Source organism: Mustela nigripes, chromosome 11 (genome assembly GCF_022355385.1).
Source record: "Mustela nigripes isolate SB6536 chromosome 11, MUSNIG.SB6536, whole genome shotgun sequence".
Taxonomy (NCBI): domain Eukaryota; kingdom Metazoa; phylum Chordata; class Mammalia; order Carnivora; family Mustelidae; genus Mustela; species Mustela nigripes.
The window spans coordinates 20,840,520-20,984,698 of NC_081567.1; the positions used below are offsets into that span (position 1 = coordinate 20,840,520).

At 45.4% G+C, this 144,179-nt stretch overlaps 2 protein-coding genes and 1 long non-coding RNA gene across 3 annotated transcripts; 2 read left to right on the forward strand and 1 right to left on the reverse strand.

Moving 5' to 3' along the window:
* Positions 1–19,370: 19,370 nt before the first annotated feature.
* USP31 (ubiquitin specific peptidase 31) lies at positions 19,371–86,358 on the reverse strand. The gene is made up of 16 exons (XM_059415116.1): positions 85,654–86,358; positions 58,459–58,596; positions 57,119–57,207; positions 56,935–57,027; positions 55,967–56,102; positions 53,602–53,746; positions 47,522–47,699; positions 45,156–45,267; positions 44,470–44,564; positions 43,221–43,298; positions 42,340–42,469; positions 37,773–37,892; positions 35,266–35,491; positions 31,312–31,470; positions 29,745–29,897; positions 19,371–27,657 (listed from the first exon to the last, which is right to left on the reverse strand). Exons 1-16 carry the CDS (start codon positions 86,293–86,295, stop codon positions 26,087–26,089), a joined length of 4,065 nt encoding a protein of 1,354 aa, XP_059271099.1. The 5' UTR covers positions 86,296–86,358; the 3' UTR covers positions 19,371–26,086.
* A 206-nt stretch (positions 86,359–86,564) lies between these two features.
* LOC132026816 (uncharacterized) lies at positions 86,565–97,267 on the forward strand. The gene is made up of 2 exons (XR_009407004.1): positions 86,565–86,970; positions 97,001–97,267. It is a non-coding gene; the product is annotated as an uncharacterized LOC132026816 (long non-coding RNA).
* Positions 97,268–112,763: 15,496 nt separating this feature from the next.
* On the forward strand, positions 112,764–138,996 carry SCNN1G (sodium channel epithelial 1 subunit gamma). The gene is made up of 13 exons (XM_059415117.1): positions 112,764–112,880; positions 116,480–116,827; positions 118,569–118,866; positions 120,512–120,702; positions 121,883–121,986; positions 124,870–125,033; positions 132,321–132,419; positions 133,988–134,105; positions 134,644–134,722; positions 134,805–134,862; positions 135,045–135,106; positions 137,069–137,144; positions 137,419–138,996. The coding sequence occupies exons 2-13, from the start codon at positions 116,511–116,513 to the stop codon at positions 137,809–137,811; spliced, it is 1,959 nt and encodes a 652-aa protein (XP_059271100.1). The 5' UTR covers positions 112,764–112,880; positions 116,480–116,510; the 3' UTR covers positions 137,812–138,996.
* The last annotated feature ends 5,183 nt before the right edge of the window (positions 138,997–144,179 follow it).

Sequence of the window (144,179 nt, forward strand, 5' to 3'; positions counted from 1 at the left end):
ATCCCAATGGCCAGGGACTATTCTAGGCCAGATGCATGGAGGTATCTGCACTTTGCCTTCTAGGATTCTGGGCATTAAAGAAATCTTCCCATGGGTGATGGAGATGCTAAGGACAGAGTGAGGTCCAGAGCTCAGAATGAGCTCCAGTCCTCCACCCATAAGTGCCGATTAAAGCCTAAGCCAACATGGTGAAAGAGGAGGCGATGTGAACCTGAGTTCCAAAAGGCCTTGGTTCATAGCATGAGAAGAGGTAAGACGACTTAAGGATATTCCCTGGAGGCATCAGACAAGGACAGTTCGGTGAGTGAAGAAGGCATTACAGTGAACACCCATCAAGTCTGGGGAATTCTGGGAGACTGGGGATGATTTTATCTGTCAATCTGGGAAAAATTTCCAAAAGGGAAGCAGGAAGGTAAGTAAGATAGCTGGGATCACCCCCTTTGTATAGGACTGAATCACAGAATCATGAAGCCACGGTCATATGGCCCATCTCCAGGACCAAAATGATGGAGACACATAGATCTCCAAAAGCTGATGGAGAAGATGGTTCCACTTTATCCACTCTTCACCAAGTCTGGGTTCTAAACTTCTTATAGAAGGGTAGTATTTTTCCATGAGACTTCAACATTTCAGATCCTCATTCAATTCAACCTAACATGTATTTATTCATCAAGTTTTCAAGGTACGCACATTTTACATTTTGACAGTTGTGTCAATCTGCCCACCAGAAATCTTGTAGCAATTTATACTGTCCTTTGCTCATGTCTTACATTGAATATCTGTTTATGTTTCTACCTTCTTTGAGGGAAATCACACTTCTCAGAGATTTGTCTATTTGATTTATCCTTTCAAAGTTCTGGTCCTTGATTTGATTAATCAATTCCACTGACTTTTTGCTTTGTGATTAATGTAGGCTCTTACCTTTATTAATTTCTTCCTCTTGCTTTTATTTTGCTGTTCATTTTCTAGCTTTTTATTTTGAATTCTTAATCCAATTATTCTCAATCTTCAATGTTTAAGCATATTTATTTTAGTAATCACAGCTTTGGATTATGGATTTTACTAAGAATAACTTTAGTCACACCCCCATATGTATTTTTATACAGTGTTCTCATCATCTTAAATGTGTAGCCTGTTTTTTCAGTATCAATTTCCACTTTGACAGAAGGGCTATTTTTTATTTTGTTTAATTTCCAGATGGGTACCATTTATCTTAATTTAGGCATAGTCTTTCTATTAATGTGATCAGGAAATACAGTTTGTAAAATTTTAATTTAGGGATTTGTTGTGGATTTCTTTGCCTGGGTATATACGTTGTATCAGTCAGGATGGGTTAGGTTAAGCCGTAGTAACAACTAAAAATTCCCAGTGGCTCAAATAACATGGGCAAGCTGGGTGTTCTTCTCGTCATGCTCTTTCAAGGACCTGAGCTGATAGAAGCTCCATTTTGACACATGCTTCCATGATCACAGGGGCAGAGAAAAGAGGGCCTGGCTCTTAAAGCCACTTCTGTGTCCATTTCATTGGCTGAAGAATGTTCAGATACCCGAATTCAACAGAGCATGGACATCTTATCCTCTCAACGGAAGAGGGCTGAATATTTGTGAATAAATATTCTACTATATGCATTTGACAGATATTTATCTATGGAGATAATGCCTACTATATACCAAAAATTGTTAAAGACATTGGGATCCCAGCAGATATTGTTGGTTGGTGTCCTGCTTCTTATTGTCATCCCTGACCCTCCTTTTCCCATCTACTTGACAACCAGAGGTGGCCATGTGACCTAGAGTTAAGTGGAAGTTGGCGGTGTTCCCAGGAAAGATTTTTTTTTTAATTTTTTTCAGATTTTACTTTTCTGATGTTGGTGTTGTCCTGTCTTCCTCCTTCTTCCTGTCTTGACTGCTAATGTTGAGATATACCAAGAGAACCCCAGAAATATTTGCTTTGACATTGTTGAGCATCTGAACCAATATAAGCAGCTGCCTTCTTTCAGATTTCTCATATGAAGAAAAAGGGAGCTTTGCGTTTGTATAAGCCACTGTGGTTGGGTTTCTTGTTACTTGCATCTGAAAGCATTTCTGAGTCATAAAGTATTCAGTATGTAAACAAAATAGACGATTCTCATCCTCAGTTCTGGTGTTTTTTTCTGTTCTAATAGAAAAGAAATACGTTGGTCTCTGCCCCCAGTTCCTGCACAGAACTCCCCAAACCCTTATAATTTCCTAAGTGATCAGAGCACTAAGAAATTCTTTTGTTCTAATATTTGATATTTGATTCCAGTTCTTGGCAGAGTTCCTAAATGCCTCCGAATTTCCTAGGAGATAGTAGTGTCTTTCATTCTGAGAAAACACTGGGTGAGCTCCTGGGTGGCCTCTTGGCAGGAGCTGGTCACCAAAAAAACCAAGCTATGATTAGATGATTAGAAGCTTGTAATTTCAGCCCCACCACTCCTCCCCTCCTCATTCTCCACAGAGGGGAGTCGAGTGGAAATGGAGTCAGTAACTTATCCTGCTGACATGATGAAGCCTCCATAAAAATCCAGTGGTATGGGATCTGCAGAACCTCCATGTTGGTGGTGAACACAACCACATGCCAGGAGGGTACAGTACCCCAATTCCACAGGGACAGAGCTCCTGTGCTCCGGACCCACCTAGACCTTACTCTATGTACGTCTTCATCTCTTAACATGTTATCCTGGTAAATGTAAATAAGTATTTCTCTTAGTTCTATGAGCTGTTCTAGCAAATACTTGAATTCAAAGTGGGGGCTAAGGGTGGTTATGGGAACCTCTGATTTGTAGCCAGCAGAAGTTGTGGGTAACCTGAGACCTACCACTTGTGAATGGCATCCATAATGGGGTGGGCAGTCTTGTGGGACTGGACCCTTAATATATGGGTTCTGAGCTACTCCAGTTAGTGTCAAAATTGAGTTGAATTGAATTGTAGGATACCCAGCTGGTATCATAGAGATTGCCCTGCATGGGAAAAAAAACCCACAATGGCATCAGAAGTGTTGTGAGTATGGTAGTTGTATGAGAGTAAAGGAGAAAGACAAAAGAGGAGTGAGTTTTTCTAGTCATTCTGTGGACATCTGAAAAAAATGTTAAATTTGTATTCTAAATATGTAAAAGAGTTTATATGGTCCCAGATAATCATTGATCTTTAAAAATATATTATGAGATGAAATAAGACTGTCAAAATGTTGATAACTATTCCACAAAGAATGTTTTCCCAATAAAATATTTTTCTCAATTATAATAGCCTTAGCAAGCACACAATTGCTTAGCCAACTCTAATCTTTACTGATATGAGTAATTCACCACTATTTTTGTAAAAAATATTAATTGAAACTATAATCACACACCATAGAATTCGCCAATTTTAAATGGGCGTGGTTTTTAGTATATTCAAAGCTGTGCAACCATCACCACAACAAGACACTCTCGACCCCTTAGAAGTACCCCCTATTTCATCCAAACTCCCCCCACCCCTCTTACCCCTCCTCCATCTCACTTCTGCCCACAGCCTTAGGCAGCTACTAATCTGTTTTCTACTTCTGTGAATTTGCCTATTTTGGACGTGTCATAGAAATGGGACGATACATACATTAAGTGGTTTTTTAAGTTCAGCTTCTTCCACTTAGCATGTTTTCACAGCTCATCCATGTTGTAGCACATATCAGTACTTCACTTCTTTTTGTTCCTGATTATTCCACTGTATGACTATACTACATTTTTTCATCCATGCATTGGAAGATGGACATTTCACTTATTTCCTTTTTTTAATATTATGAATAATGCTGTTACGAATATTCATGTGCAAGTTTTTGTTTGAACACTTGTTGTTCTTGTTTTTTAATTTTTTTGTGAGTGGAATTACTGGATTAACTTTTTGAGGGACTACCAAGCTGTTTTCCAAAGTGGTTGCACCAAATTAACTTTGATTCTTTGTGAGTCGAATTACTGGATTAATTTTTTGAGGAACATCCAAGCTGTTTTCCAAAGTGGTTGCACTATTTTACATTCCTGCCAACAGTGTATGAGGGTTCAACTCTCCTATAATCTCCAACCCTTGTTTCATCCCTCCTTTTTATTTTAGCCATTCTTGTGTGTGGGAAGTGGCATCTCATTGTGGGTTTGATTTGCATTTCCCTGAAAACTAATGATGTTGACATCTTTTCACATGTTTATTGGACACGTGTATATCTTCTAGGGGAAATATTAAGATTTTTTGGCCCATTCTTTGAGTTATTTTCTTTGTATCTTAGGATTGTAAGACTTCTTTATCTATATTAGTACAATCTCCTTATCAGAAATATGATTTGCAAAATTTTTATCTCCCATTCTATGGTTGTCTTTTCACTTTTCAATGATGTCCTTTAAACCATAAGAATTTTTAATTTTGATGTCAATTACCTATTGTTTTTTCCCTTCTGTTTGTGTCTTTAGTGCCAAAGCCACAAAGATTTAGATCTAAGTTTTCTTCTAAGAGTCTAATGGTTTTGGTACTTAACATTTAGGGCTCTGATCCATTGTGAGTTAATTTTTGTGCATGGTGTGAGGCAGAAATTCAACTTCATTCTTTTGCATGCGAGATCCAGTTATCCCTGCATTTGTTGAAAAGGCTGTACTTTCTCCCACTAGGTTGTCTTGATGCCTTTGTTGAAAATTAATTGACTGCAAATATGAGGGTCTATTTCTACATTCTCAATTCTATTCCATTGAACCCTATGTCTGTCCTTATGCCAATACCACACTCTCTTGATTATTGTAGCTTTTCTAAAAGATTTTGTTTATTTGACAGAGATTACAAGTAGGCAGGGAGGCAGGTCGGGGGGTGGGGAGCAGACTCCCAACTGAGCAGAGAGCCTGATGTGGGGCTCAATCCCAGGGCCCTGGGTTCATGACCTGAGCTGAAGGCAGAGGCTTTAACCCTCTGAGCCACTCAGGCACCTCTTATTGTAGCTTTCTAATAAGGTTTGAAATCAGGAAGTGTGAGTCCTCCAACTTTGTCCTTCTCTTTCAAAATTTTTTTGGTTATTCTGGGTTCCATAAATTTCCATATGATTTTGAACATCAATCTGTCAATTTCTGCAAAGAAGCCAGCTGAGGTTTGGATAAAGATTTCATTGAATCTGTAGGTCAATTTTGGGAGTACTGCCAATCTTAACAACACTGTCTTCCAATGTATGAACCTGTTTACTTAAATCTTGTTTAATTTCTTTCAATAATGTTTTGTAGTTGTAGTGTACAAGTTCTGAATCTCTCTTGTTAAGTATATCACTGAGTATTTTATTTTTTTGATGCACTTGGAAATACAATTGTTTTAATTTAACTTTCAGTTTGTTCATTACTAGTGTATAGAAATACAATTGATATTTGTATATTGAGCTTGTATGCTGCAACCTCACTGAACTCATTTATTAGTCCTAATCATTTTTAGTGGCTTTTTATGATTTCTACATACAAGACCGTGTCATCTGCACTTAGAGGTAATTTGACTTCTTCCTTCTGATTTGGATGCCTTTTATTCCATTTTCTAGCTAACTGCCCTGGCTACAACCTCCAGTACAGTGTTGAATAGGAGTGGTGAGAGCAGACATCCTTCTTGTTCCTGAACTTAGGGAGAAAACATTGAGGCTTTCACCACTAAATATGAGGACAGCTGTGGAATTTTCATAAAAGTCCTTTATCAGGGAGGAAGTTCCCTACTATTTCTAGATTGTTGAGTATTTTTATAATGCAGGGATATTGGTGTCAAATACCTTTCTGCATCTATTGAAACGATCATGTGCTTTTGCCTTTATTCTATTCACATGGGACAATAAATTAATTGACTTTGAAATATGAAACCAACCTTGCATTGCTGGGATAAATCCTGCTTGGTCCTGGTGTGTAATCCTTTTATATATTGTTGGATTTGGTTCAGTAGTTTTTGTTGAGGATTTTTGTATCCATAGTTATGAGCTACTAGACTCTGGTTTTCTTCACTTGTGATGTCTTTAACTTGATTGACTATCAGGGTAACACTAGACTCATAGAATGAATTGCAAAGTGTTCCCTCCTCTTATGTTTTTGGAAGGGTCTGGTATTAGTTCTTCTTTAAATGTTTGGTAGAAGAAAAAAACATAACTGTTTGGTAGAATTCACCAATGACATCTTGGCCTGGGCTTTTCTTCATGGTTAGTTTTTGGGTTTCATTTTACTAACTCAATCTCTACTTGTTCAGTGTCAATTCAAACGTTTTACTGCTTCTTGGTTACTTTCTGTCTTTTTAAGAACTTGTCCGTTTTGTTTAAGCTAATTCCTGGGCCACGGTGTTCACAATATCACTCCCTTATAATCCTTTTTATTTCTATAAGGTCAGTAGTAATATTGTCAGAAGGAAAAAGTCACTGCTTCTCTTCTCAAATCTCTACTACTAGTCTCAATACTTCACCTCTAACACCCGAGTGTGGAAGGGCTTTTCCCACAATTTCTCCAAGCAATTCTCCAGTTCTTTGCAGATGCCAACCGAATGCCCTGTGACTTCACAGCTCTGACATGGTCTGCCTGGGGTTAGTGTAGATCGCAGAGTTAAGGCTGCCCCTCCCCCTCCACTCCAGACAGCAGCTGCAAGTCCATGTTGTTACCTGTTCTTCTGGCCAACTGGCTATAAACCAGAGGTTCCCAGAACCTCTTCCTAAGGTCTGACAGTTTGCTGGAATGGTTCACAGAACTCTGTCAACAGTTTACTTGCTAGATTACCAATCTATTACAAAAGGATACAATTCAGCAACAGCCAATGGTAGAGATGGATAGGGCAAGTTGTGTGGGAAAGGGTGAGCAGCCTCCCTCGCCTCCTAGCACCTCTGTCTTCACCAACCTACAAGCTCTCCAAACCCTGGATTTTTATGGAGGCTCTTCGTGAAGGCAGGAGTGATTAAATCACTGACAATTGGTGATTCACTCAACCTCTAGCCCCTCTCACCTCTCTGAAAGTTGGGAGGTGAGGCTGAAATTTCCAACCCTCTAAGCACAGAGGCGGTTCCCCTGGCAACCAGCACCCACTCCCTCTTTAGGGGCTTTCCCAAAGTGACCTCAATACACATCAATAACAAACTCAGGTCGGGTGGAAGGGGCTTCTTATGAATAACAGAAGACACTCCGTTCACATTTATGGTTCCTCTCAGGAAGTTGCAAAGGTTTTTGGAGGTCTGTGATAAGAACCAGGATGAAGACCTAATATGTGTTTCTTACCAATCACAATATTACAAATGTTCTTTTCATTCTTGATTTTAGTAAGTTGAGCCTTTTTTTTTTTTTTTTTTTTGATCAGTCTGGCTAAAGATTTGCCAGTTGTTTTTTTTTAAAGATTATTTATTTATTTGACAGACATAGATCACAAGGAGGCAACGAGACAGGCAGAGAGAGGAGGAAGCAGGCTCCCTGCTGAGCAGAGAGCCCGATGCGGGGCTTGATCCCAGGACCCTGGGATCATGTCCCAAGCCGAAGGCAGAGGCTTTAACCCACTGAGCCACCCAGGCACCCCAAGATTTGCCAATTTTGATGACTCATTCAAAATACCAACTTTTGGTTTTGTTGACTTTATGATTTTTCTAGTCTCTATTTTACTAATTTCTGCTGTAATCTTTATTATTTCCTTCAGCATGCCTTAGGTTTAAATTGTTCTTGTCTTCCCCTAGCTAATTTTTGTATCTTCTTTTTATACTTAGAATTTATAAAAACCCACAAAACATCTCCGAGTGCAGAACTTTTTTTTTTTTTCAATTAATCCTAAAAGCATAAATCAGGAGGCCCCTTTGACATAAAAATTTAAGTATTCAGGTCAAATTTTCTTTTCTTTGATTATTTCTTCCCCTCGGTCTACTTCATTATGTATTTTTGGAACTCCTTTTACATAAGTGTTGAATAATTTGATCTAGTTTCATATCTTGTCTTTTATGATTTTTGTCTTTTTTAAATAAATTTTAAAGGCGTTTCTTGATAAAGGCTTTTAATTTATCCATTTGATTATGCTATCCCATTTTTGAAACCATTCTTTGTATCTCCAAAATTCCTTTTGCTTCTCTAAGGATACCTTTTCATTGGACCCTGTGTGTGCTTCTGTCATTGCCTTGTCCCTCTAAATCTCGTGGCAGCAGCGGGGCTTCATGGTGTGCCCCTTGTTCTGAGTCTTTAGGGTGCTTCTTCTCTTTCACGTTGATGAAGTCCTTCCCGTGTCCAGAGAATTCCCTCAGAAATAGGTGAAGATAGTTCAATGCCAGTAGCTGAGAGTGAGCTTCATTAACGACTCCTCGTGTTGATGGGTTGTGAGAACAAAAGGAGAAGGAAATTCTACTTTGATCATTAGATTGTTTGTCTAACTGACCACAGTTGCAGAAAGTTGAGGTAAACATACCCCCTTGGTTTATGGTGTATTATTATATTCAGTCTGTGAAAAGCCTGCTTTCATAAAATAATTGAAAGTTCTTTCTCTTATTCATGCATGTATTGAGTTATTCTCCATGCCCCCTCGATAACTGCCCCCTGCAAGGGGCTACCTGGCAGGTACTGATCATACACAATAGTGTCCCCCCTCTCCCCTTACAGGCCGTGAATGAAGACTCCAAGGCATCGCTGTAGAACCCCCGGCTCCTTAGAGAGCAGGACTTGTCCCTTGCATTGTTTTGTACTCACTGGTTCTCTCTCCTACCCTTTCACTATAGCATCTGTACATTCCACAGATGCTGTAGGGTTTAGGGAGGTTCGGGGTGAGAATCCTTCCATCACTTTTTTTGGCAAGACCTTCTCAAGGTCACAGGTTTTAGGAGGCCCTCCTTCTCCCACACTGAGCTCTCCACACAAGCCTTCTGAGGGATGCTACTTTTGTTTGTAGGCATGGCCTTGGAGCTTTCTCTTTGGTTTAAGCAAGGACACTTCGGTAAGATACTGGAAGAGAGAGAGAGTCAGATGCATAGCTTTGAATTGTTATCTGGTCTGAAAAAATCCTTTTCTTCAGCGTGTTTCTTTGCTATCTCATCAGAGGGAAAAATCTAAAATCGTAAAAACCAAAATCACACTACAATTGTCCTCTTTTCCTGGGGAATAAACCATTGATGGCTAATATTGCTCTTATTTTTCTGATAGGCATGAGCAACGTAGAAAACCGCAAACGTTTCTCTGTGAATAATGTGGGCCATGTGGTTATTCTGTTCATATTTTCTTTCGACTCTAAGCCACATGAAGGCAAAGAGCATGTTGGTTTTGCTCAACACTCTTCCCCCAGCATCTGGCATACTGTGGCTGACACACAGGAGGCATTCCATAAGTAGCTGTTGAGTGAATGAGCCAAACTTCAACAAAATGCTGAATCGCCAAATGGGATCTACAAAAAAAAATGAAGGGCTCCATCTGGACCATGTTTTGATCTGAGAAAGAAGCACTCAGTCTGACTCCCGATCATTGCTTCCTAATGGCAGGGGGACAAAGGGGTCAAGGAATAACATCTCCCTGCTCTGGCAGGGTGTGAACAACAAACCAAGAACCTGAGCCAGCTGAGAGCAAACCTGAAGGTGAAACAGGAGCCAAAGGGGGTATAAAAATCACCGCTGGGATAAATGCTGTAAACTCGGGAGGCTTTTGGTGGTGGTGTGGGAAGAGACGGACCTGATCAGGAAGACTTCTCTGGTACCTGAGAAAAGAGTAATACCCATCACCCGATCACCGAGGTGGCGAAGGGAGGGGGAAATCCTCCTTCTCCCCCTCCTCTTCCGACTCTTCCCTGTCCTCTTCCTAGAATTCTCGAGCATGCCAACGTTGGTGCCAAAGGAATCACGTATTAGTTAGAGTGCAGGCTGTCCCGTTGAAACAAAGACTTAACAACCTGGTGACTTCGGTAAAATAACAGGCTCTTCTTTTTTCTCTCACCACAGTCCAGAGCTGCGGGGCTGCCCTGCCCTCGCTGGCAGGTGGCTTCGCTTCTGCTTGCAGGGGCCACCACAGCCCAGCCAGCAGGAAGAGGAACGAGAGAAAGTGGAGGTCAACCTGCTTCCTTTCCAAAGATGTGACCCATCAGTGGCATGCACCCATTCCCCTTACACCCTCCTGGCCAAAGGACCACCCACCCGCAGGGGGGAGGGAAATGCAGCTGCCGGCAGGGGTGCGATGAACGGAAAACGAAGGACAATTGTCACTTTGTACTGCAGAGGACGAAATCACTGACCCCCAGACACAAACTCACTTCTCAACACCTCTAAATACTTGCCTAAGTGTTGGCCAAAGTTCCTGTTTCGAGGGCTAGAGCAGGAAACCCTGCCAGCCCCAAACCATAGTGGATAATCTACCCCAGAGTTTTTCCAAACTCCAGACATTTTAGACCCACCCTTGCAATTTTTGGCATCATCTATCACCCAGGTCCTATATGAAACCATGCCACAGCCCTTCTACCAGAGGCACACATGCCTCCTGACCTTGTTATGGTCCGTCCTGCATCCGTCCTGCAGGTTCTCTGGACTCACTCTTCACCACCTGTAGAATTAACATGGAGGGAGCCATAAAAACACACTGCTACCTGGGCTTCACCTTAGGCCAATTAGAATCTCTAGGTGAGGGTTCCAGACGTCAGGAATTTTTTTTTTTTTTTAAACTCCCAGGGGAATTCTAATGTGCAATGAGGGAAGTGATCCAGTGCCTGAAGATTACTACTAAATTCCCACAGAGGGCAGGAAAACTGCGTTCCTTTCTCCTTCTTAAAAGGAGAGTGCCTTGCTCAGCCCTGGCTTGGGTCAGAGTGGTTCATCTCAGAAAGCTAACAAAGCTAACATCACATTTATACTCAGGCTTGGTGGGGAACAGAGGCAAGAGGGACTTCTTTTTTTTAGTGGGTCAACCAGACAGAAGAGGATGTCTACTTTCCCAAGGCCGTTCAGCAAGTCAACAAGCTCCTAACTCTTGCGACACAGCTCCGGCCACACTGCCTTTTTGATGTGGCTCAAGGCTCGCTCACTGAGTTCCATGGCCTTCCTCATCCACTCACCTTGGATGAAGGTCAAGGAAATAATAATCACTCACCCAGTTAACACCAAGCACCAGACATTTGTCTGAATACATCTGTGACACTGAGGCACAAAAACATTTTCAAAAGTTTACCCAAAGTCACAAAGCTGGGAAGCGGTCAAGCTGGGAGTTGAACCTAGACAGTCATGACTCCAGGATCCATGATTTCAGAACTGCTCCCTTAGACCATCCCTGCTGCTGGAAGGAGGTGGCTCTTCCTCCCGATAGGACCACAGGTCAGAAAGAAGCCAGTACAAGGTTCTGATTGAGCAAACATTTGTGGAGCATCGAAGTGTGCAGGAAAAAGCACTAGTCTCATAGAGGTTCCAAGGTGCCGGACCCTCTGCCCTGGCCTGCTCTCTGAGAACCCTCTGGAGGGACTGCCTTCCTTCTGCTCCTCTGAGCCTGGGATGGCTCCGCAAAGACGGGGACAAGGGTCACCCAGCTCTAACTGCGGCCACTTCTGTTCTGGACAGCACACACCACACACAGGGCCCAAGCTACTACACAGAGACAGGCTTTCTGTGCTGAGCTCCTAGGCAGGCTATGGCTGCCAAAGCCCCATTCAGTCAACACACAGGCTGGGGAAAAGGCATTCAGGGAACAGGAGAGTGGTTGTTAAGTAGAAAGTGCCACGCATGTCGCCCCTTTGTCATCCCCTTTCGGCACTGTCACTCTGACAAGCTCTGCCTGACACAGGGGCATTAATTTTTCATGCCACCCTGCCGTAGACAAACAGATTTGTTTGGAGCGATGATAAATGAAATGCAAATGTGCCTGGGAGCCCGGTGCGGAGAGGCTGAGACCACAGGTCACATCGTGCTCCCGCCTCATCCTCCCGTCCCCACGACACCTCCAGCCGCTGCTTTACATCTGCCACATCCCGTGGCTCCGCGGAGCAAAAGGTGACTGCTGTGCAGAGGGAATACGATATTCTCGGCGGGGAGCAGCCAAGTTGATTAAGAAAAATTCACTCCCTCAGTACCGTTTCTGATCTCGTGTTTATCTTCATTTAAACCATCCTGGGTAGATGTGTTTTAATTGCAAGCCACATCCATTCCTTTTTCCGGAAGCAGGCAGGGGCATAAATTATAAAATAAATAAATGATTAAGAAACATCTAATTATTGTTATTAGTTTTTTTACTTGAAGGTACTTCCAAGCTGCTTCTTATTAAAGTCATTCATCAAGGAGCCACCGTGCCCTTTCTGGAGGCGCTGCTCCCAGGACCGGTGCAGGACTCACTGTCTCTTGCAGCACGAGGTGCTTAATAAACACGGAGAATATTGATGGCCGTGAATTCCTCCCTCAGCCTAAACTCCGGCATGATGGATTGATGCTTCCTAAATATGGCGGAGAGTCCTCCGGCCATTCATCAGCCCTACCACATATACAGGTGTCAGCCCTAGCAGACGTCAGCCTCTAACTGCCTCCTTCAGAGCACACATACAGAGAAAAGCCTGCGTTTCCCACACAGGGACCTCATCAATTTTGCATGTGCTGCAGTCCCTTGACTTATTAAATATTTATAACAATGTCATTATTTACCAAACAAGCTACCAGGCTGTGCCCAAGGCCCCCAGAGCCAGAAGCCTGAGTGTATGGAGCAGGGACCACCTCTCAGCGCCCCTTTGCCACTAGAGAGCCTTTGAAGGAGAGGCAATTGAGTCTAACAGACAGGTTTCTCTGCCTTCCTTCAAAAATGAACCTGTAAGGTCTCTCCAGGTTTTGGAGATGGAACAACCGGGCCAGAGGTGCATCATCCTTGACCAAAGTACAATGAAGCTTAAGGGTGTCACAGAGCTGGGAGGTCTCCCACCAGGGACCCGTGTTTGCCATTCTTCCATCCTTGCCAAGATGTCCTCACTGTTCCCCAATCCACTAAGTCACTCTCTTCTGATTCCACAAGCAAGAGCTCTAACGTTTCCACATTAATGGCCAATTATGTCTCTAGGCAAGAGACAAAGAACCTCATTCGCTCTGCAAAGATTTATTGAGATTTATAAAGATTTCATAGTAAGGCACTGCCTCAGGTGTTGGGCTGTCTCCCCAAACTCACTCCCCCAGTCCTCTTCTCTGACAGAGCCAACCACCCTTCTACCATCCAAAACACCATTGGGAAATGTCATACTTCCTTCGATTTTCTTGCAACTTGGTGATAAGCAGGTAACCAAAACCCTGGTCAACAAGAGGGAAGGATTTATTAGAGGAGGCTGGGGATGGTCTCTGGGAAATATTCTCTTACTGCTCGAGAGAACTTAGGCAGAGATAGATCCCACATCCTTCAACTGGACATTGTCAAGTTTATGCAACTGTGGCAGTTGCTACTGAAGGCTGACTCTAAGGACAAAGGCTACCATGCTGAGAATGGCAGAGAGAACCATGGTCCTCGTGACCCTGATGAGGCGCTCATCCAACCCCTGCATCTGCTCTGCTTCTGGGCTCCTTATGAAATCAGCTTATTAAAATGTCTTTCTCTTTTTGCAGTTAGACCACAGTAATAAAAATCGTCACAGATCCTAAAACTTGAGGAGCTGGCCAAAGTCTGAGGAGACATTTGCATGGTCTAATAGTACCTCTCCCAAGACATCTATTAAGTACAAAGTGAAAAATAGTAATTTTACAATGCACAAACTGAAAAACATCACCTTAACCAAGTGACCAAGATTCTGATGTCACCAGGAATAGGACATATTAATATCATGTACTCCCTATGCACCGAGAAGGGCATATTGCTTTTGTGATATTCTTGCCAAAAAATGCCAAAAAACCTCCATCTAATTGGGACAGTGCATAAGACAAACCCAAACAAGGGACATTCTACACAACTGGCCAGTACTCTTCAAAAACTGTCAAGATCAAAAAAGACTAAGTGCTGTCACTGCTTAGAGGAACTAAGGAGAAATGACAATTAAATGCAATGTGGGACCTGAGCCTGGACAGATACGGAAAAACTTGTGCAACCTGGATAAAAGCCTGTAGTTTAGTTAATGGTATTGTACTAATGTTAGTTTCTGGTTTTGAACATTGTACTACGGTTACACAATATGCTGACATTGGGGGAAGCTGGGTGAAGAGTATATGGGAATTCTCTGAACTATTCTTGTAACTTCTCTGAGTCTAAAATTACTTTTTAGTTTCAAAAAAAAAAAATTGAGCAAAGGAGGTTCTAAATTCTGTAACCAAAAAGCAGAAATTTCCTCACTTCCTGAATTTGCTGTAACAAAAATTACTCAGAGATTACAAAGAAAAGGGCTTTATATAATCTAGATTCTCCTTCTAGTAACTGCATGGCTGAATACAGTTCTATATGTTGATGATTTAATTCCCTTATTTACTATCACATAGGGAACTGGGAGTAATAATGTGAAAAAACACAAGACTTGTGGGGCGCCTGGGTGGCTCAGTGGGTTAAGCCTCGGCCTTCGGCTTAGGTCATGATCCCAGGGTCCTGGGATCGAGGCCCGCATCGGGCTCTCTGCTCAGCAGGGAGCCTGCTTCCTCTTCTCTCTGCCTGCCTCTCTGCCTACTTGTGATCTCTGCCTGTCAAATAAATAAATAAAATCTTAAAAAAAAAAAAAAAAAACACAAGACTTGTAGTATTAGGCCTAATCCACATCCAAGATCTATCACTCATTACCTGTGTGATCTTGGGTAAGGTTTTTACTCTCTCTGAGTCTCCGTCTATACATGCATAAAATGGAAATAGGATCCTCTGGTCAAGGCACTAAGAGGCAGCTTCTGGGCCTGAAAGTTGAAGGAGGGTGATATAAAATAGGGCTGGAGGAGAGGGCAGATTTAGGACCTGGTTGTGGAAGTGGATCTAGACAGGGCTTGTGAATGGATCTGATGTGAGGACGGGGGCGGAGGGAAAGGCCAGAGTCAAGGATGGACCCCTGGTCTGCACGGAGCAGCTGGGCTGGACAGTGAAGCCGTTTACTGAGTCCTGGAATGGTCTGGGAGGATGGGGCGGAAGCAACATTTAAAGAGATAATGGCTAAAAACATTTCCAGGTCTGATTCATGAAGTACAGGATAAAAACACATTTAAAAGTGAAACTAATGAAAAACAAAGAAAAGCATCTTCAAAGCATTTAGGAAAAAAAAAAAGAAAGAAAGAAAGAAACCCAGCAGCACACCTTCAAAGGAACAACCATGAGATTAATAACTGACTTAGCAACAGAAATAATAATGGCAGAAGACCACAGAATGAAAAGGAAAGAAAATAACTTGCAACCTAGAATTCTATTCCCAGTGAAAATAACCTCCAAAATTAAAGGCAAAATAAAGACCTTTCCCATCAAACAGAAGCTAAGAGAGTGCATCAATAGCAAGGGCAGAAAAAAAAAAGATTAAAAGGAATTCTTCAGGCAGAAGGAAAAGGACTGTAGGCGACACACTGGAATGCGGGAGGGGAGAACAAGCGACAGAGGGTGAGCGTACGGGTCCATCTAAGTGAACACTGGCTTTCGACACCCGTAGTCATGTTAGTTATGTGTGTTCTGTGTCTACACAAGTTAAATACACATGGAATTGGAATGCATAGCGACCAGTAACAAATGGTGGAAAGGGTAAAATGGACTCAAAGTGTTCTAAGACCCTGAAAGGGCAAAAATTACTAAGTTTTCTTAGACTCTTCTAAATCAGGAATGCATGCTGATATCATAAGGACAGCCACTAAAAAAAGAGTAAGAGGATGAAAATAAACGAGTAAGAGGATGAATAATAAACTGACAGAAGTGAAAAACTGGAATTTTTTAAATGTTGGACTGATCTAAACAAAAGGCAAGAAGGAAGAGAAAAAGAAACAGAAAACAGGTGGGACAAATTGAAAAGAATACTAAGATAGGAGAGAAAATCAAAGACACTTGCAGTCAATGTAATATATTAAATGTAGACAAACCAACCCCCCAATTAAGCCTCCCTATGATCCTGTAGACACACTTTCAGCCACATTTTACAGGTGAAGAATTTGAGGTACAGAGAAGTGAAGTAATCTGCCAAAGGCTGTCCCGCTAAGAAGTCACCATATCCGAATTTGAACCAGCAGCCCGCCTCCGGGACCAGAGCATGTCACCCCTCCAGGAGCTCCCCTTGTCTCTGTCCACCCAACACTACTTTAGGCCAGCATTCCAGACTGCTCGCAGACTCCTGCAACAAGCTCCTTAACCCAGGCTCGCTGGTGCCACATTGTTGCCATGGTGACCATGCTAAGGCACAAAGTAGATCTCCTCTCCCCCCTAAATTAAAATGTCTTCCTGGATTCTCATTTACTTCAGGACAGACCTAAGTCGGGGGGGCCCTTCTAGATGAGGCCTCTGCGGCCTTCCTTGCCCCTCCAGCTACTGCTTCCTGCCCCACATTCCAGGAAAGCTGGATTCCTGGGGTTTCCAGAAAGTGCAAGCAGCACTTTCAGCCAGAAAGGTGCAAGCTCTGCTCCAATGGCCCCTCCTCTGTAAAGCTCCCATGAGGGTCAGCCCCAGCTCCATTGCTACCGTTAGGATTAGGAATGGCACCATTCCCCAAGCACTTTTTCTGTGCCAGAGACTGCGCTGCGTGCTTTACGGGCATCCTTCGTATTTAACCTCCACAACTCCACGATGCAAGTCCTGCTCGTCTTCCTCTTCTAGACAGGAAGGGGACTCAGAATGGTTAAGTGGATTACTCAAGCAAATCCACTAATTCTGGTAGTCGATTTTTTACTAGGTACTGGGAGGCCTGGCACTCTCTGAGGCACTGGATTAAAAGCAGTGAACAGAACAGGGAGGCAAGCTACAGAAGTAAGCGTATGTGCTACACGTACATACAGACGCCCTGTTGCATCTGTATCGCATACAGGCTCCATGCTGCGTATGTATCGCTTATGGATGACTGTAACATATAGATTACTGCATATAGACCAAAGGTTGCAAATGTATTGCATACATGCTATGTTGTATATAGACTGTGGTAGTTGACAAGTTACATAAAGAACTATAATAAAGTAGGGAGTGGGGGGTGGGCCATGAAACAGGTTGCAGTGTTTTAAAAGGGTGATCAGGGAGGGCCTTGCTGAGAAGGCAACATCTTAGGAAAGACATGAAGGCTGGGATGGCCATGTGGGTACCCCAGAGACAGGCCTCCTGAGCAAAATTCCAGGAAGTTGGCTGGAAGAGGGATGAGAACGCGGCGATGCCTTGAGGGAAGAGCAATGAGTAAATAGCATGGCGGGAAGCACTGAAACGTTAATTACCTATGAACCAACCTGACCCTGGCCAGATCATGAGCTCCTCAGGACGTGGTCATATCCCCAGCATTCAGGCATACAGGAAGCACTGTAAAACAAAGGAATCTGGACTTCGATCTTGAGTGCAACAGTAAAGGGGCTTTCTCCACTGCCACATTTCGTGGATTGGGAACCCTGAAGCCAGTGCCACCCGTGCTCAGCCACACTGCACCATACCCACACGTGCCTTCCGATGAGTCTGACACCGTCCGAGTCGCAGGAACTGGATCGCTATATGGTGAGCCTCTGTGAATTCTTCTGAAGCAAAGGAAGAGCGCAGGAGAGACTGCCAGTGGCGGGGCGGCCTGATTCTGACTATAACCCTGGTTTCATTCACATCCCCTTCCCACTTGAAGAAAAACCGAGCTATTATAAATACAAAGTACAACCAGATTAATGTCACAGCCCTGAATTCTTAAAGAAACGAGGTGCAAGGCCAGCAGGCTATATGGCGTGATGCAAAAACCTATCACTCGAGGAGAGAGCCCTTGTCGTTTCTCTGTAGCCAATGTTGACAGGGGGTGAGAAACTTGGCTAAGACCAGACCAAATCAAGACTGAATTCCAGAGGGTTCTACATGAGGTAGACCCAACCCACCCAGAGAGGTGAAACCTACCAGATGACCTGCGTGGAAATGTCTGAGACTCAGGCCCGCAAAAAGGAAAACCAAAACCACCACCTGCAAAAACTTAGGAGCAGGCTTCAGAAAGGGAAAGGGGACCCTGAGGGTGGGGAACAGGCTGAAGTCCCATCCGATGGAGTCACAGTGGTCTAGAATCACTCCCTGGGCCCAGAGGAACATGTGTCCTGGACCAGGGGCTTTATCAAGCCTTTGCTTTCTCTAGGAAGACTGACGGAGGACAGAAAGGCGTACAGGGAGATACTGATCATTCAGGTATTTTTAAAAATAATCTTCCAAATTCTACAGAGACAGACAAAATGATCTGTAAACATCTGCATAACTATTAAGTCTATGTACTTTATGACACGCAAATACTTTCAGGCATTATGAAGCCTCTTGAATGATCAGTGTACTACATGGTTAGTCTTTATGGAACCTAAAATAAAACTTCACTATTTAAAATTAGAGAGGTTTGGGGCGCCTGGGTGGCTCAGTGGGTAGGCCGCTGCCTTCAGCTCAGGTCATGATCTCAGGGTCCTGGGATCGAGTCCCGCATCGGGCTCTCTGCTCAGCAGGAGCCTGCTTCCTCCTCTCTCTCTCTGCCTGCCTCTCTGCCTACTTGTGATCTCTCTCTGTCAAATAAATAAATAAAATAAAAATAAATAAATAAATAAAATAAAATTAGAGAGGTTTGTTAAGTGCCATACCTTGGTTTCAAGGCATGTGGCTCATACCTGTCCTTGGTTAGGAGCCGTTTCCCTGTCCCAACCCTATAAACCACCAGGCAGTGCTTTAGAAAAAACAAGATCTGCTCTGCGGCCTGCAGCTAATAGTTTTCAAGTACAACGATGGCTGGTGGCACTCGTCTAAACTGAAACCCCTGCTTCGTTGCAAGTGCACTCCTCTCATAATGTTAAGCATGTCAGCAGAGACCAGCACACTAGACTTTGAAATTACGTTTGCTGATGGCGATCTTTGGTGCCCCCAAGTGGTCATAAGTAATGTGCCATCTCAACAGGGAGACCGGTCCTGAGGGAAGGTGAAGACTGGGAAAAAATTTTTTTCAGAACATATGGTTAAAAATAGGGTATCTGGGCAAGAGAGGGTCCAGAAAAGAATGGCTCCTTTGCTGGACCTGAGCCAGACTGTGAGTTATTTCCAAGCCCCAAGGCCCAGGACACAATACCTCTTAGAGAAAGTGGGAATTATAATCCCTGATCATGAAAAGTAAAATAAGCATAGATGTGATTTTTTGTTGTTTTAAAATTCCCCAGATAGAGCACCTGTCCGTATTCTTCTGTGATTTGCTCTTCCTCACTTCATACTATGGTGCTAAAGTGTTTTGTAGAGATCGGTGTGGTACAAAGATCATTACTGCTTCATTTCCAAGGCTAGTCAACAGCAAAAAGATATAGGTTGGCAAAGGGAGAAAGAGGAATATGGCTTAAGGAGGGCATCATGTAATAAATTTATTATATTTTGTTACATTTTCCACTTTTCTCTTAATTCCAACTGTATACTATATAATCAACTGCTGTTCCAGAAATAAAACGTTTTTAAACATAAAAATATAAATTTTGCTTCTTAAAAGTGCATACACCTTGAATAATAAAACATACAAATAAATAACAGAAGTCAGTGACACATCTCATGCAGTTTGTTTTTAAAATAATTTAAAAATGTATGGTACACTTTTCTTCCAGCCTCAAGAAAAGCCATCCTGCCTGCCATATTACTGTACAACTAAAGAAGAAAATGATACAGAAATCACTATGAACGGAGCACGAACAGTATCAAGGCATTCTGAGTACAGTGACAGGGACATGCAGCTTGTAAGACAACTACAGAAAATTCCAGTGTAGCACTGAAGCGTTCAGGGAAGAAACTGTTTTTGTAATGGGGCTTGAATTCGATTTTAACCAGTGGTGAGAGGCACAGTTGGTGAGCAAACCGAGAGGGAACACAGACGCGTTTTTGGAAAGGCCGGCATTGGACGGGAGCTTCAGAAAACCCTGGGACTGTCTTCCCATCTGGTACGCAGACACTGGGTCACTGAGAATAGCACCTACAGGCAATTTCCCACTGCCGATTCACCCCTCCGAGGCCCCTCTTCTTCGAGGGGCTTTTCTACAGGGGGATTTCCAACTTGGATTTTCACTTAGATCTTCATTCCCTCAAAATGGTGGAAATACCAGGTAAGTTGTGTTTCTTTTCTTTTCTTTTTTTTTGTAGGCAGCATCCTGCTGGACAGGGTAAAACCACTTGAGCAGCACAGCAGACTACTCTAAAGATGTTGTACGTGCCGTTAGCTCACCACAGATTAAAACTCGATTTCATTCGCCTCTCTAGGTAACATACTAGCAAATTTTTGGATGACTATTATTTGACTTTTTGTAATTACATGGAAAAACACAGAGGGTTACCAAAAAAAGGACTCCAAATAAAATGCTTCACAATCATTTTTAAACGGAAAATCACTCCTGAAATGACACCGCGGAGAAGCAGAGAATGAGCCGACTAGGACATCAGGTGACGGCGTGGAGTTTGCTACTGAAATTACTACAGAGACAGTCATTCTGCCAAAATCAGGAACAGGCTTTCCAAGGCCACGAGCGCTTTACTTCAGCATTTTCTAACTCAGAGTGCCTTCCCAGCTCCCCTGTGGGTCTGGCCCTCTGGTGGCATCCAGAGAAAAGGCTCTGGGAAGGATGCACACCCCCCAGGGGACTGTCTGCTCTGGCAAACTGAAGACCACTGAATCCCACTAGACTCAAGTGTTGGGCCACCCACCAAATGCTCCAAGCACCCAAATGGAGTCTCAGATCAGAGAGGCTCCCCTATTTCAAACTGGATGTTAAATCAGTGGTTCTCTTTTTTTCCCTTTCCTCTCCGATGAAACAAGAGTCTCAGTCAGTCACTCCTGAGTGCTTCACATGGCAGTGATTCTCACCACAGGGATGGTGTTTAGCACAGTGGCTCTCAATTCTGACTGCAAATTAGAAACCCCCAGCAGCTTTAAAATGTATGGCAATTCCTGGGACCTTGCCCCTTCACTAGTTAGATCAAAGTCTTAGGAGTAGAACCCAGGCATCTTTAAAAGTTCTCTAGATGATTCTAGTGAGTGCTGAGCATTAGAAGTCATTCAGAAGAGGCTTAACGGAATCTTCAGGAGAGTACTCGTATGAGATTTGAAAAAGCCTCCCAAGCCTGCAGTGGACCTCCCTTCCCTCCAAAATTGGGAAACACTTGTTTTGAATGCTTGTGAGATGGATCTAGAAACTAATCCACTGTAGTATGCTACCATAAATTCCATGAGCTTAGTCTTATTGTGACTAATGGCTGGGAATCTCCGAAGCTTTCCAAAACAGCTCTAGGTCTCTACAAAAGCCTTTTAAAATTGTTAGCACTATTAGAAGCCACATTTTCTCCTTGTGACCACAATAGAACCTTAGAAGATATAAAAAATTAAAATCTATAGAAAATGGCAGGTTATTTTTTTTTAGAACAAAATACTTTAGGAAAGTGTTCATGCTAAATACAGTATATAAACCCGTGGGTGTTCAACATATCCAATTCCACTCCTGCTTGCAAAATACCATTTTACATACAATCTTGCTGATTAAAAAAAAAAAAAGCAAGCAGCAAAGAGAAACATTTGCAAGCAAAACAAGAAAACACATTCATGCTCTTCTGTATTGATGATTAAGCCACATGTAAAAAATTACAAATTCAAAAATAGAGCTCCATAATCCAAGAATTAGCTTTTTAAAAAAATTTACATTTAGGGTAATCTACATTTTATTAGTTATTTGCATAGGTGGTAAGAACATGCTTTCTGGGTTAGATGGAGGCCATGCAAAATCGTTTTCATTACTTGGGGGGGAAAAGATGACTTGTCATGCTCAAACGGCAGCTGCAAAACAAACACTTTGAGAGTTGATCAAAAGGCAGTGCGAAACACTAAGTGTTCATTTGAAGAAAGCATAGGATTCCACCCCCCAAAATGTAGTCAGGTTTAACAGTAACGTTTCCTTTATGAAAGTAAAGACCGACAGTCTGCACAGTAGCAGCTACTCTGTTTATGATATAGGCACTGGTTTGTCAGGGAAGTCTGCTCTTCTCAATTCCAAATAATACAAGTTCAACACGCCTCACAGAATATGTGTTTTATTGAAACTGTGCTTATGATTTGCATACTATCTCAAAAATCCAACCCAGAAACACTAAGTATCTTGCCATCCAATAATTCCGATAACCTACATAGGAAACAACAACTTCGGCTGTTCGGTTATTTGTCAGAATGAAATGTAACGTCAGATGTCAAGCTATTTTTTAGAAACATGTTTATTTGAAGTAAGTAAGCTCTGTTCCACAGCTCTTCTTTGCTTCATTCTTCCTAAAGGCTGACACTACTGCCTCCTTGACATAACTAGTTTTTTCCGCGACAGTTACTTTAGAGCGATGGCAATTTGTCCCCGACCCCCAAACCCCACATCTACTTTCATACACACGTGGATGACCAAATTCTAATGGAAAGTGACTTTGTAATAGATTTTCAAACCCTAAGTAGTAGAGACAGCTCAGTCTGAAAAAGTGGATGTTAAGAGTATAATGTCTCTGAAGATGAAGAAGGGCACTTTTGGTTTCTGGAACAGGAGAGACTTGCTCAAGAGGACCACAGGCCTTGGCCAGTTCACCAGAATCCACTTGCTCTCTTTGTTCGGGGGGGACTGTCACTCCATTTAAGGTATCACTGGCATCCCCTGGCTCATCGGCTGGGCTCCTAGGGCTCCTCGGCTACAGCGAACTCACGATGCTTTCCTCTTGCTTTTAGGAGCAAAGCAGGCCCTCAACAAATGCTTGCAGAATGAATGAATGAATGAATGAATGGGGAAAGAATGATTACAAGGGTTTAGGGCAGCTTCACAGAGAACTACAATATTTTACCAGACCACAAATACTCCCACATCCATTGCTATTGGTCCAGCGAGGTATTACTTCCTTTCAGTTAGGTTGCTTTTAGGATGGGAAAGCACCAGGGCTGGGAGGTCATCTTGAAATGATGTGAGCTCAAACATTTCGTTGTGCTTCCACATTATACAAGGGAGTGCAAAGGAATGATACAGCCTCAGTGCACTGAATATTCACAGGAAAAGAAATAAAAAATAGAAAGTTTTTTGAAAAGCAAAAAACATTAAAAAGCCACACTCCTGTCAGGGATTACTCTGTGCCAACCAGGAAATGACTGCTCTGGCCCACCTGGTTATCAACCAGAAACTCTGGCCCACCATCCTTGACGGATCATTTCTAACCCCAAAGCACAGATATGCTCAATGCGCCAAACATCACCAGGAAAATAAAAAACAAAGCAAATGCCATGTCCCTAAGCTACTGAACAACTGAACTGAACCAAGTAATAATTTTCCCTTAAGATCTTTCACACCTCAAAGACCACGTCCAAACTTTTGGGCAAATATCTTCTTCTGTGGCTTAAAGATGGTTCCTAGTCATTATGGATGAGATTTCCATTGTTTATCAAGCACAAAAACAGAACAGCTTAAAGACGCCCAGACAATGCCACAAGGCTTCCTGACTTTTTTTTTTCATTTAAATATGAAAAAATGAAGACTAAACCCCATAGACTTATAGTTTACAGATACTGAATTTTTTTTCTAGTTCCCATGGAAAATTAAAAATAAATCTGCAGAGTTGTTCTTCAGTTTGGTGTTTTTGGTTATTTTTTTTGGAAAACAGTGGATGTAATGGAAAATCCATTCCTGAAGATCTCGAGAATAAAAATATTTGCCACCGTGAAAATTAAACTAGATTCTACTAATGCTTAACTGATAATAGCCACAGAAAAAGGTTTTATTAAAAACCCTTTGGGCAGACAGACTATAATTCTAAGGCTGTTTCAGAGCTTCGGATAGGAGATTTCAAATGACATCTACCTTTTTGAAACAAAGACGAGAGGCTCAAATCAGACAAACATTCAACCCCTGATTGATGATCCCATACTTGGTGCATCCTTTCCAGGAAATAAAAGTGACACAGAAAAACCAGCAGTGGCTAAACACTGAGAGGGCTGTCAGTGTGCCCGAGGAAGCAGTGACAACACTGAGGGCAGCCAGTCGTCGACGGTCACACTACAACAGAGAGGTGAGGAGCGCTGCTTTGGGAGACCAGAAGCTGGTGCAGTGCAACGGGGACACCTAGCGAAGGGGCGCGGACAGGACTGAGTGCACTGGGCAACAGGCTCATGTTCAATGAACTTCACGGAGCACTATGGTAACTTCCACAAGGCGGAGTAGCTAAGTCTTAAAAACTGCAAGGGTCTAAAATTCCAGCTACCCTCAACAACAATGGCCTCCAGACTTGCAAGTTACCTGCTAATGCTCAAAGTAGCAGCAAAATAAAGTTAGAAACCTAATGGAAATATTTCCCAAGAGGTATTCATGGGAGAGGGCGGGATGGGGAGGGAAAAAAAAAAAAAAAAAGGCAGCGCAGAATTCATAGCTATGCATGTGCATGTATTCTAATCACTTCACACACAGCAATACTGGAAAGGGAGGTTATAAATGGATTTGTGCACCAAGAGTTCAGGAAGAGCTGGGAGGGTTTACAATTTTTTTTTTTTTACAAATTAGTATTTTAAACCATAAAAACTTAGTATGCTAAACTTCGTAGCAAAGCGACAAATGCTACGCAAAGAGAATCAGGGTCATGACTCTCTTGACACTTAAAAAAAGAAATAGAAAAATGGAAAAAAAAAACAAAAAGAAAAAGAAAAAGCTAAAAATTGCTAGGATACCTCCAGAAATCTTGAAGAACTATGTATCTTGCTTATCAGTGAGATTTTGGTGAGGTTCCCTTGTTTTCTGAACAAGAAATGCAATTCACACTGACAACACCAGATGGAACGCGCTCCAATTCTGCTTCTGAGTTCTGAGTAAGAGACGAAGTCTTAAGCACAGAGAAGAAATAAACGACTTACTGAAAAGCAGTCTACAACGGACACTGACAGGCAGCATCAGAAGCGCACACGTAATACTTTGTCACACACTGCTTCGACACACCATCGACTGACTTTTGGCATTAGGCATCTTCTTTCCTCTCCAAGTTACAAGAAACACCGGGCACGCGCACAGAGGGTAGCATCGAGCTTTCAGCTTCCAACACAGAAAAAAGCAACAGCAGAGAAGGAAAATGGTACAGATTCATGCATCCAGGTCAGAATCCACTTTTTTCCAGAACTCTTTCAAAGGTGTTAACTGCTCTACTACATTTCAAAATGCCAATGGCCATAGCTAGCAAATTCAGAAGGAAAACAAAATTAATTAGTGACCGGCTCTGACTATCCTATGTGCCGCCTCTTAAGACAGATCTTAAGAATCAAGACAGCTTATAGTACACACATCTTTGCAGACATGAAGGTCTGAAAGACTTCAGTTCTGCCTCTAGAAATTTCTATCTGCAGCAGCTGGAGAAGCGACAGTCACTCACAGGCCACCTTCGTCGTCAACCCTTTTACTGATGTGCATCCACCCTAAACTGGCTGAGTATATACCTGAGAAACATTAGTGTGAAAATATTGCCCTTTACAGAGACTGGTAGATGGGGCCAAAGTGCAAAAAGCAAGTCTTCTCTCGGTTTGTTCATTGTTAGCGTCACAGTTTTTAGAGCTCCTGGTGCCCTACAACAATCAGCTGTGAGGACAAATCCCGCTCAGATGAAACCCAAGTCAAACAACCGATCCTTCTACAGCACACGCTAATGACAGCTTAACTGGTTCAGAGGTTTCCAAACCCTAATGTCCAACGGAAGTCATGAGAGTTCTCTAGAAAGAAATATGTACAATTGCTAAAGGGACCGCCCAGGGTCTCGTCTACGATTCTTCCAGTTAGCTTGATATCAATGCTTTGCCTACGGCTGTTATTTGGTTCAATGGCAGAATAAGGCGACGCTTTTAACAATTTGCAGTTGAATTCTACACACACATATACACACACTCATACGCACGCGCACGCACACACACACACACACGCACGCACACCAGGCACGTGACCCAAAACATACAAAAGCATAAAGGGCTTTGGTGGGAGGGAAGGGTTCTAAATAAATAAACATCTTTACAGATAAAACACTTAGATTGCAGAAATATCACTGAGGTTTTGGAGAAGGCCGTGCAGAGGTTTGCATGCTAGAAGATAACTTTTTTGAGGATTTCTCAGCAGACTGCCTGCCACCAGGAGATGCCGGCACTCCAGAATCTAGCTGGGAAGACTTGGATTTGCGAGCAGACAGCAGGGAATGTTTAGCAGAAGCAGGGTCCTTGGAGACAAGCTGCTCTTTTCCAGCTGCACTTGCATTTGGCTGCTGGGAACCTGGAGGCTGGTAGCCTTTCTCTGCCTTGTCATCCACGGCATTCTTACCAGCCGACTTGACAGAGCTCCCACCTGCCTTCTTGGAGAGCAAGGTTGTTTTGCCAAGGTCAGTCGACCGCCGGGTTTCCTTCTGTCTCAAGGCTGACTTGAAGAAGGACAGCCCCTTGTCCTCTGACTTGCTGTCCCTCTTCAGACCAGACTTCATGTTTGCATTGGGGGAACGCAGACTGGCCATGGAGGAGCTCCTGACATGCTTTCCATCCCCTCGGCCCTCCCCCGCCCTGGCCTGGCTCACCCGAGGGGAGTTGGGTTTAGAGCTGGAGGTGACGCTGGCTCTGTCCGAAGCCAGGCTTTGCCTGGAGCCCTCTCTACTCAAGCTCCGGTCTGAAGTCCTGCTCTTCCCAGGAGGGAAGGGGCCCCTTGCAGCAGGGCCCGAAGGTTTTTTGGCAGATGTGGAGGGAGCAGTGTAAGTGAGGGAGGAAGATGATTTCTGCCTCTGGGGTGAAGGAGATGATGTGGAGTCCTGGGGTTTGGAGGAGGACTCCTTTCTGGACTGGGCAGGGGCAGGGAAGGAATGCCGTCCACTGGCCCTGGAAGAAGAATCTGCTTTGCTTCGGGAGCGGGAGGGCTTTATAGAAACTTTTACAGGAACAGGAGAAGAAGGGGATGTACTTGAAAGAGAGGACTCCTGGCTTGCCAAGACTGGCCTCCCCTTCCGCAAGCTTCTGTCTGGCTCAGAAGTGCCTTTGGAGCTGGGGGATCTCTTGGCTGTGCTGTCTGGTTTCTTTGTGAGGGAGCCCGGGTGGCTTGTGGGTTTCACTTCTTTGACTGGAGAGCTGTCTACAGAATCGCTCTGATCCACATAAGCGATCTGGTTATTGTTATCAAATGGATCAGAGATGGGGGGCACATGATCCCCTTGTGCTGAGTTTTTCCTCTGTGTGTCTACAACACTGGAGTTCAATTTGCGGGTGTCTGATTCGTCTCTGAACACACCTTCCATGACAGCCAGAGGGGCCCGGCCCACAGCCTTGTGCTCACGTCGGCTGTGAGTATCATTTGATTCCTGGTAACTGCTGGCAAGGTTCCTCAAGCTGCCAAAGCAAGAGATAGAGACCTTGTCATCTGCTGCCTCCCCGATCTTCTCCAAGGTGGAGGCAGAGGTGTGGATCGGAGAGTCCCCTGAGAACCGAGAGGGAGAACTGGAGCGCATCTGCAGCTTGGCGGACAGGGACCAAGAAGGTCTAATGCAATTGTCGTTAACGGCCAAGGGGCTGGTGACAGAAGATCTGGATGACAAGCTCTGACGCTGGACGCTTCTCACGAATGGTCGAGTTGAGAAACCTCCTGAATGCAGCAGAGAGAACAGCATTAACCTAAACCGAAAACACGTCCCAGCAACACTTTAAGATACTGAAGATGGAAGGCAGGCAAGCCTGGTGGAATGACAGGAGTGTGACCGTCACAGCCAGCATATCTGGGGTCACAAAGGCAGCCACGTGACTTCCAACTTTTGTAAGCTCAATTCCCCTATGTACAAAATAGGGACATTCTAACTCAAAAATCAGCGAAGGGTCTCTTTACTTCTTGCTGTACGTCGGGGGTCAAGAGACTTAAAGGCTCAGACAGTTCATGCTCTAGAGTTTGTGGGCCAACCACTCAGCTCTGTCACTGTAGGATGAAAGCCACCAGAGAAGACACATAAACCAATGGGTGTGGCTTTATTTACAAATAAAGACGGGGCCATATTTTGCCCATAGGCAGACTGCTCTAACTCACAGGATTACTATAAGAACTAAATAAAATCCTGAAAGTCTTATGCCCACCTGGCACTTCGCAGGCGCTCAGTAAATGTGAGCTACTGAAGATTCTTCATCTAAGGATAACCAGGACCCACAGAAGTCAAGTCGCTGCTCAAGATTACGGAGTCAGAGGCAGAGCAAACACCAGAACCACAAACCCTTGCCCCTGACTCAACGCCATATGCAGTCTGACTTGTGATTACTGACTATAACAGCAGATCCGTGGAAAAAAACAGAGACAATACACTCCCAGCCTGAGTGACTTCAAACTTCTGAAGGCAAATATCCATAATCGAACAATATACTCCTGAGTGATTTCAAACTTCCGAAGAAAAAGTTCATAATTAGAACTACACACTTCTATTTTGAGTGCCTTAAAACTTCCTTCCAAAGAAAATATTCTAAATCAGACTCCGTGCATATTGGGTGCTGTAGCTGTGGTGTTTATAATCTTCCAGATAAGATCCCCAGAGACAGGCTCTGCTCTGTGGGCACCACCTGGCCCCCCGGTGATGACGATGCTTAAGAGGATACTGATTTCACCAACTATACTGTTTAAAAACTGACGGAGGGCATACCAGCTTACTGTTAAAACAGTGAATTCTAAATTTAAAGGCTGCATTGAGAAAAACCTACCTAAACAAGCAAAGGTCCACTGGCTGGTTTTCCATAAAATGTCAGGAGCTTAGCGATTCCAGCTAAGTACTGTTACTTTACAAATAAAGAGGTAACAAGCCAGAAGAGGGAGCGGGGCTGGAGTCGCAATGACGCAGACCTCCCCTGCCAGCCTCCTGCCGCTTCCCTCCACTTCACGTTCTCATTTCTCACAATTACCCATCGCAAGACGCAGATTACAGCCACCAGCTGGCCGCCACCGGCTGGCCGCAGAAGGAGACTTGCTGGGAGATGAGTCACCCTCCTCATTAGAGAAGCTGAGCTCACTCTCACCTCCTCCCAGCCTCAGTGCCTGGGCTGCCTGACACCTTCCCGTACCACCTGGGGTTCCTGTCAGAACTGAGGGTTCTGCTGCCATTACTCAAGCAGTCAGTGAAGGTTTAAAAAAAGGGGGGAGGTCCATTTGTATTGTATTTCCCAAGTTTTTGTATTGTGACCATCTTCAGAATTCTTGAAAACTACCTTTAAACAAAGGCAAGAGTTTTTGCTCTAGATGCTTCTATACTTAAAAGAACATGCCACCAATTCCTCTAAAGGAAACGGAGGAAGAAAGGGGAGAAGTCAAGGGTCGGGTAGCCCTCACGGGAGCCAGCACTGTGACTCCTCCTTGCCAGGAGGCCCGGGGCAAATCACCACTTTGGAGAATCCCCTTACAGCTTATTTTAAGGACTCTGAAAAGCACTTTGAAACAAATGTATATATTATTGTACAGAGTTAAAGCTCCAGCCTCCACGCTGGACCTTAGAAGTGGAAAATAATGAAGTGGGAGAAGAAAGCCATCCTAAAGGTTAGAGGAAAAGCGAATGACCAGGTTTACAGAAAACGGCACTTAGGACTGTAACCTACAGCTACACAGCCCTTTTACCTTCTCCCAGTCTTCTTGGGCCTTGGTTCCTAAGCATGAGGTACCCTGTGCGTGTCTGTGTGTCAGAGAAGTGTCACAGAACCCATACCCACCATCATCTTCACTCCTCTCCCCAGCCATCTCCACCGACTCGGACAACGAGGCCAGGGAGGTACGTCTGGAGGAAGCTGCAGAGGTCACGCTGGCTTGCTTGCTCCCCGGGAGTCGGCTCACCCAGTGTTCGCACAAGGAAGAACTTGTGGAGCCTGCAGTAAAGGAAGCGGGCACTGAGGTCAGGTCAGAATCCTGGGCTGGCAGCTCGGGGCACACCTGCACAGAAGTGCGGCTCCGGAGCTGGAAGGTGGCCGCGCCCAGGCTGCTTGCCTATTCCATTAAGATGAGAAGGAGGGCAGACTCGCACATGTTCATAGTGGTGAAATGCAAGTGGAGGCATGGACACCTCATAATGCAAAGTGCAGGCCTTAAGTGCTGGCAATGGAATCATTCATACTCACTCTACAAATATTTATTAAGCTCCTACTGCCGGGCACTGTTCTAAGCACAGGGAAAAAATTCCCACACAGAGCAAATAAAAGTGGCATGCTCCGTTACCTACTTAGCCTCACTGCTTTGTGGAATAGTTAAGTCATTTTCACGATGTTAATACACAAACACACACTCATACGCACATACCCAGGCTGTGTGTCAGTCTCTTACTGTCCATTCCAGGGATGCCCTAAAATATACTCCAGAGCACCAGATACTGCTCTTGAAATTGAGAACATGTCTTTGATAGACTTCAAGAGGATGTAATTTCCAAGCATATCTCGGGCTGTGGAAAGCGCTGGGGGAAAGCACTAGAGCACTGGAGTTCCCACTCTCTTCATGGAGTGAGTGCTACAGAGAGGCGGGTGTACCGAGTGAGGCTTGACTCCAGCAGGGGCTCACACTGCTTCAGCTGCGCCCCCTTCCAGAGGCTTCGAACTGACCTCTCGCAAGCTTCAGTCCGGGGCTAATACTCCCTAACGTGATCCCAGGTTACCATGTCCCCATCCTCAGCCACAGTCTCTTAAACTCTGCCTTAAGAAGCATGCATCATCTTGTTTGGACGGTGTGGCTGTATCCAGACCAGATCCCATCCAGCTAAACTCAGAATAGGACTATAGCCTTCAACCCTTCTAACAGAACAGGCCAACCTCACAGGGAAAAATAACTATTTTGAATGGCACTTTACCTTTTCTACACAATGACCCCGTAAGGCAGGTATTATTAGTATTCCCAGATTACAGGTGATTAAATATGTGGCTTAAATGGGATGTGCTCCAAGATGATGATTCAACCGAAACATGGCAGAGCCAAGACTCATTCTCTCTTTTAGAATAGCAGGCCATACTGCTTTTCCATTCATCCATCCATTCATTTATTCATTCGCTCATACCACAAGCAAACATGGTGAGCTCACTTTGAGACACGTTCTACCTGCTTCCATGTGAACTCTGCTGGTTCACACGTTGCATCCCTGTTTTCTTGACCACAATCATTTTGGTTTCTGGATTAAGTGTAAACGTGACGATTTCTCTGACCAGCCCCACGGAGTCCTGAGACCCTGTGGAGTTCTCTGGACCATTCATGACCATCTTCTGTTCTAGAAAAACCTGCCGAAGAAAAAGTCGGCCTTACCTGCCACTGAGCTGTTGGCCGACCATGACGGAATAGCCGTCCGCCTCTGGTAGAAAAGGATGTATGCAGTCTGTGTGCAGACCTCATCTTCCGACAGCTGCTGCACATCGCTGTCATCAAAGCAGTACCACAGGCCGTCCACAGAGTTCTTACAGTACGCTGCCAAAAAAGAGCCTGTCATCAGTACCCGGGGAGGAGGGCGCTAGCCACTCCACTCTGCCCAAGGACACTTGTGTTTTGGCTCGCATCATTAATTCAAGAGCTTTTTAAGGCTGCATGTAATATGGTTAAAAAAAAAAAAAAATTCAAATGGTCTATCACACTCAGGCAGAATGTTTCAGGGAATTCTAAACTATTCCAGATGGACAAAACTCTCTTTAATCTTAGAAAACACAATATACTCATTTATTTAAACCAGTGGGTCTCAACCTGGGACAATTCTGCTCCCCTAGGGACATCTGGCAATGAATGGAGACATTTTTGACTGTCACACTAGAGGCCAGGGTGCTACCGGCATTGAGTGGGTGACCGGTTATCCAGCTCAACATTCTACAATGCCCAGGACAGTCATCCGCCACAAGAATTATCCAGCCAAACTATCAAGAGTGCTAAGGCTGGGAAACCCTGATATAAGCATGTTATCACATTTTCATGTTTATTAGAGATAGAAAACAGAACTAGAAATAAGGATACTAATAACTACCAGCAGCTAATATTTGTTTAGCACTTATTATGTGCCAAACTTCTCAGCTAATCCTATGAGATTTGTTCTATTATTATTCCCATTTTACAGAAGCTCAAAAAGATTAACCGGTCTGCCCAAGGTCAAGCAGCTGGTGAAGGGCAGGGCCCAGCTCACAACAGATGAATCTAGTCCCTGAGCTTACACTTAAAGCACCCTCCCTCTCTCCCTCAGGGGTAGCACAAACAAAGACCCAGAAATCCCCTGGCAAACTAAGAACATTTGAGCTCATAAATGCATGAACGTTTCTCTCCAGTTCAAATTCTAAGCCTGAGATAGAAATAATGACCATTCAAGTACCAACAAAAGCAGACAAGAACTTAGTGCTCATGAAGCTATGTGATCTTAAAAGGATATATCAAGGGGTGTGGTAAGCTTGATCCAGAGGGATACATTCTTATCACTCTTTCTACAAATACCCATTTATTGGAGTGAGAATGAATGAGTGCTAGAATATTTCACTGAACACTCCAGGAGCAGGACATGTGGTGTCCTAGAGCCCTGGAGTTCCCGCTCCAGTGGGCCAGAGTGACTCCCTTGTAGGCAAAAGCCACGTTTGTCAGTATGGGACCTTAAGAAATGAAAGGGACCCAGGTGAGGAGGGGCTACACTGGACAGATCCCCGAAAAGAAGAGCCGAATAAGAATCTTTGATTGTGGGGAGGGAAGTCATGGATAGCTATGAACTCCTAGAACGAGAAGTGGAGAGAGAGGCAGCACAGGAGCTGATAAAACAGCAACTGGCCAGTGGTGTCAGGTCAGACTTGATATAGAAATGACCCAGCTGGCGAGGCAGCTGCTCATCTAGAGTGGGACACACACCCAAGACATGGTTACAGAGCAGCCCAGCACTTAGGCCACAGTGTTTCTCTTCAGGGTGGTCTGTTCTCAGTCACAGCAAGGCAACTAAGGCAGCAAGGCAAATCACTAATGGTTTCAGTGTATTTACAAAATCATTCTGCTTGCTTTTCTTCCTGGCACTAGCTTCTCAATTGTTCTCTAGACAAGTGCTACTCAAATTGTGGTTCATAGATTGGTCTCCGTCCACAACAAGGTAAGCACGCAAACTGAGATTAGCATTAAATAACAATCTGACACCGTTGTGATATTCTTACTGTATTTTACAAAGGCTGTTTCATGAAAAATTGGAAATTTTAAAAAAGAAAAAAGGCAGGTTCTTCATCAAGTCTGATCTAGAATTCATACATGAGTTGGCCATACATATACTATGTGATTATAACTAGAACTAGTGCAAAATAAAATTCCAATTAAAAACATGTTATTTTGAATTCAACAACACTAAGGCACTTAAAATGTAAACCGTAAACTTTTATATATCAATCAGAAAAGCAGTGGTATGACCTAGGCATCACAAAGGGGAAATAATGCAGAAAGTGCCTAAGCTCTTCCTAGGTAACAACAGGTCCCGAGAAGCAGGCCTGCACCCTTCTAGCTCACTGGCATAGGCACCAAGTTCATGTGAGGTCACCTGCCATAAGTCACAGAACGTGGAAGAGGTGTCTAGCTTCTAGCCCTTGTTCCTGTCTCTAAACTATAGGACCTCCAAAGTACCTGCGGGTTTTCAGGTATTTTCCAAAGCCCACTCTATATACGGAACAAAACAGGATAAAATCCAGGTCTGTCTTACTTGTTCTCAACAATTTCTTGCTAGAAAGTGCATTTTCGGGGCGCCTGGGTGGCTCAGTGGTTTAAGCCTCTGCCTTCAGCTCGGGTGGTGATCTCAGGGTCCTGGGATCGAGCCCCACATCGGGCTCTCTGCTCGGCGGGGAGCCTGCTTCCCCCTCTCTCTCTCTCTGCCTGCCTCTCTGCCTACTTGTGATCTCTCTCTGTCTATCAAATAAATAAATAAAAATCTTAAAAAAAAAAAAGTGCATTTTCTTGAGAAACAACATTATCAATGGAACACACATTCTCTACCGACAGCAGGTTACTATCCCCACAGCTTCTCCTGTGCCTCCAGCACTCTGACCACATTCTCCTGGCCCGCTGCTGCGCCTGCTATGCACATTTCCACCACAGAATCTACGACACGTTACTGATCTTACATATCATCCGGCCCTATATCCCTCTATCCGATTATCCGATTATGCTCCTGGAAGACAGAATTAAGGCCTGCTCGTTTCTGATGCGTCTCTGCTGTGAGCCCATGGCAAGCTATGTAGGATGTGGTCCATGAATGTTTACCTAAATAGAACCTACCAGTACAATCATGACAGTGTAAAATAATGGCCAAAACTTACAGAAAAATACTGCAAGAAATATTACCTACATACAATGGGCACTATCATTCAGCCTTCGAAGGAAGGAGATTCCGACACATTTAGGACACAGGTGAATCTTACAGACATTATGCGGCATGAACTAAGCTGGACACAAAAGGACAACTACTGTATGGTTCCACTTAGAGAAGGTTCCAGGAGTAATCAGATTCAGAGAGACCGGAAGACTGGTGGTAGCCAGGAGATGGGGGGAAGAAGGCAGAGGAGAGGTGCTGTTTAATGTTTCCGTTTGGAAAGAAGAAAATGTCTGGAGACGGGTGGTGGTGAGGGCCACACAACAACGTAAACGTACTTAATGCCAATGAGCTGCACACTTCAAACACGGCTCAAATGGTCAATTTTGATAGGTACATTCATCACTATTTTTAAAAATGTTACCAACGGTTATTTTTGAGTGATGAGCCCATGGATGATGATAATGTTCTTTCTCTCCCTCTCTCTAGTCTATAAATTTCAGATAATAAACAAAGTCACTTTTAAAAAATGAAGAATAAATTTAGCCTTGAAACAAAAAAAAACTCTTCCACATCACTTTAAAGACTCTATGAAGCTGGTTCATATAATCACTCCAAATAAGCAAGAAGCTAGAATTTCAAGGAGACGGAGTGAAACCTTAAATGTGGAGTGCAGGGGAGGTAACCACAGTGAGCCCTTGGTGGCCCAGACAGTGCTGTCTGCACGCACCGCTCCCCAGTCAGGTCAGACAATTACTGGAGGATCCAACTCAGGAAAAAGGAAGAATTTTCATTTATTTGCTCTTGGATAGAGATCCAGAGGATGAAAATGCCCTCAAAGTTGGCACACTGTCTACTGGAAGAGAAAGGGAGGTCCTAAAGCAAAAGTAACCCTGTCAAAAGCAAAAGCTGTCTAAAGGAAGGGTCAGCATAGACACCCGGCCTCTCGCACTGCAGACCTGTGTAGTGCCCCCCTTGCATGGTGCCATGATGATTGCACACAGCATACAGGTCATAGACGTAGTCCTCAGGGTCCCTCCCGAGTCCATAGGGCCGTCTCCATGGAGACCAATGGGATGGCAAACTCCAGCTGCTCTGACTTCTCTTAACCACATGAGGTGTCATATCCAGGCCAGTCAAGGGGAACTTGACCATGTTCTGAAGTTTCACACGCCTGTCTCCTTCCTGTTGCAAGAAGAAAAACAAGTTCTGATGATATTTTCATGCAAGTAGATGGGAGACCAGTTTTGTGTGGAACGTGGACCCTATCAGCTAGAGTGGTTTGAGTTACCTATCTGATGTTTCCCAAGGTACATACAAAATAGGGAAACTCATTAACAGTGTGAACTACCTGGAGAAACAGGTTGTAATACCACTAAAAGTAGAATAAGCCATGACCTACGTATAAGGGGTCATGAACCCGAGTCTCCATTTCCTTATCTGATACAGGGTTTTTAGGTTTTTGATTCACAGAATGACATTATCAGGCAGTTCATCCTGCTACCTCTGTCACAGAGGCATGAACAAGGGACGGAGGGATCATGTACATGAGAGAGGATGCACAATGCCGGCACCGAAGAGCGCTGGATAAGCAGTATGCCCTTTTCCTCCCCACCTCCCCCAACAAGCACGTTACTGCCTAACAGGGACTTCATATATTCATGTAGGTGATAATCCTGGGTAATCTGTACTTTCTATTGAGGCCACTGGGAAATCCTCTGAAATCCAACCATTAGCTCAATGACTGTTTTCTGAATGTTTCCCATCTATGGGAGCTTTAAGAAATTAATCAGCCACGGCTAACGCCCACCCCAAGGAACCAAGGATCTATTAAGAGAAGGAAAATGTTCATAAGAGAAAGGCAGGATGCGCCCTAGATGGTCAGGAAGGTCAGACTAAAGAATGTGGACCTTGTTCTGCAGTCAAGCACTGAGGCTTGAGGGAGGAGGGTCATCATCAGAGCTGTGTGAGCAGTGCACAGGATGTGACATGAAGGAGCAGCTTAGGTTAGGAAATCAAGTAGAAGACAATGTGACTGCAACCAGCTGGGCAGTCTCACAGGTCTGCAGGACAGGCTGACAGCACGAATGGGGAGAAGAGGACACACTCAGGAGACCATGCGGAGGCTCAGCCAAGCTCAAGAGGTGACTTCTATAGGGGAGGGCCAAGAAAGAAGTCAAAAGCAACACTGCAGTTTTGAGTCTGAGGTGTGGGTAGTGTGAGGACAGGTCTTCTAAAGAAAAAGCGAAGGAAGTGTGTGTGTGTGTGTGTGTGTGTGTGTGTAAGGGGCCAGAGAAGTCTGGGCTCTGAACATCACCAGCTTTCTACCTGTGGATCCCAAAGGAAGCATGCAGTTGGGACATTCCTTACTATGATAGGAACCAAACCCCAAATCTCTGAGTGAAAGCCCAGCCCTAGGGATACTGTGCATGTCACCCCAGACACCTCCACTTCATCAGCAAGTCCTCAACATCTGATTCTATTCCGCTCTTATCTCCATTGCCACTGCTCCATAGCAGCATCCCTCCACTGGGCAGTTGCCACAGCTCCTTTCAGATTTCCCTAGCTTCTCGGGTACAGCCTCACATTCTCCTCATGGCAGCCAGAATGGTCTCTTCAAATCACCAGTTTGGTCATATTGCTTCTCTGGTTATAACCCTTTATCAGAATCCCACTCTGTCTGCCAAGGGTCTGCTTGGCCAGTTCCTACACACCCCTTTGACCTCAACTCACAGCTTCCCCCGCCCTCTGGAGCTCCAGCCAAACTGGCCTGCTTTCAGTCTCTGGCACGTGCTATCCGTGCCTAGGGCTCAGTGCACACTGCTCCCTCTGCCCCAGTGCGCCCACAGCCCTGTTGCCACCTCACCTGGGAGATGCCTCCTCCTAATCTTTAAGATACAAACCTTAAAGCTAGGCCTCAGGCACTTCGTAAACTTCCTCTTTACCTCTCCTACAAAGGGGCCTCGGGAAATAGCCTTTTTTTTTTTTTTTTTTTTTTTTTTTGAAAAACTGACTCAGAGTAATTCAGCTCAAAGCAGCTTTTCTTTATACATATTTATGACTCATCTTCCCCACTATATAACAGCTCCCGGGGAGCAGGATGACACCCATTATTGGTGCAAAGAGAATTCTACCCACCCCAGAAAGGAGCTCTACTTTTTTTTTTCCAATCCCAAAGTACACTTACCAAATTTAAAATACAACATTCACAAATCAAAAGCAAGTCCTCAAAAACAAAGTAAAATATCTGCAGTATGAACTAAAATGTTTAGAAATTAAAGGGTTACAGGATGCTCCAATTTTGTTTTGGGTAAGGAGCAACTCTGGTAAAAAGAAACAGGGGGCAGATGTGTAACACCACGGACAGACACACTACATCAAAAAGGGACACCTGAAGAATCCCCCTGCAGCCCACCGTAAGAAACGCCATCACAGCTTTTCTCACTAGGACAGAGGATTTACCTACCTGTCGAAATCTCTTGAGATGTATAATAAGCACATCGGGCAGAGTCCAGAGGCTTAACGTAATGCTCCCCTGCTGCAGCTGCTTACAGTGCGGGCAACGCCAGGCGTCATCTGGGGCGAGCTGAAAACAAGCAACACAAAACGACTTCCGTTAAGCACCACTTAACGCGAGACTTTCTAGAGGAGACCGCGGCACTCCCTTCCTGGTCAGGGCATGGCGTGATTCAGAATCTCACTGGAAACCACTTATGATGGGGAGTCAATGGAAAAGCACAATCCCAAGAGGCACCTGGCCAGAGCTGGCCCCCAAAGATTTGCTGAATACGTGATCTCTCCAAAAGGGATGACCGAACAGGTAAATATTCCACCGAGGACGTTCAATGTCACAGAAGAACCTCAAATTCCACAAACTCCCAAACTCAACCTGTTGCCTTTCCACCAACACACTTCCTCCCCCTCCATGTCCTACCTCAGCAACCACCACTACCACCCACCAAAGTCAGCACCCGCGGCAGGGGTGGGGGTGGGTATCGCAAGCCTTCAAGCCCTTTGCTCTTCCTCTGGTTCCACATCTATCTGAAGTAATCGTCCCCGCCACAGCTCACACCTGCCTCCTCTAGTCCATTCCCACGGAGATGGCCTTAATTCCAGATCCTCACCCCTGCTCTTACCTGGACCTCTGCAAGTCTCCTAACCGCTCTCTCCCCCCAAACACTGAAATGCTCTGAAGAACGCCCCCACCTCCTGATAGCAACAAGGTCTTTCTGGGGCGTCAAGTGCACGTGTGTCATCTCTCCAGGTGAGGCTTGCGGGATGCGGACACATTCAGTTAGAGGGGCCCATGGCGCACGTCTGGTGAGTGACTTCAATCCCCTCCCGAGTTCAGAAGGTGCATGAGATTGAGGGCCACGAGGGTGATGAGGCAAGGACACCACGGTATGGATGAGAGAGCCCGCCGAGATGGAACAGACAGAAGTCAAGAACAGAATCTTGGGGAAATGCCTCTTTTTAAACGAAGTACTAAAGCTGAGAAGCCACCAGAGCCTGAGGATGTGTGGTCAGAAAAATAAGCAAACCGGAAGCGTTTTTGTTTATGCGCGCCAAGGAGAGACAATGGCAAGATCCTGGAGAGATCGGATGGGGACGGGGCAGAGGCCGCAGAACTGGGCGAACCAGGGGCCACCGAGAGTTTGAGAGGACAGTGTCAGCAGCGCAGTCAGATGCAGGAAGGAAAGAGCTGAAACCACCAAAGGGTAACGAAGCAGAAAGGAGGAGCAGAAAAGCAGGCCCGGGCACTGGAAAGGGAAACAGAATTGAGGGGACGTTTTTTTTTTTCCTCATGATAGGGAGACCCAATCATGTTTGTAGGAGACAGGGGGAGAAACAGAAATCTGGGTGGATGGAAGTGGCTCAGACACTTAGACTTGCAAGGACCTACACTGTCATCCTGTAAGTCTGCACCTCTCTGTGACAGTCTCCAAATGTGGGCATCCAGCCCAGGCCTTGTGGAAAAGGGACAAGCTGTTGTTTATTTGTTTTGTTAACTTCTAATATAGATAGTTACATAAGATACAGTAAGAATGTCCTGACAATGTCTAACAGCTATGACATTTTCTAAAATGTCTCTGATTTCTGCACTTTTCTTCTTGCAAACTGCTACAAAGAGCTCCTGGCCCTGCAGATCATATTCGGAGCACCGCTGGTCCAGCTAACTCTGCTCAGCAAACGAAGGCCAGCCATCTCAGCGGGCAGCTGTTTCGTTTTCAGATGGTCAGAGAGTTCTTTCTCATATTAAGACAAATACATTCTCCCTTGTGCTTCCAATCTGTAAGTTCTGCTTTTTAGATAGAATTCAGTCCAATCCCTCATCCACAGACAGTCCTTGAAGTGCCTAAAAATAACTATCAGGTCCCCACTTAAGTCTGCCTCTGTCAAAAGATATTCAGCGCATCATAGTTTCCAGATGGACCATCTCCTAGCTGCTCGCTCATGCCCCGGTTCATCACTCTTTTAACCATGAACATTTAAGGTAATGAAAAGAGCAGCGCTATCACCATCTGAGTTCTGAGCACTGGTTTAAAAGTATCCGTGAGGTGCCTGGGTGGCTCAGTCGTTAGGCATCTGCCTTTGGCTCAGGTCATGATCCCAGGATCCTGGAACTGGGCCCCACATCCGGCTCCCTGCTCGGCAGGAAGCCTGCTTCTCCCACTCCCACTCTCCTTGCTTGTGTTCCCTCTCTCACTGTGTCTCTATCTGTCAAATAAATAAATAAAATCTTTTAAAAAATTAAAAAATAAAGTATCCTTAAGGCAGCTGACTGCGGCTGACATGTGACACTGAGAATCAATACTGAGCTTCTAGACAACTACACCCAAAGTTACCACCTCATGGCCTGCTGCTAAGTCTCCTTGTCTCCTGCTCTGTACCTGTACTGTTATTTTTGGACCCGATAGCTGAACTGTCCCAGTTATACTCATTTATTCATTCATTCTTATGTACTTACCAAATGCTTTCTCTGTGCCAGGCACTGCTTATAGATGCTACGGATATACAGATGCTAGCTAGGTTATGCTAGGACAGATTCCCACAACTCTCTTCCTCAGGCCTGTGTTCCAGCCACACTGGCCTCATTCCTGTTTCTCAACCACATCCAGTTGCTTCCTTGATTTACTTATTTATCCCCACTAGACTATCAGCAGCCCAAAGTCAGAAACACCACCTGGCCTGGTCCCTATTATATCCCCAGTACCATGTGTAGCACCCTAACACACAGTATGTACTCAGTAAACATTTATTGAATGAATGAATCTCTACTCAAATGTATCTTGCCAGCTTGAACTCATCCTTCTAGATCAGTAAGATGTTCTGTGGAATACCAATGTTGTCATCTAGAAGATCTGATCAGTTTTAAGCTCTGTGCCATTCTCAAACATCTCCAAAATTAAAAAGAGGGGAAAAAAAAAAACCCAAATAGGACAAAGTTCCAAACAAGAGTCTACTATCAACCCACTTTAAAGCCAACTAACTGGAGCGACTGGGTGGCTCAGCTTAGCATCTGCCTTCAACTCAGGTCATGATCCCCAGGTGCTGGGATCAAACCCCACACCAGGCTCCCTGCACAGCAGGGGGTCTGCTTCTCCCTCTCTTCTCCTTCCTGCTGGGTTCTCTCTCTCAAATAAATATGTAAAATCTGAACAATTTTTTTTTTAATTAAGAAAGCCAACTAACTATTTTATAATTAGGCCCTACACTGAAAAAGAAAAAAATAGGTCTTATAAACAAAGCTATTATTAAAGGAACTAACTATGAACAGCTGGGGGGAAAAAGACTCTGCGAGAATATTAGAAGTATTCTCAAATATTTAAAGGATAGACCAGTGGAAGAATAGTCAGACGTGTCCTCAAATATCCTTAACAAACTCAGGAGAGAGAACGCCTGTTGGCTGCAGTAACCTGGGGCCCATTTCAGGGCAGCCTCCATGACCACCAGCGACGTCTAGAGAGGAAATGGTATGTCTCTTGAGCGGAGACTAATGCCTCATAACTAAGGTACTGAAACAGTGGCTGGACAATCACCTATTTGCGATTAGGCAGAAGAACAACCTTTAGAATAAAGGAGTTTTAGTCCCCTCTGACCCTGAAATGTCAGGGTTCACGACATACAAGAGTGAGCAGTAACAATTAGTCAAGATTATGATCCTAAACATCAATTCAAGATTAGATGAACGCCAAGTACTCCAGTCAAGGTGCATAAACGTAAAGAGTTTTAAACCACACAGGCGTTGGCCCCATCCACAGAGACTTATTAATCCATGTATCTGTCCACTCTTCCAATCAAATATTTACTGAGTCCCCTCTATCTGCCCAGCACTATGTTGAGCGGTCCAAAGCATGCTGTTTGATAGAACTTTCCGTGTATACCCACTGCAGCTAAGGAACTGAATTTTTAATTTTACTTCATTTTCATTAATTTAGTTTAAATTTAAATAGGTTCTAGCACCTATGTTCTTAGCACCAGAAGATTAAGAATCACTATTCTGGTTACTAGGGCAAATGATTTAAAATCTCTAAATCGAGGGGCACCTGGGTGGCTCAGTTGGTTAAATGTCTGCCTTCGCCTCAGGTCATGATCCCATGGTCCTGGGATTGAGCCCTGCATTGGGCTCCCTGCTCAGTGGCGAGTCTGCTTCTCCCTCTGCCTCTGCCCCCCACCCACTTGTGCTTGCTCTCTCTCGTGCATACTCTCTCTCGCTCTCAATAAAGTCTTAAGAATAAATAGACAAAATCTCTAAATTGAAACAAAAAAATGCATTATTGTTAAAAGGGGAAAATATTAACTATGCAGGTTCACTTTTAGAGCATTTCAATCAGTCAAAAATTTCTAGTAATCTAAACTACTTTTTGTTGAAGTCCTAAAAGAGACAACACTTAGATGCCCATCAAGTGTGCAAAACTTACATGAGTGCAGAATGCCGGGGACTCTTCTGGGGCATCATCTGCTTCTCTCGTGTCATCCTGCCCTATCACCCCCGCCCCCTCCCCACCCAAGAAGAACTGCCAGGTGCTTACCCGCTCCTCTTTGGTGTAGAGCTGGAAACACTGGGATAAAGTGCAAGTCTGAGGCTGATGATGACGCTCCCTCTGCAGACGGACGCTTTCTGCATCAGGAATATATTCATCTTCAGTATTTACAAACAGGCTGCAATGAGGGAGGGGGTGGGTAATTATTAGAGAATGTACTGCAAAAGTGACCTCAAAACTGCAGCTTCACAATGTGACTATAGATTTATAACCAAAAAGAACCAATGGGTAATGAAAGCAAACAGGTTACCCAACTGGTCATTCAACTTCTCTATGTTTCAAAATATGCTTGAAAAGTTCTGTATCTATAAAGATATTTTCAAGAAATAATTTGGGAGTTGGTTTTCATGGGAGTGGCCATGAACTATTCATATTTTCTTATCCTGTGTATCTAAGGGCATTTGGTATAATTTACAAGAGTTAATGGGCCTACAGTAAAAATTAAAGGGGCAACTGGGTGGCGCAGTCAGTTAAGCATACCACTCTTGATTTCAGCTCAGGTCATGATCTCTGGGTTGTGGGATTAAGCCCCAAGTTGGGCTCCTTGCCCAGTGTGGATTAAGATTCTCTCTTTCTCTCTCCCTCTCCTCCCCTCCCCTCCCCCCCTCCTGGAGCGTGAGCTCTTTAAAAGTTTTTTTAAAAGTAATTGGCCCTATAGAGTAATGAATAACTAGTTCTGTCTGATCAGCATCCAACAAATACTCTAAGGTTTTTGAGATCCAGACAACTGGTTAAATAAAGGATTAGCAGTCCACTTGGATACTTAAAGAGAGATTTGTTTTAGCTAATCTGAAAGACCAAAGGGATGCTATTAAAATGATCATTCAAACAATGATTCTATAAGCACTAGGTAAAAAAAAAATACTCACAAATCTTTTGTTTCCTTGTCCCATTCTACCACTAACTTCACATGAGCGGTGCCACCTGGTCCACAAGATTTTAATGCCCTAGAGCGCGGAGATGGAAGTCACATATTGTGTTCTAAAGAAATGATTTTACTTATGTGATTATGTCCTATTTGAAATTTGATATCATAAATTGCGATTACTGAAATTCTTCATCATCGTTCCTTATCAGAAAAAGTTTCTAGTGAGACCATTATGACCTCGTATATATAAATAACTAGGTTACAATTGGACTGAAAAAATCCTTAAATTAAACTGTCCAGTATAGGGGCGCCTGGGTGGCTCCGTGGGTTAAGCCTCTGCCTTCGGCTTAGGTCATGATCTCAGGATCGTGGGATCAAGCCCCACATCGGACTCTCTGCTCAGCGGGGAGCCTGCTTACCCCCTCTCTGTCTGCCTGCTCTCTTCCTACTTGTGATCTCTCTGTCAAATAAATAAATTTTTAAAAATCTTTAAAAAAAATGTCCAGTATAGAAATAAAGAGATCGGAAGAAATTAATCTCATGTTATAAGGCTGTCCGCAATCACTTTTAGATATTCTTTATAACCTTTCTAATTTTTTGTCTCGTTTCTCACCAACCCAGATAGATACCAGATAATAGTTCCTCTGGAAACAAAGTCTGCTCCTGCATCTCTCCTTCTCCCCCATAAACCAAGCACAGAGGTAGCAGAAAGAAGGCTCATAGGAATGGAACGATCAACAGAGGGCACCACACATGCAAAGGCACACACGAAGCTGTGCCACACGTTCCAGCAATCCTCGTGTTCTGATACTGCTGAAAGTCTAAGACGGGAGGAGGGCGGGGCCTGACAAGTGGGAAGTAGCAGGGTTCAAACTGTGTAGACCTTCATACACCGTGGAAGTCGGACTTTATCTTTTAGGCTATAGGATTCCAATTAAGATTTCCAGGAGAGTGGCATGATGAGAATTCTAGTTTGGATAAATTCCATCCTGACTGAATATTAAAGTGTAATTTAGCTGTATTCCTGGGACATACAATAATTTGATTTCCTGACAGGACTACTCCAGGCTTCTCTGATCTCAAAAAAGATCATATATATTATACTCAAGTATGAATGAAAAGTAAAAGAAGTAGACTTAATTTCTAAACAAGCCTAAAGAGCCTACCACACTGATATAGAAATTATACCAGACATCACTAGAAATTACATCGGAGCATTAACAAAATTCTACACGGTGACTGATTTTTACCTTTCTACTGTTGGGTGGCACAGCGGCTGCTCCTCCTGGGGCAACAAGTATGTTATCCCCACAACACTGACAACACGCAAACTGAATGGACACACCTGCATCAAACAATAAAGGAAAATGGGGCTGAACTGCTCTTCAAGGGCATGTGCGTCACAGTGGCATTTCCAAAACAGATTAGATGGACAACAAACGGTTTTGCAAAATGCTTCTCTCTGCTATTGTTAAGCTCTTGAGCCACTCTTACACACTTTAAAGATGATGTACCTAAATGCAATTTACACAGCAAGTATGTTATGCAAGACAAGTAATATGTTGCTTTAGGCTGAACCTTAATTGAATGTAAGTCCTCCAGGGATACCTTCATATAGTAATCCTAATTTTGAAAATATATAGATAGCTGTTCTACAAAATCTCTCAAAGCTGGCCATGTACTTTATTAGATACATATATATTATAAAGAAATACCTAGCAATTCAAAGAAATTCTTGCAGTGGCCAGGAACTGAGGGGTAAATTCTTAGTCTTGAAAATGTGAACACAGCTTTCCACCAAGGCTCCTCAACATCCCAGCTCAGCACCTGGTCTTCCCTAAGTGCAGAGGTCCAAAATTCAAATTTCACTCTAGTGACTGTTTCTTCACTTGGGTACACACGCATGCTATGCTGGAGTGTCAAAATGCTTACTCACCTGGACACAAACCGTGGGCCTCAGGAAATACTTCATCTTCTCCAAGATTTCCTTCTGCAAAAGGTCCCAAGCTATTGTCTTCTCTAAGTGCAGCACAAAAGGCAGTCCAAATCTAACACATATAAATACTGCAATCACCTTAAAAGTATGGCATCCCTTTAATGCGTAATTCTTCATTCATGGTCTCTTAAAATGGAATGACTATATTATTGGGTTTAGGACAGTTCTCAAAATAAAACAGGAAATTTAACAGTTACTCCCATAAGTGGATAAAAAAGTCAGCCGAGAAGCTTAGGTTTCTAAATGAAATTTAACAGTTCATGTGCCAAAATGGCTTCTCAGGGGTACTAGATAGCCAGAGGACAGGATCAACGGATATGGTGAGGAAAGGGGACGGTTGAGGACATGGTCAGTCTAGCACGCACGTGGCTGCAGCCTGGTTGTCTGACAAGGAAGTTGCTGGCAAGCAAGCGACCCTGAAAGTCAGATTCCAGCCTATGGTAGAAGCCATGTGCCCCTGCCCATGCTGCAGCCCCCAGGGATTTTTTTTTTTTTTAATTAAGCCCCCAAGATTCTGTTGTAATCACTCTGGTACAGGGGCCGAGCACAGAGATTTACTGAGGAACCCCCAGGTGGTTCTGATATGCAGCCGGGGCCGAGGACCCCTGGCCCAGGGGCTCTCTCACCCAAGCCTAGCCACTAGACCTATTCGTGCCCTATGCGTGTCTTACTCATTCTCTGTGCAGTCAATTCCCTCCCCGGAACACCCCTCCACCCTTCCTCTAGGCCACCTCCTTAGGCCTAGTAATGGTATTCTTCTCTAGAAAGCACACTGTTGATTTGTTCCCTGTGCTGTCTGGGCCACAGCACTAACTCCACCATGCTACAAATACTGTCTCTCTTCCTGCCTCCACCAGTAGACAGTTAATCTGACAGCAGGGACTGTGATTTATTTATCACAGTGACCCAAAGAGCCAACGCCCAGAAATCCATAGTGCTTAATGAATGAATGAAGGAGCCAAGAGATAAACCCTGACTCGGGCTGAAAGAGATGCACTCATATCAAAAAAACCATTTCTAACGGCCTTGGTGTACGCAGAGCAGTACTCCACAAACAGCACTGCGATGTGAAAGAAATCACAGGCGCATGTAAATTGGACATTCCTGTTTTTCACACGGTCGTGTCTTCACTTGCAAGAGAAGAGCATCACAAAAGGGACTCCACAGATTCTTTATTTTATATCAACACACTGAGCTGCCTCTCTTTCTGCCCCTTAAACATGCCACGTTCCCCTTAGTCTCGGGGTTTCTGTACTCATGTCTTCTCCCCACAGAGCCTTCTCTCTGGAGGCTCACGTCCCTTACACTGTCTCCTCCGCTCCATCCCGGTCCCCCTCTCTAGAGGGGTCTGGCTGCCCCCCGACCAGCACACTCTACCACCCCAGCCCACTTTAATATCTTCTAAGTGGTGAAGACTGTCTGAAGTGACCTATGTTTACTTGTTTACAGCGTGTCTGTCCTCACTGGGATGTAAGCTCCACAAGAACAGTCTGTCTCGTTCACTGCCCCATCCCCAGTGCTGGAACAGTGCCCAACACGCTGTGAACACTGAAGTATTTGTTAACGAATATCACAAATACACAAATCAACACGTTTCGTACTTACAATAACCATGATTAAATAAGGAAGTTATTTCAAAGCAACATTTTAAAAGACTAATAAAATGCTATTCTGACAAACAGCAGAAAGAGAGCCCTTTGTCCATGAAACATATCCATATTTTGTTATTACTCAGGTTACAGTACTACTGTGGTAGAGTTGCCTTAAAGGATAGTCTAAAACTCCTATAAATTCTTAGCAGGAAAAAAATTTGAGAGAGATTTGCAACTCCCGATTTTCTGACTTAAGCAGCTAAATGAATAGTGCTGCCATTTGCTGAGACAGGAAATACTGGAGGGCCAGATTTATAGAGAGAATCAGTTCAGTTTGGAACATAAGACTGAGATGCATGTACCATTCAAGTAGATATGTTAAAATTTTTTTAAAAGAGAAAAAAAAGCTGTTAAGAAAGTAGCTGGATTTAGGCCTACAGGCCCCTTGAGGAACCTGAACTAAAAATAAACACACGAACCAAGGCTTTAACAACTAGATGAGCTTGCAAAGCCTTTCTAATTCTGATTCTATCATCCTAATTTTATATTCTCCCCCTCCCAAGCCCTCAAATCAGGTCAACTAATACATATATTCTTTCTAAATATCCGAATCAAAAATTAATAAAAGTAAGGGGTTTTCATCCTTACTTCTTAAAATGTTTGAAAATACTGAACGTTTAAAGTTTCAGCACTTATTAGTCAATCAGTTTTTACCTTTTCCCTTGCTGCCCAGTGCACGCTCGGTTACACACTAATAGAACAATCTTGTCGTTTCCTGCTCTTGTTGGGGGTAAGTCTGTTTTCCCCTGCTTTGCTGCTGCCTGTGTAGGAGAAGATAGTCGATGATCCAAGCCAAATTTCAAGTGGTTTAGATTGTTGTTTAAGTGGATTCCTGGAAAAAAAAATTAAAAAGAACCTTATCAATTCAAAATTCCTTTTATTCATTACAAAGAAGTTCATGCAAAAGAGAAATTAAGAAATTATAAATTATAAATTTTATAAATTAAATTATGTAATTTAATCTATAATAAAAAAACAAAGATCTACTTTGAGATAACTTCTCTAGCCATTAAAATAATTTTTTCTTTTTCTCTTTCTTTTTTTTTAAGTAGGCTCTATATCCAGCGTGGATCCCAAGTGGGGCTTGAACTCACAACCCTGAGATCAAGAATCTGAGCTGAAGTCAAGAGTCAGAGGCTTAACTGACTGAGCCACCAAGGTCCCATCATTAAAATAATGTAAGTATCCACATTTCCTTTAAACTAGCTTTATGTATCTTGAAAACTGAAATTTAAAACTCTTCACTTGAGGCCACCTGGGTGGTTCAGTCAGCTGAGCATCTGACTCTTGACTTCTTGGGGTCCTCGGATCGAGCCCCATACCAGGCTCCATAGTTGGTGGAAAATCTGCTTGAGGAGTCTCTCTCTCTTCCTCTGCTCCTTCCCCGGCTCATGCATTCTCTCTCTCTCTAATAAATGAATCTTAAACAACAACAACAACAAAAAGCCCTCTTCACTTGAGCAAATACTGGATACAGTTTTAGAAGAGCAAGTTTGCAGAGATGATCCGCCAAGACAAATTTAAGGTAAGACTACGCAACCAGCAACCAAATAAACTGGGGAAAAAAAAATTAGAACTAGTAAATGTGGAATGAACTTCAATATTCTAACTGCAGTATCTTCTCCCTAATTAAAGAGCCAGAGTTATGAGAAACAGAAGATAAACCACGCTTACCAGATCCACAGCCATTATAAGACATGGCAACCTTAATACAATCAACCACACTAGATGGACCTACATTTAAGTGAACAAAAATATATGATTGATGGGCATGATACAGGTTGCTGAAAATCAGGTGAAAACAGAGCTATCAGAGCCACTCAGCAACTCAGCACCTAGTACAATGCCCTGTACTTAGCAGAAACTCAAGTGCTTGATTAAATAATGGTGCATGTCCATGGAATACTACTCAGCCATAAAAAAGAAGGAACTCTTGCCATTTGCATCAACATGGATGGACGTTAAGGGCATTACGCTAAATGAAAGAAGTCAGAGAAAGAGAAATACCATATGATATCATTATATGTGGAATATAAGAGAGTATCAACAAAACCAAGCTCACATATACAGAGAACGGATTAGTGGTTGCAGAAGGTGAGGTGATGTCAGGCAAATTCAGTGAAAGGCGATCAAAAGGTACAAACTTCCAGCTATAAAATAAGTAAGTAATGGGATGTAATGTACAGCATGGTGACTACAGTTAATACTGCACGGTATATTTGAAAGTTGCTAAGAGAGTAGATCTTAAAAGTTCTCATCATAATAAAAAATTATTGTTAACTATATGGAGATGGATGTTAACTAGACTTCCTGTAATGACCATTTTGCAGTATATACAAACACTGAATCATTGTATCCTCTGAAACTAACACGTTATATGTCAATTATACCTCAATAAAAAAATAAAATTAGTTGTTCCTTTCTTTAATCCTCTGGAAGTACAGCATAAGGAAATCTGCAAAGAAAAGAAAGCCCTCCGGGTTGCCTCGGTGGCTCAGTCGGTTAAATATCTGCCTTAAGCCCCGGTCATGATCTCAGAGTCCTGGGATCAAGCCCCACGTCAGGCTCCCTGATCAGGAAAGAGTCCGCTTCTCCCACTCCCTCTGCCTCTCCCCACTCCCCCGTGGTCTCTCTCACTCTCTCTTAAACAAAAATCTTTTTTTAAAAAGGGAAGGAGAAGGAAAGCCCTCTACCACCACCACCACATGCACAAACACACAAACAGGCCCGCCACCAAAAGGAGACTAAAACAAAAAGTGGCTATACAAAAGTATTCATGGCAGCATTTTAGTAACAACCTAAATATCCAGCAATATGAGACTTGCCAAACCTATTAAGGGACATTAGTATTACAGTATTTTAAAAGGACCAGTGTGTGGTTAATCGAAATAAATTCCAGGTGAATGAGAGTTAAAAAAAAAGAGTATATAGAAATTAGAAGTAAGAAAAAATAGAATCTTCATCAAGCTATTAGAGAGAAGAAGACTTTTTAAGCTTAAACACCAAAACGAAATCACAAAAGGAAGAACAGATTTCACTTCATAGTTATTTTAAACTTTGGTATGAGAAAATAAAAATAAGTCTGAATTTGAGACAATGAATGATCTCATTTCCCAGCTCTTTGCAGAAGGCTGGGAAGACCTGTGCTAAAGTGATGAGGGTCCCTAATGAGATGAGGGGGCACCACTCAACTGCACAGCTCTGTGCTCAAGAAGCACCCCCACTTGCTAGCAGATGCATGACTGGGATGGTTACTCAACCTCCCCAAGACTTCGCTCTCTTATTTGCAAAGCAGGAAGGTAGCAGATTCATCCGTCTCAAATAAGTTATTTACAAGGCTTTAACAGAGGCTAACACATACTCAATAAGTGGTCTGGTCTTCCAACAGAGGAACTCTCTGGTTAGTAGATGATAACCTTGGAACCAAATTCACTTAAAAACAGAAACTCAGTGTTAACCCTTAGCAATGAGGGTGTGAAAGGGGATTTTAGCAAATTTTCAGTTAACAAACCTTAACTGGGCTCGTGTTATGCATGAGGAACTATACAGAACTGCTGGGTACAGAAAGAGAAAACAAAACACAGCCCCAACTGCACAGAATCTCATAGTGCAGTGGAAGGACAGAGGAGAAAAAAGACCATCTGCATACAACGTGCTGGTGTCCGAGATGTCTAGAAGATGTGGCTGGAGCAAGGAGGAAGCCGGCCAGCTTGCGAGTAGGGGCTCGGGCGGGGGGCGGGGGGGCGGTGAGTGGTGAGGAAAAGCTTTCTGGAAAAGGTGATAACTGAGTATTCTTTTACTGTAATGTAATTAAAAGTAGAAAACAACTTGAGCAAAAGCACACACATGAAAATGACACTTGAAAACAAAAAAGCTGTCGGGTCAAAGAAAAATTAAAACTGAAACAAAAGACTACCTAGAAAATAATAATGTAAATATGGGTATACCGGAGATAATGGAATCCTAGACTGGCAGCAGAGAAAGCTGACCAACCCAATGTACAGAATTACCAAAAGGTTCAGAAACTTGAGGCACCTCTGGAAATAGGTGATGAAGGAAAGGAGGAACTAAAATAAGGACATTCAACAAGGGCACCAAGATCATTCAACGTAGAAAGAATAGTATCTCTGACAAATGGTGCTAGGATTACTGTTTACATACAACGGAAGAATGCAGCTGAATACCCATCACAAACCACATACAAAAAATAACTCAAAAGGGTTCAAAGATCTAAATGTAAGAGCTAAAATGTAAGAGCTAAAACTCGAAAGGGTGCAAAGATCTAAGTGTAAGAGCTAAAACTCCTAAAAGTAAACACATGGGTAAACTTCATGGTCCTGGATTTAAGAACGGAATCTTAGATAAGCAACAAAAAGCATAAGCCACAAAAAAAGAAAACATTAGACTTCACCAAAACTAAGAACTTTTGTGCATCAAAAGACACTATCAGGAAAGTGAAAAGGCAATCTATAGAATGGGAGAAAATATTTGGAAGTCATGTATCTGATAAGGGTCTAGCATCCAGCATATATAAAGAACTCCTACAACTCAATAACAAAAATAAACAACCCCATTTAAAAATCTGAATAGACATTTTTCTAAAGAAGGTAAACCAATGTCCAAAGCACATGATAACATGATCAAAATCATTTATCATGCAAATACAAACACATTAACACACCACTTCACACCCACTAGAATGGCTATAATCAAAAAGATGGAAAATAATAAATGTTGGCAAGAATGTGGATAAATTATGACCCTCATATACTGGTGGGATGAAAAATGATTCACCTGTTGAAAAAAAGTCTGACAATTCCTCAGAAGGTTAAACACAGAATTACCATGACCCAGTGTTTCCACTCCTAGGGGTGTGTGTAACCCCCCCAAAAATGAAAACAGGTATTCAAACAAAGACTTGTACATGAATGGTCATAACAGCACTATTTCATAATGTGGAAACAACCCAAATGTCCATCAACAGATAAATGGATAAACAAAATGTGGCATATACATAAAATGGAATACTCCTCAGCGATAAAAAGGACTGAAGGACTGATACAAGCTACAACATGGATGAACCCTGAAACACTATGCTACATGGAAGAAGCAAGTCACAAAAGGCCACATGTTAAATGTTTCTGTTCACATGAACCTCTAAACTAGGGAAATCTACAGAGATGAGAGTAGAACAGTGTGGTTGCTTAGGACTGGGTGAGATGAGTGGATTGCAGGGAGGCACGTGTAGGGAGATAGAGTAGGAGCTGATAAAGGAGCTAGAGAAATGAATTCTCAACAGACAGAAAGTATAAAAGTACATGACATATTCCAGAAATACAGAGTAACCTGGATAAGGAACATGAAGGAGATGGAATATAGTAAAGAGGCTAGAAAGAAAGGCAAGGACCAACCATGAATTCTCCCAAGGTGCTCAGATTGAATCTCAAAGGGGAAACACCGGCAAGTCAATAAGCATATAATATGATCAGAAATGTATATCCAAAAAAGTCTGGTAGCACCATGAAAAAATAATTAACAGAAGAAAGTCAAGGGGTAAAGACAGTTAGTAGAGAAGTTACTAGAAAAGCCCAGCTGAGATTGGTCTGAGCCATACCAGTGGCAAGAGGATGAGGAAGAAAATGGCATAGTGTTTAATCATTTCTATGTGAATTTTGAGGGAGAAGCGCTTGGATCCACCTTGGGTGAAAAGAAGGATGGTGATACCATGATTCCAGAGAAGAAATGCAGGAGGATCCAGTCTAAGAAATGCTGAGTGTTAAGACGATGCAGGACTTCTAAGCAGAGATTCCGAGGGAGAGTTAGAAGTCAGGGTATGGAAGCAGAGGAAAAGAAGATGAGCAGGGAGGTTCAGTTCTAAAAAACATGGCAGGAGAAAGACACTGCTCAGACTAGGTTCTCAGTTCAGCCCTTCTCCCACTTTGGTGTGCACTGGAATCACCTGTGAAAAACCGCAGGCTGGCCCCAGCCCCAGAGCCTCTCCTTCAGTAGGTCTGCAGTAGGTTCCGGGAATCTGCATTTCTAACCAGTTCCCAGGTGCCATTCATGCTTTAATAATCATTGGAGTAAAGTAAAGAAAAAGAACAGAAGCCCCAGAACCATGAAGAACACTAAGGCCAGGAACAAAGTTCGAGTTGCCTAGCAAATTTCAAAATCAGAAATAGACCCCAAATCCTCCAACTACAGTAGAGAGACAGGCTAAGTTCCAAACCACAGGCAAAGGAACAGCACTGTCCAGAGCTAGACTTTCTTTTGCTGCTTATGGATGCAAATTTCTTAAAAGCAAGGTATTAAGCAAACATCTTATAACTGAGTTAGAATTTAGAAATTAAGCATCAGAGCAGGTAACAAAAAGCAAAAAAAAAAAAAAAAAAAAAAAAGCAGCTATGGCATCACACATCTTCCCAAATGCTGTCACAAGATGCTTAAGAAGCCACTTAACCAAAAAGGAAGGAGGATTCAGTCAGTTCGAGCCTCAGATAGGGGCTGCTCCAACTGCAGGCAGAAAAGATTAGAGACTAAGGAAATATCGTTGCCTAAAACAGTGAGAACTGCCTTGTTCCAGAGAAATGTTACCATAAAATTTATACCATCATAAAAATAAGTTATGGGTATTTTACCATAGTTTAAAAAAGTATGCCATTACAGAATAGACATCTCAAAGGGTAGACAGTTGTGAAACCTGAAAACCCTTATGGAAACAGATGCTCATTTACCTCTTTGACTGAGAATTCCTTCAGGCCTAAATATTTCTGGAGTCTCAAAGGCAAAAATGCAGTCGCTTTCATGGACTGTTTCCAGGTCGTCTGTGTCACAAAAGGAACGATGGAACCCATCATAGTACATTTCCGTTAACACAATCTAAAAATGGGAAAAATGTAAACAGTTGGGTAACTGGAAAGTCAATACGAACTGATCTCCCAATTCCACCATGAGCTTCTCCAGTCTGTCAGGGCTTGTGGGGACGTGAGAGGGACTGAAACATGTCCCAGGGCCCACACTGTTTGCCTTCAGTGAGAGAATCATCGAAGCACGATATCCTCTGTAAACGTGTAACATGCCCTCATTTCAGAATGCTACGTCACTGAATCCAGAGTTCCTCTAAGTTTTTGTGAAGAAGAGTCCCCAGGAAATGATAAAGTAAAAGCCCCTTGTCTCACAAAGGGGAGAAACTGAAGAGGTGGGAGACTTGTCAACAAGACAAGCAGAGACCACATCTAATTCCGAGACTTGGTCCTACCTCAGTAACTTTTCTTTGTTTCAGGTTAAAAATGTCATACAACCCAGATTTTGTAAAAGGAAAAAAAAATGAAATCAACCCAAACTAGGAACTGGTTAAGTATATTACATAGTCCTACTGTAATTACAAAGAATGAGCTGCACATACGTGCACTAACATGGGAAGATCTCCTAGTTAAATAAGAAGTGACATAAAGAAAAATTTGTGGAAATGATTCCATTCTTTATAAAATGACAAATGTAGTATATGCACAGGAAAAAATAGGGGTGAATATACAACACAGTATTAGAGTCAGTAACTCTGAGTTCTAAGATACTTAGGACAAGATACTTCCACTTTCTAAGTCCTGTTTCTGAAATGGTTGAATATTTCACAATAAAAAAAGGGGGGGAGGGGGGAACACAACGGAAACATTTAGGTGCTCACTACACGCTCAGCAGCACTGTCTGGAGAAAAAGCACTGGACTGGGCACGAAGAGGCTCCAGTCCCAGCCTGCCACCAACCAGCCCTACGCTCTTGAACAAGTCACATGGTTTCTCTGGGCCTCCTTCAAATGAGGGGCTTGGAAGGGAGCCCTAAAATCCCCTCGGCTAACGCAAACATACTACGAATCTGTGAGGCTAAAGAGGCTGGTGGCACATTCCACAAATCGTCCAAGAAAAATATCCCTAGCATATTTTTCTTCTGATGAGTTTAATAACCACATTGTTTTTCTGCAGGTGAACGTGCAAGATAATTTACTTTCTCCAGCAAGCTAACGTCAAAAACAAACCTGTAATTCTATCAGCCATTTAAACCACATGCAAAAAGAGCCAGAGAGCACTGAAGCTTTAAAGATACAACTGGACCCGCCCAGAATCACACACCTCAGCCTGCCTCCTTCTTTCAGTCTTTCCCCTCATCCTGAAGGGAAAAAAGAATCAAAGAGCATTTGAAAGTAAGGAAGAATATGAACATTTTATCAACACGCCAGTCCTTGGCCTATGAAAATATGAGATATTTGCTGTATTATTGGTTGTATTTGTTTTACTGGAACTTCCCAAATGAAGCCACATGAGGCCAAAGTACAAAACACCTTTATTAATCACATGACTACACAGCAGCTTCCAGAAGCTATCTAGGGAAAAGTTATTCTACCACAGGATCATCTTTCTTTAGTAAATCTAAAATCAGAAATGTTTTTCTAAATAAAATTGTAATAATGAATTGAATAAAAACTGTATGCTAAAATGTCAAGTCACAAGCCAAAAGTATTTTGGGTCAATTTAAATATAACTACTTATCAAAAATTTACACACACACCCCCCCAAAAAAAAAGGCAGAAGGGGCACAATGTTCCTTTCTCACATCTAAATGAAGTGAGTCTCTGACCCAGCTTTAAGCAGGAAGCGAACCATATGGAGCATGTGTATGTACTACACCAGCAAGCAGATACCCACCCTTCTCACCATAATGGAAAGGGATTTTCAAGAGTCACTAGTGGGGTTTTCCAAGCCTCTGTGACCTTCAAATAGCATAGGGATGCTCTTTCAATTGCCCACATAAGCATTCATAAGGATAGTTTAAGAAAGACTGAGTAATTATGCTTTATAAATAAAGTGAAAAGAAGGTCTTGGTGTCAAGTCACAGCTTTCCTTTTAAAAATATATGTATAATTAAATGAAGCATGAAAAGTTATCATATATATTTTCCTTCTTTGGGCCTTTTCTTTCCTTAACACAGACACAACTGGTTTTGCATTTCTATCTAACCATACTTGGCAGAAGACTATTAGAAAATTCCAGAACAGAAAGCAACACCTTTATGGCTCATGTGTAATCGGCCTGAGCAGGCTTATTACCTGATCAGTGGGGATCTTTGTTTCCATAGACACTGCTTCCCGAAGCCTGGCGACAGTCCCAGACAGAGGCACGGCCACACCAATCCTCATGCAGTGAGAACATTTCCCCTGATACACTACGGTAACATAGAGAGGCCTGTGCAGATCAAAGTCAGATCTTCTCATTAGGCATTTATTTCAACTAAAATACAGAAGCAAAACAAACCTGATCTGAAATTAACACAAAACTGAAGCTAACCCACACCTTTATTTGGAAGCCAAAGGGGGGGAAGGGGTCTCATCTGGACCTAAGTGGAACCAGAAAACAATAATCAAGACACCTTTGGAAAAGGCAGTCAAACAAAATATAACATATCAACACTTGATTCTGTGCTTTGTATGTTCTTGACAACAGCCTAACTCTCAGAAATTTTGAATAAACAGTTCAAATAAAGTAACTAATTTAAAGTGCAACAAAGGGGCGCCTGGGTGGCTCAGTGGGTTGAGCCGCTGCCTTCGGCTCAGGTCATGATCTCAGGGTCCTGGGATCGAGTCCCGCGTTGGGCTCTCTGCTCAGCAGGAAGCCTGCTTCCCTTCCTCTCTCTCTGCCTGCCTCTCCGTCTACTTGTGATTTCTCTCTGTCAAATAAATAAATAAAATCTTAAAAAAATAAATAAAGTGCAGCATATAGTCTCTAGAAGATCTAGAAGACACTCCACAACCTCCCCCTGCCCCACACTATCAGTGGATGCGACTAAACAGACGACAGCCATGGGAACTGCAAAAAGACATGCTTGCCCCATGTGCCTGCTCACTTCACAAATTCAGAGTAGGATTTACAGACGTCTGTGAGGTTTTTATGCCTGTATTCAATGTATCACTAATCTCGTTACCTGTCTAAGTAAGTAAGGAGACCCAACAGGAGCCTACAGTGGAAAGGAATACACAGGAATGTACAGTCTTAATTTTATTAAACCTGCTCTTCTTACCTTGTGTGGGGTAGAGGAATTGGCAAAGAAATGCAGAGGAAAGGGTCAAAGGTGTTGCTCTGCTTCTGACAGTGAGGACATGTCAAAGAAGATCTTCAGAGACAAAAATGAGAGACACACACAGTAAGATCATCTAGAGCTATGTCAAGCAGACCACATAAGAGACAATTTGATATCCTCATACCTGTACTGGGCTTGAAAAAGTTCTTGTACAAAAGTGCTACAGACAGGAAAAGATGGCCCCTCAGGCATCATATCAGTCTCTGATGGTGGCTAAAAAAGGGCAAGTACAATTTCACACATTAGAAGTACCAATTTTTGATGGGAAATAAACCTTAAACAGTCACAAATGTCCTGACTTCCTCTCCAAGCTGTGCATCAGGTCCAGATGTTCCAGTGAAAAAAACGTGCTGAAGGCATCAGAATGCAGTGGCCCGGATGGGGGTCACGAGGATGCATGTCACAGGCTCTGCCTCCACCCCACCCGGGCAGCCTGGCAGTCCTTCCATAGGGTGCTGCCATCTCCCTCCAGCTCTGAAGGTCTCCCTCTGGGCTCTTCCAGGAAATAACCCCCACCATGGTGCCCACCCGCTCGAGCCCCTGCCAGCTGTGCTGCTTGGTTTGGTGCCCAGCCACTCTACTGCATATTTAATTGGCCTTTTCATGTCCATCCACCTGACAGTTGGTCACTGAACCCCTGCTAGCATGTACAGAGAGCCCCGCAAAGGGCACAAGGACACAAAGATAAGTAAGACACAGTGCCTGACCTTGAGTACATCTCAGTCTGGTGGGACACCTAGCCACAATCACGTGGTCCTATGACAGTACAGAGTGTGTGGGCACAGAGGGATCTTGAATCAGAATTACTTAACACCTTACCAAAATCACAGACTGAAATTTTGAGATACAGTGCACAATTATCAAAACCTTTAAAAATGACAAGCGAATAGCAACTCTTTGGTCTTAATTATTTCCATTATATAAATCATTTCACCAATCATATTAAGGCTGCATGCATAAAAACTGAGGAAGAATCACTATTTCTTAGTAGAATATTCTAGGGGTTCAGTTCCTACACTCAAATCCAATTGTAATAGCAAAGACATCCATTCATTTCCTTTTTGAGTGTGTATTCATTTCAGTAATCTGTAAGTCTATGTGTCTCACTGGAAAAGAAAGCAATTTCTGCTTTAAATACAGCTTAGTGACGTGGAATCACTTGACTGTAGTCTAAAGCTAGTCACACATGCAATGTCCTCCCTCCCTAGACTCTAAGTTCCTTAGACACAGCATCTCTCTTATGCTGCCAGCAAGTAGTAAACATGAGGAAAATCCTCTAAGTACCCCTGAGTTTTATACTTACCCAGGGCTTAGTTGATTTCACTATTATTAACTAAATGCAAACAGCAACAACTCCTCAGTGGAGGTCCGAGAGAAGAATCTACATTCAGTCCATTCACTAAACCATCCCGGAGCCCCCTGCTTCCAGCTCCCTGGCTGCCCCAGCAGGGCGCGCACCCTCACCTTCAGAGGAGGCTGGCCGCTCTGCTTCACAGCATGATTGAGGTCTTCATGAACTCGGTCCAGAAGCCACAGCAGAAACTCCTGGGCGTCATGCTGGGAATTTCCCCGATATTGCAGTGCGTTCTTTGACACAATACTCTACACAGGTAAATAAATCAGCATGAAAAGTTGAGTTCCTGGTTTTAAAGATGAACTATTCATAATCCCAAAGAGGGATGCAAAAATCTCAAGGGTGTTAAGAGCACTTCCTAGAAAGATAGCAACATAAAAACAGATGCTTAAGGTAAAAACCCACCCCGAGAAACATATACAGAAGACTTAAATGTACCTATCGAACAATCCTACTTTGGGGAATATCTCTAAAGAAACCAACAAAACAGCAAGTCAAGACTTCTAAGAAAATATTCGTTCGTCAGGCTTTATAATAGCAAAAAGTTGGTAATAACTTGATCATCTTAAAAATGAGAGCTGGTTAAATAAGTAACATAGTATTGAATTATAAACCCAAGTATAAAATAAATACATCTACAACACATAAATGATTAAGTAAATGAATAAGGGGAAGAAATAAATCTTCCTCATAGAATTCCAAATAATTAATGTCAATAGTTTCCTCTCGGGAGTTGGACCTTAACTACCTTGACCAATGACATGCTTCCAAAGATTACAATATGGAAAGAGGGGAGGCCAGTGAAAGGTGTTCAGTGAACTGGTTAATTAAATTCATGGCTCTGGAGCATACAGCCTGGGTTCAAATTTCTCTCCTACCACTTGTTATTTGTGAGACCTGGGCCTACTCTCTTCCAAAGTAAAAGAATGGTGATTTAATGTGGTGGTTAAGTAAGAATGCATGTACAACATTTCACATGTAAGTAAGATATAATAAGAACTCAAATTTCAGCTGAGTATGGGATTTGGAAGTAGGAGAGAGAAGGAGACACAACTGCAGTTGTGGGCAGTGAGGAGACAAAGGCACTGATGAGGCAAGAAAATACTGAGGATCCCAGCTAAGGCAGTGAGGACAGAAACATGAAGGCAGACCTGAGAGATTTAGAAATTTAGGCAGCAGACTCAATAGGATTTGTGACCAAAAGAAGGGAGGCATTAATGTCCCCAAGGTGTCATATCTGGGTGATGGGCAACTGATGGTATCCTTCATCAAGGCAAAATGAAAAAGGAAGAAGTCTGGGGAAGATGACAATGAGTTCCCTTTTCAGATCCACTGCATTTAAAGTTCTGTGAAACCTCCAAGTGGAAGTATCTGGTAAACAAATGAGGAATACAGATCTGAGGTTCAGTGGAAGAGCGTGTCCTGAGGAAAAAGATTTGGGAGTCAACAGATGAGTGGCAGCCGAAATCATGAGTATAGATGAGATTGCCCAGACATGGTCAGGAGAGATAAAGCCAGAGGACAAATATATTTGGGGGCCCTCAAAGGAGACCAAGAAAAGACCACCAAAGACATGGTAAGAAAACCAGGAGAACGGGGTGCCTGGTGGCTTAGTGGGTTAAAGCCTCTGCCTTCGGCTCAGGTCATGATCCCAGGGTCCCAAGATCAAGCCCCGCATCGGGCTCTCTGCTCGGCAGGAGGCTGCTTCCCCCCTCTCTCTCTGCCTGCCTCTCTGCCTGCTTATGAATCCTGTCTGTCAAATAAATGAATAAAATCTTAAAAAAAAAAAAAGTCTGCCTTCGGCTCAGGTCATGATCTCACAGTCCTGGGATCGAGTCCCACATGGGGCTCTCTGCTCGGAAGGGAGCCTGCTTCCCACCGGCCCACCTGCCTCTCTGCCTATTTGTGATCTCTGTCAAATGAATAAACAAAATTTAAAAAAAAGAAAGAAAGAAAAGCAGGAAAACAGAGTCTCAAGAATCAAGAGAAGAAGGTTATGAAGGAGACAGTGATCAACGGTGTTAAGAATGATCATATAGGACAAAGAACTAAAAATTGTCCACTGAATTTTCCATTTAAGATGATAATAAGGGAGTGCCTGGCTGGCTCAGTCGGTGAAGTGTATAACTCTTGATCTCAGGGTTGTGGGTCTGAGTCTCACATTAGATCTAAAGATCACATAAAAATAAAATATTAAGGGGCACCTGGGTGGCTTAGTTGGTTAAGTTCCAAGTCTTGGTTTTTGCCTCAGCCCGTAACCTCACACGTAGTGGGATCGAGCCCCACATCAGACTCCACGCTCAGCAGAGAGTCTGCTTGAAGATTTTCTTCCTCTGCTCCTTTACCCACTCACTCCCTTATGCTCTCTAAAATAAATAAATAGATCTTTAAAAAAAGAAAAGGGACATATTTACAACTTGATTATGAACCATCATAACCTGATGATCAATTAAATGTGAATGATAACAAAAAGATGATTGACGAAGATTCAAATTCAAAGAGGAAAAAAATCAAAGGGACACAAATAAGAGAACACTGAGGTCTCAACTGGCAAAACATACTAACTGGATAAAGTGAGCAGAGGAGCAGAAGGACCCTGACAACAAAGTTTTAGTGACTAGAAGGATGCCATTTGCATGCTATCTCAGACAAAGGTACACCAAAGGAGAAATGGTGTGGGGAGTGTTCACTATGCTACAAAACTTCCTCCAGGGCCAGACACCACCCGAACCATCAAATCCAGGATTTTCTTCCTTGGGTTTCACCTTCCTTAATCTCCCTATAGCAGTTTATACCTGACACCGTACTCCATCTAGAAATAGTCTGGCTTGTGGCCTTATGTACTCATTTAGGAGAATCAAAGCCAGAGACATTTGGTGTAGACAGTGGGAAAATGTGAGCTACAGAAGAAAGAGAAGTTTTCCCCATAAAGAAGAAAAGACCAATAAAAGCCATCAGCACTAGCAGCACCACTGACAGTGTGGCCGACTCAGGATGGAAAAGAAACAAGTAACAAGTGATTGTGATACTATATTAAGGGATACAAAGAAGAAATGAGGGATGACACCAAGGTTTTAGTATCTGATTTAGATGGATAATGAAATCGGGAACAGAGGAAGTGACTAAGGGACCGTGGAGATTTCAACATGCTGACTCTGAGGGACGTGTAGAATCCCCAGTGAGGTGAAGTCTGGGGTTCAGGAACGAAATCTGAGCTGGAAAGTTCAATCAGAGCAGCACTCTCTTACCGTATGAACAGAGGAAAAAACCCTGGAAACAAATAATGAGAAAAGGAGGCAGCTAGATTCTTGAGTAAGGATGGCACAGAAGGGGTAAGTCCCCATGAAGAAGCCAAAGAAGAGAAGAGAAGCCCGAAGAGCCAGAGAGTTCAGGAAGCAGAGAGGTCAACGGCCGAGGTCAGGTAAGACGGGCGCGCAGGCGGTCCTCTGGAACAGCAAGTTAAGAACGGACAGCGCCGTCCCAGTGAAGCCGATACTGACCGGAGAGGGTGAGAGCGAGGAAAAGCGAGGAAACGGAATGACTGCACGCACACCACCTTCCTCCGCAAGAGGCTCAGTCACAGAAGGAAGGAGGAGAGATGCTCCCCCTGCTGGGGGCCTCCGGTGAAGAGCGACTTGCGCGCTGAGTGGAAGGAGCTCACAGAAGGGAGACGCCTGCAGAAGGAGCATTCTTCAGTGAGAGGCAAGGGCGGGGATCCAGAAAAGAGGCAGAGAAGTGCCGTAAACAGGAGGAGGAGAGACAGGAGAGAAGCACGTAAAGATAGTTACGGATTCAGAAGTTATAGACAGGAAGGCAGGGAACCTTCATTTTTGTTTGTTTTGGGTTGTTCCTTTTGGGGAAGAACCACATGACAGAGGCCAAGAGGCAGTCTCAGGGGTGGCCAGGCTAATGACAAATCTCCTGGCCTCCAGACAGGGCACACCAACTGCCTGAAGCTCGCCAAGTGTCTAGTCTAGGAACGCTCTCCTGTACTTACTCCCAGCGGGGGTGGGGAGCCCTCCACACACACGTTCCTGAGAAACGAGTTAGCTGAAATCAAGCTCCTCGTTACGTGTCACAGCAGACAGTTCAGCACAGTATCCATCAAACATCACAGTGGAGACAATACACAATTCTTTATCAGGACTGCATCAAATCTGATTTATGATTCCTGCCACTATCGCTTCAACTCAGCTAAGCACTCATCCCCCAGTCCCTGTGTACAAAGTGCTGTGCAGAGGCTGCTCGACCAGATTTTTGTTGGGCACGACTCAACAGGCAAGAGGACTTCCACAACCCCCGTAACTAGGGCAGAAACTGCTCCAGGTCAACCCCACCCTAAATCACTGCATCACAAATTGGAGGACGTTTTTTACAGGAAACCTCCCGGAACACACACAAACACAGAGGCTCCTTTTTCTGACCCTTTTTCCTCCTTCACAATGGGGACTTTTTCCCACTGCAGAGACCCAAGGGACTATCTGTTTTACTTCTTACCAAAACAAGAGAAAACATAGAATAATCTAGTAATTACCTTGTAGCACATGTTACAGAAGAAAGAAGAATAGTGGGAGTCAAGAAGGAAAAAACAGTGGGAATCAAGAAACCGGGGCCCAATCTCTGGCTCTGCCACAAACCATAAACTGGTTATCTCAGGTAACTCACGGAACCTGTGCTTTCTGGTTTATAAAGCAAAGCAGTTGAGTTGGCCATCGATGACACTCCTAGCATCCCAAATCTTCCCCTAACCTCTTCCCCTAGAGTCCCAACAAGTGATTTGACTTTTGCTTTGGGCCTCATTTTTTTTTTTAAGATTTTATTTATTTACTTGATAGACAGAGATCACAAGTAAGCAGAGAGGCAGGCAGAGAAGGGGCGGGGGGGAAGGAGGCTCCCTGATAAGCAGAGAGCCCTATGCTGGGCTTGATCCCAGGACCCTGAGATCGCGACCTGAGCCGAAGGCAGAGGCTTAACCCACTGAGCCACCCAGGTGCCCCGCTTTGGGCCTCATCTGACATTGCTTTGGTATGCCTTTTATAACTTTTTGCATAATTAAACCTTAGTTTATTTTTATTTATGTCCTAAAATCAATCCCTCTGTATTTTTGGAGTTTTTAAAAAAGTTAATTATCACTGGAATATGTCATCTATAAATAGAAGCATTGCTACAATCTGAGAAATTATTTACATCTGTCACTTCTGGGCACCTGGGTGGCTCAGTTGGTTAAGCAACTGCTTTCAGCCCAGGTCATGATCCTGGCATCCCGGGATCGAATCCTACATCAAGCTCCCTGCTCTGCAGGGAGTCTGCTTCTCCCGCTGACCTCTCTCCTCTCATGCTCTCTTTCTCTCTCTCTCTCAAATAAATAAAATCTTTAAAAAAAGATATTATAAAAAAAATGTCACTTCTATGAAAAATAGAATATGAGCCTTCTTAAAATACCCATTCTAGAATGCGGGTGTGGTATTTGTTTGGATGATTAACTGACCTATTGATTCAAATCCTACACATCCTATTATAAATGAATTTGACTATCACTCCAATTTTCCAATGATCCTTAACATCCAGTTACTTAACAATAAAGTGAAAGTCAAACAAATCTATACAGCTTTTGAATTTTATATTAAAACTTCTCTTTACCCTTCAAATAAAATCTTAAGGCCTAGCTCTACAGAGAACTTTTTTCCCCTTGTGAAGAAAAAAGAAAAAAAGGGGGGGGGGGTGGATGTTGGAAGCATGGCCCTGAAAAGAAAAATAATAAAGTCTATCCAACTAGCATGGTAATATTAGACATGAGGTTTTCTTACCATAATGCCCTAGTACAGCAGCAGCAGAATCCTGGGCTCCAGGGAAAAGACAGAAACTGACTCTAGACACTCTTGACCCAATCCCAGGAAGAAGACGACAAAGCAATGGCTATTGATGATCTCCTCCTACAGGGAATGGACACGGTGGTACTGATTTGATCAGGAGCTGGGTTATTCTACTCTTTCAGGGAAAAGGTAGCTTGCCAAAACTCACCAAATTATTACCCACTTTCCTTGATTCTATGCCAGAAGAAATGCAGAATTTATTTCCAGTGATTCTGGGTAAGAAGGAGAACTTGGGAGGACAAGAGCACTTAAATTTTCAGAGAAAGATGCACTGTGAACAGCTGAGTTCACAGATGGCATCTAAAAGTGAAATTTGGTTTCTGGACTGCATTGGAAAGAACAGAATAGTAACACTTGTCTTGAGAAAAGTTTCATCTTTTGAATCTGACTTTATGGACAAGTACTAAGTTGATGAAGAATACTTAACTAAAACATGAGGGATAAAACAGTGATAGACCCAAAGAGCGCGTTCAACAGTGTCCCATACCCGGGCACAGAGCGCAGCCGTGCTCCAACAGGGCTCTCCGAGTCCTTGACCCACTGCCGCCTCCTCACCTTCACGTCCGGTGAGGAGGTCTTCACATAACACAAGCTAGGCTGAGGCACCCTTGTCATTTGCCAGCCGTGGCAACAACGGGCCCTTGAAAGAGACTGTGACGCTTCCAGACTTTCACATATACTTGCCCCAGGACCGGAATGCCCTCCATTCCCATCCGTCAAATGCACTCCCTTACTCTCCTTCCTTGGTAGAACGGAGCTGGGAGCTGGGTGGGAGAGGAGAGAGAAAAGAAAGGCGACAACAGGAAAGGAGCTTCCATCCAAGCTGGAAAGACAACTCAATGAGAGTAAATAGAGACTGCCAAACAGAGCCTGTTCGTGTGTTCCCAGGTGGCCACAGGGGAAAGGGATTTATAACAGAAGGACCTAACATGAGTAACTTAAGTAGAGGTGTCCCTTGAATCCAAGTTCTCATGATCCAAACTCAGGAACTAAGCAGATTTGGATAGCAAGGGATATTTGCATTCAAAGAGTAGATTTGGATATTAAACAAACTTGCAAATACCGGAAAGACTTGGTGGCAGGGACTCATTGCTGAAAGAGAGACTAGGAAAGGGTATATATCTTATCTGAAAGAGAAAGCTCTAGTAAGAGTGTTGAGAAATAGTGACTGCATTCCAAAAAATTACAACTAAGGTGGAAGTAGGACCAAGAGCATTAGAGCCAGGATGAAAGAGAGAAATATAAAAAGTAACATACCCCAAGTGATTGAGCCAGATGAATAATGAGCAACGAGTTTACCACAGATCATAAAGCTATATAGGTAGAAAATACAGCAGCAAGAGAAGACCACCAAGTACATAAACAGTGATTGGAAGCTTCTACTAGAAAGGCAACAGAAAGACTGGATTTGGAATACGGATTCAAATCCTCTTTCTCCATGTGTTTGCTCTGAGCATCAGCTATCTTTTCTATAAAATGGGGATGAGAATACTTTTCTAAAAGAAATACTGTGAAGCTTTAATGAGTTTCGTTTACAAACTCTATAAAAGCACTTTCATAAAAAAAAAATTTTTTTTTAAAGATTTTATTTATTTATTTGACAGAGAGAAATTACAAGTACACTGAGAGGCAGGCAGAGAGAGAGAGAGAGAGAAGGAAGCAGGCTCCCCGCTGAGCAGAGAGCCTGATGCGGGACTCGATCCCAGGACCCTGAGATCATGACCTGAGCCGAAGGCAGCGGCTAAACCCACTGAGCCACCCAGGCGCCCCCATAAAAAAAATTTTTATAAAAGCATTTTAAAAATTCTAAAATATCTACAGAGCTTGTATTATTTAAGTTTCAAAAGTCAAGAAAAAAGAAAGGAATTATCCTATATAATTCTGGAAAATGTCACAGAGAAAGCAAAAATATCTAAAGCATTGTCTCTTGATTGCACATTAGAATCATCTAGGGAAATTAAAAAAACAGAAACAAAAACCACAAACTGGGAACAGCCCAGAGATGCTGATTTAATTATCTATAGTGGGACCTGATCATTTTAACCTTTCTCAAGTGTAATTAAAAAGAAAAATTCTCAGGGCGCCTGGGTGGCTCAGTGGGTTAAAGCTCAGGACATGATCCCAGGGTCCTGGGATCGAGCCCCACATCTGGCTCTCTGCTCTGCAGGGAGCCTGCTTCCTCCCCTCTCTCTCTCTCTGCCTGCCTATCTGCCTACTTGTGATTTCTTCCTCTCTGTCAAATAAATAAAACCTTTAAAAAAAAAAAAAAAAGAAAGAAAGAAAGAAAGAAAAATTTTCTTTCTAATGTGAAGCCAAGACAGAAAGAAAATGGCCACACTGGAAAAGCTCTGAGGTTTCACTTACAAAAGCACTAAAACTCAAGGGTGGGTCTTATCATAACTGTACTATATTGTTTATTACACTCTATCTTATTCATATCACCAGAACTCATAACCTCATTATCTGCGTCCGCCATTACACAGTGATTTGGAATGTCTCATTCAATATTATTTCCCCAACACTTAGCAAAAACAATACTTGAGACAAACAGTAACAATAATGACAGCTAATAATTGAATGTTCATAATATACCAGGTATTATACTAATTGTTTATAGGTGTTATTTCCTATAAAATTAACCCTCAGAAGTTCCCTATGTTGTTAAGTATTATCATTATTATTTACAGACAAAAAAACTTGGGCTCAGAAAAGTCAAATAACTTGTCCAAAGTTACCACTATTCTTCAACCTCGTCTGACTAAAACAGCCTTAAAAACTTTTTGTCCAAAATCTTTCAATAAATGATTTTTTTTTTTTTTTTTGCCTTACATGACTCAGGATCATATAGAGTTTGATCATTTGGAATGTCACTTCTCGAGTGGACGCAGAACATGTGTTGGAGACGCCAGGCTTCTGGGAGCTTACTTCCTTTTAAAGAAATCCTTGTTAATGAGTGCTTTGTTGTAATTTGCATTTTTTCCTACGACTGAAATATGGCCCAGAAACAAACAAACAAAAAAAAGGAGTCTATTTGCGATGTTATTATTTGAGGAGTAAGGAGGAATTTGGACAATATCAGAAGATCAAGTTGCAGTATTGAAGGAGAGCTATGGCCGGCCTGACAGTCCCAGGATGCTGCAGAAGCAAACAAGAGAGACAGATCTGGCTCTGGAGAACTCCATCTGTCCCTCATCAGCAAATGTAAAGGGGGTGCTCTTCACCTTACAGTGCTCAGGCTGCTCCACTGTTGCCACTGAATTCCCAGCCTGTCCATCCCTCCCAGCACGCCCTACGTGCGGACTCCGAGGTTAGAGTCAGCTCAGAGCACCAAAATGTGTTTATGTATCTAATCAAGTGACTTAAGTAACTCAAGAATATCTTCTTTTTTCAGTCTGTCATTATCCAACACGGTCTAAGATTCTTCCCAACTATAACAAAATTGGGTTTTTTAAAAAAAAATTTTTTTTTAAAGATTTTATTTATTTGACAGAGAGAGAGATCACAAGTAGGCAGAGAGGCAGGCAGAGTGAGAGGAAGGGAAGCAGGCTCCCTGCTGAGCAGAGAGCCCAATATGGGACTCGATCCCAGGACTCTGAGATCATGACCTGAGCCGAAGGCAGTGGCTTAACCCACTGAGCCACCCAGGTGCCCCCAAAAAAACTTTTTTGAAGGAGGAAAATCTGACCAACACGGTCCAAAAAAGCCAACGTCCGGTTCTGATTTAGCTGAAAAGCCTCATTGGGAATTTAATAATGTTCAACAGTCAAAAGCCAAAACAGAGATCTTGGACTCTGGATTCATGAATTATTATTTAATAAAGAGCTTTCTTTTTTTTTTTTTTTTAAGTCAAAACAGAAAAACCAGAAAAACCATCTAAATATCTATAAAATTAGGGATGTCTGGGTGGCTCAGCTGGTTAAGTGTCTGCCTTTGGCTCAGGTCATGATCCTGGGGTCCCGGGATCGAGATCCACGTCAGGCTCCTTGCTCAGCAGGGAGCCTGCTTCTCCCTCTGCCTGCCTCTCCTCCTGCTTGTGCTCACCCTCTCTCTCTTTGACAAATAAATAAAATCTTTAAAAAATAAATAAACTGATTGATATAGATATATCTACAAAATTATTATATATTCTTACCATGGAACAAATATTTAAGTCTTAGAAAACATGGAGAAATTAATACACAATACAATTAAGTGAAAAGAAGATGCAAAACTACCTATGGACATAATTTCATACTTTTTTTAAGGGACTTTTTTGTCTTTTATCCTTCTAAATATACACTGAAACACTAACAGGCACTGCCTCAGAGTGGCAAGTTTTAGGTGAGTTATCCCTTTCTTCTTTATACGTTTCCGTATTTCCCACATTTTCTAAAATGAATTTGTTGTAACAATGACCAGGTGGTACATAAGGAGATCTCACGAGATCATACCGCCTACTATCCTGGCCAGGGAACCCAAACCTTCTGCACAGAGGATGGGGCTCGCAAAACAAAGAAATGTACCTTATTTCTGGCCCCAAATCCTAGAGAGTCAGATGGCACAATGCCAAGAATTTCTTTTTCCTCTGCTAGACAGACCTAAGGAACTCAGATCAAAGCTTTCTGCCTATAGTAATCCTAAACCCAAACTTACACCAATCTTTGAATCTTATCACTGGAGGAAAAAAGGGACTGCAGCTAGCATCAAAGAAAAATGGGGGAAAGAGAGACAGAAAAAAAAGAATTTATGTTTACAGACACCTACCAGGGGCCATTTTAAGCCACCCTGTCTTGCCACGTAGGAGGTAAAAGCTTAGGTCTAGGAAGAGGAAAAAACCCAGGGTCAGCTTCCTGACCAAGGGAACCATACCCTTGGAAGAAACACACCCTTGGAAGTCAGCAAATGGCATTACTCACTGGCACAGCAGCCCGAGTACTTGGTTGAGTGGTACTGCTCTTTGAGGTGGAAGTGAAGTGACCTATACACCCTTGGAGGTAGAACAGGTTGAGAAAGACAAGCAGTGGGGGATGCATAAGGTCAAACCTTGAATTATCCCAAAGCCAAACATGCATATATTTCTTCTATAATCTGTGTGTGTGTGTGTGTGAGAGAGAGAGAGAGAGATTATACACAAAGAGACAAAGTACGCATCCTCCTGATTCTGAATATGTTGGTATTTGACGATAAACAGATCTAAAATGTTTTTGACCAAACAGACAATTTCATAAAGGGATCCAAAATATTCTGGAAACAATCCTGCTTTGAAGCATTACTGCTACTGCATTTTGATAACTGAAACATCAACTAGTAGTAACCAAGAGGTAGCATTCATAAGCAGATCCAGCAAGTTTCACTACAAATGATGTGTTCATATTGCCAAAAACCTGGAGTGCGATAAACCCAATGAATCTTACCTGGCTGAAGATGCTTTCAAGTCATGGGCCTGCCATATCGCTTCTCCATACCCAACACCGTGTACCCCACAGTCAAGACCGCTGACTCCTGAGCTGCACACAGGTAGGGCCTCAACCAGATCTTTCAGCCCTCACCTTGAAAATCAGATCAGATAAAAACCAGCACAAGGCCCTAGTCCTGGCTCCAGGCTTTTCCTAGCAAACTACAATTTAAAACCTTCCCAGCCTCAGCCTGGTCTGACCCGACCAATTCTAGCTGGTTCAGGCCTTGCTCATCTGCCTGTAGAAGGTGAAAGCTAAACGAAGAGTGTGTGCATACACAGAAAACAAAGGCAAGTCTGTGAAATCAAAACAGGGTAATTCCCTCAACTATCAAAATGTTACCATCATATGGGTATATTTCCACTGTAAAGAACAGATGAAGCTGTCCTATCTCACTAGTTAGTAAAGACATGCAAATTAGAACAGTAAAATGCTACTTCCCACTTAGGGGAGTAAAGATTTCTGTAGGGTACAAGAAACATTCTTGCACATTGCTAATGGTACAGTCCTGTAAAATAAGGATAACAAGGTGACTTAAGGATCTTCAAAAAAGAGAGCCACTGAACCAGGAATTTCACTTCTACGTATCCTAAAGAAATAATCAAAAGTAACTAGTTTTCTTACAAATTTTAAGAATTCATATATGTAATGAATAACCATTTTCTGCTCCTAAAAAAAGGTGAAAGATATATATAAAAAATATTCATCACAACCAGAAACCACCCCAAACAGATTATATACCTGGATTCAGGTATATAATATACTTATTATATACCTTCATACAATGATCAGAAGAGTTTTTGTGGCAAAAATTTGTCATAATACAATACCAGGAAAGTAATATACCAAACAACTTCTACATTTTCGATTTTCCTCTTTCAACTTTTACATACTTCCTAAGTTTCCCACAATAACTTAGATAACATTCTTATCAAAATAGATTTTACCTCATAATGAGCTTTAGCAAAAGAATCCAGACACAAAAGAATATATACTTAATGCAAATCCAAACCACAATGAGGGGTGCCTGGCTGGCTCCGTAAGCGGAGCATATGGCTCATCTCAGGGGCTGTCATTTCAAGCCCCACATCAGGGGTAGAGTTTACTTAAAAGATGCCACTTAGGGGCACCTGGGTGGCTCAGTGGGTTAAGCAGCTGCCTTCGGCTCAAGTCGTGATCTCAGGGTCCTGGGATCGAGTCCCCCATCGGCCTCTCTGCTCAGCAAGGAGCCTGCTTCTCTCTCTCTCTCTCTGCCTGCCTCTCCGTCTACTTGTGATCTCTGTCTGTCAAATAAATAAAATCTTTAAAAAAAAAAAAAAAGAAAAAGAAAAGAAAAAAGATGCCACTTAAAAAAAACAAACCACAATGAGTTACCACTTCACACCCGCTAGAATGGCTTTAACAAAAGAGACAATAACAAGTGTTGGCAAGAATGCAGAGAAACTGGAAACTTCATGCATTGCTGATGGGAATACATAATGGTGCAGCCACTGGGCAAAACAGCTGGGCAACTGCTTAAAAGCTAAACATGGAGTCACAATGTGACCCAGCAATTCCACTCCTAGGCATGTACCCAAAAGAAATGAAAACATAAGTCCACACTAAAATGTGTTCATGAAAGTTCACAGAAGCATTATTTGTAACAGTCAAAAAGTAGAAACAACCCAAATATTCATTAATGGGTGAATGGATAAACAAAACACGGTATATCCATGCAATGGAGTACTTTTCAACCATAAAAAGGAATGAAGTATAATGATTAACCCTGAAAACACATGCTAAGTGAAAGAAGACAGATGCAAAAAACCATGTGTTGCAGGATTCCATTTATACAAAAGGCAAATCTAGAAAAACAGAAAGACACCCACTGCTGGGAGGCTGGGGGGAAATGAGGAGTGACTGCCATTAGGGAATGGGGTTTCTTTGGGAGGATAATAAAAATGTTCTAAAATTGACTGTGGCTATAGTTGCACAATTCTGTGACTATATTAAAAACCACTGAATGGTACACTTTGGGTGAATTATATGATATGGAAGTTATATCTCAGTGAAGCTTTTTTTTTTTTTTTTTAAAGTAGGCTCCATGCTTAACATGGGGTTTGAACTCATGATGCTGAGATCAAGAGTTAAGTGTTCTATTGACTGAGCCAGTCAGGCACCCCAATAAAGGTGTTTTTACTATTCTACCCACAATAAAACTCATGAACAGGCAAAGTCTGTTAGAGGTGTCAGAAGTCAAAAGAATGGTTCCCTTGGGGACGAGGGGGAGGGTAGAACTCGGGAGAGGGCGGCCATCAAAGGAGCTTCTGGAGTGCCAGTGACGTTCTACTTTGTGATCTGGTTGACACATTATCACTTTAGGATAATTTGCCAAGCTATACACTAACGATGTATGCATTTTCTGTATGTATGCTGTATTTCACTAAAAAGTTAAAAAACATTAGTGGGGGGCGCCTGGGTGGCTCAGTGGGTTAGGCCGCTGCCTTCGGCTCAGGTCATGATCTCAGGGTCCTGGGATCGAGTCCCGCATCGGGCTCTCTGCTCAGCAGGGAGCCTGCTTCCTTCTCTCTCTCTCTCTGCCTGCCTCTCAGTGTACTTGTAATTTCTCTCTGTCAAATAAATAAATAAAATCTTTAAAAAAAAAAAAAAAAAACATTAGTGGGGCCTGGGTAGCATCTGACTTCAGCTCAGATCACAATCTCAGGGTCCTGGGATCAAGTCCCACATTGGGCTCCCTGCTTAGAGGAGAGTCTGCTTGTCCCTCTGCCCCCACTCATTCTCTCTCCGTCTCTTAAATTAATGAAAATATTTTATTTATTTTTAAAAAGATGTTATCTATTTGAGAGAGAGAGAGAAGCATGAGCAGGGGGTAGGGGCACAAAGGGAGAAGCAGGCTCCCCACTGAGCAGGGAGCCCAATACAGGACTCGATTCCAGGACCCTGAGAACATGACGAGCCAAAGGCAGATGCTTAACAGACTGAGCCACCCAACAGACCCATAAATAAAGTAATTTTTATAGTTGACTTCAAAAAGGAAGAACACTGATGTTTCTTAATTTAGCCAGACTCTGAGGCCATAACTCCGTTTATTTAGTCTTATTTAGAGCTGACTGTATTTATCTGGTTATTTAACTAGAAGCAGATTGAAAATGGCAAAAGACAGGAATGAAGAATCAGGAGATAGAGGCTCTCCGGAAAAAAAGCAAAACTGGATAAAGCAAGAGAAAAATAAGGAAGGACCGTGAAGAACAAATAATTATCTAGGAAATAACTTACATGAAAGACTTATTCCCTCAAAAGGGCAGATGAATGGTTAATATCGTGTTACTCAAAAATATAAACTGACAACACAAGAGCACAGAATGAATCATCCTGAAAAGTACTCTCCAGGGGACAGAGGCCTCAGCTGAGCCACCTAGCTCTGTAACACTGGAAATTTAAATACCACCCCTTCAAAAAGAGTCTACAATTCAAGGGGTCAAAACCTGGAGCACACATGCATCAAAGGTGAGCTACAGAACAATTAGAGCTGCAAGGCCAGATCCGGAGAAAATTCTGCAGCAGAACACATTTCTCTTCAGCACTTGACTACCGTGGCCTTCTGTAGGACCCTCCATGTCTTCTTCCTACCAAGGTCCCTTTCCTGTGTCCCAGGCTTACTCTTACAGGCTGGGCTGGTGGATGTGTGAGACAGCTGGTTGGTTTTCCAGCTAAAATGCCCCATCACTAAGGGAACCAACGGCTGTCCGACACTGATCTGTGAAGCTGGTCTCAAGTGGCAATGAAAAGGAAAACAAAGAAACTGAGGCTCAGCGACCAGCTCACTAAATTCAAAACTCATGGGTTCAGATTTTCAAAGGGAAGAAGCAGACCTGCACCCCAGGTAACCTCCGCTTCCCCCTGGCATGATCCTCTGATGCTGACAGCCTGAGACAGAAGTGGGTATCACCAGGAAGCGAGTATGGGCAGTTACAACAGCCTACTCAGCTGCCTGGCATCACCACAGAGCATCGAAGGGTAATGACCAACAGGTCTCCAACCTAACCTACCCTTCCTCCTGCTGGACAGTTGATAACAAACTACCAGTGCTCCTCTCTCCATCTACCTGCAGGGAAATGAGGCTACTTTCCTTCCTTCCTGTCACTAGTACCTATTTCCCATGAGCTACTGCTTTTAAAGGTGTTGACTTCTCTTTAGCATTTCTAGTTTATTCTAACTCTCATGGAATAAAGCTCTAAAATGAGGGAGATTTACCAAGTTGTCACTAACCTATTAAAAAGGAACTCTTATTTTAGGGTAAGATTAAAGAATGTTCTAAGTTAATGTATCTTTATAATTACTGGGAGCACCTCTGGTCAGGAAAAGTTCTTTATTCTTCTCCAGCTATAGAGAGCTCTGGACCTCAAATAAAAGGTTGAATCTCCTTCCTTAGAGTTTAAATACAAGCCTTGCTCTGCCTCCCTTATTGCTCAAAGTAAAGCAGATAGAGAAGTTGGGTCCCTGCCCATTCATTCACTCATCAACATGCATACAAAGAACAAGACCAGTTATTATGGGAAATTTAGAGATTCACAGAATTAAAAGTCTGTAGAAATGTCTTGGTTTCTTCATCTGTAAGACAGAAATAATAATTCATGTATTTACTTTACACCGTTATAAGAAATAAATAAAATAATCCACTATGTAGGGCATGTGGCAAGCACTCATATGTCAGCTATAGGGAAAAGCAAAATGGAGAAAATCCCATACAATGCACTACCATTTATCTAAATAAGAGAAACTATGAATGAATACATACACAATACACACACACAGATATACACACACACATAAAGCAAGAGAAAACTAATTTGCTTGTATTAAAACAATGAAAGAATAAATCATACAATCTAGGGAGAAAGTGGGTGTCAGGGTCAAAGACAAACTAGACTTCCTTCAATAGATCTTACCTTGTACATTTGACTTCAACCATGTATTTTATTTTTTACATAATTATGAAACAAAATTAAGTTTTGAAAAGTAATCGCTCCGGGCACCTCAAAGGCTCAGACATTCAGCTCAGGTCATGATCTCAGGGTCCTGGGATCAAGCCCCACATCGGGCTCCCTGCTCAAAGGGAAGCCTGCTTCCTCCTCTCCCACTCCCCCTGCTTGTGTTCCCTCTCTTGCTGTCTCTCTGTCAAATAAATAAAATCCTTTTGAAAAATTATTCTGGAAACCAAAAATTAAGGGGAAAAAACCCTCAAGCATTTATGTTACCTTTCTTCTCCAAATTTACTTTAGGGTAACCAAATAACTCATGAGGGCAACAGCCTCTACAGAAGTGCTCTAACTAGTAAGATGTTAAAGTTATAACACCATTTTCGATCCTTAATGAACTAATGGATCATGGAATAATCAGCAGTGTCTCCTAACATAGTAAGACACACAACCAGACATTAATAGGCTTCCTGATTAAAGTTTACAACACTACCAAAACCAGAATGGGGAATAAAAAACAAAAACAAAAACACCTCAACCCTGAATCTCATTAAGCCTCCAAATCTATCATTTTACAGAAAATATTGGAACAGAACATTTTTTTTAAACTTTATGTATTTATTTGACAGGGATCAAGAGAGAGCCCAAGTAGGCAGCAGAGAGGCAGGCAGAGGGAGAGGGAGAAACCGGCTTCCTGCTGAGATCATGACCTGAGCCAAAGGCAGCACCTTAACGGACTGAGCCACCCAGGCACCCTGGGAACATAACATTTAATTGAAACTACAGGAATACAACAGGCAAAATCAGACTCTGGAAAGCACTATAGCAATGCTCTTCAAAATGTGATCCACGGACCGGTGCCCGTCTGTAAAGTTTTTGTCTCCAGTCCATGACCAGGTAAATACAGAAATTGAGAACAGGCATTTAGAAACATTTAGAGCAAATTAACAGTAGTTTTATGTCTACTGAGTCTAAATTTTAACGGGGCTGGTTTTATGTATGCCTTTTACTTCATTTTTCTGGAAAAGCTTATTAAATGCCAAACTAAGAAATTTACACTGTGTATTGTATATAAAAGAAAAAGTAGAAGCAATTTTTAAGAAGAGAAATAATGTAATCACTGGTAAACTTTAAGATTAACATGGCAGCAATAAAAACTGCTCATTGGAAGAGACAGAGTTTAGAAATGGGGAAGGGTACTTGAAGGCCACAGACTTAAAATGACTGCCTTCATTTTCACCACCTGCTATTTACTGAATAGTTACTAAGTATAAGTTTCTATATTAAACTTTTATTTATATCTTTTTACTTAATCCTCCTAAAAATCATGTAAGGCTCTCCTACTTACTTACACTGAACTCAATATCCTAATTTCAAAAATGGAATAATAATGCCTCTTTCAGGGGCACTGTAGTGAAAATTTAATGACAAAAATTAAATGAATGTACAGTTGACCCTTGAACAATGTGGAAGTTAGGGGCACTGACCTCCATGCAGTCAAAAATCTGTGTGTAACTTTGGACTCCCCAAAAACTGAACAACTAATAGTGACAGCCACAAGTGATCACTTATTGCAAAATACAATTTATTGGACAGACGAACTGCTCACCCAGACATGATTTACGTCACTTGGCATTGTAAGTGGACGTTGACATACTCAAGCTTGCCGCACGAGCAACAGAAGGTGGCCGTGAAAATCCCACAGTAGTAGCACAGTATGAACTACGGTGAATTTTATACAGTTATGATTTAATACTGCATCTCCATACTTGTTTACATTTGACTATAAATCATGCCATGTACAGTCTGTGTGAGCTTACGTTTTGATAAATTTTAATTTTTTATAATAGGTTGTACATATTTTATGGTAGTAAATATCTACACAGACTAGTATCTACATATATTTCATGCATTCATGACATACCTAACTTCCACTTAAGTTTTTTTATATTTCTAGGTACACAGTTCATTTGCAAGTCTCTCTTAACTGCCACAAACCTCCAAAAAAATTTCATAGATATATTTTTAAATTTCACATATAAGTGGACATGCACAGTTCAAACCAGTGTGGTTCAAGAATCAAAGGTACAAAAAAAAAAAAAGAATCAAAGGGACTTTGTAAATGAACTGGTTCCGCACAAATAAATGGTATTTTATTATGATTATTGTTTCTTAAATCTCCTGAGAATCAGGCAGCTCTGCCTTGCTTTTAAAGATCAGAATACCGGGATGCCTGAGTGGCTCAGCTGGTTAAGCATCTACCTCTGATTCAGGTCACAATCCCAGAGTCCTGGGATCACGCCCCGCATCAGGGTCCTTGCTCAGCGAGAACTTGCTTCTCCCTCTGCCTGCCACTCCTCCTGCTTGTGCTCTCTGACAAATAAAATCTTTTTCAAAAAATAAGTAAATATGACAAACTTTAAGTGACTCTTAATCTCACAAAACAAACTGAGGGTTGCTGGGGGGAGGGGGTTTGGGAGAAGGGAGTGGGATTATGGACATTGGGGAGGGTATGTGCTTTGGTGAGTGCTGTGAAGTGTGTAAACCTGGTGATTCACAGACCTGTACCCCTGGGGATAAAAATATATGCTTATAAAAAATAAAAAATTAAAAAAAAAAAGTAAATAAAGATTAGAATACCAAGGGCACCTGGCTGGCTCAGTTAGAAAAGCATGTGACTCTTGATCTCACGGTTGTTGAGTTTGAGCCCCATGTTGGGTATAAAGTTACTAACAAACAAAGAGACTTAGGAAGGAAGGAAAGAAGGAAGAAAGAGAGGAAAGAAGGAGGGAAGGAAGGTAAGAATACAAAGAATTAAAAGAATTTACTGAGCTGGTGATGCGATTACAAAAGTTCCTTACAGTAGAAGCAACAAAGGCATTTCCTGACCAGTCCCATGAAATCTCCTAACGCGTGAACTGTTTGTTTGTGGACACACTGTTTGCTACCATCCAAGCTCAACAACCGGAGGGAAGAAGCAACAGATGTTCAGTGACTGGCCAATTCCTCTAGGAACTGCCGCAGTCCATGGCATCAAACAATGATTTCCAAATGGAGAAAGATCACAGTCAGATGAAAGACAAGATATCTCGATGTGCTCAACTGCAAAAATGTTGTTTGTTAAACATAAAAGGTCATTTGAGGAACAGCCAACAAACGATTAATTAGCAGAGCAAACAAGAATATTTTTGAGGGAAAAAGCTGCAGAGGACAGAACTTTAAATCACTCAGCTTTCAATGATTTCTTTTCCACTATTATATATAAAAGGCTTTTTTTGTGGAAACCATGAGGTCATTGTTTTGCAGAGTCTTTACTATAGGAAACAGCTGTGGAGAACTACACAAACAGTGAACACTGCCCTATTTAGTAGCCCCTCACTGTGACAAGTGTATAGAAGGGGAGAGGAAAAATCCATCAAACCACACTCTAATAACAAAACAAAAGAGGGAGAGTCAAACTAAAAACTTTAGGCCACACAAAGGGAGACAAAAAAAGAACTAATTCAGGATAAGCATCTGTAAGTCAGGCCAAGCACCTGTATTATTACATTTGTATCTGGACTTAAGAGAGAATTATGAGAGCAGCTGCTTTCTACCTGGGTCACCAAAAATCCAAATGATTCAATGATTCACTTTGCACAGTACCTGATATATGACAACATTCAACAAATACAACTTAAAAAAAAAGGGGGTAGGGAGAGGGGTACTATCAACATCTAGTGCGTAGAGGGCAAGGGCGACCTTAAACGCGCTGGTATGTCAGGACAATCCCCAACAAAACAAACAAAACTGACCCTATGAAAGGAAACAATTTTAAGTTTAAAAAATGATGAACAGGGCGCCTGGGTGGCTCAGTTGGTTGAGTGACTGCTTTCGGCTCAGGTCATGATCCCAGATTTCCAGGATCGAGTCCCGCATCGGGCTCCCAGCTCCTTGGGGAGTCTGCTTCTCCCTCTGACCTTCTCCCCTCTCATGCTCTCTCTCACTCATTCTCTCTCAAATAAATAAATAAAATCTTAAAAAAAAAAAAAAATGATGAACAAAGGCAGTCTTGTAGGGGGAAGCACATGTCCGGGGCAGGCACTAGCATGCACCACGGATGGGCCGGAGAATCTTGTCCGCTACAGCTCTTGGCTGGGCACTCCGGCAACGTGTAGCCACATTTTAAACGCACCTTCCCTTTGACTCAGAAGTGCCACTTCTAAGACTCAGTCTTTAGAAAAGGAGACGTGATACATGTTGAAGGATTGGCTATCATCATTAAAAACTTTATACAACCTAAGCACCCTTCGTTGGACTTCTATACAACTGTTAAAAAGAATGAGATGCGCTTAGACGTACAAACAAAAAACCAAAGCAAGTCATGCTACCCATGGAGAATGGGGATGGGGGAAAACGAGTTACAGACCTACAGGCGGAGCATGTGCCCTTTGATGTAAAAGCTGTATACACATATTTCTGTGTGCATTTAAGTGGTCTGAAAGGATTATTTTTAAGACAGACTTCCAAAAGTACCGAAGTCTGAGAAGCAATGGCATATACATAAAGCTAGCTAGAGCCAACCTTCTTTTCAGAGATTCAGTACCACAATCTTAGAGGGAAAAAAACACGACACATTTCAACACATCCCCCACTTCCTTATGTTTTATGTTGAGAATTATCATTTCAGAGGTTGCAAAGATAAGACAACCATGCCTCAGCAATGTGGGGGTGACAAAGAGTGAAGTCAGAACTCAGGTTCTGGGCGCCTGGGTGGCTCAGTCGGTTAGGTATATGCCTTCGACTGGGGTCATGGTCCCAGGGCCCCGGGATCGATCACATACCGCATCCGGCTCCCTGCCTCTCCCTCTGCTCCCACCCTCCTCGTGCTCATGCGTGCTCGCTCGCTCTCAAAAATAAGAAATACCAGTAATTAAAAAAAGAACTTGGTCCTGCTCCCTCAGTCTCTAGCCAGCAGGTGAACCTTAGTTTCTTCATCCACATAAAGGTGAGGCCACTCACATCTCCCCCACATCTCCTTCTAAGTCAAAAATTTGGTGACTCTGTTGCCTCCTTTCTCTTTCAAAGAGGTAGAGCTTCACTGAAACAAAAGTAACACCATTTGATGGACAAGGGAACTGACCAACCAGGAAGAGACCTAATTTCTATTCTATACCTGGGCACAAAGCTAAATGTGACCTACACAATTTTTTTTTCTACTTTTCAAATGAATTCAGGGGGTCCCCTGAAGTCTGAGTACTCCCTGGGAACCACTGGGACATACCAATATCCTAAACATCTCACCAACCAAGAAAACCTAGACCACAGGTCTGCAGCACAAAATCAGAGCCCTCAACATGAGTTTATGAAAAATTTAGGCGTGAAAACAGAGCCAGTATTACCCTGTTAGCTTGTCTGCCACTACTCTCATTTATACCTTCCTTCCCCTGGGAACCTGAGAACTCTCACTAATAAAGCAGCACCTCTGAGCACCACAGTTCAAGGGGGAAAATATGGAAGAGAAATTTCTATTCATCAATTATTTTTTGTTTTGCTGCAAATTTGGAAGGACTCCCCACAGTTCTTTTATCTGTAGATCACTATGTTCTAGTTGTTCTTTGGGAGCACAGTTTGAAAACGGCTGCTCTAAAACATATCTTTGTTACTTGAGATGACGATTCATCTTTTTACCGACTGCAAAAGGCACTGAGCACTAGAAATCAGCATCTACACGAACCTGGAACCTGGAAGCACGCATGACAGTATCCTACTAGTGAAGACAGTAAGCTCATTTCCTCTAAAAAATGGCATATTGCGTATTTGGATTTCAGAATCATTTGTTTTCTCTCATTGTTTTTACTAAGACAATGATCCAAGGACCTGCCAGTGAAGTCCAAATTTTATCTTAGTGCTGCTACAAACACGAAACACAAAGAGGAGAAAAAGTAACAAGGTAACCTTCTAAAGTCTGGGTTAGTAAGAAAAACACCCTAAGGAAGCTCAAAACATTCCTCCAACAAAGTGTTTCTCAATCTTAGCCTTACTGACATTTTGGGCTAGATAACTCCCCACTGAGGTGAGCAGAGCCCATAGCACCCCCAACCCAGTTGTGTCAACCAAGTATGTCTCCAGACAGGCCAAATATACCCAGGAATAAAGGGGTTGGGGAACCAGGCAAAACAGCCCTGGTTGAAAACCTTGCTCAAAGAGGAGAAAAATACCTGCTTAAAAAGAGAAGTGACAGCTAGAGAAATTTCTTAAAGAAATTTCTTAAAGCAAAGTTAGGCCAGTCAATCCATTTCATTCTGGGAAATTAAAGTCCTACCTTAACAACCATCTTGCTCATCCAAAACCAAAAATCCATTTACCTGGCAAGCTCCTAAATCCACAAAAATCAATGTGGTTAGAAATCAAGGAAGAATTCCAATAGAAAAACTTACAAAGAAAATCATTAGTAACTTTAAGACAGTAAAAGCACACTCAAAGACATACTAAGTGCTTTTCGAAACCTCAAGGCAAACTTTCAAGAGAGCAAATTGGTTTTATCTTCTCTGCCAACTCCAATGAACTGGTAGTGCTCACTGAAGCCCAGAACTAAGCAGGATTCTAAGGCTGAACGTGAGCTTAGGAAGAGTATCCGCATCAAACACCAACATCTGCCACAAACAGGCAAGGAAGGGGCTGGGGTAACAGGTATGCCTCGCATCCACCTTACAGGTGTTGAACTCAGCTTACCTTATGCTCAAAATAACGCCCATCAAATTTGGCTGTAATAAAATATTTTGGGGAGAAAAAAGTAAACCTCCACAGTGTCACCAGACTTAACTAATTCAGGGGCAAAAAGGATAAAAAGGAAGAAGTCTGATGTGTCACTCTCCTACTTAAGAATCAGCCCTGGAGGGCGCCTGGGGGGCTCAGTGGGTTGAGCAGATGCCTTCGGCTCAGGTCATGATCCCAGCGTCCTGGGATCGAGTCCCACGTCGGGCTCCTTGCTCGGCAGGGAGCCTGCTTCTCCCTCTGCCTCTGCCTGCCATTCTGTCTGCCTGTGCTCGCTCTCTCCCCACCCTCTCTCTCTGATAAATAAATAAAATCTTTTTAAAAAAATAATAAATAAATAATAAAAAAAAATAAAAAGAATCAGCCCTGGATTCTCAGCTTCTACAGGATAATGTCCAAACCAACACAGCCTACAAAGCCATTCACACTCCACTTACAACACTCTTCTTCCAAACTTTCTGCACCCCCGTTGGTTCCAGCCACCGAATGTCTCACTGTTCCCCCAAAATCACAGGCCCTTTCATGCCACCTCCACCCCTGCTCTGCCTGGCTAATTTCTATTCACCCTGCAGATCACTGCGCTTTTGACTCTTTACTTGTCCCCTGGACCAACAGTTTCCCTAGACGGGCAGCATCAGCACCACCCGGGAACTGAAAGAAATGCAGAATCTCAGACCCGACCCCAGCTCCGCCAACCCCAAAACAGCTTGGTAACAAGATGCCCACGTGAATATGGGCACATGAAACTGTAAGAAGCGATGTCCTGGGGAACATACCAGGTCTCACTGGACTCGGATCTTCACAGGCAGGTACAGTGTCCCCCCAAAATCGAAGTGCCTCACACTTCGGCAGGCCGCCTCTGAGGCAAATCCCTCATTTAGGAAGGGAAACACCTTCCAGCCTCCATGGCAGCCAGAGGTGGTTAAGTCACCGAGATGTCAGCAGAAGCCTGCTGAGGGGGCACTGTTGGAAGAACTTTTATTTTCCCAGTGACTTCCTGCCTTGACAAACATTAAGGCTAAAAAGCCAAAGATGTAATAGGGACAAAATGGCAAAGGACAACAGAGTGGAAACACAGAAATGGTGGGAGTCCCTATTGGGTCCTTTAAGCCACTGTACCACATTAGAACATGAACCTCCAGACATACTGTGTAAGCCAACTCAACATCTTTATTGCTTAAGACATCATCATTAGGGCTTCCTCTTTCTCGTGCGGAATGCATTCCTAACTGATGGAGTAAACCGTCAATAAATGGGAAGTGAGTGAATGAATGCCATGTGAAAGCTACTACAGGTTCAGAAGATTATATGTTTTAAAAATAGCAACTCGAAGATCTGTTGAACTTTGCCAAAGCATGCTTATAAATCAGCCTCTGTACTTCTAGAATTATTGACCCATTTCTGTTCACAGCTTTTCAATGGATTAAAAAAAAAAAAAAAAAAAACTCTTAAAATGCAATGGAAATGTTCACATACAAAAATGCTGTAGAAATTGATTTTGACATTTTGGAAAGAGTAGAAAAACAAACTTAAAACACTGGTCTCTGACCTTGAAAAGTTTGCAACTGCTGTGGCTATTGATGGGCAGACAACTATAAGCAGGAGAAAAAAAAAAAAAAGAGAGAAGGAAAAAGACTTAACAGTAGCTGGTTGGTTGCCATTCTCTCCTACTTTCTTACTTTGAGATCTCTGACATGGAACTCATTTTTTTTTCCAGTCCCTATCCCAGTCCAGGACTTTCACTCAAATTTCCAAGACCAAACAGCAATCACTTTTTCTTTTTGAGAAAAAGAGAACATTAATAAATATAAGTAAAATGTCTTAAAAGGGGACAGGTAGGGGCGCCTGGGTGGCTCAGTGGGTTAAGCCTCTGCCTTCCGCTCAGGTCATGATCTCAGGGTCCTGGGATGGAGCCCTGCATCGGGCTCTCTGCTCACTGGGAAGCCTGCCTCCTCCTGTCTCTCTGCTTGCCTCTCTGCCTGCTTGGGATCACTATCAAATAAATAAATGAACTCTTAAAAAGGGGGGGGGTACTATTCCTCAACAAGGTGGGTCCTCAACCAAGTGCTGAATTCTCAGATTATCATTTTGTATTTTACTAAAATCATTTAAATAAATTTTAAAAGATACTTCACAGGATCTATGGAAAACCAGTACCATTTGCCACAAATAGAAGACAAGTTTATGGGGCGCCTGGGTGGCTCAGTGGGTTAAAGCCTCTGCTTTCGGCTCAGGTCATGATCCCAGGGTCCTGGGATCGAGCCCCACATCGGGCTCTCTGCTCAGCAGGGAGCCTGCTTCCACTTCTCTCTCTGCCTGCCTCTCTGCCTACTTGTGATCTCTCTCTGTCAAATAAATAAATAAAATATTTTTAAAGACAAGTTTAAAAACAAACACGATGAAACCTTATTAAATCCTAGCTACTGGTACCTGCCAAGGCCTCTAAACTTAGTTTGTTCGGTTAAAAAAAAAGAAAACAGAAAGGTAGGGGAGTGAGCATGAGGTCTTAAAGCCAGGCTACCACCAAGCTAAGTCCTTTTCGTGGGCATAATCAGAATGCAAAAGGAATTAACTTGCTCACCATGTGATTTCACTCTATTTAACACCATATTCATGTCCCATCTCAAAGTATCCCTCATACGATTCCAAATCATCTTCTCTCTCTCTTTTCCCAGAATAAGGGCCCATTTCCCTGGCGCAGCCTAAATGGCCCCACACAAACTCAGCCCACCAATTAGCTCTCATCTAAGCTCTAAGGGCACCAGCAGATGGCAAACACCGACCCAAGGGCCGTTACCTAGCCCACTGCCTGTTTCTGTATGGCCTGTGAGCTAAGAACTAAATTTTTTTTGTTTTCCTTTTTAAAGTTTTTATTTATTTGCTAGAGATAGAGACAGGGAGAGAGGGAAAACAAGCAGGGGAAGCGTGACAGGGAGAAGCAGGACCCTGGGACCACGACCTGAGCCGAAGGCAGGTGTTAATGATTGAGCCACCCAGGCGCTCCAAATATTTGTAATCAATCTGATGCCGGGGAACACTAATTTTGCACTCCAATTAAGCTAAATGTTACTCCTTCCAAAAAAAGAATCCCATTTCTCTCATTAGACCTGTATTACGAAGCACTGTTAGTCATATTTTTATTTTAGTCAATGAGAAATTAGTGGAAATTTGTTTTCTCTTGTTATATAAGCACCTACCTAACAGCCTTGACTTTGCATCTTGACCATTTGCTATATGCCACTTACAGAGAGTTTGCAGATCCCAGCGCTACACCGTTAAAGCGCACCAGGCTCTCGAGCGCTCCTGCCTTCCTTACACCTGGGGAGCAATTCCCCCCGGATTCCTCAAGGCTGGTTCTCCCTGGTTCCTCAAGCCTCAGTTCCAACGCCACCGCTTCCAAGAGGTCACCCTAACCCGGCCGGCCCCCTCCCCATTTGAAGTAGCCTGCCCACACATCAATCGCATCACTGGAGTGGACTCTGTTGGAACCACTGTCTGATAGCACCTTCTCACCTTTCTGAAATCTTCAATATTAAGAATAAACGCGGCAAATACACACGGTACTATGGACAACGGAAGGGACTGACATACCAGGTTGAACCCTTTAAAAGTGCCAACCTGGGGCGCCTGGGTGGCTCAGTGGGGTAAGCCGCTGCCTTCGGCTCGGGTCATGATCTCAGGGTCCTGGGATCGAGCCCCGCATCGGGCTCTCTGCTCGGCGGGGAGCCTGCTTCCTCCTCTCTCTCTCTCTGCCTGCCTCTCTGCCTACTTGGGATCTCTGTCTGTGAAATAAATAAATAAAAATCTTTAAAAAAAAAAAAAAAAGTGCCAACCTGGAAGTCAAAAACAGCCAAAAATGGGTAACCTCATTGGGTTCGGCCACCCGTACGACGCGGACACCAGATGAGGAAACTGGCACCGCGAGGCTGAGTCACCTGCCTGAGGTCACGCGGTTCGGAAGCGAAAGAACGAGGATCTGAAGCCAGGCTCCACGCTCGCGTCCCCAAGAAGGTAAGCTCCACGAGGACAGGCACAGAGTAACCCCGCCAGAAAGACCCGATGAATGAACAGGTGCGTCTGCCTGCCAAAGAGCGGCAACCGGTCCCAGACTCGGGGTCCGTCCACCCCCTTTCAGACCCGCGCGCAGGTCCGCCCGCCGCCCCGCCAGGGAAAGGAGGAAGGCAAGACTTCGGGGGCCGGTGCCCCAGGGACGCGGGGGTGCAGCGACCCTTCCTGGGCGCCGGGGACGCGGCGGGGCTCACCTTGAAGTCGCGGCTGTGCTGCGGGGTGTACTCCAGCGTCCAGAGGGCCCGCACCAGGTGCGCCAGCTGCTCGGTGACCTCGCCCTGGCCCTGCGCGCCGCGGCCCACGGGCTGCTCGGGGTCAGGCGAGGGCTCGGGCCGCCCCGCCCGGTACTGGCCGAGCGCCAGGTACTCGGCGAAGAGCTCGGTGTTGCTGAGACACTGCAGCGTGGCGTTCATGAAGCACGTGTTGCCGTGGTTCCGGAGCCCCGCCACCCCGGGCACCGGCTCGGCGGCGGGGGCGGGCGGCGCGGGCGAGGCGGGCGGCGGCGGGCACGGCGGCGGCGTGGGCGCGGCGGCCGGCCCCGGCGGGAAGCAGCTGCGGAGGCCGCCGCGGTCCGGGGCGGCGCCCTCGGAGCTAAGGTGCGAGAGCGTGGACAGCGTCTTGAGGACGCGGCTCATGAAGCTGCCCACCGAGCGCGCCGACGACGGCGAGGCGGGCGCAGCCGGCCCGGGCCCCGCAGGGCCCCCCGCGCCGCCGCCGCCGCCGCCCGCGCGGCCGCTCCGGAACAGCCGCTTGCTGAAGGAGCGCTTCTCCTTCCCGCCCGCCGCCGCCGCCGCCGGTGGCGGCGGCCCGGGCCCGGGCGCCGTTACCTTGGACATGGCGGCGGCCGCCGACACTCATCACCGAGCCCGCCCGCCCGGCCCGCGGCCCCGCCACGGCCGCCGCCGCATCCCGCCGCGCCGCGCCTCAGGGGGCCGGGGGGCCGGACGCCTCACACACCACAGAGCACTGCCGAGAGAGCCAGCGAGCAAGCGGCTGCCGGCGGGGCGGGCGGGCCGGCGCGCGCGCGCGATCCGCCCAGCTGGGCCGCTCACGTGACCCGCCTCTCGGCGCCGCCCGGCCCGCGCTGAAGCCGTGGTGGCTGCCATGTTGACTGTGGGAATGGAAGTTCCCCCCTCCAACCAGACCAGACGACTGGCGGCTCCGGGGCGGTCGGGCTTTGTGAAGTCCGAGACAGGCCATGTCTAGTGTGGGCATGGTCCTGGCGCGGCGGGCAGCGCTGGGCTCGCGTCCGGGGATGGACCCCGTGGGTGGGTCTCCGTCTTCTGATCTGAAGGCGAAGGCCTTGGGAAGGTGCGGAGATCAGATTACCGCTCCTTACCAGACGCTGGAAGAAGTGATGGGCATGGCCCTGACCGGTCCTGAGCAACCCAGCCCTGCCAGGCTCCCGAGGGACCCGGACTGCTTGCGTGCATACCGGAACGCCATCACAGAGTCTGGCACATCCCGGAAGGCTGGTCTTCCAGGTGGCACCTTGGACTTGGAATGAAACGGTATACTCAGAATTACCTCTCTTTGCAGCCCTACCTTTAAATCCCCGCTGAACTCTACCATCATTCATTCATTCAACAAATAGTTACTCCTGTATGCTACGCACTGCTAGGCGCTGGGAAAGAATGAAATTAACACGATTTTTGCCTGCCCTCTTGCATTTCCCACACGCAGATGCTGAAAGTAGCTGCTATGTTTTCAAGCATTGCTCTAAGCATGCAATATTTCCTTTAATTTTCAATTCAGTGCCTTTAAGATGTATCCATTTCAAATCCAAGTTTGTTTCAAAGCCCCAAGACTTGACCTCTAAACAAAAGGTCACAGATCCACGAATATCACAGGGACCAAGGCAGGTCCTATCAGTAAGTAAAGAATCATGGTGTTTCAGTCATGGTGTTGACCAAACAATACTTCAAATGATTTGACTCTGTTGGGGAGATTATAAGAAATGGTGGGGACCCTGGCAAACTACAAATCAACATCTTTCTAAAGGAGGTGGCTGCTACTCAGCTGATCAGTTGTTTCCATGCAAAAATGAGGGCCCAGATCATCTTTTTTTTTTTTTTTTTTTTTTTTTTAATTTGACAGAGAGAGGTACAGTGAGAGAGGGAACACAAGCAGGGAGAGCGAGAGGGAGAAGCAGGCTTCCCATGGAGCAGGGAGCCTGATGTGGGGCTGGATCCCAGGACCCCGGGATCACAACCTGAGCCGAAGGCGCCCCTCATCTAACTTTTAAAAGAGAACTTGGGAATCCTGTTTTTAAGTGTTGGTTTCAATTAAAAAAGAAATAGTGCAGAAAAAAAAAAAAGGTACATCTTTGGGCTACCTTCATCTCAAAATCAACTGGTCTGTGACCTCCTCTCTCTAGACTGTCCTTTGCTGACCTTTAGCCTGAGTCCTGGTTACTGCATAAGGGAGAAATCAGGGAGGGGAAAGCCCTTCACCTTTTTAAAACATAAACCCCACCTTACCTCACATTTCAGAGTAAATGTCTCTGCCAGGTTGGAGGCCCAACCTCAAGTAAACAGGGGCTTTAAGGTGACCACCCCCAACCCCCACCCAGGGTGCTCTGCACTGGCCTCCAAATCACCTACATTCCCACCTCCTAGTAAAAATACCCATTCTTCACTTCGTCTTGAACTCATCTAGACACCAGGAAGAAAGCAATCTGATCATTCATACTTTAGAGTGAATGCGATGTCCCTCAACCTTTGCAGACATATCTGAGTTTTTTTTCAAATATGAAAATCATGGGTGAGGGAGGGACAAAAGAAAGGAATAGCTTTTAGTGGAACTTCAAGCACTTTGACGACGCTTTTCTCATAATAACCAGCCATTATGTAACAAGTTTGCTTGCTTGCTTGTTTTTAGGTGGTAGGAAGGGTCTTGGGGCTGTGGTCTCCCTAAATATCAAATGGACTTAGAAGGTAGCCCTCCATTAGGGTGCCTGGGTGGCTCAATGGGTTAAGCTTCTGTCTTCAGCTTGGGTCATGATCTCAGGGTCCTGGGATGGAGTCCCACATCGGGCTCTCTGCTCAGCGGGGAGCCTGTGCCCCCCCCCCCCCCCCCCCCACCGCCTGTCTCTCTGCCTACTTGTGATCTCTCCCTGTATGTCAAATAAATAAATAAAATCTTTAAAAAAAAAAAAAAGAACAACAACAAGAAGAAGTTAGCCCTCCATTAGTTTTCCCATGCTGCCTTTTATTTATTTATTTGTTTACTTAATTATTTTTAGCACTCCTCCATTTTGGACATAGATGTTCCTAGAACCATCCTAATCGCTCCAAATCCCTAAAAGGCCATCAGCTCTTCAGGCAGAGATTAGGTCTCTTTTCCTGACCCTAGATGCCCAGCATTGACCATGTTTCTGGTAAATGTTTGGTTGACCGAATAAACGGCTTTAGAAGGAAATTGAGCATAGGAAAAGCTTTTCGCTCCAACACATTTTATGCCTGGAGCCCATCTCCAATTCCTGCCACCACTATAAACTGGGTAAGCCGCTTTGCTGTGACCATCCCCCACTTCAAATGCCTGCTCTTTACCCCTTCTGCTTTTCTGCCTGAGGGTTTTCTCTCTCCAGAGGGAAGTTTGAATTAACAACTCCTTCTCCCCCAACAGAGGCAACCTTCAACCAATGGGAGATACCAGCCAGGCCTCTCATCCTTTGGACAGACAACTCTAAGGTGTACCTAATGGGGCTCTTCAGAGAGTCCCCAGAGGAATACAGCCGCTTTTGCCTCCATAACCAGTTCAATAATGTACCTTTTTCTGGATTTCTCTACTGCCCTGTCTCCCTCTTCCTACTCTGCTCCCTCTCCTGCTTTCTGGATCACCTCCCAAATGTACTATCTGCACCCAGGTCTTTGTTGTAGGCTCTAAGGACGACCCAAACTAAGACACTGAGCCACTTAAATTAGGGCCAGGTATTTAACCAAAGACAGATCTGGATTTGATTTGATGAAGATCAGGTTTTCTCCTGACTGCTGTAAATAACCTTTGATCTTATCTACCAACAGCACTTGTCCATGTGATTGTCCTGCTGACTGCTTTCCGGAATATCATTCTTTACTTTTACTCCAGCCCCCAGCACTGTCCTACGTGGCTGGCACACAACAGATGCTAACAAACCTCACTTTTTAAAATTTATTTAGTTTATTAAAGTCAAAGACCAGTGGAAGTTTACCACGCTGCTTCTTTATCCTAGAGACTTAGCCTGAATATGACCCCAATACCTAAGCCCTCCTCTCCAGTTTAAGCAAGCCACATGGAATCCTAGTTCCTCATGTGATTCAGAGAAATTAGGGCTGAGCCCATCAGCAGATCTGACTTCCTTGGCTTAGCACCACTAGACGGGGCTCAGGCTTCTCACCATTGAACATTGCCCCTTCCCCTCACCCGGTTGCCACTTCTTTTCCCACTAGCATGGAGCTGAAATTCAAAATGTAATCAGTGTAGTTTAGCTGTAAACCCAAAGGTGGTTTCCACTGAGTCCACTAAACTACGATTCTCTAATCTGCTCACAGAAGAGTTGCCCTCCAGCCCCCCGCACTATGGAAAGTCTTGATCTTCCTTCCACACCCTCGGGTAATCTAAAGACAACTGGGCCTTTGCTCAACCTCTTCCCTCTGTCCCAAACACATTTCCTCAAGCCTCTTCTCTTAACTAACCCTTCCTCATCCCTTCTGCAGACTCTCTTGGCACCTCTCCGTCATGATGCTAATAGTACCATAGTGGAAGTCAACTTACAACCTGTCCCCAGCCAGGACTGAAGGGATTGAAGGGTAGGCTTCAATCCAACAGGGGGGCTCATTTTTTGTTGTTGTTGTTATTGGATACCTTGCAAGGTAGCCATCATTATAGCATATTGATTATTCGGCAACAATATATCTAAATAACATGGGACCTCCTTAGTGGGACATAGGACCTCCCTCCCAATCTGGCCCCTCCCGCCATTCTGTGTTTATTGGTCCCATGGGGCCCCAAAGTCAACCTACCCCAGTTTGGCCAGAGCAGGGTTGGAAAAGAATTCCTAATTGGAGCACCCAGATGGTCTTTTTTTCTTTCTTTTTTAAGATTTTATTTATTTGACAGACAGAGATCACAAGTAGGCAGAAAAGCAGGCAGAGAGAGAGGAGGAAGCAGGCTTACTGCTGAGCAGAGAGCCCGCTGCAGGGCTCGATCCCAGGACCCTGGGATCATGACCTGAGCCAAAGACAGAGGCTTTAACCCACTCAGCCACCCAGACGCCCCAGATGGTCTTTTTTTAAGACCTACCCCAAACAACATTCTACGGTAAATCTTCCACCGTCCCCTTCTGTACCCACCCCTGACCCCCACTGTACCAGAGAAACACAAATTAGAAAGAGCAATGCAGTGAGTAACCATCATGATCCAAACTTGGTCCATCCCTGCAAGTAACTATCTCCTTAAACGGACACCTCGGATGAAAGTGTATGCACATGTCATATTTTGACACCTATTGTCAAGCTGACCTCCGGGAAGGCTTTATCAAGTGCAGCGTTGGTGATATAGCAGTGAGCATAGCTGCCTTCCAGAAAGGTTTTATCCTGCCAACAGTGAATGGGGGGACACACATTTTCCAATCCGAAGACAGTGTTGAGCTTTTCACTCTTTTTATGCTGACAGATTCAATGAACAGAAGATGTCATGTTATGTGCTCGTATTTGTAGAAATGAAATTGAACATCATGTGCTATGTCTTCAGCTCTCCGGCATCTAAACAGACTTTCTATTTGGAAATTAGACAGGATAGTTCAAGCTTCCACTGTGAAAAATGGGCAGGAGCTGGGGAGCAGGGCTTTCCTTTACAACCCCAGGACAGCAGAGCCCAGGAAGGTGACCTAAGTAAGGGCAATCAGATCCTCCCACCTGGGCGTTGGCTCTGGAAGTTTTGATGCAAGGTCAGTTGGAGACATTACAGCAAATTAGTGACTCTAGCGGCTCTGTATTCAGCAGAGATGAAGTGGGGGCAGAGCCGTTGATGGTGGCAGAGAGGGTCCAGCTGGCTGCTCGAGTGGCAAGTTCTTACTGGTGTCTGCCTTTCTGGGTTTCTGCCCAAGCCTGTTTCTCTGGCTCTGTTTATTGTGCGAACTAGCCTGATAGGCTTCCTATAAATTCCTTTACTGCTGAAATTAACCTGTGTCAGTTTCTGTTGTTTGCAAGCAAGAAAATGACTAATAATGCCTTTTTTTATTTTTGCAATTTGTATTTTTACTGGTGTGATTTACCTGCCCACATCCTTTGCCCATTTTTTTCTTTGATGTGTTCTTTTTATAAATGTCTGCTAATAAAAGCACTTTGTATGTGAATTACATTATTCCTTGGTCTATACCATTTGATTATTTAATTTTCACCATATTTGATATTAAATATGATATTAAATAGAAAATTAAATAGATATTTTGATATTAATAGGATATTGATATTAAATAGAAAATTATACTTATTTTATATGGTCAGGTTGATCAGTCTTTTTTCATAAAGGTTTCTGATTTTTTTTTTTATAAACATGATTAAGAAAACAGGCTTTCAGGCGCCTGGGTGGCTCAGTGGGTTAAGCCGCTGCCTTCGGCTCAGGTCATGATCTCAGGGTCCTGGGATCAAGTCCCGCATCAGGCTCTCTGCTCAGCGGGGAGCCTGCTTCCTCCTCCCTCTCTCTCTCTGCCTGCCTCTCCATCTACTTGTGATTTCTCTCTGTCAAATAAATAAATAAATAAATAAATAAATAAATAAATAAAAGAAAACAGGCTTTCCCCTTTCCAAAATCATAAGAATACCCACTTTGTTTTCATTTAGGGTTATTATGGTTCCTAATTTTTTTCTTTTGTCTTACTTTAAAAAATATATATTTTTTATTTATTTATATAACAGAGAGATACACAGTGAGAGAAGGAACAGAAACAGCGGGGTGGGAGAGGGAGAAGCAGGCCTCCCACCAAGCAGGGAGCCTGACGCAGGCCTTGATCCCAGGACCCTTGGATCATGACCTGAGCTGGAGGCAGATGCTTAACAACTAAGCCACCCAGTTGTGCCCTTTGGTCTAACTCTTAATGATGGCTCCATCTGGAATTTATTTTCGGTGAGAGATGAGGTAGGGATGTTGCCTTTTACCCACCTTACATGGCTAGCCAGCTGTTTCAGTGCCATTTCCAAAAAAACTATCTCACTTTTTCCCACTGCTTTATAATGTCACTTTTTATCACAGATTAAACGCCACATACATTTAAAGTTCTTAAACATTGTGTTCTATCTCAATGATATGTCTCTATATTCCCTGATAATATGGGTTTAGAACATATTGCAGTGTTTGGTAGGACAATACCTCTTAGTATTTGATTGGCTGTTTCCTTTTTCTCTCAGATGAGTTTAATCCTTAAAGGGGATTAATTTACATAGGTTAATTTAGGGAAAATTGACATCATGACAGTATTTACCTTCTTATCTGAGAATAAACAATTTTTTTTAAATTACAGAAGATTTTTAAAAGGATTTTACTTTTTTATTTGAGAGAGTGTATGTGTGTACAAATAGGGGGAGGGGCTGCGGGAGGGAGAGAGAAGCAGACTCCCCACACGAGCAGGGAGCCCAGACCTGGGACTCAATCCCAGGACCCTGGAATCATGACCTGAACAGAAGGCAGATACTTAACCAACCGAGCCACCCAGGCGCGCTTATACAAGGATTTTTAATGCTTCTCAAAATTACTACAGTTCCCTTCCATAGGTCTATGTAACATTAATGAGTTTGTTCCTCTCTGTTGCTATTATAAATGGCATTTTTAAAAACGATTTTATTTATTCACTTGACAAACAGAGATCACAAGTAGGCAGAGAGGCAGGCAGAGAGAGAGGAAGGGAAGCAGGCACCCTGCTGCGCAGAGAGCCCAAAGTGGGGTTTGATCCCAGGACCCCAGGATCATGACCCAAGCTGAAGGCAGAGGCTTTAACCCACTGAGCCACCCAGGAACGCCTAAATGGGATATTTTTATGCCATTGTATTTTCTGTTGTTTGTCTCTAGGACAAAATCATTTTTGTAACCAGCCACCTTGATAGACTTTAGTTCTTTCTCATAATTTTCTGTTGAGGCTGTTGGGTTTTTCAGGAACTCACATTGATGCATGAGATAATAACTTGGCCTCTTCCTTTATAATACGGGTACTTCACATTATTTTTTTCTTATCTAATTGCCCATCTAGAATTCTGTTAAGTAACATTAGTGAGAGTAGGAAAGCCTGCGTCGCTCCTGACATTCCCAGCAGGGCTTCCAGTGCCTCACTATTAAGCATGATGCTTGCTTTCGGTTTGAGATATATATTATTTATTGCATTAAAGTGGTATCCATTTATTCCTCCTTCAGAAAGGGTTATTATCAGAAATGGATCTTGAGTTTTATCAAATGCCTTCTGGGCATCAACAGTGATGAGCATATGCTTTTTAAAATTATTATTATTGGGGCGCCTGGGTGGCTCAGTGGGTTAAGCCGCTGCCTTTGGCTCAGGTCATGATCCCAGGGTCCTGGGATCGAGTCCCGCATCGGCCTCTCTGCTCAGCAGGGAGCCTGCTTCCTTCTCTCTCTCTCTCTCTGCCTGCCTCTCAGTGTACTTGTAATTTCTCTCTGTCAAATAAATAAAATCTTTAAAAAAAATAAAATTATTATTATTATTACTATTATTTTTACTTTTGACCTCTATACGCAATATGAGTTTTGGGTAATAAACAACATAAACTACTTCTGGCTAACTTAAGCAGAAAAGGAGCTTATTGGAAGGACACATAAAGAGCAGCTCACAGAACTGTCAGAAAAGCTTCAGAATCAGACTTGGGACATCAAAGAAGAAAGGACACAGCCAGGGACCTGCTCCAGAAAATGCTACTCAAGATGGCACCATCTGTGAAGCCAGAGACATGCCACTGCCACCAAGACCAACACCACCATTTGACAGTGTCAGCCACACTACTGGACTCTTGGTTCTGCCACAGCCACTCTGAATAATCGTGAATAATTTCTTGATTATCCCTGAGCTTCTGCTGTCCATCTTCCAAATCCTAAGCCCCAAGTAGAAACATCCATTGGTGGCACTAGATCCTAGTTCGGGTTCCAAGCTGCTTGGGATGTAGGGACAGGACCTTATCTCCCTATAGCTTCCCTCATGGGGGGCAGAGCTGCCTCCCATCTCTCATGCGATTCCCTCTGAAAGGATCACAGAATGCCAGGCAGCCCAAAATGACAAAGGACCACTGGAACCCATCCACGTGGTACGCCATATCGATAGCGTCAAGTGTATCGCTTGTCTACTTGCTAATGTTTCATAGAGAATTTCACATCTATTTTTATAAGAAAGCCAGCTTGCAGGCTGTATGTGCGCTCAGTATTCTTGTCAGGTTTCAGTTTTATCAGCTTTTTAAAAACAACTGTGAAGTGTCCCTGTTTTCTTTAGCTCTGGAACAATTTAAATGACGTGTTTTCAAAGGTTATGAAATTCACCCAATTTACTCTCTAGATCTGATAAAGCAGGCAGTTCTTTGAAATACTTTTCATCCATTAATTTTACCCATTAATACTGGTCTGTCTACATTTTCTTTCTTCTCTTGAATTAATATCAGCCATTTTTATCTCGTCAGAAAGTCACCCGTGTTTTCCAGTTTGCTAGCGAAATCTTACAAAGAATTATCTTTATTTTAATTTATTTTTAAATTATCTTTATTTAAATTAGCTTTATTTTCATTTTTAGCTCAGGGCCGTGCATGCAAGTTAAATCTATCCCTCAATTTGTGACTCTGATGCCATCGGTGTGCTGATGGCCTCCCCGGTGTCCTAGTCATTTCTTCTTTCCAAAGACATTCACTAAGATCCAGGATTGTAACTGACACTGTTGGGGACCTACCCAGATCCTGTGGGATCCTTTTGCCTTTTCTGTGTGCCTGTCTCCGGTTGTGTGCTTTGCTACAAATGGTAGCACTTGTGACAGCTTCTGGTGCCTGCTTTTGGGCTATTTATTTCCACTGTCTTGTCTGCTCACACAGAAAGCTGGAAATACCTAGGGTTTATGTCTTCTGGGGTGACCCTTAGCCAATAACAGTCAGGTGCCGGAGTATGGAAACCAGCTTCCCTGCCTCCCATTATGACAAATTGTGACGTGTATCACTCCAGAGCTCCCTGCAGGATTAGGCTAAAGATACTCTTGCCTCTCATCCTATCCTTGCTTGACATCTTCCTTTTCTATGACCTGCTCCCCTCACTCCTTAGGAGTTCCTTCTAAGAACTCTTCCTGAATAAATCGCTTCACGTGAATTCTCATCTCAGGGTCTAGTGCCGGGGAACCGGTCAAGGGCAAGGATAATGTAACTCATTCCCAGCCCCAAAAGACTGGTATCCTATCTATAGAATCGCATCAGAACACCCAGACATTGTCCTAAGGATACAGACGAGATCCTGAGAGATTACAGAAGATGAAGTTAATAGTTCAGTTGGGAGGAGGTAGCAAGCACTTCATTTAGAAATTATTAGCCAGTCTGGGTTTTTAAGGATGAATAGGAGTTGTCGAGGTAGGAAGTAGAGGGTGGGGGTATAGTGTGGCAAGAAGAGGTAAAATGGGCAAAAATTTCTGACTACAAATAGCATGTAGTTCCTATGCCTTGGGAATTCAAAATGTAGTGAGCGAATGTGGGAAGCCAAACGGGTCTCAGAGAAATTACAAGGCAAGGGAAAAATAAGGGCGAGAATAAGTAGGATGTTGTTGTTCTTGCCTCAGAGGAGGAGCTGGGTTTGCAAGAGTGAAAGGGAGTTTCTTAGGCCGAGACGGGAGTGAGGGTAAGTGAAGAAGAGAGACTCACATGTGGAAAGATGCAGGGAGAGGAAAGGATTTGGAAGTCAAGGGGGCTCAAGTTCAAAGCACCTCTACAGACGCAGAAGTACGTGGTAAGAAAAATATGTCCTTTCCATTCATTCTCCTTTGAAAGCAACAGTCTCAGCGTGGGGCTGGCCAATTCGGGAGGTTGCTCTGGAACTTGCTAATACCTTTCTTTCTCTCTTCTTCTTTTTTTTTTTTTTTTTTAAGATTTTATTTGTTTATTTGACAGACAGAAATCACAAGTAGGCAGAGAGAGGGGAAGGGAAGCAGGCTCCCTGCTGAGCAGAGAGCCTGAGGGGGGGGCGGGGGCTCGATCCCAGGACCCTGAGATCATGACCTGAGCCAAAGGCAGAGGCTTAACCCACTGAGCCACCCAGGCGCCCCACTCTCTCTCTCTTCTTACCAGTGGAGCAGCCTCCAGGTCAGAGCCTTCAGCAGGCAACACTACTGTGATAGTTTATGGCTTACACCCCACATGCTCTTTGAGAACCTTTCCACTCCCCAGTGAGAGGTAGAGTCTATGCTCCCTCCCTTTGGAAGCCTGGTGTGCTTTCATGGCTATCCTGACGAGCAGAATTCAACAGAAGTGACACTATGTGACTTCCAAGGCCAGATCCTAAAACACGATGTACCTTTCATTTGTTTCTCTTGCTCTCTCTTAGAACATTCAGCCCTGGAACCCATGCTCTGAGAGCGCCCGGGCCACACTGAGAGGCCCACATGGAATCAAGCAACCCAAAGCCCTTAGCCCCAGGCCCTGGCTGAGCTCCGGCTGACAACCAGCACCAACTTGCCAGCTGTGTGAGGGGGCAATCCTGGAAGTGGGTCGATCCACCCTGTGGTGCTGCTACAGCAGGGACAAGCCTTCCCTGCCCAGCCCTGCCCAGGTGGCAGACTCCTGGGCAAAATAAATTACTGTATTGTTTTAACCTGTTACTGTGGGGGTTTGTTACTTAAAATGGGATCACCAAATAAGTATCTGTATAGATTTTAACGACATTGTTTTGTTTTCCTGTACTCATTTTTATATTTGCCCTCTATTTATAGCAACACTGATTATGCCCTTGATACAGTGATATGAAGTTTCAAAATACATTTATTTATTGAAGGTGGGCTTAGTGACTCACTTCCAAAGAACAAAGCGTGGAAAGGGAAAAGGAGTAACTTTGCAGTGGAGAGACCTAGCAGCTACTAATTTAACCAAGTGATCAAGTTAACATCACCCAGGGATAAGTCAGATTGATATTAAGTAACCCTTTTTCGTAACCAGGGTTCTCGAGAGAAACAGAACTAATAAGATGTGTGTGTGTCTGTATGTGTCTGTGTGTGTATACATATATACGTGGAGAGAGAGAGAGAACAAGAGATGGAGTGGGGCAGAGATTGTGGCGGGGGCGGGGGGAGACAGAAAGAGAGATATAAGGAATTGGCTCACATCATTATGGAGATTGACAAGTCCCCAGATTTGAAGTTATCAAGCTGGAAACCTAAGAGAACCAATGGTCTACTTCTCGTCCAAAGGCCAGCAGGAAAAGCCAATGCTTCAGTTCAAGTCCAAATGCAGGAAAACAAAACACACACACACACAAAAATCCATGTCCCAGCTCATTCAGTCAGGCAGGAGGAATTCCCTCTTGATTGAGGGAGGGTCAACCTTTTTGGTCTATTCAGGCCTTCTACTGATTGGATGAGGCCCACCCAAAATAGGGAGAGCAATCTGCTTTACTCAGGCTAACAATTTAAACGTTACTTTCATTAAAAACACCCAGAATAGGGGCGCCTGGGTGGCTCAGTGGGTTAAGCCACTGCCTTCGGCTCAGGTCATGATCTCAGGGTCCTGGGATCGAGTCCCGCATCGGGCTCTCTGCTTGGCAGGGAGCCTGCTTCCTCCTCTCTCTCTCTGCCTGCCTCTCTGCCTGCTTGTGATCTCTGTCTGTCAAATAAATAAATAAAATCTTTAAATTAAAAAAAAAAAAAACACCCAGAATAATGTTTGACCAAATATTCGGGTGCCCCATGACCCTGTCAAGTTGACATATAAAATTAAACATTAAACCCCAGGACTCAATGTGAGAAAGAAGGCACTTCCCCCCATGGTATTCTTACCAAAACCCATAACTGGTTTAATCATAAGGAAGCACTTCATATAAACCCAATTTTAGGGGCATTCTACAAAATCACTGACCAGTACTCTTTGAAAATGCCATGGTCAGGAAAATCAAAGACTGAGAAACTGTCAAAGACCAAAGAAGACTGTGCTCACTTCGGCAGCACATATACTAAAGTTGGAACCAAAGAAGACTAACAACATATGATGCCTAAACATAGCAAGGTATCTGGGATTGGATCCTGGCATATTAACAAGGGTTTTCACAGAAGGGCTGACGAAATCCAGGTAAAACCTGGACATTGATCTGCACCAATGCTAACTTCTTAGTTTTAACAATTGTACTATGGTTGCATGAGCTGTCAAACTTGGGGGGGCACTGGGTAATTTTATATAGAAACTCCGTACTCTCTTTGCACCTCTCTGTACATCTAAATTATCCCAACATAAAAAAGTATTAAAATGTATTTAAGTTAAAAGACGAGGTTAGAGGGGTGCCTGGGTGGCTCAGTGGGTTAAAGCCTATACTTTCGGCTCAGGTCATGATCCCAGGGTCCTGGAATCAAGCCCCACATCGGGCTCTCTGCTCAGCAGGGAGCCTGCTTCCCCCTCTCTCTCTGCCTGCCTCTCTGCCTACTTGTCAAATAAATAAATAAAATCTTTTTTTAAAAAATGAGGGTAGATTTAAAAAAATATTTTTTGTAAGGAAGACTTGAGAATGGTAGAGGAAATCAGAATCCTTTTGTGGGGGGCGCCTGGGTGGCTCAGTGGGTTGAGGCCTCTGCCTTCGGCTCGGGTCGTGATCCCGGGGTCCTGGAATCAAGCCCCGCATCGGGCTCTCTGCTCGGCGGGGAGCCTGCTTCCCCTCTCTGTCTCAGCCTGCCTCTCTGCCTAATTGAGACCTCTGTCTGTCAAATAAGTAAATAAAATCTTAAAAAAAAAAAAAAAGAATCCTTTTGTTGGAGAGTTTGCATCTGGGCATCTTAAGAGGCAACTGATACACTTGCTTAGTAAGAGGGGCTCCCACAGGGGCTGTCAGCTTCCAGGTGTCTGAGATCAGGCATGTCCAAACAGAGGGCGAGTCTGACCCTTACTCACGTGGCAGAGGCCAGAGGCCAGAGATCCTCCCAGGAATTGTAAGACTGTCTCAGACAAGAGTCAGGGGCAGGAAATGGAGACCCTGGAGGAGTTACAGCTGACTAAGTGACACCAGAACCTCATGGAAAAGAAAAAAAAAAAAACAACACCTTTAACTTATTTGCCAAAATCAAAGGATTGTGAGATCCATTCCAGTGTAAACACTCAAAAAATATTAGAGTGGGGTGTCTGGGTGGCTCAGTCAGTTAAGCATCCAACTCTTGGTATCAGCTAGAATCATGAGTTCAGGGTCGTGGGATCGAGTCCCAAGTAGGCTCTGCGTTCAGCACAAGGTCTGGTTGGGATTCTTGCTCTCTACCCCTCCCTCCACTTGTGCACATGCTCTCTCTCTCTCAAATAAATAAATAAAATCTTAAAAAAAGAGATCTTTAAAAAAAAATCTTAAAAAAAATAAATAAAATCTTTAAAAAAAAGATTTTTTTTAAATATTTTTTTAAAAGATCTTTTTTTTAAAGATTTTATTTATTGGGTGCCTGGGTGGCTCAGTGGGTTAGGCCTCTGCCTTCAGCTCAGGTCATGATCTCAGGGTCCTGGGATCGAGTCCCACGTCGGGCTCCCTGCTCAGCAGGGAGCCTGCTTCCCTTCCTCTCTCTCTCCCTGCCTCTCTGCCTACTTGTGATCTCTCTCTGTCAAATAAATAAATAAATAAATATCTTTAAAAATTAAAAAAAAAAATTTTATTTATTTATTTGACAGAGAGAGATCACAAGTAGGCAGAGAGGCAGGGAGTGAGAGAGGGAACACAAGCAGAGGGAGTGGGAGAGGGAGAAGCAGGCTCCCCACTGAGCATGGAGCCCAAAGCGGGCTTTGGACAAAAATCCCAGGACCCTGGGACCTGAGCCAAAGGCAGATGCCTAATGACTGAGCCACCTAGGCACCCCAATAAATAAAATCTTTGAAAAACATATTGGAGTGTTCACCATGCGGTAGGCACCTGTTCAAGATTCTGGGGATGCAGCAGTGAAAATACAAAATGTTTTCCATTCCAGAGGGAAAATGAGCAAATAAACAAATATCTTATATAATCTCAGCTACTGGTCATTGCTTTGAAGGGAACTGAAACCTAAGAAGGACATGGGGAGTAAGGGGAGAGACTCTGTCACATAGAGCATTGAAAGCCACTCTGAGGAAGGACATTTGAACAGAGAAGTGAATGAAGCAAGGGTTCAAATCTGGGGAAGACTCTTCCAGAGGGAAGGAGGTAGTGCAAAAACTCTTGAATTGAGGATGAGGAAGAGCAGGAGGTCAGGTTGGCTGCAACAAATTGAGCAAAGCAGAAACTGGCCAAAGATAAGGTTGAGGAGGGGATGAGGTCAGATAACGTAGGACGTGTTAGACACGAGGAGTACTGAAGATTTAAATTTTGCACAAAAATGGAGAAGACGTGATCAGTTATAATTTGACATGATACAACGGGTGATGAGTAATTGTTCAAATGATTCAGAACTCTGGGAATTTGAGGATAGAGGGATTTTTAGAAAAATGTGCAGATTTAACCTATAAATTTTCCTCTGCTCCATACCAAAACATTACTCAGATGAGAGTAAAAGAATAAAACAGATGTAAATCCACAAATGTGATCAGAAAAAAAAAGTGAATACAGTTGATGAAAGGTTGTATGGATCAAGGTTCCATCAGAAGAACAGAAGCCACTCTGCATTTTGAGTAGGAAGGGGGACGTTGAGGCTTACTCCATCACTGGAAGGCTAGGATATGCAGGGCAAGCAAGCCGCTGTCACCCGTCTCAGCCTGCCTCACCAAAGTGAGTGAATTCCAGAAGCAAACTGGAAGCGTCGAGCTTCCCCAAGGGCAAGACCAGGGATAGGGCAAGGCGAGTGAGGCAGTCGCCTTGGACATAAACTTTAAGAGAGCACCAAGGCACTATGTATTAGGGTTCTCCAGAGAAACAAACCAACGGAATAGAGATACATAGATATGAAGGGAGATTTACTCTAGGAATTGGCTCACATGGTTACGGAGGCTGTGAAGTCCCACAGTCAGCTGTTTGCAAGCTAGACAATCAGGAAAGCTGGTGGTATAAATCACTCCAAAGGCCTCAGAATCACAGGGCCAATGCTGTCACTCGCAGTCTGAGTCTGAAAGACTAGGAACCAAGGGCACCAATGACCAGGGCCAGGAAAAGATGAATGTCCCAGCTCAAGTTTAAAAAAAAAAAATCGAACTCGCCCTTCCTCTGCGTGGTCATTCTACCCAGGCCCTCAGTGGATTGGAGGATGCCTGCCTGCACTGGTGAGGGTGATCTTTACTTAGTCCGCCAGTTCAAATCTCTTCCCAAAACACCCTCACAGACACATCCAGAAATAGTGTTTTCCCAGCTATCTGGGCATCCTAGAGCCCAGGCGAGTTGACATAGGAATGAACCATCCCAATTCACTTATCCGAATCAAAAATACTTTAATGCACCATCTAGAGAAAGACCACTTATGGGAAAAAAAAATCTATGCTGAACAAAATGTCAAAGTTTTAAATAAAAACAGACACTGGCCTTGCCCTTAGACCCTGACTCACTTACCTCACCCTAAATCCCAGCCCTGCTCAAGAGCTCTGGGAGGACCCACGGTCTTCTCATCCACCCACAGTATTAAAAGAAGTGACTTGTAGTAGCATGCTTGGGAGCTAATGAGAACTTCAGGTCCCGCTGTTTGCTCCTCTGTCTGCCCACAACTGAGAGCAGAAAAAAAAAAAACCACAACGTCTCTTTTATCTCCCAGATTCTTTATGTGTTCCTGGCATTAGCAAACGCAAAGAAAGAGATTCTTAGAAGTGTAATGCTAGGCTTCCTCCCTGTGATGCCCGGGGAACTACAGAGGAGGGAGGTGATGCTGTCAAGTTAGGAGCAGCTAATTCCAGCAGAGAGACGTCAAGAAATTTCAAAAGCTGGAAATCAGGTAAGGATAGTAACAGAACTCAGAAATACAACATCGAGTATTTGCAGAGAGGAAGAAAACAACAAGCAAACCAGTTTATAGCATCTCAAATATGTCAGTGTTATGGGCTGGGGTTTTGTCCCTCCCACCAAATTCATATGGTAAAATCCTAACCTTCTGGGACTTGAGAAGGTGACTGTGTTTGGAGGTAGTGTTTAAAGAGGTGATGCCGGGGGCGCCTGGGTGGCTCCAAGTGGTTACGCCTCCGACTCTTGATTTCAGCTCAGGTCAATATCTCATAGTCCTAGGATCCAGCCCGGCGGGTCGAGCTCCCTATTCAGCAGGAGGTCTGCTTCAGGATGCTCTCTCTCTCTCCCTTTACCCCTTCCCCACTCACTCCTTCAAATAAATAAATCTTTAAAACATAAATAAAGAGGTGATTCAGTTTATTTTTTTAAAGATTTTTTATTAAAGAAGTAAAAAAATTGACAGAGAGAGAAATCACAAGTAGGCAGAAGTAGGCAGAGAGGCAGACAGAGAGAGAGGGGGAAGCCGGTTCCCCGCTGAGCAGAGAGCCCTACATTGTGGGGGGGGACCCCTAGGACCCCGGGATCATGACCCGAGCCAAAAGCAGAGGCTTAACCCACTGAGACACTATATAAAGGGAGACACTATATAAAGGGAGTGCCCCTATTTTAAAAAGTATTTTATTTAAAAGAGAGTACAAACAGGGGAAGCAGCAGAGAGAGAGGGAGAGGCAGGATCCCTGCTGAGCAGAGAGCCTGACGTGGGGCTCAATCCCACGACTCTGGGATCACGACCTGAGCCAAAGGCAGACACTTAACCCACTAAGCCACCCAGGCACCCCAGAGGTGACTCAGTTTAAATGAAGTCATTTACAGTGGGCCCTTAATCCAAAAGGCCGAACCCCATGACCCTGAGATCAAGACCTGAGCTGAGACCAAGAGCCAAATGCCCAACCCACTGAGCAACCCAGGTGCCCCAAGATCTCCATTTCATTGGTAGATGAAAAAACATGTCCATATTATATCAAGGAGCACATCACCAACTACTTCTTATTTTCTAAAGCTTTTATTATGAAAATTTTCAAACATAGAGAAAAGCTGAAAAAGTAATAACATTAAACACTCATTCTTCTATTTTGGCCAATGTAAACAGACCTAACTCTCTCTTATTGGCCCATTCAATATGGGATATGCCTTGCCTGCAGTTAACTGGGCATTTCCCCTGCCTGGAACAACCTGGTTTTCCCCAGGCATAACCTTCTGGAGGCAGGGAAGCCAACCATAACCCACATTAGGACAGATTGTATTAGTTTCTCACGCATTTATTTCTAAAATACAAATTGAGCTTCTGCTATGTGCCAACCACTGTTCTCTGTGCTAGAGATGAACCAGTAAACAAATCAAGCAAAAATACCACTTTTAGGAGCTTATATCCTAATGGAGAAAGATATAAACAAGTAACATACACAGTGTAACCAATGAAAACTGGTGCTATGGAGAAAAATAAAGCAGGAAAGAGGAACAAAACACTGGAGGCTGCAAATTAAATAGAGTGATCACCAAAGTCTTGCTGGAAAGGCGACTTTTGAGTAAAGATCTGAAGGAGGTGAAATAGTGAGCTAGGCAAAAATTAGAAAAAGAACGTTCCAGGCAGAGGGAATCACAATGCAAAGACCTTGAGATGGGAACATGCCTGAGAGTGCTTGAAAAATAGCAAGGAGGCCAGCATGGGCCAAGTAAGTGAAGGGCAAGTATAGGATATGAGGGTTAGAGTGGCAGTCGGTTCTGGGGCACTCAGTCCTATAGGGCTCTAGGACAGACCCCATGGTAGGGCATAAAACAACTCCCAATATGTTTAAAGGGCTGAAATGATACACTATACATTCTCTGACCACAGCTGAGGGAAATCAGAAATCAGTTAACAGAAAGAAATGTGGCAAATTCACCAATACATGAACATTCAAGAAGATACTCAAGCTAACCAATGGTTAAAGAAGAAACCTCAAGAGAAATAAGAAAATATTTTGAGATGGAAAATAAAAGCAAAGAAAATACTTTGAGATGAGTGAAAGTGAAGATACAACATATCAAAACTTGTGGGATGTAGCTCAAGTAGTTTCTAGAGGAAAATTTATAGCTGAAAATATCCATATTAAGAAAGAAGAGGAGTGACTTAGTCAGTTAAGCATCTGACTCTTGATTTCAGCTCAATATTAGGGTCATGAATTCAAGCCTTGGGTCGGACTCCAGCCTGGGTGTAGAGTATACTTAAAAAGAAAAAAAAATTTTTTTTCTTAATTAAAAAGAAAGAATAAAAGTCTCAAGTCAATAACCTAATCAACCATCCTGAGACACAAGTAAAGGAAGAGCAAACTGAATTATGTAGGGCCATATGGGATTTGGCTTCTACAAACTCTGAGTATCTTTTGTATCCCAAGACTTGGAATGATGATTAATTTTATGGGTCAACTTAACTGGGGTAAGAGATGCCCATACAGCTGGGAAAACATTACTTCTGGGTACCTCTATGAAGGTATTTCTGGAAGAGATTAGCATTTGAATTGGTGGAGTGAGTAAAGATCATCCTCACCAGTGTGGGTAGGCATCATCTAATCTACTGAGACCTGGAATAGAAGAAAAAGGCAGAGAAAGGGCACATTTTCTTTTTTCTTCCTGAGCTGGGATGTCCATTTTCTCTGCCTGCTTGTTTGAGCTCCTACCCTGCAAACAAGTGTTCTTTTTGCAGCCTACTTAGTGTCCTGTTTTTCACATTTTCTTGCTTTTCGTTGGTGATGTTGCTATTTAAAACAGCAGCTGAGGTGCTCAGCTAGCAGGAGCTGCTGACCACCCGCAGGCGCCTGCGTAACAATAAAGAACCTCTTGCTGATTGCATCCAGTGGCAGTGTTGGATTCTTGGGTAAGGGGATCCACGGGTCTTTCATTTGGAGGTCCCACCGAGATCATCGGACTCCTGCCCACGGATCCAACTGACTCCCACCGGGAGGTAAAAAAAATAAAAAAAAATAAAAAAAAAATAAAACAGCAGCTGATGATATGATACTTCATTTGGAAAACTCAAAAGACTCTACCCCAAAACTGCTAGAACTCATACAAGAATTCAGTAAAGTGGCAGGATGCAAAAATCAATGCACAGAAATCAGCTGCATTTCTATATACCAACAATGAGACAGAAGAAGTAGAAATTAAGGAGTCAATCCTATTTATAATTGCACCAAAAACCATAAGATACCTAGGAATAAGTCTATCCAAAGAGGCAAAGAATCTGTACTCAGAAAACTATATGATATTCATGAAAGAAATTGAGGAAGACACAAAGAAATGGAAAAACATTCCATGTTCATGGATTGGAAGAACAAATATTAAGATGTCTATGCTACCTAGAGCAATCTACATATTCAAAGCAATCCCTATCAAAATACCATCAACTTTTCTCAAAGAAATGGAACAAATAATCCTAAAATTTGTATGGAACCAGAAAAGACCCCGAAGAGCCAGAGGAATGTTAAAAAAGAAAACCACAGCTGGTGGCATCACAATCCCGGACTTCAAGCTTTATTACAAAGCAGTCATCATCAAGATAGTATGGTACTGGCACAAAAACAGACACATAGATCAATGGAACAGAACAGAGATCTCAGAAATAGATTCTCAACTCTATGGTCAACTAATCTTTCACAAAGAAGGAAAGAATGTCCAGTGGAAAAAAGACAGTCTCTTCAACAAATGGTGTTGAGAATATTGGACAGTCACATGCAGAAGAGTGAAAGTGGACCATTTCCTTACACCATTTGAGTAAAAAATAGACTCAAAATGGATGAAAGATCTAAATGTGAGACAGGAATCCATCAAAATCCTTTAGGAGAACACAGGCAGCAACCTCTTCGACCTCGGCCACAGCAACTTCTCCCTGGACACATCACCAAAGGCAAGGGAAGCAAGGGCAAAAATGAACTATCAAGACTTTATCAAGATCAAAAGCTTTTGCACAGCAAAGGAAACAGTCAACAAAACCAAAAGACAACAGACAGAATGGGAGAAGATATTCGCAAATGACATATAGGACAAAGGGCTAGTATCCGAAAATCTATAAAGAACTTATCAAACTCAACACTCAAGGAACAAATAATCCAATCAAGAAGTGGGCAGGAGACATGAACAGACATTTCTGCAAAGACATCCAAATGGCCAAAAGACACATGAAAAAGTGTTCAACATCACTCAGCATCAGGGAAATACAAATCAAAACTACGGCGAGATACCACCTCACACTAGTCAGAATGGCTAAAATTAACAAGTCAGGACATGACAGATGTTGGCGAGGATGCAGAGAAAGAGGAACCCTCCTACACCTACACTGTTGGTGAGAATGCAAGCTGGTGCAGCCACTCTGGAGAACGGCATGGAGGTACCTCAAGAAGTTGAGAATAGAGCTACCCTATGACCCAGCAATTGCACTACTGGGTATGTACCCCAAAGATACAAATGTAGTGATCCAAAGGGGAACCTGCACCCCAATGTTTACAGCAGCAATGTCCACAATAGCCAAACTATGGAAAGAGCCAAGATGTCCATCAACAGATAAATGAATAAAGAAGATGTGGTGTATATATGCAATGGAATATTATACAGCCATCAAAAATAAAATCTTACCATTTGCAACAACATGGATGAAACTAGAGGGTATTATGCTAAGCGAAATATGTCAATCAGAGACACTTATCATACGATCTCACTGATATGTGGAATTTGAGAAACATGGCAGGAGATCACAGGGGAAGAGAAACAAAAAATGAAACAAGAAGAAAGCAGAGAGGGAGACAAACCATAAGAGACCCACGATCTCAGGAAACAAACTGAGGATTGATGGAGTGAAAGGGGTGGGGGGGATGGGGTGGCTGGGTGATGGACATCGGGGAGGATAGGGTATGTGCTATGGTGAACGTTGTGAATTGTGTTAAGACTAATGAGTCACAGACCTGTACCCCTGAAACAAATAATACATTATATGTTAATCTAAAAAGCCTAAAAACCAGCATCTGAGCATAGTGTTGACAAGCTGTCCAGTTTTCATAAGCACAAAAAAGCTGTGATATGCCTTGCAGAGAAAATATATGTGTTAGATAAGTTTCATTTATGCATGAGTTATAGTGCCATTGGCTGGGAGTTCAATGTTGATTATCCAATCATGTATATTAAATAAATCTTTTTTAATTTTTAATTTTTTTCTTAGAAAGAGAGAATGCAAGCACATGTGAGTGGGGGGAGGGGCAGAAGGAGAGGAAGAGAGAGAATCTTAGGCAGGCATATGCTCCGCGAGGAGCCCATCACAGGGTTCTATCCCATGACCCTGAGATCATGACCTGAGCTGAACTCAAGAGTCAGATGTTCAACCACCTGAGCCACCCAGAAGGCCCTAAATAAGGTATCTTTAAACAGAAACACACATTTTTAAAAAGTTATGTATTGATCAGTTGATGAGTATGTTATGATCATAAACTTGCAGAAACCTGCTGGCTAACTCTATATTTGGCTTAGGAGTGATATCTCAATATCTGCTAATTCAGTGTTTGTGGCAATTATACAGAATATAACTATTGCAAGGACAAGCGTCAAGAATCGACTGAACATTTCTAGTTTTAAAGGCAATCTGACTGTGACATCTCTCACCCATACCAACTGAGTAAGCTGATTAAAGGAGGTCACTTTCACTATTTCATTCTTATTATAGCCCTCTCAAAGCTGCAAGCAGTACTCCAGACGGCAGCATCCCAGTGGAGACCTCCTGCATAAAGAGGGAACCCACAAGTGCTGCTGTCCGCGGTGCTGATTATACAAAAGAAGCTTCCCGCAAGACTTTTCATCTGTTAGCCAAAATGCTGGCTAAACTCTCTCCAGGGGAAGGTTTTCATTGGCTGGCTTGGGAGGCATGCCCTTTCCTGAACGAAATATGGCCCGAGAGAGAAATATTATGATTGGTATTGAGGTCAGAGTTCCTATCAGTATCGCAGAGGCTAAGGTAGGAATTTATGTTTCCCCAGAGGAAAATGTAGGCTCTGTTGCCAGTAGAAAGTGGACTAGATTCGACATAGGCAAGCGAAACAGATTTCATCAACTATTCTCCTGTGATAGTCATCTGTGTATTTTCAACACCCTTTCCCCATCATTACAGGTTATCTGCTCATGTCTTTGTTCTTTAAAGAATCTGATTCTCATGAAAGAATTTTTTTTTTGTTTACACTAGGAAAATTATGCTAACTTTTGTCAAAACCAGGAAAGAAAGTGGAGTTTCTTGGGAGAAAGAAATTGTCCTAGAAAATGGGGGTAACCATATTTGCATTTCTCTAATATTGCAACAATTGATGTCATCGCCCCTGGCTAAGACCACACACAGAAATATTACCCTGGTCATTGGAAACTAAGGTCTGATTAACAAGTAAGAATGATCTTGCACTATGCTACCAATCCACATTAGCCCAGCAAGTCAGGGAAGTCCTGGAATCCTATCACCCTATTACAGAGTATACATATGAGCCTGGGAGTTTGAGTACCACTGACTCTACGTCTAATTCACATCATGCTGTAGGTTCTGTGGAGGTAATGCAATGAACTTTGGGCCTCACTGAGGTAACTGAAAGGTCTGGGATCAAGGACAGTTTATTTTCTTGTCAGAATTCAAATTCCCCTTTCCCCTTTTAGTAGCACAGGGTTCTCACTGGTGTTGTCTAGCATAGAAAAATGTTCCCCAGAAGACTTCTAGATCCTTCGTCTGGGACTGGATACGGGATACACTCACTTTAAGAAACAAAAATGACTGGGGCGCCTGGGTGGCTCAGTCATTGGGTGTCCACCTTCGGCTCAGGTCATGATCCCAGGGTCCTGGGATCGAGCCCTGCACTGGGCTCCCTCTTTAGTGGGAGGCCTTCTTTTCCCTTTCCCATTCCCCTGGCTTGTGCGCTCTCTCTCTCTCTCTCTCTCTCTCTCTCACTGTGTCTTTCTGTCAAATAAATAAAATCTTAAAAAAAAATGGCAGGGCACCTGGGTGGCTCAGTTGGCTGAACATCTAGCTCTTGATTTTGGCTCAGGTCATGATCTTAGGGTCGTGGGATCAAACCCTGTGTCAGGCTCTGCACTCAGAGGGGTGACTGCTTTTCTCCCTCTTCCTCTGCCTCACTCACACTCTGACTCTCTATCTAAAATAAGTAAATAAATAAATCTTTAAAAAGAAAAGAAACAGGGGCGCCTGGGTGGCTCAGTGGGTTAAGCCGCTGCCTTCGGCTCAGGTCATGATCTCAGCGTCCTGGGATCGAGTCCCGCATCGGGTTCTCTGCTCAGCACGGAGCCTGCTTGCCTCTCTCTCTCTCTCTCTCTCTCTCTCTCTCTGCCTGCCTGCCTCTCTGTCTACTTGTGATCTCTCTCTGTCAAATAAATAAATAAATCTTTAAAAAGAAAAGAAACAAAAATGGCATCACTCCATTCAAGTGCGAAGATAGGACTTTTATCCTCTATATTATTTTGGAGTCTTTTGGCTTCTAGTGAAAGAAATTGAACTCAAAATGTCATAAGCATAGTAACAAACTTATTAGCCCAAAGAACTAAAAATGCGGGGATGTACACCCAGCTTTAGGTAGCGCGGGGTCCGGAGACATTTCATCATTAGGGCTGAAATCCTTCCCATCTCTCAGCTCTGCTTTCCTTTCTGTTGGCTTCACTCCCAAGCCCCATGTGACATTCCCCATAGCTCTTGGATCACACAGTCCTTCCTGCTAGCAGACCCCTGCTAAAAGAGAAATTCTCCTCACAGTCTTCCAGAACACATCCTGGGTGGGGCTGACTTTCATTTGATTCCATTGGGGCTCATGCTTCTTCCTGAACAAAACACTAAGACCTGAGCGATGAGAGAAGCTGATCGGCTGGACCTAGAGCCAGAAGCGGGATTACCCCAACTCAAACCACATGGACTGAGCAAGGTGGACGAACTGTTCTCTAAAGGAAACTCAGAGATGTCTCCAGGTAAAGAGGGAATAGATGTTGATGGAAGAAAAGAAAACATGACCGCTACAACATTGCTTTTGGCAAAAAGTCTATGTACTTAGGGGACAGCACAAGACTCATTTCATATTGATTTTTCCTAAGTTGCCTAGAAGTGATAGTACTGACAACAAAAGGATGTGTTGGTTCCTTTTAAGGTTCCTTTCCCCCTCACTCTCACCACATTCTTAGAGAAATGCCCATCCGCCTACAGGGGTGGGCCTCTACGGCCATATTTGTTTATGTGTTTCCATCCTGAATGGACGAGGCATGAGGACACCTGACCCACAGAAGCTAATTATTACCAATCTGGTGGCCAGTGAAATTCTTCCTAGGGATCCACTGAGGCGGAGAGAGGTTTTGATTTTGCTTACATTAATTTGAGTTGTTTTCTGTTACTTGAAACCAAATGACTTCACCAAGACTAATTCCGATCACAGGATTCTGGTAGCACCGAGGCTAGGCAATTCTGCTTATCTCGACTGGTCTTGCTATACAGGAAAATAACCTAGAAGGGATCGTGGGGATAGAAGTATTGGAAAGGTAGGAAACATTGAGCTTTTAGATAGGGTAGCCGGAGGGCCGGGGGAGTTGTAACCGATTATAGGGTAACAATAAAGCAAAGACTGGAAAGAGGCAAGGGGATGATTCACGTGATTATCTGGGTGCACCTGTGTGTCTGTGTGTGTGGCTGGCAGACTGGACAGTGGTAACAAACCCTGAGGCAGGAGTGTGTCATCATATCCAAGGAACAACACAGAGGCCAAAGAGAAAGAAGCAGAATGCGTCAGAGCCGTGGGAGATGAGAAAGGGTGATAACAGGGGTCAGACACGGAGGACCTTGTAGGTGACCACAGAGCTTGGGCTTTTGCTAAGGATGAAGCAAAAGAGCCACCGAATAGGTCTAAGCAGAGTGACATGATCTGACTCTAATTTATTTTTTTTTTAATCTTTTTTTTTTTTTTTTTTTTGACAGAGAGAGAGATCACAAGTAGGCAGAGAGGCAAGCAGAGACAGAGGGGGAAGCAGGCTCCCTGCTGAGCAGAAAGCCCGATGCGGGGCTCGATCCCAGGACCCTGAGATCATGACCTGAGCCGAAGGCAGCAGCTTAATCCACTGAGCCACCCAGGCGCCCCCTGACTCTAATTTAATGGCAACTCTTTGGCTGGTATATTGACCATAGGCTGTAGAGGGATTAATCAGGGGAATATGGCAATGATCCAGGTGGGACATGGTGACACACCAGCAACGGAGGTGTCACCTGGGAAGTTAGAAATGCAGATTCTCAAGCCCCACTCCACGCCTATAGAGGTAGAATCTGCATTTTAACGCGATCCACAGTGCTTGTATGCATGTTAAAGTCTGAGAAGTCCTGTGTGCGAACAGAACCCTTCTTTGTCCCGGCCTGTTTCTTCCCTACTCTAAGGGGCTGTGATCGAGGTGTCCCTATGGTCCCTTGTACTTGCAATTTTCTTTTCTTTCTTTCTTTAAAAAAAAAAAAAAAAGATTTTATTTATATATTTGAGTGAGGGAAAGAGAGAAAGAGAGAGAGAGGGAGGGAGAAGCAGACACCCCAGGGAGCAGGGAGCCTGATGCGGAGCTCAATCCCAGGACCCTGAGATCATGACCGGGGCCAAAGGCAGATGCCCAACTGACTGAGCCACCCAAGCGCCCCCCAGTTGCAATTTTCTAAGCTCCTTTCTTACAACTCTGTGTGTGAGTCATTATGAAAAGGCAGCAGAAGAGAACACATGATAAGCGACCTTTCTGCAAAGCCCCTGCTGCCCACAACCGGAGGCAGCGGGCCCTGAAGCAGCTTCGTGATGCAGGTCAGTAGGGACCCCACGGGAAGAGGCCGCCTGGGATTTCTCCTGGTGCTGGGGTGGAAGGGCGCCCAATAGGACGGGAGTGGAAGGTGTCGGGCAGCAACAGGGCAGCAGGAGGCGCTGTGAAGTGCTGGTGGGTGGGGCCCAGACCCAGAGGAAATGCAGGGTGCTGGGTGGCCTCAGGGAGGCAGCAGGCTCTGCGCCGCGCCACCGCAAGACACAGTGCTGGACGCACCCGGGCGCAGAGCGACCTCAGGGTGGCAGGAGGCGCTGCAGAGTCGCGGCTGGCAGATCCTGGGCCTCCTGGGGAATACACCTGGGCAGGTGGGGGCGGCCCCGAGGGGGCGGGGCTGGAGGGGCGGGGCCCAGGTCCGGCCCACAAGAGCCGGAGGCCGCGACTGCGGCGGGATGCTCTCGCTCTAGGCCGAGCAGAACAGAGCGCTCACGGATCGCGCGCACGCGAGCCCCAGACTTCGGAACTGAGCGAGGTGAGCCTAGAGCCAGGTCGCGTCGCACGAGTTTGGGGCTCCCAGGCACCGGAGCGGCCGCGGGGCGGGGTGGCTTCTCGGACACGGTCCCCGCGGTAGGCGCCGGAGCTGGCATCCGCCCGGGGCTGCCTCCCGGGGGCCGGGATGCTGGGACACCCTCCCAGGTCAATCCAGGTCCAGCCAGCTCTCTGGCGTCGTCTACGCCGTGGCCTGGGACGCGGAGCTGGGGCGATAAGCATTTCTGAGCTACTCAGGAACAAGATCTAGGACTCCCGGAGTCCCGGGCTACGCTTTGCCTGGTCTCTCCGCGCAGCCCCTGTTCAACCCCCTTTCCTGGCCTTGGTGATACTAGACCGCGATTGTTCCCTTTACCTTCCGGAATGTTTTCAACACCTGAATCGGGTTGGGTTCTCTCCAGCGGCTTCAGCAGACTGCCTTCTGCCACAGCACCGTGTGCGGTCGCTCTGCGCAGGGTAGGCGGGGGCTGTGCAGTCGCCGGGGAGGAGCTCGGGTCCCGCTCCTAGAACCTGAGGCTTGGCGTCCCTTCCTGGGGCAAGGGAGATAGACGAGCTCGGGGGTGAGCCAGCGGGGCAGGTAGAGAATGGCCCGCCAAGAGTGGCCCTGGAATTTGGAGAAAAAAAAAAAAAATCCTTTGAGTCTTGTTATCTGTGTGGCTTTGGGCAAGTTATCTAATCACTCTGCACCTCAGTTTCCCCTCTCTGTGAAATGGGCACAGTACTTTACTTCATATAATTATGAGCATTGAATAGGTAATGTGTTAAAAGCTGCGTGGGAAGGCTGGAAGAAGGGGAGGCTCAGTGTATGGCAGCCGCTATTCTTGCTGCTGTTGCTATTGTTGTCATTATTATTACTATTTGAGGAGCAGCACAGCTAGTAGTTGGGTGTGGACTCCTGAGTTCAAATCTCAGCTCAGCGACTTTCTCGTGTGACCTTGGACAAACTAAACTTCTCAGGGTCTCCATTTCATTTGTATGATGGGGAGAATGAGGATGCCTACCTCAGAAATCTATTGTGGAAATGGACTGAAGAGTAAAGTACTTTAGAGAGTAAATGCTTGGTGTCAGCTCTGGGTGCTTCCCAAAGGCATCGTGTTTTATCCAGCAGCGCAACATAATAGTAACCATAATAGTAACATAATAGTAACCATAATAGTAATAATAGTAACCATAATAATGCTTTGAAGTTGGAACACTGTTTGAGTGAACATTTATCTGTTTTGTGATGAGCCAGATGGGTTCCCTCCTTTTGCCGGTAGTTTCACCGACACGGGTGGCTGATCCACTGGGGTCAAGGTCAGTCCTGGAGAAGGAGCTGATGGGGCAGAGGAACCCCAGGGACTGTCTTCAGTGAGGAGAGTCAGAGACAGGAGCACCCAGAATCTGTGATTCTCAACATTCCCACAGAAGAAAACCCCTGGGTTGCAGTCTTACTTGACAGGAAATTAAACCTGGATCCAGGTTTTAATTTTTAAAAAGATTTTATTTCTTTCTTTGTGCGCGAGAGAGTACAAATGAGGGGAGGGATGGAGGGACAAGCTCCCTGACCACCACGGAGCCAAAGGCAGGGCTCGATCCCAGGACCCCGAGGTCATGACCTCAGCCAAAGGCAGATGCTTAACCAATTGAGCCACCCAGCCCCCCCCCCCCCCAACGACCCAGGTTTTTAAAACAAACAAACGAACAAACTTGTTAACTTATTTGCTTTTGGATTATAGAGAGAAAAGAGGTGGGGATGAGAAATATTTTCAATGATAAAATAAGTTACATTCCTCTTGCCAAGAGGCTAACACCATAATTTTGAGGGTTGAGAAGGTTTTCTCCATCCCAGTAAGGTCATATGCATCCGGCAGGGGGCGCTGCTGGAGGGAGGTCGCTGCCTCTGGACGGCTCCCCCTGGCCTCCCCCTCCCCCGGCACTCTTGTTTCCTTTACACCATAAACCTGAAACCCACTAACATCATAAACTTGGAAGCCTCCCAGCTTTGCCCCCAGTTCCCAAATGTGGCCACTATCCCATGGGGTCAGCGTGGAGAAAAAGTAACTCGTGCGGTCCAGAACCCTGCCCGAAGAACTTGACGGAGCAAAAGTCCTTGCCCCAGACGCAGGCCCTCTGGGGGCATGGGGCCCGCCCTCCATATCCTACTCCAAGTTAAGCTCTACCCTACTTTGCCTCTGTCCCCAAAGGCAGGCACAGGAGGCAGAGTTTCCGGATAACCCCCTCTCCCCCTTTCCCAGGGCTCACAGCTGTCTGGAGGCAGTTACACTGACTGTCCAGAGTTTGGAAATTAAATAGCTCAGGAACCCCTCTTTTCCCTCTTCCTTGGGGAGGGGGGCAGCGCCCCGCACAATGCCAGGCCCCTCAGAAGCATATTATGGTGGTGGAGAAGGCTGCAAGGTTCTAATCCAGTTCCTCCCCTTACTAGCTGTGTGGCCTTGTATGAACAACTCCACCTCTCTGAGCTTGTTGAAACACAAAATGAAATCTGCGTAGATTATAGGTCTATTTATAGAGACAGACTGTATCCATCTATGAGACTAGTGAGAGTTTATATATGATAACCATGAGAGGATTCTCCCTATATATAGACTATATATTTTTTAATATATTATATATTTAATATAATATAATATATATATATATATATAGCCTACAATACACGTGTATTAGCTCATTTCTAGAAAGAATGTGGTTGCATGTTGTGAAGTTTCTGTAACTGCAGTGCATCTTGGACGTTCATGAATGTGGTACTGTGCTTTCCATCACTTTCCCCCAAACAAAGCTGTCATTGAATCAAAGCGTATTCCCCTAATTAGCGATCCCTTAGAATCAAGGAAATATGGCACAATGCCTGGGAAATATTAAGTGGCCAAGAGCTGTGGGCTATTGTTTAGAAGGTGTTCTAGAAACACCAAAAGCTTGACTGTAAAGAGAAGAGGTCAAACAGAAATGAAACAGAAACTCCACTGGCAAGGAAAGCAGCGGGGAAAAGCCTGGAAAACAAAGCTGGGAGCCCACCACCGAACAGGCTCTAAGTTGGCTGCCGAGCCACTCTCTTGGCAGGTTGTATCTGTCAAAGAGAGTGCAGGGCGCTTGCTCGGCTACCCGCGGAGGGAGACACCAGGGGCAGGAATGCTGCCCTCAAGGGGGCAGGTTGAGGGAAGCGATAAGGTGCGGGAGGCGTGCTCTAAATGCCGCAGCGCTGGTAAGAGTGGTGCGGAGGCCCACGTGCGGTGCAGAGGGCTCCTGCTCCAGGCACGCAGGCGAAAGGTTCTATAAACCTGCCGCGGGGGATTCTCAGGTTAAACCCCACCCAGACCCCACAGGGGGTTGCAAGGGGAGGAGCCAGCCCTTTGGCAGCGGCCAAAAAAAAAAAACCCAAATACCCAGGAAAAGGGGCCTGGGACCTCAGAATGCAGATTTGTCCAGCCCCCCGGAGGGAAAAAGGAGGGCGGCCTCGGAGAGCAAGCGTCACCCAGAGTCGGGCCTCCAGGCACCGCCCCGCCCCTAGGGGGGAGTCAGGGGTGGGGGGGTCGCGCCGGGAGCTGGGAGCTCACCTGCTTTTCTTCTCCGCCTCTCCAGCGTGCCTGCCCCTCCACATCCCATTCTTGCCATGGCTCCTGGAGAGAAGATCAAAGCCAAAATCAAGAAGAATCTGCCGGTGAGGGGGCCCCAGGCGCCCACAATCAAAGAGCTGATGCGGTGGTACTGTCTGAACACCAACACCCACGGCTGTCGCCGCATCGTGGTGTCCCGCGGCCGCCTGCGTCGCCTGCTCTGGATTCTGTTCACGCTCACTGCCGTGGCCCTGATCTTCTGGCAGTGTGCTCTCCTCGTGGCCTCCTTCTACACCGTCTCTGTCTCCATCAAAGTCCACTTCCAGAAGCTGGATTTTCCTGCTGTCACCATCTGCAACATCAACCCTTACAAGTAAGAGGCGGGAGCAGGGCCCTGGGGGGTGGGGGCCGCAGCGCCTCTCCAAGGTACTAGGCGCCAGCCAGGCCCCAGACACGCTTTTTAGAAATCTGAATTCCTTGCCAAACTTGGTCAACTCCCTCTCCCGGGTTCTAAATCTGTACCAAGTTTTCTATCAGCTGCTCCTGAGGAGGGACTAGTTCAAGGATGTACAGGAGGGGGAGGCGGCAGGAGTCAGTTTCACTTGGAGGTAGCCCTGGTATGGGCTAGGCCTGTCCCCCAGCCCCGGGCACCTGAGTGCGTGGACACACAGGAGCACACACACACACAGCCCCATTTAGCCATTTCCCGGGAGCCCTGTAAGCTTACACTCTCCCCAAAATGTGAGCGGGAGGCTGACTCAGAAGTGACACCCAGATGACTTCCGGAAGCATCTCAGCGGCCCCAAACCCTCCTCTGAGGGAACCCAGCCCCACTAATTGAGATCGCCAGGCTCTGCGCAGGATCAGCCCTTGGTCCTGCCCTATTGTCTGCCACGGGGCCTGGCTCTTAAATGGGTCACTGGAATCCTGCTCAGGATGCTTGAAAACTGATCTGCGAGGCAGGTCTGAATCCGGCAGAATTTGTCGGAGCAGGTGTGGGTGTGGAGAGAAGGGAGTAGCAGGGCAGGAAAGGAAACCAACTGGGCAAAATCAAAATCAGGTCCAAGACTCATTCTCTACCTCACAGTCTGTTGGTCCCTCCCTCTGTTCCGTCTGTCGCTTATTCCATAATCAGACGAGCGGCCATGCAGTGTGCTAGAGTCGAGGCCACGGACCTGAACAACCGGACAGTCTTTGTCTTAATGGAGCTAAGTCGTAGTGGAGAAGCGAAATATTAACAAATATAATTCCACTAAAAACTTAATAGTGAATGTTTGCGCGCACGCACACACACACACACACACAGAGAGAGAGACACGGGATAAACTCAGAATCTCGGCAACACTCCCATTTCACAGATGAGAAAACGGAGACACAAAGAGGCTAAAATAATGGGTCCACGGTCACAAATCCAGGGCCCGGATGGGGAACTGGACCCCCATGTGGTTTGGCTCTGGAGTCTGTACACTCGGTCACCATGCTGTGTCACCAAGTCAGAGAGCAAGGGGTAGAGAGAGGCGAGATGAGGCAGTGAGGAGGGAGACCAGGACTATGTGTGTTATGAAAATTTAAAGATGGGGTTGTGCTTCACACGGTCACATCCCGTGTCACTCTTCTTGTTCTTTGGGGGTTGTTAAGGGGACAGTTCTCCCGCTCTTCCCCCTCCCGGCACTGATTCAAGGGGAATTCGTGGGCAGGGCCAAGTGAGCTGAGTGGAGACAGAGCCTGTCCCCTGGACAGACTTCTGGTTAGCAGGTGTTGTCTGCACTGTAATTGTCCGTGGCTGGTTTATGGGAGGCACCTGATAGTCACCACTCCAGAAATGCTGGTTGGGGCAAACTCACCAACACACCCTGAGAGCAAGCAGATGGTAGTGGCAGAAATGCAGCCATAAGAAGTCACGCAAGGGTCACCCGGGAGCCTGTCACCGTTTACTTAAGCCAACAGTCACTTTGGATGGGGCAAATCGGAAAAGCCTTGGTCTCCTTGGCCAAGGAGGCAGGAGGGAGTGGGCCCAGGGCTGTCACACACTGACGGGAAGTGGAGGGCAGAAGGGCCAGCACTCTGTCGGGGGAGCTTGCTTTTTCCCTGAAGCCTCCTGCTCACCTTGGCAGGTACAGTGTGGTGCGGGACCTTCTAGCTGACCTGGAACAGGAGACCAGAGTGGCCTTGAAGACCCTGTATGGCTTTCCGGAGAATACGTCTCGAAGACGCCGAGAGGCAGAGTCCTGGAATTCGGATGGGCCCAAATTCCTCAGACTGGTCCCACTGATGGCTTTCAGTCAGGATGAGACCGGCGAGGTCAGGGACTTCCTCACCGGGCGGAAGCGGAAGTTCAGCGGGCGCATCGTTCACAAGGCGTCAGATGCCATGCACGTCCACGGGTCTAAGGAGGTGGTGGGATTCCGACTGGTGAGATGCACGTCCTCACAGCTGGGGGGCATGGGAGCGGCTGGAGATAGTGGGTCTGGGAAGGTTTCTCCTTTGCCACGGTCTCTGTGGTCCTGTCCAAAGAAATACAACCAGCTCAGGGTGAATTTTCAGCAAGCAACTGAAACTGACTCGGGCAATACTAAGCAGGGAAAAAAAAAAAATGTCTTAGAAAGGGACCAGTAGCTCATGGAAGCCTCTCAAAGGACAGGAAGTAGCGACGATCCAGGGATCTAGGTGGCAAGAAATGCTGGAGTCATTTCACATTATGGCTCTGGATTAAATAAACTTCAATTATTTTCAGGCTTTTTGCTAATCCATCCATAAAGACGATTCAAGTCCCATCTTGGGACTATGTGATTGGCCAAGTTTGGGTCGCCTAATGGCTAACAGCGGGTGAGGCATCACGGTGGACAGTCTCATCAGACTGTACCCAATAGAGGAAAGGACATTCCACCAAAACAAAATTAGGGTGCAGAACCCTGAAGGAACAAAATAGATAACAAGGAGCGGAAATGGCCGATGATCCCTGCAGTACCTGCCTTTGTGAGCGGCCCCGAGGACGCAGCCATTCACCAAAATTGAATTCCATTAGTGTCCCGGGCAAAGTCAACCCACCACCCTATCTCTCCATGCCCCAGACTCCTCTGTGAGATGAGATACCTCCCCTATAACTTAGAGAGGAGCCTTGCCAATTGTGAGACCCCAGGGCACCTTACAATCCTGAAAAAATGGCCCTTTCACTTTTTTTATTTTAAAGGATTTTTAAAATTTTTATTTATTTGACACAGAGAGAGAAAGCGAGGGTGGGAACACAAGCAGGGGGAGTGGGAGAGGGAGAAGCAGACCCCCCACCGAACAGGAAGCCTGATGTGGGGCTCGATCCCAGGACACTGAGGATCATGACCCGAGCCGAAGGCAGCCGCTTCAACAGCTGAGCCACCCAGGCGCCCCTGGCCCTTTCTCTTAACCACCCAGCCTTTTCAAAGTCTTCCTGGGTATTTTGCTGAGATACCCACCCCGTCATCCCTGAGAGCCAGATCAGGCATTTGAGAATTTCCAAGCTCTGTGTGACGAGAACATCTGAAACATACTACCGTCTCCCTATAAGGCTCTCATTATTTTATATTTCAAATGTGGGTCCTCCCAACTACTCTCTGAGGTTGGGAAGGATGATGTGTTAGCCAACGTCTGGCAAGTGCAGTAATGGAGCCGTAACGTCTTGCCCAAGATCCTGCAGAGAAATCGTGCTGGAGTCTGGGCAAGCATCCAGATTTCTAGACTGCTGAGCTAATAGGAAATGGCTAGAGGTGTGTGGGAGGTCAGCAGCAATAATCAGCCGCGGCCTCGCTATCTGGAGATGCTAAGGAAACTGGTTTTTCTTCTTATCTGGTAAGCAGTCACAGGAAGTCGTGACCGTGAGACTCTGTCCTGCTCTCGGCCCCTTCTTGGTCCTCGAGGCCGATCTCTCTCAGCCCCTGGAAGTAAGAGGAAGCCCACTCTTGCTTCAGGCGTCCCTTCCCGCTCGCCCCGAGTGTCTGGTCTAGAGTCCCAGTTCCTCATCCTCACCGTCCTGCGGAAGGCCCGTGCTGGTGCCGATGGCTTCAGCCCACTCTCTTCTTCACAGTGCTCAAATGACACGTCCCACTGTGCCCTCTACAACTTCAGCTCAGGCATCAATGCCATCCAGGAGTGGTACAAGCTCCACTACATGAACATCATGGCGCAGGTCCCTCTGGAGAAGAAGATCAACATGAGCTACTCTGCCGAGGAGCTGCTGGTCACCTGCCTGTTTGACGGGGTGTCTTGCGATGCCAGGTCAGGAGAGGGGTCCGCTCCCTTGGCTTTGAGCCCCGGGCCTGCACCTGCAGCTCTGCGAGGGAGGGTCTGGGAGTAGAAGATGCTCTTCTCACTGTCCCTGCCCTTTGGAAAACAACTGACGTGGGAGCCAGGCTCTAGAGTCAGTGAGGAAGACAGAAATGGCACAGAGCCAAAATATCCTTGAACTCATTAAATTACTCATAAACATTTTTTTACTTTTTTATAAATTTTTATTTATTTGACAGAGAGAGAGAGAGATCACAAGTAGGCAGAGAAGCAGGCAGAGAGAGAGAGGAGGAAACAGGCTCCCCACTGAGCAGAGAGCCCAATGTGGGGCTTGATCCCAGGACTCTGAGATCATGACCTGAGCCGAAGGCAGAGGCTTTAACCCACTGAGCCACCCAGGCGCCCTTAAATTACTCATAAAAACAGAGTGGTTGATGGTCTATGTATAACCTTGGATGCTACCATCATACACACCAGTGATGGAGAACGCCTGAGCTAGCACAGAGGAAGAAACAGTTAGGAAGGAAAGGTGGCAGAGAGAGAGGAAGATGGGTCTACGTCCGGACGGGTGAGCTCCCCCAGCTCTCTGCCTTGAAGTTCACACTCAGACCCCCTGGTGGTGACTGAGCAGGGCTGGGACATTCTGGAGTGTTCCTGCCTTTCCAGAAGGCTTCCTTCATTCGACATTGTCAACACGAACCCTTTCTGTATGAAAGTAGCTATATTGGTCCTTTTGAAGCTGAGTGATTGGAACCGTGTTCGCCTGAGGGGTGGGTTCTCAAGACAGCGGGTGATGATGTGCTACCTTCTCCGGAGGTCATTTCCCAGTACTGGAATGCAAAAAAATGTCAGGTGTTGGCTACGAAATTCACAAGCCGAGGAATACGAGAGCAGACAAATGACAGAGGAGGGCCGCCTCGAGATGGAGACAGGGATGAGAATATTGAGCGGGAGAACAGAGCAGAGCAGAGTCCCACCTCGGTGTGCCTCGGGCTGGGTGGCGGGCGTGGTCTGTGGCTTCTCAGCCCGAAACGTGGAGAAAAGAAGACCTTTTCCATTGCCCATAAAAGAGAGCTGGCCCCATAAGCACGGCCCATCCAGCCTGCAGCTCAGACGCTCGAGGGGCAGCCCCACCACCACAGCACTTTCTGACCCATGTTCTTCCTCATAGGAACTTCACGCTGTTCCACCATCCGATGTATGGGAATTGCTACACGTTCAACAACAGAGAGAACGAGACTATCCTCAGCACGTCCATGGGGGGCAGTGAATATGGTAAGGAAATCCGCACCAACGGTGAGCACACGGGCAGTGGGACAGCTGGGGTGCCCGAGCGCCTTCCAGAAAGGGTCCGTCTGGCCAGAAAACCAGGGACAGCACTTCCCCCCTGGCCGCAGCGTCTCCATCAGCGTCCATGCTGGCTCCTTCTTTCTCAATGTCTATTTTCTTTTCTGACGTCTCCTCTTTACTTGAGAGAGAGAGACAGAGAGCACAGTGACATCGCTGCGGTAAAACCGCTCTGGTTTGAGCTTGGAGCTGGAACGAGTTAACGCAGCGCAGGCAGCCTTCAGATGGGCTTGAACCCAGACGTGCGGAGCAAACACACCTTTACCTTGGTTGAGATAACGCAGTTCTGCACCTCACCGTGTGGCCCCACGCAAGTGACTGCACAGGGCCAAGTGTCTGCAAAGTGGGCATCATAATAACGCGCCTGCTCTGAGGCTATCGGGAGGACTTCCTGTGTGTAGCGCTCCCAGTAAGTCCTGGCACACACTGGATGAGTCTGTCCAGGCTGCGTAACAAAATATCACCGGCGGAGAGGCCTGAAAAGCACACATTCATGTTCTCTCGGTTCTGGAGGCGAGGGGCGCAGGGTCAAGATGCCGGTGAATCTGGTTTCTGGGGAGAGCTCTCTTCCTGGCTCGCAGATGGCCGCTTTCCTGCTTTGTCCTCACCTGGCCTTTCCTCTGTGGCACAGAGAGAGGGAGCGCTGGTGTCTCCTCCTATTCCCATAAAGACACCAGTCCTATGCGATCCTGGCTCGCCTTATGACTCCATTTAACCTTAATTACCTCCCTAAAGGCCCTACCCCCAATTCTGTCTCATTACGGGATAGGATTTCAACATACGGATTTAGAGGGAGGGGAACACACATGAAACACACAACAAATGCTGGTTGTGATCGTCATTCCTACTGTAGGTAGTGTTATGACTATTACCACCAGCCCCGGTAATACCATGACGACCTCTAGCCCTGCCACCAACCCTGCGCAGCTACTATGACTGCTGAAGGGCAGGCAGGGACAGATGGTGCTGGCTTACCCACAAGAGGCATTTGTGTGACGTCCTAAGCAAATCGAACACGATGTGATACACAGGCGCACTCCCCCAAGGAAAGGCAAGGCTTTGTCGTGGAGGAAAACAGTGTGGATGCCTGGCCTTTGCGTCTGTGTGATGTGTATTCTTACCACGATTGCCAGAAACCGTAATTCAGGACACATACTCTGGTGGGAAGGAGGAGTCTGGGAACTGGGAGCTAAGAGTTGCAGAGTCCTAGCTCTGCTACCTATGTGCTGTGTGACCTTGAGCAAATCACTTGACTGCTCTGGGCTTCAGAGCCTTTATTTGCAAATGGAAGAAGTCAGAATGAACTCTCAAAATTTTCTTTTTCCTTTCTTTTCCTTCATTCTTTTTTTTTTTTTTAAAGATTTTGCTTATTAAAAAAAAAAAGATCTTGTTTATTCATTTAAGGGAGAGAGAGAGCACAAGCAGGGGGAGCAGCAGAGGGAGAGGGAGAAGCAAGCAAGCTCCCTGCTGAGCAGGGAGCCTGATGAGGGGCTCCATTTCAGGACCCTGAGATCATGACCTGAACTGAAGGCAGATACTTCACCAACTGAGCCACCCAGGCACCCCCTGAACTCTCAAAGTTTTCTATTTTCGATCCATATAGGCCCTGCTCATTTGCTCAGTCATTCATTTAACACTTATTGAGTACCTGCTGTATGCTAGGTCCTCTTCCAGGCGTCAGAGACACTACAGTGTCTCTGCTTCCAGGAAGCTTGAATGACCGTGGGGAGAGACAAGGAACAAATGAATGAACAAACACAGAGACATGTTCTGCTTATAAATCCTAATGAGGGCAAGAAGGAAAATCAAGGAATGAACGGGAAAGGGGGTGCTGGGGTCAGGATGGGGGTTTTATTTCAAATAAGGAGCCACGTGTGACAAGAGTGGGTCAGGGGTGAGAAGATCCATAGAAGAGCATTTGGGGCACTAACAAGTACGAAAACCCCGAGGAAATGAATTTGACGTGCCCTAGAAGCTCTAGAAGTCCAGTGTGCCAGGAGCCTCTTGAGAGAACAGGGAGGGGGACCAGGAGGGAAACAGAGGCAGGGCTGCATCACTATAGGGGCGACAGCCACAGTCAGGTTTATGGATTTTATTTCGTGGGATTCCCATATATCCAACGAGATGCCACTGAAGGGTTTCAGGCAAGGGAGTGACCTGATCGGATTTCCAATTTTACTTTTTCAAAATTTTGAAAAGATGTATTCATCTGCCTGAGAGAAAGAGGCAGAAGGGCAGAGGGAGAGAAAGTCTCAAGCAGACTCCCTGCTGAGCTCAGAGCCCAACGCTGGGTTCGATCTCCTGACCCTGAGATCATGACCGGAGCCGAAACCAAGAGTCAGATGCCCAAGTGACTGTGCCATCCAACTTCCCAAGATCCCTCTGGCTGCTGGGTGCAAGGGTAGGAACCAGAGTAGGGAGAGAAGTTAGACCAGTGATCAAATAGCCCATTAGTGCTTTTCTATAAGGGTTTCAGCAGACACAGCCCTGCACGTCCCTTTGGATACTGTGCAGAATGCCCCATTTCAAAGGACCATGAGGAGCTGCACATCTCGGGCAGGGTCACAGCTCCTTTATTGCTCAGCAGAACTGTGGCAGTGACACTGTTTGGGGGGACACAGCAGTGAGCAAGTTGGGCACCAGCCCTCCACCCGTCTTCTCCACGAAGCTTCTGGTCTAGCCCTGTGCACCTCCTGTGTGTTGAAAATGCCTGCGTCTTGATCTGGAGCCTCCCAAAGTAGCTGGAGAGGTAGGCTCCTGCCGGGGAATGTTTACCAAGCCTTTGACCACAGTGGCCTTTTGTCTTCCCAGGGCTTCAGGTCATCTTGAACTTAAACGAAGAGGAGTACAACCCCTTCCTGGTGTCCTCCAGTGGGGCGAAGGTGATTGTCCACCGACAGGATGAATATCCCTTCATCGAGGACGTGGGGACAGAGATCGAGCCTGCCATGGCCACTTCCATAGGGATGCACCTGGTAAGAGAATGATGTTCTGACCTTTGTAGGGGTGGCAAGGAGAACAGATCTCTTTTCTCAAGGATAACCAATAAGGTACAGCTGATGGAAAAGTGTATTGGTTTCGAGAGGAAGCAGAGTCCTGAATTTGCTAAAACGTCCCACAGTCGTCATTCCAGCGGTTCTCCTGCAGGCTGTTTTTGTATCTCCTGCATGGTTAACGAGGCCACAGGATGCCATTCTGGGTAAGAACTGAAGGAACCTTGCTTGTTGCAAAGACAGACACTAGCAGTTATGGAAGCTGTGCTGGGACCAAAGCATCAGACGCTATATTTGTCACTAACATAAATAGAGCAGATGAAACCTTTCTTTCTGGGCCACCTAAATGTGTATGAGGCATGTAAGCCACTCCTTAGTGGCTAATGGAAAGTCACTGGGCCATTGGAGCTCTGTTTAGCCAATCATACTTCCATCGGTTTCACCTCATTCACCAAGAACCTCTTTCTCCCTCAACTCTTTGACCTTCTCTGACCTCAGTGGGTGCTAAAAACAGTCATAACCTGTCAACAGAAGCACATCGGGGCTGTAGACTCGAATCCCTGAGTCAACGATGCCCAATAGGAACAGAAGGACAAGGAGAGGGGTGTGCCCTGGACACTCCACTAATGCAATCTTCCTGTTTGAAGGACTGAGGTCTTTTTTTTTTTTTTTTAAAGATTTTATTTATTTATTCAACAGACAGAGGTCACAAGCAGGCAGAGAGAGAGGGGGAAGCAGCCTCCCCACCAAGCAGAGAGCCTGACTTGGGGCTCGATCCCAGGACCCTGGGACCATGACCCGAGCCGAAGGCAGAGGCTCTAACCCACTGAGCCACCCAGGCGCCTCATGAACTGAGGACTGTTTATGTCAGTAACTCTCCACCTTTTGTCTTCCTCCCTTGCAAATCTGTCCTCCAAGAGCCATGGTTTCCAAACATGACTGATCGTGGGACTCGGATCCACTGAATCAGAATCTCTGAGAGACGAGCCCAGGTTCTGTTCAATCTTCAGTTGTTCAAGTGACTATTCAAGACGCAGAAAACCCAGGAACCTCAGCTTTAGAAAGCTGAGTAGTTCAACATGAGAGGGGAAGTAAAGTGTGTCTTCCTAAGGGAAGGTAAAGTTAGAATGAGAAAAGCTTTAGCAAAGCCATAAATGACGGCTTCGTACTGGGTTATAAAGTGATATAGTGAGCACGGGGCTCACCACCCATTATTTATCCACTCAACAAGCATTTCCTGCGCGTCTTTATATGCTGGACGCTGGGACCATATCAGAGCGTAAGACACTCACTGTCTTTTTGGAGCTTAGAGTCTAGCAGAGAGGATCAATCACAAACAAAAAATTGCACAAGTGATTAATTATAATCCTCATCTGTGCTACCAAGGAGAAATGCAGGATGCATGGGAATCTATCGTGGGGCTGGCTGACCTACGGCTTCCAATGGGGGGAAATGGCAAGTTCAAGGGTTGCTTTCCGAAGGAAGCAATATTTAAGTTGAGACAGCTGAGATGATGAACTGAGTACATGGTGACAGTCCAGAGGAAATCTGTGGCTTCTGTGTCCCCATCAAGTGGGACAATCCTGGACAAGAGAAACAATCAAGATGGTTACCTGGAACCTGGGGGCTCTCGGGAGGCACATTCCAATGTGGGAGGTTTGTTTCAAGACCGGAAGTGTTGTGGGATTGTGGGAATACAGATTGCTCTTCCCCCCACAAATAATCCTGAGCCCCAAGCTATGAAACGGTGGCTTGGAAAGACTTTGGGGTACCACTTAAGGATCTGGGTCATCGATTGTTCTCTTCACCAGGATTGCAAAACTCCCAAATCAGAATAGTGAACATTTTCACCCAACATTGCCCACGCAGTTTTACCTGCACCCTGAGCAAGGACTTGGGATTTGCAGTACATCCTCTCCTTTAAGAAGTTTTTATTACCTATCCTTTCGTCCTCTTGTCCCTTTCTGCCCCTTACGGTGTCTGCAGGCTTGGGCGAGAGAATCAAGAGCTTGGAGAAGTGGAAGAACTGAGGAATTCTGCCCTCTGATTTCCTTCTCTGAGCTTAGAAACACCCACCACTTTGTTAAGCAAACATTTTCTTAAACAACCGGTGCGTAAACAAAGACAGAGGTGGGTTTTCTGCTGTACCTAATTTGAGATGTAGAAAACCAAAGTGACAGAGCAGGGTCAGTCAGCTCTCCTTCTGATTTACGAGCATTTGGAACAACAAAAAGTAATCTTAGGGATTATTAAGAGGTCAACACGGGGTTACTAAGAATAAGTCCAAACAAACTAGACTTCCTTCCTTCCTTATTTATTTTCTGTTTACTTATTTTTCTCAATAGGCATGTTAAGCTGGTAGACGTAATCAGTTGGTTAAAAATTTTCCTTCGTTTAGTGAGGGACTTTGTGTCCAAAGCACTGGAAATTCAGAGATGAATACAACAGAACACCTGCCTTTAGAGATCTTATCTTTAAGACCACAGGGCTTTGCAATACAGTGACCAGCTCCGTGGGAACAGAGACATTCTGTCTCGTTACCAGGCTCAGTTCTTAGAACACAGTAGATGCTCAGTAACTACTGTTGGATGGGTAGGTGGATGTATGGACAGTTGTACAGATGGTGGGGAGCTGCTGAAGCTGAAGGCTTCCTAGCTGATAGATTCTTGAAGGACAAGTGTCAGGCAAGTAGTTTCAGGACGGGCTAATGAAAGCCAAGGGCAAAGCAGTGACAAAGGGGTCACAGGAAGTATTTTAAGCTGAATAGTGAAACTTCCTGAGAAATCTCTTTGGCTGAAGTGCAGTCAAGATAAAGTAATCGAAATACTGGAGGCAGCGTCTTTACATAATTCCAGAAAGAAGTGGTAAGGCCCTTAGCTGAGGCAGAAGCATAAATGAATGGAGGCATGGAGGCAACAGACTTGACAGCCAAGGTCAGCCAGGAAAGGCCTCACTAAGAGGGAAGTTAGATTGATGTTTAGGTTTTGGCTTGGGCAGTGGAAGGGGATGGAGGTACCGGGCTCAGAATTAGGGAATGCAAGAGAAGGGATAAGTTTGTGGGGGAAGATGACCACTTCTGCTTGGGACATACCCAAGTTGTTGGGCCTTTGGGGAATCGGGGTGAAAATGTCCAGAAATGCTATGAACCGGGAGCTCAGGAGAAAAACGGAGGTGGGGATTGGGGTGGGCATCTAGCATAACCCTAGACTTGGAAATATATGCTGTCACCCAAGACCCGAGACAGAATGCAAATGCGTAAGGGCCGAGCAGAAAGAAAATGGAGAAACAGAAGCAGAGAATGAGAAGCAGAAGCCAGAAAGAACGGGTGGCAGATAAATCAAAGAAGATAGCTTCAAGGAAAGTGTGAACCAACGTGCCAAATGCAGCTGGGAGGTCCGTCAAGAGAAAGGGCAAAAGGTGCAGTCTGGGTTTGGTAACCAAGAGATCACCGGCAGTTTTTGCCAGAGCAGTTTTCAGCAGAAGAAGTGGAACAGAAACCAAAGTACAATGAGCCGGATCATGAATGGGACATGAGGAAGTGGGCAAGGGCAGACAGCTCACCCAGGGTGGTGCACAGCCGGGTCTTGGAGAGAGCGCAGACTTCACTACCACTGCAAACCCTCCTGTTCGTTTTTTATCTCAAAACGCGCACACACCTCTTTTCGCAAGCATATGCATAACAGGGCTTACCTGCCCAGCTTTGTACAATGGTTGTGTAATCTCCATGTCTTAGTTACCTCATCTGTGAAACGGGGAAGATAATAATAACGTGACTTTATAGGCTAATGAACACTCAATGGGTTGGTTCACATGAAGCGCTTGGAAGAGCGCTTCGTATGTCGTAAGCGTTCCAAAAATACCGGCTGTCACTGCACTCTTTTATTTTTAAGAAAAGGAATGTGACAGAAAGGAAAAGTAAGTCTGAAGCGAAAAGAGGGGTTAGGAAAGATTTTCTTATCCTTGGTGACACTCTCCTTCTTTATGAGACGTTGCGTTGGCTTCCATCTATGTAGAAAAAGTGCTCGTTGGGTGCCGTATGTGTTGCAAATATCTTTCCCAGTTTGTGCTTTCCTTTCGCTTTTCTTTATGCTCCTGTTTTGCATGCAAACATTTCAGATGTTTACATAGTCAAAATCTTTGTCTTCTTCTTCAGCCTTTACGCTTTTTGAGGCTTGTTCTTCCTTGAGATCATATACTGAACTGAGTTGCCTTCCAGTTATTTTATTATTTCAATTAATACCTTAATCCACTGGAATGTTTTTTTTCTGCAGGACGTGAAGTAGAGATAGAATTCACTACTTCCTCCAAAGAGTCAACAGTAGTCCTAACTTCATATATGGAGTCATTATTTTTCTTTCCTCCATTGATTAAAAGTATAAACTTTGCCATGCACAAATAAATCTTATAACTTTTATATATATAAAAACCAAACAGAAGCAAAAAGAGACCCTCCGTAATCCCATCTGTAATCCGTAAACCATCCATAATTCCATCTAGGACATCATGCTGCCCTCTGGTCTTCTCCCTGGCACAGTTCATACCTATAAAGAAGTGAGCGGAGGGGCACCTGGGTGGCCCAGAGAGTTAAGTGTCTGACTTTGGCTCAGGTCATGATCTCAGGGTCCCGGAATCGACCCCGCTGAGCGGGGAGTCTGCTTGTTCCTCTGCACCCCCCCACCCCGCCCATGCTCTCTTTCTTTCTCTCTCTCTCATAAATTAATGAAATCTAAGAAGCCGAGGATTCCTGTGCAAATGTCAGCCTCCCCCAGGATTCTAAGGAAGCAGATAAGATCTGGTTTGATAAAAATGGGCCCTCTTGCCCACATGTATACTCACAGAGACTTAATCACGCCTTCATACACCCATGCATGCACGCGCGCACACACCCGTCTCGCACGTACACATGTATGCACCATGTGAATATGTGTGTGTATACACACATGTATACACTGTGTGTATATGTGTGGGAGCACACAGGTGTGCTCATATACACAAAACTTGCTTCTGTTCACATACATATATATCCATTCTCATTTCTGTGTCCCCAGGGGTCAGGGGCAGATCAGCGATTCTGAAAAACTGATGGTGGAGGGGGGAGAGAGAAGGGGAAGAGGGGCAGGAGGGAGAGAAGAGTGCCCGCCCCACCCTCTCCCATCCCCACCCCGCCCTCCGTGCTTCAGGAAGCCACCTGAACACCCCACCGGCTCTGAGTTCAATACGCTCCTTACAGTGAACTCAAATGCATGAAAGTCAAAAGATGGGTTTCTCACGATCAGTTCCTCACGACTCTGCAAGTGGCCCATGGCGTGGTCCTCAAAATAGACAGAGCTCTGGCCACCTTTGCCAGCTGCGGCCTCTCCAGGTAGACAGACCCTGTCACTTAGATGCCGGGGTCTTGAACTCCCTGCCCCATGCCCGCCCCAGGCAAGTAGAGCCTGTAGTCACCGCCACACACTGGGCTCTGGGACAGCTCGGCAGGACTCGGGGACTTGAAGGAACATCTGCCCAGGGAGCCTGAAGCTTGGGGGGAAGCTCAGGGCGGCACTGAGTTGAAGTGCCCTCCAGGGAAGCCACAGTCAGCACCTTCGCACCCCAGGGCCCAGCCTACCCTGGCATGTTCTAGAGACTCTAAACTCGTTAGCCCATCCAGCTAGTGGAGAAATGAAATAAGTCTGTTTATTTTGTACCGACAAGGAAAGATACTCCCTCTATTGTTAGTGAGAAGGCGAAGGGAATGTACGAGAACGTGTCTGCCTGTCCACTTGTCTCTGTATCTGAGACCAGGTCTACTCCTCCCCTAGGAAAGCAGGAGGCCGGGGCGCCTGCGTGGCTCAGTGGGTTAAGGCCTCTGCCTTCAGCTCAGGTCATGATCCCAGGGTCTTGGGAGCCTGCTTCCCCTCTTTCTCTCTGCCTGCCTCTCTGCCTACTTGTGATCTCTGTCTAGTAAATAAATAAAATCTTAAAAAAAAAAAAAAAAGACAGGAGACACACGGTTGCTTTTCCCTTTGCTTCTATTGCTTAAATGTTTTAAAATGGGCACCGGTCATCGCCCTTGAGGTCCCCGCAGTTAACTGAGGGAGATGGATGGTCACCAGATGGATGACAATGCAAGCACAAGGAGGGTTCAGCTACTTGAGATGTCTGCATTTTCCACCTAGCTCAAACTCCTTGATTCCACCAACCCCTCCCCCCCAACCCCATTATCTTTCTCCCTATCTGGTCACTCCGGAGAAGGAAAAAAAAAGATTTTCTTTCCTCCAACAAATCTGCCATCAATTTCCCCTTTCCTCCTATTCTCAGAAAACAAAACAAACAACAAACGTGGCTATAAACTGGTCACAATTAATATTCAGTTAGCATTGCCCCTTAGGAGACATTCTTTTTTTTTTTTTTTTAATTGGTGTGTCTGGATTGTTCATTTGCAGTAACAAATATTAAGCTAGAGCCAAACTTAGTAAACCACGGTAAAATAGTATTTCATAAGGTTTTTTTTTTTTTTTTTTAAGATTTATTTATTTGACAGAGAGATCACAAGTAGGCAGAGAGGCAGGCAGAGAGAGAGAGAGGAGGAAGCAGGCTCCCTGCTGAGCAGAGAGCCCGATGCGGGACTCGATCCCAGGACCCTGGGATCATGACCTGAGCCGAAGGCAGAGGCTTTAACTCACTGAGCCACCCAGGCGCCCCTCTAATGGCTTTTTTTTGAAATCCAAATCCAAATCCAGATTTCTCAGCCTGACACAGGAGGCTGCCATAACTTGGCCTTGGCCTCCCCCTCTGGCTTCATCTTTCTCGTGTTGCCTTCCAGCCACCCTCGTCTTACCCTCCGTCAGCCTTTGCTGTTCCTTCTGCCTTATCCCCTTCCTCCACTTCTTAGCAAATCCAGCTCGCTCTTGCCACTCCCTGCTGGGCCAGCAGGTCCCTTTCTCAAAGGCGTCTTCCTCAATCACTCTGGGGAAGACTGTGCCCCTCCCCCCAAGCCCTCCAGTCCCCCTTCCCAGTTCGATCACTGGCCATAATTATCCAAAATTATCTTGTGCATTTATTTGCCTTTTGGCTGTCTGTCTACCCCACTGGAAAAGTCAGCTCCGTGAGAGCAGGGAGCTTGTCTCTGCTGATCGTTGTTGAGTCCACAGTGCCTAGAATAGCCCCAGGCACCTCTTAGGTGCTCAAGAAATATTTGTTAAATAAATGACTAAATGCTCAGCTCCCAGGGGTTCCCCCGCCCGGATCCTGGGACAGGGTAAGACTAAATGTATGCTGTGATTCCAGACGGAGTCCTTCAAGCTGAGCGAGCCCTACAGCCAGTGCACCGAGGACGGGAGCGACGTGCCCATCAGTAATATCTACAACGCGGCATATTCCCTCCAGGTATGGGCGGGAGGGGGCAAGCAGCCCTGGGTTGTGGCTCAGACACAGGAGACAGTTATCTACAGGCTGGGGTGTGTCCGGGACCAGGAACTCTGGTGATAATTCCTGGGGTTCATCCAAAGACCTCAAGAACAAACAACACCAGTTGGTTCCAGTCCTCTTCAATTCGTCTGTAACCAGAGCTGAATTGATTGAGGTTTGCGGGGAACACAATGTGCAGCCGAGACAGGCCTGCTTCCTAAGTAGGCTTTGCCAGGTGAGGGACGGGAGAGAAGCAGTCTGGGAGAGGTGTTGGCTGAGAGGTCAGGAGCCTGGTTTCTGGGCCCCTCATGCCCCTCGCTCGCCGATGTCCTCGGACAAGTGATGTCATTGTCAGCAATCACCGGGGGGGAGGTAGGATTGGGTCTGGGGCAGCGAACTGGCAGCTCCCAGGCCCCTTCCAGACCGCACACCTAGTTTTCTTCCGGCCTGGATGGTGTTTAAAAGTCAGGGAATTTCATAAGAAAACCCAGATTTCCAGCTTCTCTTGAAAAACAAGATCTGGCAACATTAGGCCCATAGCCCGGCAGTGTAAACAGTGGGCGGAGCTGCCCCGGTCAAGGATGCATGTGTTCTCATCCCCCCTAGTCCCCACCGGCCCCAAAAGCATTTGGGTTTGCAACCCCAAGTGCGATCATCTGTTATGCCTTCTCTTACAATTCTGGGAGTCTGCAGCCCCCTCCTCCTGGGATGCTCACAGTTCATGAAAATCACCCCAGAAGAATAAAAAAGAGTGGGTATTCCTACACCCTGAGCCCTCTAGCTTACCTTGGAGCTGAGCGTGGTAGGAATACTAAGTGAAAAGAGACTGTTAGTCAAAGAATGTCTACTTATACTAGAAATACAATCAAACTGACTTCAAGACCAAAAGGAAAGGTCAACTCATTGGAAAGACACTCCTGGATAATATTTAGTGAGAGGCTACCATGTACCAACGCCTTACATATGGCAATGCATTTCGTGCTCACAACAACCTCGTGAAGTAGGTACTGCTATACTTCAACCGTGAAGAAACCAGAGCATCAGAGAAGTTAAGGAACTTGCCTGAGGTCACACAGCTGGGGGTGTGGCAAATCTGGGATTTGGACAGGAGTAGCCTGCCTGCAGAGTCCTCCTCCTGAGCTTGGACTCTACAAGCTTTGTTGACACGCCGGGAGCTTATGGTCCCTAAGAATCCAGCGTGGAAGGACTGGTTGAGAACAGAAAAGTTAGGGACTCTGTTTCCGTTTCTTGGCTTCTGCTCTGATCTGATGTCCCCCACTCCCTTGTGTCAGCACTCAAGTGACTGAGAAAGGACCACCCAAGACCTGGCCCCAGCTCAGCCTGTTCTCCACCTTTTGGTTAATCTGAATGCTCATTTTTCTACCCCGGGTCCCTTTGACTCCAGGGCCACCCCCGGCCTGGTCCCCTGTGCCACAAGGGGCATAATTATGCGGTCCGCCGAGGCTGCGGGAAGCCGGCCCCCTGGATGCGGGTGGTGCAGGCGTCCGTGTGCAAGGTGAAGGGAACCTCTGGGTCTTGTCTTTCAGATCTGCCTTCACTCATGCTTCCAGACGAAGATGGTGGAGAAATGCGGGTGCGCACAGTACAGCCAGCCTCTGCCTCCAGCAGCCAACTACTGCAACTACCAGCAGCACCCCAACTGGAGTGAGTGAGACCCGCCGCCGCAGGAGGGGGGAGGTCCCCCAGCCTCAGCACCAGCCTGTGTAGGGCCTTTTGCAGGTGGGAGGTAGTGAGAGAGAGATCAGAAGCAGAGTTTTACTCCTGTCCTCAAACCTGGCTTGAATTCCACTCTCTGATTAAGGACCCAAGGTTGAACCCCAGCCTGTGCTGAGAGGCTGGCCACCTCTGTCAGCTCCAAGAGGCAGGAACCACAGATGGAACCCTTTCACGGAACAGATAACTAAGGCTTGGGGTGGTTAAGCAACTTGTCCAAGGTCACACAGCCCGGGAGTAACAGAGTGAGACTCAAAGCCAGTACGGCTGACCCGACAACATACGTCCTTAACCTCCACAGTATAATGTCTCTCGACATGACAGAGCAGCGTTTGTCTCCAGAGAACCAGTGTTTGTAGCAAAGGGGAGGAGAAATCACTACAAGGAGACTCTGAGGGCCCCATGGGTGACCCCCCTGGAAAAGCACAGCGGCCCCAAAGCTCATACTGCCCTCTGCCTCGTCCCCCAGTGTACTGCTATTACGAGCTGCACCAAGCCTTCGTCCGGGAGGAGCTGGGCTGCCAGGCCGTGTGCCGGGAAGCCTGCAGGTGAGTGGGCCTGGCAGGAGCGGCACCCAGGGCTGGGCCGGGCTGGGCCGCCCACACTCACTCTGTGCCCCTTCCCCCTTAGCTTTAAGGAGTGGACACTGACCACCAGTCTGGCACAGTGGCCATCCGTGGTTTCCGAGGTAAGTTATGCTGCCCTGTCTTTACCCTCACATCCTCAGCCGGGAGCCTGATGTCCTGCCCGCCTAGGTCCTCCAGCCTCGGGTGGTGGGGGAGGGGAATGCACAGGGGAGGCCCAGGGGCTGGCCCTGGGCTCTCTAGACATCCCCAGATCCCCAGGTCATTCCTTCTTTCTCTATCACAGAAATGGTTGCTACCCGTTCTCACTTGGGACCAAGGCCAGCAAATAAAGAAAAAACTCAACAAGTAAGCAGACCCCCCCGCCCCCCGTTTCTTCTGCCTCTGCTGGCCCTGGGCCCCGGCCTCCCCACCTGCTTCCTCGCTGCCAAACCCTCTCTTGGTCCTTCACTCATTCCTTTATTCAACAACTATTGGATCAAGCTCGTGTCCAGAGCCAGGCCGTGCACTAGGCCTGGGGCTCTCAAAGGCTTTGACCAGAACCCGCAGTATGAAAATGGTTTTCCACTGACTATATACATGAGATAAAAGTCTCATGGAGGGGCACCTGGGTGGCTCAGTGGGTTAAGCCTCTGCCTTCAGCTCAGGTCATGATCTCAGGGTCCTGGGACCGAGCCCCACATCGGGCTCTCTGCTCGGCGCAGAGCCTGCTTCCCCTCTTTCTCTGCCTGCCTCTGCCTAATTGTGATATCTCTCTCTCTCTCTCTCTCTCTCTCTCTCTCTCCCTGGCAAATAAAATAAAATCTTAAAAAAAAAAAAATCTAAAAAACAACAAAAAAAGGCTCACAGAACAGCACTTCCTTACGATTAGCCAAGCACTCGGGCTGATCTTCAGCACTGCAAGCTGGTGCAGCTAACCCAGCTGTTCATATCCATCCCAGTGCGGCGCCGTTCGGAATGATTAGTGCTTATATCAGTTGACAAAGAGTTGGAACATCTCTGTGGCTGCGATTGGTATTTCTTATCCTATTTTGCTTTGTCAAAGGCACTGGTCATGGCCTAGGAAATTGATTCCTGACAGATCTTGACCCAGGTGGAAAAACACTTCTCAGAGCTATGCAGCTCCTGATCCCACTTATATTTTCCATGTCAACATTCGCTTCCAAGAGAGCTTTAGCAAAAATCTGCCAGGCCAGAGTTCAGGGAGCCCAGGGGATGGAGACGAAGGTGTGAGATAGGGTGTACGTGACCCCGAATCTCTCTGGGCCCCTCTCATCTCCACAGGACCCAGTACTGGGCCTGGCCCCCATGGAGGTCGGCCTCCAACATTTATTGAATATCCACTAGGTGCCAGGTACTGTGTCCGGTGTTGGGAGTGACAAAATGACTGAGCAGACAGGGTGCTTACGGTCTAGCCATAAAGATAGACTTTAGCCAAGCCATTGAAGACTCTCAAGCCAAGCATTGCAAGCCGCTGACCCCTCGGCCAAAGCCAGCTCCAGAAAAGAAACCTGTTACTTCTGGATTTCCTTGAAAGATAAGAAGTTCTGGAAATAGAAAACCTCCGTTCTTCCTGGCACCGAAGAGCTGAGTAACAGTTGCCCCTTTGGAATAAGCATAGGCTGTCCAGTTTGCCACAGTCCTAGCAGGAGGCCATTTAGTACAGGGGCTAACGGCATGGACTTTGAAGCCAGATTCATCCAGGTCTGCATACTGGATCTGCCAATGACCAGCAGTGCGTTCTTGGCCACGCCGTTACTTAACCAACCCGGGTCTTGGGTTCCACATCTATGAAATGTGGGGACGATGAAAACAGAGCTACATGGGGTTGATGTGAGCATCAAACAGGTGAATTCACGTAAGATGCTTGGAATGGTGGGCGGCAACACAGGAAGCGTCCATTAAAGGCTGGCTGTCGTTACGGGTCATTATTATTTCCTTATCCCCAGCCTAGCTCACTCGTGTACATTACCTGTGTGTCCCTTGTACATATTTGAGATTGCAATCAAACAATCGCAACGTCAAGGTTTAATGAAGAACAGGTGCTAGGGGAGCATAGCTGGGTGGACTGACTTAGTCTGGAGGGTAGGAAATGGTTCTAGAGGGAACGAATGGCCTGAACAACCAGGCCCAGCTGGAGATGTACTCTCGGGTACAGGAAGAGCCCTGGGGGACCAGGGACCCCCAGGGAGCTCAGGGCCTGGGCTGTGCTGGGGTCTGGGCAGGACGGAGAGAGTCACACTAAAGCATTGGTCGTCCGGTAGAATGCAAAGTCATCTAACTCACCTTGGCTCTTTGGACTTTCTGCAGGACAGACTTGGCCAAACTCTTGATATTCTACAAAGACCTGAACCAGCGATCCATCATGGAGAGTCCCGCCAACAGTGTGAGTAGCTTCCTTCTGGAACCTGTCCGGGGTCTGCAAACGTGCCCCTCTGCCCAGATCCAGTTTGCCAGCGATCCATTCTGAGCTGGTAGGGCCGCCATAGGCCAGCCAGGCCTGGGATCAGTGCAGGCAAGAGGAAGAGGGGACAGAAAGCCCTCCAAACCCATTCAGGGCCAGGACTCGCCAGGAGCTCCCTTGGGAATCGGGGGTCCCTGCATGAGACCAACTTGGGAGGGAGGACCCTCTTCACAATCTGGCTTGGCCTCCCTTGCAGATCGAGATGCTTCTGTCCAACTTCGGGGGCCAGCTGGGCCTGTGGATGAGCTGCTCTGTCGTCTGTGTCATTGAGATCATTGAGGTCTTCTTCATTGACTCCTTCTCTATCATTGCGCGCCACCAGTGGCAGAAGGCCAAGGAGTGGTGGGCCAGGAGGCACGCTCCCCCCGGCCCTCAGGGCCAGGACAACCCAGGCCTCGATATAGATGATGACCTGCCCACTTTTACCTCGGCGTTGCGCCTGCCTCCAGCCCCAGGGACCCAGGTGCCGGGCACACCGCCTCCCAGGTACAATACCTTGCGTTTGGAGAGGGCCTTCTCCGACCAGCTCTCAGACACCCAGATACCAGCTGAGTCCTCAGGCAAGGAGGTGAAGAGAGACGTTAGCTAGGAGCCCCGGCCGTGGTCTGAGAACTTCGACCCTGTCTCCTACATGTGGAGGGGACCCTTTGGCACCCCTCTGGGCTTTTCAGAGACAATGACTGAAAGTCTCCTTTGACCAACAACATGGGGCCTGAGGGTGTGCAGCGATCCCCTGGACCCTGCCCAGCCACCCTCACAGCTGTCCACGGCGAGAAAGATCCGGCCGCCCAAACCCCTCACACATCTGCTCCAGAGAGAGATGGGGGTCGAGGAAATGGTGACTGGCCGGCCGAAGGCCAGAAGGAAGCCTGACAGAGATTTCACCAGATCTTGAGAGAGAGAGAGAGAGAGACTCCTCCAAAGCCGCAAGCCGGGGAGTTTCACCCGCTCCTCCCACCTGGGCTGGGGCCCAGCCATAGGACGACCCAAAGTAACAAGGGCGGAGAGCCACTGCCTAGTGCCAAAGCCTGGGAAGAAGCACCAGCCCCGCCGCTGGGGCTGTTTGCGAATACACTGTTCTTAGTCTCTGACATTGGGGCAAGGTCTCTCCTCTGTGCCCTCAGGCAGGGAGCTGGCCCGAGGTCCTTGGAGTGTGTGGGGGTGGGGGCCAGGGCAAGGTGGGGGGAGGCCTGGGGGCAGGACGAGCTCCGCACTCTGGGAGCAGGGGTGGGGCCACGTTCTGAGCAGCTAAGCCAGTGCCCCGGGCCCATTACCCAAGCACAGAAAGGCCCATGAAAGGGCCTTGCTGGACACCCCTGTCCAGCGGTGGCCCAAGGTGCAAAGGATCATTGGATAACTCGCCGCAGCCTCTCTGCCTCCCAGGCAGCCCACCCCACCCCTTCACGGCCTGCCCCTCCCCAGCAAGCCGACGACCGACGACCAACGACCGACGACCGACGACCGCAGACAGCCATTCCTGGACTCACACTTTCCAACGTGATAATGCCTAACATGTACCAGGCACACAGTAGGTGTCCAATGAGAGCTCAGCAGCGGCGTGCTGAGTGCTGTTCTAAGCACTTACAGACATGACTGTCGGGACAGCAAACTGCCACCCATAGCCCAGATCCTGGTTTTGCTCGTGACCTAGGACTATTTTTTATTTCACTTTTCTCAATGGTTAAAAAGATCAGAAGACGACTCTTTTGTGACTCATGAAAATTATACAAGGTTTCATTTTCAGTGTCCATCAATAAAGTTTTATTGGCACACACCCATACGCACTCATTTTCATATTACCCGCACCTGTGTTGGCGCCACATCTGCCACCATCCGAGTAGCTGCCACAGAGACCCTAGGTTCGCAAAGCGTAACGTATGTATTCTCTAGCCCTTGGTGAAGAAAGATCTTCCAAACCCTGGACTGGCACATGAAGCGGGTCTGATTATCCCATTGTACGGATGCAGAAACCGAGGCACAGAAAACCTAACTTACTCAGCCCAGGTGCCACAGCTAGGAAGCTGCAGAGCTGGGATCTGGACCCAGGCGGTCTGACCCCAGAGCCGTGCACTTATCACTCTATCACTTCGCATCCAAGCAGAATCTGTGCCTTCTGGAGGTGAGGCTCAGGTCAGTGCAGGTGGGAACAGGGAAGGCTCAGCATCCGGTGATAGGGCAGAAGCAGCCCTTCATCCACAGGTGCCCGGAGGCCCGCATTTCAGGCCTGCTTCCCGCACAAGGATGCTCGCCAGTGGAGGCAGGAGTCTTGGTGAGAGAGCAGGGGCTGTGGGCCCCTCCCTGGGCCCAGGGATACCTCGTCTAACTTGACTCCAGGCCAGTGGATACAACAGCCATTTCTGGCCCCATGCAGAGGCTCCACTGGAGCTCACTGGGTGGGGCGCCGTGAGTAGGCCTGGCAGCCAGCAGCAAGATCACCGTGACCTTGGGCTGGCTGGGGCGCCCCTGAGGAGTGGGCTCAGAAGCCAGGGCTGAGGCAGGCGAGCATCAGGTTACAGAGGGTGCGCTCCTGGCTCCTGTCCTTACTGGGCTGGGGTGGCTGCAGCCAGCGGGGATGGGGACTTGTGGTGTGTGCCGGCCCAGGCACCAGGCACCGTGGAGAGCTGCTGCTTCCTCCTCGGAGGAGGCAGGACGGGTGGGGGCTGTGTCCTCCCACTCATGGAATTGACCGGACTCAGCATGATGTCACAGGCAGGAACACTTCCTGCGAGCCTGGGGTTGCTGCTGGCTTTGTCAAAGGTGAGGCCAGGAGCATCTGGAGTCAACAGCCACCCACCCCCCCCTACCCCCCGGGGGAGCACATGCTCACAGCTTAGGGTTCTGGCCAGCTCCTTCCTGCCTGGCACCCAACCCCAGGGCTTGTGTTCCTGCAGTGCCAGATGGGCCCTCTCTCTTCCTCCACGCACCGTCCCAGGCCGGGCGCCAATGTCACCATCTCCATCAAGCCTTCCTATACCCTCCCTTGCCCCAGGAAGTTGGAGCCCCCTCTATTCTAGAATATTCATCCCCTGATAGAATTTTTATCCATTGGACTGTCTTTCTCACTAAGCAGTGAACACTCGAGGGCAGGATGTCTTATCTCTTTGTCCTTTGATGGGGACAGGACTGAGGACAGGGATGGCATTTAGGGAAAGTTTACGGAACTAATTAAAAACAATAACAATCATAATAATGGCTGATAATTGTTGAGCACTTATTGTTTCAAGGGATTCTGCGAAGCACTTCCAAATACAGAAACTGAGGCACAGAGTTCTCCTTGTCCACTAGTAACTGATAGGCCCAGGGCTGCCCCCAGTGCTTGGGTACATACCCGCCAGGCTCACTGTCTTTCAGAGGGAAGCTCTTGCTCAGAGGCCAAGTCTACTTGCCCCAGAAGAAGCCCCTGCCAGTCCTCTCTGGCTTCCTTCCCAACCAACCTGCTCAGCTGAAGGGCCCTCTTGTGCCAGGACAGACTGGACAGGGTGGGGGAGAACCACCTCGTGCCCACACCCCATGGAGAAGCAGCCACTGGGGTCACGAGTTCCTGACTCCAAGGGACAATGACTCTGGTTTGCCGATCACAGAAATATTTGTTCTCGATGGGCCTCTGTTCTTAAACCACTACCTCATTGCTCTTCCGATCTCCCTTCTGGGCCCCTGAGTTCCAAACCCAAGTGTGCCACAGCCCCCAGAACATCTAAGGACAGAGCCACGTCACACTCAACGACCTGCACCCTAAGGGGAAAGCACAATGAGACCCCAGCCTCTGCCGGGGGGTTGCAAACTCGGGAGAGAGACCCTCACCGGACAGAGACATGTGGTCCTCGTCAAGGGTCTGGATTAGATCACCATGGGGGAGAAACAGATCAAGAATGGAAGCAGCTGGAGCATGAGGAGCCTGGGCGAGAGCTGGGGCAGCATGAGCACCGCCCCCACCCCAGGTCCCCCCGTCTCTCAGCCCTTCTTCCTCCTATCCCAGACTACGGCAGGAGGATGTTGCCAAAGGGCAGGCTGGACCATGGCATTTCCTGCTCAGAAGCCTCTGGAGGCTGCCCATCACCTTGGCTACACTTCTCAAGTCACAGGATTTGGCCCATGGTACCAACGTTAGCTGCGTGGGAGCCCGCCGCCCCGCACGGAGCGGCACCACTGTGTCTGCGCTGCCCGTGTCTCTGCTTCTCTCATCTTCCACTTGTTACAAACCAGACAGGCGTCTCCTTCAGCGACTGGTTCAACAAGCACGTATTCATTCGACAACTGTTTACGGAGCACAGCCTTCGTGTCCAACAGCTGCCACAAAGTCAATGGTTTAAGACCACAGGATGGTCTGCCCTTGCCAGTCCAGAAGCCAGAACTGTGCAAGAGTGCTGCAGGCTACCATCAACGGTCAGCCAGGCTTGCGCCCCCCCGCAGGCTGTAGGGAGGAACTGTTCCCCTGCCCTTTCCAGCTTCCCAAACTGCACTCCTCGGCTCCCGGCCCCTGCCTCCACCTTCAAAGCCGGCGGCTTCTCCAGACCCTTAATCTCATCTTCAAAGTGTCCATTCAGCATGGGTGGTTCAGTGGTAGAATTCTCGCCTGCCAAAGTGTCCATTCATGCCCTAGGAAGGAGCATTCACAGGTTCTAGTGATCAGGACGCGGATGTCTTGGGGACAAGCACTGAGGGATTGTAAGGGCTGGGGGGCGCATCTCGGAGTTCAGCAGACCAAACTCCCTGAGCTCATGGAACCTACACGTGCCTGGGTGGACAGTCACACACAAAAACCATCAATGAGAAGCGTAAATAGATTACACAACATGTCAGAAAGCGAGAAGTGCTCTAGAAGAAAAAACATGTGGGGCAGGATAAGGAGGGACTGGGAATTCACAGGGGGCCATGTGCAGGGTTATTAGTCAGGGGAGACCTTGCAAAGCCGTCATCTGAACAGCTTGAGGAAGAACAGTGTTGCAGGCAGAGGGAAAGGGTCATCAAAGAGTTTCCTCTTAAAAGAAGTAATTATTGGGCGCCTGGGTGGCTCAGTGGGTTAAGCCGCTGCCTTTGGTTCAGGTCATGATCTCAGGGTCCTGGGATCGAGCCCCACATCGGGCTCTCTGCTCAGCAGGGAGCCTGCTTCCTCCTCTCTCTCTGCCTATCTCTCTGCCTGCTTGTGAACTCTCTCTGTAAAATAAATAAATAAAATCTTTAAAAAAATAAGTAATTATTTTATTAATTATTATTGTATGATTTATTGATATGTATTTATGGAATTTATAGATTTTCTACGTTTCTCTATTATTTTTAATTATTATATTATTTGATATAATGATTAGTCATTAGTAAAATATCACTCCGCCTTGAAAAGAAATGAAGTACTAATATTCACTATAATGTAGATGAGGCTTGAAACCATGACATTAAGTGAAAGAAGCCAAAGACAAAAGACTTTATGATTCCACTTCTATGAAGTGCCAAGAAGTGCCTGCGGAGAGAAAAAGTGGATTCGTGGTTGCCAGGGTCAGCTGTTTCATAGGTACGGGGCCACCTCTGGGGACGACAAAAACGCTTCAAAACTGGAGAGAGAGAGGGCACCTGGGCGGTTCAGTGGGTTGAGCCTCTGCCTTTGGCTCGGGTCATGATCCCACGGTCCTGGGATTGAGTCCCGCATTGGGCTCTCTGCTCAGTAGAGAGCCTACTTCCCCCCCTCTCTCTGCCTACTTGTGATTTCTCTCTCTGTGTGTCAAATAAAAAAATAAAATCTTTTTTTTTTAAAGATTTTATTTTTATTTATTTGACAGAGAGAGATCACAAGTAGGCAGAGAGGCAGGCAGAGAGAGAGAGGAGGAAGCAGGCTCCCTGCTGAGCAGAGAGCCCGATGCGGGACTCGATCCCAGGACCCTGAGATCATGACCCGAGCCGAAGGCAGCGGCTTAACCCACTGAGCCACCCAGGCACCCTAAATAAATAAAATCTTAAAAAAAAAAAAAAAAAACACAACTAGATAGAGAGGAACATAAGAAATGCCGCGGAACTGCACACTTGAAATTGGTGAACTTTGTGTTATATGAAATTTTGCTTCAATAAAAAGCTCGAGAAATAAATCTACTTAAAGAAAAAGGATGATGTGAAACTATGAAGAAAAAAGCCAGCGGCACTGAGCGCAGGAGAGCAGAAACTTCTGGGGGGCGGGAGTGGAGGTGTTCAAAGGTACCCGAGGCCGGTGACGAACTGGCTGGATTTGCTCTATTTCTCATCTTCGATGGCAGGGCAAGCACAGCTGTTTGCTTTCCTCTTTGCGGTCTGTTTTTTGCTGTTGTCATTGTTGTTTTCGACCAAACATGGTGTTTTATGCACTTCTTTTTGATGCATGATTTTGTTCAATTTTTTAAAATCTCAGGAAAGGGAGAGAAGGACAAATGGGTAGAGAGATAGGTATGGTGTAGATATTAACAGAATCCAGAAAGCTACATGGTGTTGCAGGAAATGCCCCGAAGAATGCAATGTCACTCTGGCTCTGTCCCTTCCCTCCTCCACCGAGGCAGCCCCTAGGAGATGGCCGGCCAAGCATCCCTGGGGTGGGGGTGGGGAGTTCCCGGCCAGGACCTATCTCCCCATGAAGCTGCTGCCACCTCCCAGCCAGCTTGGGAATCCTTTTGGCTTCTTCTCTCCCAGGCCAGGACCAGCCCAGGGTAGAGGAGGGGCCCGGATCAGCAGGATTCCTGAGCCATGTGCTTTAACTGCAGGCTAGGGCCTGAAGGAGACCCATTGTGCCCAGTTGGAAACTGGACCGAGCAGAGGAGAAGGTGAGACAGAGCTGATTGTTCAAATGTTCCCTCACCGCCCGCCCCCCCACCCCAGGAACAGTCCAGGAGGAATCTTCCCAGCAGCCTGCTCCCGTCTCGCTGGCCCGACCTGCAGCTATTTGTTTGACAGATGGTTGTATGACGGCGCTGTTTGTGGACGGACTGCCTGGATCAGGAATCC

What these genes read in the sequence shown, in the direction of transcription:
- SCNN1G (XM_059415117.1), top strand. Translation starts at nt 116,511, where the DNA reads ATGGCTCCTGGAGAGAAGATCAAAGCCAAAATCAAGAAGAATCTGCCG. An exon ending in GGGGTGTCTTGCGATGCCAG is followed by an intron (nt 120,703 to 121,882) that starts GTCAGGAGAGGG and finishes TCTTCCTCATAG; the next exon opens with GAACTTCACGCTGTTCCACC. An exon ending in GTGTGCCGGGAAGCCTGCAG is followed by an intron (nt 134,723 to 134,804) that starts GTGAGTGGGCCT and finishes CTTCCCCCTTAG; the next exon opens with CTTTAAGGAGTGGACACTGA.
- USP31 (XM_059415116.1), bottom strand. Translation starts at nt 86,295, where the DNA reads ATGTCCAAGGTAACGGCGCCCGGGCCCGGGCCGCCGCCACCGGCGGCG. An exon ending in CAAAGATCCCCACTGATCAG is followed by an intron (nt 53,747 to 55,966) that starts GTAATAAGCCTG and finishes TCCCATTTTTAG; the next exon opens with ATTGTGTTAACGGAAATGTA. An exon ending in GGAGAGGAGTGAAGATGATG is followed by an intron (nt 27,658 to 29,744) that starts GTGGGTATGGGT and finishes TGCTGCATTCAG; the next exon opens with GAGGTTTCTCAACTCGACCA.